This window comes from Neofelis nebulosa, chromosome 2 (assembly GCF_028018385.1).
Source record: "Neofelis nebulosa isolate mNeoNeb1 chromosome 2, mNeoNeb1.pri, whole genome shotgun sequence".
Classification (NCBI taxonomy): Eukaryota; Metazoa; Chordata; class Mammalia; order Carnivora; family Felidae; genus Neofelis; species Neofelis nebulosa.
Window position 1 is genome coordinate 204,028,050 of NC_080783.1, and position 124,962 is coordinate 204,153,011.

Consider the following 124,962-nt stretch of genomic DNA (forward strand, 5'->3'; position numbering starts at 1 on the left):
CCAGAAATCTCTTGGCAATAAAGGAAAATAAAAGCTTACTTGAATTTGTCATTAATATATCAAGCTGTCAATAATAATATGAAAACAGGGAGGGGGACAAACCATAACAGACTCTTAAATACAGAGAACAAACTGAGGGTTGCTGGAGGGGTTGTGGGTGGGGGGATGGGCTAAATGGCCAAGGGGCATTCCAACACTTGTTGGGATGAGCACTGGGTGTTACATGTGAGTGATGAATCACTAAATTCTATTCCTGAAATCATTATTGCACTATATGTTAACTAATTTGGATGTAAATTTTAAGAAACTAATAAATGAAAAAATATCAAGCTCAAACTATAAGAGATTTCTAGTTGCTTTTGTATATATAAATATCAGCTATTGTAAGACATGGACCAACAGTCTGGGATTTTCCGAATCTCACTTTCTGAGTCTAATACAAGATTCACTAGATGGCGTTCTATCCTCTCAGAAGGAAGTAAGCTATCATAAAGACAACTGTGGTTTGGTTGGTTTTTACTGAGCCCTGACTATGTGCTCACCATGTAGTTTGTGGGTATAACAAGGGGAGTTTTAAGATAGTCCTCCGGGAGCTTATAATATAGCCAGAAAGATAACAGCAACAGGCACATGTAATAACAACAGAGTAACTGCCTGCTTTGCTTTCCATCACGTAGAAAGTTCCCCCACAGATGTTATATTCAGGCACTGTGTTGGCATATTAAAAAAAAAAAATTGTTTAATGTTTATATATTTTTTGAGAGGGAGAGAGAGAGATAGAAGGAGAGAATGAGCGGGGGAGGTGCAGAAAGAGAGAGGGAGACACAATCCGAAGCAGGCTCCAGGCTCAGAGCTGTCAGCACAGAGCCCGAGGTGGGGCTCGAACTCAAGAACTGTGAGATCATGACCTGAGCCGAAGCCGGACACTTAACGGACTGAGCCACCCAGGTGCCCCTGTGTTGGCATATTTTTTTAATTTTAATTTTAATTTTTACTTTTATTTTTATTTTTATTTTTTTATTAAAAAAATTTTTTTAATGTTTATTTTTGAGAGAGACAGACTTGAGTGGGTGAGGGTCAAAGAGGAAGACACAGAATCTGAAGCAGGCTCCAAGCTCCGAGCTGTCAGCACAGAGCCCGACTCGGGGCCCGAACTCATGAACCATGAGGTCATGACCTGAGCCGAAGTCGGACTGAGCCACCCAGTGCCCCTGTGTTGGCATGTTTTTAAAAGAGTCAACCATTTACTTTCTTTCCTTTCCCCTGTCCTTGGGCAGCCAGGAGTGTCTGAGGAATATCACATGTATCCCACCTGGTGTTGGCGGGGAGGTGCTCTTAGCCTGTACTTTGCCCTCAGCTTGCCCCACGATCCCGCGTCAGAGATCACAGTCACTCAGGACAGAAGTCTCCTTCAGTTTACGGATAACTTAGTAAATGGCAAGAAAAGGACAATCTTATCCATAGCCTATTCTCCAGAAACCTGTAGACTCCGTTTCCTGGAGGCCTCATATCACCCTCATCAAGATGGAAGGGGGTTTAGGTGCTTGCCATGGTGATGGGAGAAACAAAGGCAAATGAAAAATTAAGTTCCCTTACTGCCTACAGCCCATCGAGGAGTCCTTGAAACAGGCAGAGTGACCTCCCTCTAGGAGCTCAGCTGCCTCGATGATGACACCTTGCTAGGGGCAAAAGGGAATCTTGGCTTAACATTATCCTGACGCCCCCAGGATCCCGTGAGTGTCCCTAAACACATAAAAATTCCTTTGCAAACCTCCTTTATCATTAGCCCCCAAGTATATATTGGCAATTATACTCCAGGCATATGGCCCCTGATATACATCTGAAGGGTCTCATGACTGAGGTTTCACTAAACAGTAATAAATGACATTTTCCTAACAACACCTACCCCCTCAAGGTCCTGGAAACCTTGTTTCCAAAATTCCTTTGAGACTTATGCTATCCCTAACCGCCTCCCAACCTGAAGGTGTGTAATCAGTCACCCTTCACAGCCTCGGTGCAGCTCTTTCTGTCCTGTCCCCCGTGCTTTTCTTTTCTTTTTTTTTTTTTATTTATTTTTAATGTTTATTTTTGACAGAGAGAGAGAGAGACAGAGCATGAGTGGGGGAGGGGCAGAGAGAGAGGGAGACACAGAATCCAAAGCAGGCTCCAGGCTCAGAGCTGTCAGCACAAAGCCCGACGCGGGGCTCGAACTCAAAGACTGCGAAATCATGATCTGAGCCGAAGTCGGACGCTCAACGGACTGAGCCACCCAGGCGCCCCAATCCCCCGTGCTTTAATAAAATCACCCTTTTGGGGGCGCCTGGGTGGCGCAGTCGGTTAAGCGTCCGACTTCAGCCAGGTCACGATCTCGCGGTCCGTGAGTTCGAGCCCCGCGTCAGGCTCTGGGCTGACGGCTCGGAGCCTGGAGCCTGTTTCCGATTCTGTGTCTCCCTCTCTCTCTGCCCCTCCCCCGTTCATGCTCTGTCTCTCTCTGTCCCAAAAATAAATAAAAAACGTTGAAAAAAAAAAATTTAAAAAAAAAAAAAAATAAAATCACCCTTTTGCACCAAAGACGTCTTCAAGAATTCTTTCTTGGCCGTCAGCTCCGAACCCCCACCATCACCCCAAAAACCCCATCATTAGTGCTTTAAACGCATTAGCTAACTCAGTCCTAACAATAATACCTAGTAGGCTGTTGCGGGCTGAATTGTGTCCCCCTACCCCACATTCACATGTTGAAGTCCTCACCCCTTGGTACATCATAATGTGACTGTATTTGGAGATAGAGTCTTTAGAGAGGTAATTGAGTTAAAGTGAGGTCACTAGGTGGGCCTTCATCCAATATGACTGGGTCCTTACATGAGGAAATCAGGACACAGACACACGACAGGAACACCATGCAAAGGTGCAGGGAGAACGCGGCCAACTACAAGCCAAGGAGACAGGCTTCGGAATAAACCAACCCTGCTAACACCTTGACCTTGTACTTCTAGCCTCCAGAATTGTGAGAAAATAAATTTCTGTGGTTCAAATCGCCCAGTCTGTGGTCATCTGTTACAGCAGCTCTTGAAAATTAATACATCGCTATCCCTAGTGTAGAAATGAGCAGAAGGAGGCCCAGGAAGGAGAAGTGCGTTACCTAAAATCACACAGCCCGCATACGACAGAACTCACTTTTAGGGTTTGGTCTGTCTGCTGAGAGTTGGGACCACGACATCACTAATGGCTTGTCTGTAGGCGTTTAAGCAAATAGCTGGAGGAGGGAGTGTAGCCGGTCATCAAATGCCTCCCAGTCTGCGCCCAAACCGGGTGAAAGAAAGGGAAAGCCAGAGGGGCTTGGGTGAATTTTCTTTGTGTCAGGCCCTGGACCATCAGGGCAGTAGTGGCCCTAAGCGATCAGTGATTCAAATCATTCTTGACTTCATTTAAAATGAGAAACAACTTGGAGTGCCTGGGTGGCTGACTCAGTTAAGCGTCCGACTTCGGCTCAGGTCACGATCTCCTGGTCCGTGAGTTCAAGCCCCGCATCGGGCTCTGCGCTGACAGCTCAGACCCTGGAGCCCGCTTTGGATTCTGTGTCTCTCTCTGTCTCTCTCCGCTCCTCTCCTTCTCATGCTCTGTCTCTCTCTCTGTCTCTGAAAAATAAACAAGCATTTACAAAAAAATTAAAAGCCAACTTTTTGTTCTTAAATTCTTAAAATGTCCATTGACTTTAAAGCATGTTTGCTTGTCCAAAGATACCACAGAGTAAAAAAGACAAGTTGCAAACCGGGAGAGGACATTTGTGACAATGTCACTGTAGCTGAAAAAAGATTCGTAGCTGGAATACGCTCTTTCAAGACGGTCACACGCCAGTAAGAAAAAAGCAGACAACCCAATGGAAAGATGGGCAAAGTCTTGAACCGGCCAGCATTCCACAGAAGAGTCTATCAACCTCTTTAGCGATCTGGGAAATGCAAATCAAGATCACACGATGCCAATTGATATGGACTGGACGACTTCTTCCACGTTAAGAAGTCTGGTGCATAATGTTTTTAAAATGGAATTTCAAAGGAAATGGAATGGAGTACAGGTGCATGGCACAAAATGGGTAAAACTTTAAAATTGACTGGGAAGGGACACCTAGGCGGCTCAGTCGGTCGCGTGTCCGTCTTCGGCTAGGCCCGTGTCTGGCTTCAGATCCTCTGTTCCCTTCTCTCCCTGCCCCTCCCCTGCTTGTTCTCTCTCTCTCTCTCTCTCTCTCTCTCTCTTTCTCTCTACCTCTCAAAAATAAATAAACATTAAAAAAATTAAATTGAGACTGAAAAAAACAAAACAAGTTGCAAAAGACTATGCACAGTGTGAGCTCATTTATCAAAAAATGAAAAGAAGAAGCTAGCAAAACTCAACAACGTATTGTTTTAGGGAAGCATGCCCTTACGACAAAATTATTTTTAAGGTGAGGAACGTTCAGGAAAGTGGTTCCCCCCGGGGTCAGAATGGAGGAGGAGATAGGGAAAGAACACAGAAGTAAATTATTAAACAGTATTGGTAATGCTCCAACTCTGGAGTTGAGTGGAGTGTGTTCAGAGCCATTTTTTTTTTAATGTTACATATTTTATTTGGTATTTTACAAATATAACACAGTATGGTGGGGGTGGGGGAAACTCTTGGCAATATGGTTAGATTGTTGACGGAAGGACTTCTTAAGAGCTGCTATGCAAAAAGACAATGGAGTAATAGTCCAAAGTAATGGAGGAAAAGAACTCTGAAACTAGAATTTTATCTCTAGTTATACTGTCATTTAAATACTCGAGTAAAATAAATATTTACTCAGGGCCTCAGAAATGTTGCCACATAAAAATCTTCTTTGAAATCACTCCTAAAGAAGAGAACTGAATGCAGAAGAAAGCAATGACATATTGGGGGGGGGGGCGGTGGTAAAGGCGAATAAATGACTTAAACAATTTTATTAGTGTCTAAAAACTTGAACTCCTCCCCATCCCACCCCCCCAAAAATCTAAAATATCACAGATTCTAGAACTAAAACTCTAAGTGCCCTTTCTTGGTAATCAGAGAAATTCAAACTAAAGCAGCAATTAGATAATATTTTATAACCATAATATTGCCAAAAAATTAGAAACCCAAGATAATTCAAAGGGCCCATAAGGATATGGAGGAAACAGGGTATTTTCCACTAATTGCTGATGGAGGTAGAAACTGTGTGTGCTTTTTCCCTGTTTATACCTGGAGGTAGAAACTGTGTGCCTTTCTAAAAGGAAGGCCTTTTGGCTGTACTTAGTCAAATTAAATATAATGTGTGTTCTATGACTCAGCAATTCTACGCCAAGGCATAAAAATGTTTCCCCTTCTCCACCCCCATACCAAAAAGACCTCACATACAGATGAGTAAGGGTGTATATTTGAGAATGTTTCTTTTATTTTGTGTGTGTAGTTGGATCTGGAGGCAAACTGTGTAGATGATGGGTGAGAAGGGGCGCCTGGGTGGCTCAGTGGGTTAAGCGTCCGACTTCAGCTCAGGTCATGATCTCCCCGTCCGTGAGTTTGGCTTAGGTCACGATCTCACAGTCCGTGAGTTCGAGCCCTGTGTCAGGCTCTGTGCTGACAGCTCAGAGCCTGGAACCTGCTTCAGATCTTCTGTCCCCTGTCTCTCTGCCCTTCCCCTGCTCACTCTCTCTGTCTCTCTTAAAAAATCAATACATACAACTTAAAAAAAAAAAAGAACATTGTATTTTTTTTAAGGCACATTCATTCATTCAATTATGGATTCGTTAAGTATTTTTTCATTATTTGTTATGTGAGGCACCACCCTTGACATTGGGAATACAGCAGCAAACAACAAAATTCTGGTTTTTATGGAGCTTCTATTGCAAGAAGACAGATAATCAGGAAAAATTAATGAGGTACACAAGACGGACACTGTTGATGAACAAGATGTACTGTTTTGACAAAGGGTGGCCATGAAAGTCCTCTCTGATAAAGTGACCTTTGAGTCTGCCTTGAGAGGAGGAGCCACACTGTGGCTATGTGGAGGAGGAGAATTCCAGGCAAAGAGAACAGTAGGTGCAAAGGTCCTGAGATGGGCGTGTGTTTGACATGTTTTAGAAGCATTAAGGAGATCAGTGTGTGGCTGGAGTGGAGTGAGGGAGGGAGCTACAGGAAGTGAGAGAGGTTACGGTGGCCGGGATTTTGCTTGGAATGAAATGAGAATCCCTTAGAGGCTTTTTAGCAGGGGACTGAAGCGATCCAGCTTAGATCATCGTGTTTACTGTGCAGAGGCAAGACTAGAGGCCAGAAGAGCAGGGAGGAGGCTATTACAGTGACCCAGGACAGAGGTGATGGTGATTTAGAGTAGGGTTATGGAAAAGATGTCAAAGGTGAAAGGAAAAGAAAAGAGAAGAAAAGAAAAGAAAGAGAAGAAGAGAAGAGAAGAGAAAAAAGAAGAAGAAAAGAAAGAGAAAAAAAAGAAGAGAAAAGAAAAAAAAGCTTCAGGAGAGTATCTTTAAGGACTAGGGATAGGGAATACCTCTTGAAACAAGATGGTTTTAAAAGTGCTAGCCATAAAAAAAAAAAAAGACATTGATAAATATGACTACAGTCTGTTCATCAAAAGATACCACAAAGAGGAAAAAGACAAGTTGCAAAGTGGGAAAAGATACACAATTTAAAAATAGAGCAGATGATTTACTAATGGATGGGTGTGAGAGAAAGAAAAGAATCAGGGCTATGGCTGAGGGTTTGGGCCTGAACAACTGGGAGAACCGAGTTGCTCTTCACAGGATGGGAAAGACTGGGGAGAAGTAGCTTTAGGTGGAAAAGCAAGAGTTTGCTTTGGGCTGTTTGAGATACGCGTTAGATATCCAAGTGGCGCTATTACGTGGTTCGTTGGCCATTTATGTCTAGAATCTGGGGAGAGGTCCGATGATGCTCAGTTGAGAGTTGCGGCATGTAGATAGTACTTACATCACGGGATCAGAGGAAGTCACCAAGAGAGTGAGGACAGACGGCAAAGAAGTCTGAGACCAAGCCCTGAGGCGCTCGTCATTCAGAAGTTAGGAAGGTGGGGGCACCTGGGTGGCTCAGTCAGTTGGGCGCCTGACTTCAGATCAGGTCATGATCTCACGGTTTGTGGGTTCAAGCCCTACATGGGGCTCTGTGCTAATGGCTCAGAGCCTGGGGCCTGCTCGGACTCTGTGTGTCCCTCTCTCACTGCCCCTCCCCCACTTGTGCTGTCTCTGTGTGTGTGTGTGTGTCTCTCTCTCAAGAATAAATAAACATTAAAAGAAGAAGAAGAAGAAGAAGAAGAAGAAGAAGAAGAAGAAGAAGAAGAAGAAGAAGAAGAAGGAGAAGGAGAAAGGAAGGAAGGTGGTGAGGAGCCAGCACGGGAGATGGGGAAGGAATGGTTGCTGAGGGCAGAACTAAGAGAGGGGGAAGGGTCCTGGGGGCCAAGTGACAAAGTATTTCCAGCAGGAAGGAGTGATAGGCCATCCCTCATCCTGCTGTGAGTAGAGGAGATGAACAAGGAGTAGATCTGGCAAGGATAATTTCTGTTTTTATGAAAACAATTTTTTTTTAATGTTTATTTATTTTTGAGAGAGAGAGCACGGGCAGGGAAGGGGCAGATAAAGAGGGAGGCACAGAATCTGAAGTGGGCTTCAGGCTCTGTGCCGACAACTCGGAGCCTGGAGCCTGCCTCGGATTCTGCGTCTCCCACTCTCTCTCTCTCTGCCCCTCCCCTGCTTGTGCTCTGTCTCTCTCTGTCTCTCAGAAATAAATAAATGTGTAAAATATTTTTTGTAAATCTCTTTCACTTTCAAGTGACTACCAAGGCAAGAACTGGAAAGCTGCCAAGAAGGAATAAGTTGGTAATTACATTTCTTGGAGATCAATTAAGGCATCACAGCATTCTTGAAGGGACCCCACTAAAACTCATTCAAGAGGAGGTTTTGAGCAGGGAGGGAACGCTCTCTGACAGTACCTGGGCTGTCCCCAGACCGAGGGGTTCATATCACTAGAGATCTGAAGGTCAGTCATGTTTCTACCTGCTTCACCCAAACGTGGGCTGACTGTCAGAGTCCGGGACAGTACTATCTGTTCAACCACAGCAGTTTTCTTCTTTGCCAGGAAATTTTCTGTGCAGGGAATGGGTGTCTTGGGACAAAAGGCTACAGAGCTGACACAATGCCCCTGCTGTGTGCTCCCATCCAGTGGGCCCCAGGCCATTCCTGGAGACATTTTTGTTGGGTTACTGCACACCCACGAAGAGCTACTTGAAAAAGGGAAAAGCACAAAGCTTTACAATTAGAGGGCTATTTGGAAAAAGCATTTAAAAACTAACAGATACACAGATGCGCCTGTTACTTCTTGCAATGGACTCGAAATTGTTCTCCCGGCCTCCAGTCTCTCCCACGCCAACCCATTCTGCACACTATAGCAGGATTAGTCTCCCGAAAGCACAGATCTGATCTTGTCACTCCAATGCTCAAGCACCTTCAATGGCTCCCCGCTGCCTTTAAAATAACCACGCATTGAAGATCCTTCATACTGGAGCCTCTCTTCTCTTCCCCGCCCATCTCCCACTGCTCGCTTGGACATGTGCTAGGCTAAAGCTTCTCTGCAGCAGGGTTCTCGCTCTCTCTTTCTAAATTTCCACTCTTCCCTGGACTCACTCCAGTTCAATCTTTTGCTCTTAGTTTACATGTTATTTCTTCTGGGGAGCTCCGCTCCCTACCTATCAAACTCCGAGCTGAACTAGGTACTCCAGCGAGAGGCTTCTATAACACCCTGAAATTCCTCCTGTCGCAAAACTGGTCGTTCCAAATTGTATTCGTTTGCTTAATTGTTTGTCTTCCCTGCTACACGGTAAGTTCTGCAAGGTCAGGGACCATATCTACCTTGCTTACCGCTGGATCTCCAGGCTCTGCTATGGACTCATGAATGCAAGCAATCAAGAAAGAGCAAGTGAACTGAACAGTCTTCCTTGACGCCCAAGTTTTTCTTTCCCCTACCTGACCATTCCTGTCCATAAAATTCCTACCCAAACCACATGTACTCAGTCCCTTGATTCATGAGAAAGTTCATGCTGCAGTAAAGCACGGGAAGAATGGTGTTCTCAAAAAACATTTCTGAGTCAATAGGACGTCTATATGGAAGAAATGAATCTTGACTTTACCTTGCACACACACCAAAATCAATTTCAGGTGGACTGTATATTTAAATAGGAAAAGTAAAGTACTAAGACTTTTGGAAGAAAACGTATGGGAAAAAAAAATCTTCAAAACCTTTAGGTAGGCAACGATTTCCGAAACAGGATACAAAAAGTCCTTAAACAGGATACAAAAAAGGAAAACACTGGTAAATTATCATTCACATTAAAAACTTATTTTCATTAGGGGCGCCTGGGTGGCACAGTTGTTTAGGCGACCGACTTCGGCTCAGGTCATGATCTCGTGGTTTGTGAGTTCGAGCCCCGGGTCGGGCTCTGTGCTGACAGCTCAGAGCCTGGAGCCTGCTTCAGGTTCTGTGTCTCCCCGTCTCTCTACCCTTCCCCTGCTCGTGCTCTGCGTCTCTCTGTCTCTCAATAATAAACGTTAAAAAAATTTTTTTTAAACTTATTTTCATTAAAACACACCAGTAAGCAAATTAGCAAGGCAGACACAATAGAGAAATAACAATCAACAGAACCAAAAGTCAGTTCTTTATAACAGTTAATAAAATTGACAAACCTTTAGATGAACTGAGAAAAAAAAAGGCTCAAATTACTAAAATCAGAAATGAAAGAGGAAACATCACTATTGATCTTTCAGAAATAAAAAGAATTAGAATACTATAAAAAATTGACTGCCAACAAACTAGCTAACCTGGAGGGAATGGACAAATTCCTAAAAAGACATGAATTACCAAACTGAAGAAGATATAGAAAATCTGAATAAATCTACAAGTAAAGTGATTGAATTAGTAATAGTAATTAAAAAACGACAGCAACAACTTCCAACAAAGAAAAGCCCAGACCCAAATAATCAGATGTCCTCACTGGTAAATTCTACCAAATGTCTAAATAATTAACATCAACCCTTTCAAAAAACAGAAGAGGAAACACCTGCCAACTCACTCTATGAGGACAGTATTATTCTGGTCCCAAAACAAAGACACCAGAAGAAAATTATAGACAACACCTCTTAGAATACAGATGCAAAAATTCTCAACAAAATACTGCAAAAAGGATCTACCAACAAACATATAAAAAGGATCTTACACCACGATTGAAATTTATTCCAGGAATGGGAGTTTGGTTTAACATATGAAAATCCATCAATGTAGTATATATGCCATATTAATAAAGGACAAAAACAATATAGTCATCTTACAGATACAGAAAATCATTTGACAAAATTCAACTCCCTTTCCTGATAAAAATACTTAAGCTAGGAATACGAGTAAACTTCCTCAATGTGACGACGGCCATCTATGAACACAGCTAACGTCATACTTAATGGTGAAAGACTGGCTGTTTTCCCCCTGAGACCAGGAAGAAGACAAAGATGTCTGCTCCCAATCCCTACATTCAAAATAGTACTGGAAGTTTTAACCAGAGCAGTTAGGCAAGAACAAGAGATGAAAAGCGTCCAAACTGTAAAGGAAGAGGTAAAATGATCTCTATTCACAACGGCATGATCTTATATGTAGAAACCCTAAAGATGTTACACAAAACACTATCAGAGCTAATAAACAAATTCAGCAAAGTTGCAGGATATGAAATCAACACACAAAAAATCAGTTGGATTTCTACACACTGGCAATTAACAACCTAAAAAGGAAATTAAGAAAACAATTTCATTTATAATAGCATCAAAAACAATCAAACACTGGGATAAATTTAACAAAATGAGTGTAAGACTTACACAACGAAAACTACAAATTTCATTGAAAAAATTTAAAGAAGACCAAAATAAATGGAAAAGCATCCCATATTTATGGATCAGAAGGTTTAATAGTATTAAGATGGCAATACTCCCCAAAATGATCTACAAGCTCAGTGCAGTCCCTATCAAAATCTCAGCTGCCATTTTTGAAAAATTGACAAGCTAATACTAAAATTCATGTAGACATGTAAGGGACCCAGAATAGCCAAAATATCTTGGGCAAGAAAAAAAAAAAGTTGGAGGACTCACCCTTCCAGATTCCAAAACTTGCTACATATCAAGACAGTATGGTACTGGCATAAGAATGGAAATATAGATCAATGAAATAGAATTCAGAGTCCAGAAATAAACCCCTGTATTTATGGTCAATTAATTTTAAAAAAAAAAAATTTTTTTTTTCAACTTTTTTTAAAATTTATTTTTGGGACAGAGAGAGACAGAGCATGAACGGGGGAGGGGCAGAGAGAGAGGGAGACACAGAATCGGAAACAGGCTCCAGGCTCTGAGCCATCAGCCCAGAGCCCGACGCGGGGCTCGAACTCACGGACCGCGAGATCGTGACCTGAGCTGAAGTCGGCCGCTTAACCGACTGAGCCACCCAGGCGCCCCTAAAATAGTCTTTTCAACAAATAGCGTTGGAACAATTGTATATCCATGTGCAAAAGATGAAACTGAATACCTGTCTCACACCATATACAAAACTTAATTCAAATTGGGTCATATCATTAATTTAAGAACTAAAACCATAAAAGTCTTCTAAGAAAACATAGGAGTAAATATTCATGACCTTGGATTAGGCAGTGGTTTCTTAAATACGATACCAAAAGCACAAGTGACAACAGGAAAAAAAGATAAATTGAGTTTTATCAAAATGAAAAACTTTTGTGCTACAAACGTGAAAGTTAAAGAAAGTGAAAAGGCGGGGCGCCTGGGTGGCGCAGTCGGTTAAGCGGCCGACTTCAGCCAGGTCACGATCTCGCGGTCCGTGAGTTCGAGCCCCGCGTCAGGCTCTGGGCTGATGGCTCGGAGCCTGGAGCCTGTTTCCGATTCTGTGTCTCCCTCTCTCTCTGCCCCTCCCCCGTTCATGCTCTGTCTCTCTCTGTCCCAAAAATAAATAAAAAACGTTGAAAAAAAAAATTAAAAAAAAAAAAATTAAAAAAGAAAGTGAAAAGGCAACCCACAAAATGGCAGAAAACGATCGCAGATCATAAATCTGGTAAGGGATTTGTAACCAGAATATATAAAGATTTCTTAAAGGTCAACAATATTCATTTAAAAACCCCAAATAACCCAATTTAAAAATGGGCAAAGGATCTGAATAGGCATTTCTTCAAAAGTGATATAAAATGGCCAATGTGCATATGAAAAGACACCATTAATCTAAACTAAGACATCATTAGTCATTAGGGAAAATTCAGGTTGAAATCATAATGAGATACCATTCCATAACCACAAGTACGGCTGCAGTAAAATAAAAAAAAAAGATGGACAATAAAATGTTGGCAAGGATGTGGAGCTGTTGGAACCCTCATAGGGCTGGTGGAAACGTACTTCAGAAACCAAGTTTGGCATTCTGTTAAAAGATTAAACAGAGTTATCCCATAATGCAGCGATTCCACCGCTAAGGTAAATGCCCGAGAGAAATGAAACGTCTACACCAAACTTGTAAATGAATGTTCACAGCAGCATTATTCACAATAGCAAAAAAAGTAGAAACAATCCAAATGTCCGTCACCTGGAGAGTGGATAAACAAACTGTGGGATAGCCGTATAATGGCATAAAATTCATCCACCACAAGGAATGGAGTCCTGTTTCATGCCACAACATGGATGGATCTCGAAAACATTAAGCTGAGTGAAAGAAGCCAGTCATAAAAGGGCACATATTATATGACTGCATTTATATGAAATGTCCAGAATAGGAAAGTCCATAGAGACAAAACGTAGATTAGTGGTTGTCAGGGTCTGGGGAGAGGGGACAATGGGAAGTATTTGCTAATGGGTATGGAGTTTGTGATGAAAATTTTCTGGAATTTGATTCGTGGTGATGGCGGCACAGCTCCGTGAATACACTCACAACCACCCACTTGTATATTTTTAAAGGGTAAGCCTGATGGCATGCAAATTATATCTCAATAAAGCTGTTATTTGAAAAATGGTAACGGGGGCACCTGGGTGGCTCAGGCAGGTAAGCGTCCAACTTTGGCTCAGGTCACCATCTCACGGCTCACGGGTTGGGCTCTGGGCTGACAGCCCAGAGCCTGGAGCCTGCTTCCGATTCTGTGTCTCTCTGCCTCTCCCCATGCTCCAGCTCTCTCTCCCCCTCTCTCAACAATAAATAAACATTAAAAATTTTTTTTTAAAAATCCTACCCATTTTTCCAGGTCCTTTTAAATACTTCCTCGTTGACAGTCACAAAGTCTCCGAGATACATGTGATCGGAGGCAACTCTACCTTGCCTACATAGCACTCTGTGGACCCCTTGATCACTTAGCCTCAGCCGGAAGCATGTGTAAGGAAAGAGCGAGAGCTTTGAAGACCCGGGTCCTCGTGCCAGCCACTTCCGAGGTGGGTGGCCATGAGCAAGCCACACAGTACTTAGGTACAAGCAGCAGGAAGTGAGTGCTGATGTAAGCAGAGGAGGGAATGAGCAAGTTGCTGGAATTTCCAGAAGGCTAGAACCTTCACTGGTATGTCAGGTATGGTGCCTAAAGTCATACTAAAGAACCAGTTTGGTACAGACACCGTGGCTGCTGTGGTCAAACTAAGCTCACGTGGCCAACTCCGTGGACACTGGCCTGGACTCAAGAATGAGGCTGCCGTTGCCGCCAGAACCCCTGATGTGGCGGCCTCTCGCAAGGCCACGTGCCAACACACAAGCCCAGAGCATATGTCGCACGAGGCGTATCCCTGGATGTCACCAACTTCTCGATTCAAAGTCCACGGCGGGAGTGCCCCCGATCGGCAAGGCCTGGGCGCTGTGCCCTCACCCTAGCAGCGGGGGACTCCAGGAAAATGAGTGTCTGTCCTCTACAGCTTTAGCAGGAGGTGTTCTTGCCTCTTAAAGTAGTGGACGCTCCAAACGCAAGAATGGCCACCAAAAGAGTGACACACGTCCATGGCATCACCCAATGACAAGCTACCTCCCTGAGCCCGTTTCCTTATCCAAAAAAATAGAAATAATGATGGCTCCTACGCATGGGAGTTGTGTTTAGAGGAGCTGGTGGGTATAAAATGCCTATATATATATATATATATATAGGCACACGCACACACACACACACACACACACACACTCATATACCTGGTACACATTAGGGAGGAGCTCAGTTAACGGTAAACATCATTATTAGATAGGACTTAGATTGCATTCTAATATGTCTACTTCTCTCTCAGCGGTCCCCAAACTTTGACATCTTAGTTCGTCTCGTGTTTAACAGCAGGCTTTCAAATGAGATTCCTTTTCTAATAGTTAATCAAATTAACGAGTTTCCTAACTCACGGAAGGCCTGGCAGCCCACCCTTTCCATCGGCCTTTAGGAGCGACGGCACAGTTTCAAAACAGCTCAGGCTTCCCTGCAGAACCCTATTTACAGTGTCAGGGAAAGGGAGTTCCTAGGAAAGGTATTTGTTAACTCTAAATGAAATCGAAGTCAACTCAAGGAATGTTTGGTTTGAACCTCTTTATTTTTAGACATTTTTCTTTAGATGCTTAGTATCTTTTATTGACTCAGTGGCCCAATAAGGCAGCATCTGCGCTGTTAGGAAATGCACCTGTCAGAAATGAAATAACTCTGCGGTGTTGCAAGATCCCTGTCTCGGGAGACCGGCTGTAGACTCTTTGAGAACGGGGACCATGACTTAATGTGTTTAGTGGCACCTCAACTTCCACACAGGGGCCCATAAGGGATTACTGAGTTATCTCCATTAGTTAAAAACAAAACACTAAAACGCTTTTCTTGGCCTTCCTCTTTCCTCTTTTACTCTCCCCCCTCCTTCACTTCCAAGCTTTCATTTAGCAGAACAACATAGACCAGAGGATAATTCCTCTGGTTGGAATTACTAGATTTCACTATTGGCAGAAGAGTTTGGTTTTAGGGCTGGAACATTCCCAACGTCTTTTTTTTTTTTTTTTAAAGCAGAATATCTCTGGGAAACTTATCTATTTGGGGTTTGAGCCCTTAAGGAAATGGCTTTGCCCTGGTTGGATGCCATTCTACCCCTTGCTCCTTGGGGAAAATGTTAGGGGAAATGAGATGAGAATCTTTAGGGCTTCCATGGGCTTAGAAAGGGGTCCTTTGGCTCCAATCATGGAAGCCCAAAGGAGGCTACCAGAATGGCTTTGTCCCCGCTGTTAGTTTGGAAGCTAGATTCCTGACTTCGGCTCAGACACATGGACCCAGCCTGTCCTCCTTTTGTTTGGCTCACACTCTTGTGTTTTGAGCCAGGAGGTTAGGGAATAATTTGGTACAACAGAGAGAGAGGGACTTTGGAGTCGAAGAGACATGAGTTTGAGTCCTGTCTTTGCAACTTAATAGCTGTGGGACTTTGGGCAAGTACCTTTCTCCTTGAGTTTGCAATTCTCAGCTGCAAACAGAAAAAAATAATACCTCCCAGGATTATTAGGAAAAATAAATCCTATGGGACAATTTATGTGAAAGCATCTTGCCAAGGACATGGTACTTGATGGATATTTAAACACAGTAGGGACAAATGTTGTCTGGGGAGGAAGAATTTGCAAGCATTTTTCCAGACATATTCAAGCGAGCATTTTTATCGTGGGATGGCAGGACTCTGTGACCCTGGGTCAGTCTTCTTACCTTCCTGACCCTCGATTTCCCCTCAAAGGAGATTTCTGACTCCAAGAGGGAGACACTCCTAGAATGTGAGGTTAAAGGGCAGCGTGTGTTACTTTCCAGAACAGGATAAGGATTTATTACCTTGCTTCCAAGATGCCTTCAACGGTAAGATGCACAACTGATTAAAACCCAGCTTTTTGAGAGAGAAAAAGTACAACTACGTTAACAGACCCATCGATTTTAAGACATATTCTGACTGCAATAAACAATGCTGGCTGTCATTTATTAAGCATCTGTTGGGTGTCGTGCACTACCCCAGGTACTTCACTACGTCCGTGGCTGATTATCGTAACCCCGGGGGGGGCAGATGTCATCATTCCCACTTTGGGGTTAGCAAACCGACTATGGAGCGCTCAAGTCACTCTTCCAAGGCCACACGACCAGGGGGCAGGTCTTGGGAGACAAGTCTTCTTAATCTCAAAAATGCTTTCCCCTCTCAACAGATTGTTCTCCAGGCTAAAGAGTCGAAAAGATCAGCTCTGTGCAGAGACACGGTGTGCGAATGTGGTGCTGAGAACGTGCCCTGAATCTCTGCAAGGTGACCGGGAAGGGCGCAGGTAACATACACGGGGCTGTAATCTTATCAGTCTCTAATACTGCTCCTTGGAAGGAAGGTTTACCCGGACAGAGAGGATTGCTGGGAATCCAAATAGAGGAGAGCCAGGAAATGAGGCTGAGTCAGGCTAAACGCAGCCCCAAAGGGAGAAGAGGGGCTCTGACTAGCCCCAGACTCATTCAAGGCCCAGCGACACAGCAATAAGCTTTTGCCCTAGAGGCCATCATTCCTCGAGTTCACCCTAGTCCCTCTCGGACTCTTTACAAATGAAGTAGAAACCTTTCAAGAAGAATTTAGTTTCTCCCATAGCGTTTCTTAAAGAGGGTAAAACGTGCCGACCGGTTGTCATGAGCTAGCTAGCGGTCATCCAGTACTGGAACAAGTTATAAATTAACAAGCTGGTTTTCTGGTTAGTTAGCCCAAGTTAGTTCCCCTGTGCCTGATTAATGGGACTGAATACTTTGCTCTGCAAAGCCGTGGATATAGATGGCACTCATTCTGATCTGACCCCAGTGGCGGACCCTGTTGTACACTCGGGGGCATGCCCTAACCCCTGCCTCCTGACCAGAAGACTCCTGGGCTATCCGTCTGTCTGTCTGTCTGTCTGTCTAGCAACTGTGTTTGGGGAAGACAGCCACATCCATTTCAGTGGATTCCCAACCTGGTTTTACCTCATCAGATCACAAAAGAATGTTCCATAGCTTTTTGTAAGGGGGGGCAATAGGGATATGGACATAGCCAGGGTGGTGCGGGGCGGGACAGGCTTAGGGGTTGCCTGAAGCATCAGGAATTGAATAAGAGATGCCCCTGTCGACCAGAAGGAACTCATAATGAAGCTGCCAGAGGAGAAATGTGCTTCTGGGTCTTGACGGGAGAAGGCTCTTTGGATGGTGACCAAGATAGCACCAGGGTGGGGGTCACCGAGTCTCCATGTGGACGTCAACAGGGCTGAAGGTCACAGTTGCAGGGTGTTGGCTGCTGTTGCTGTTTGGGCCCAAGGCAGAAGGGGAGGATGGCCTGGGCCCCTTGGGTTCCAGTTCCCGCCTTGTCCTCATTTTCCTGGAACGAGATACGCATGCATGTTGGAGTCTTCTGCCCCATGGACTCAATGATTTTGGCTCTGACGGGATTAACGCGGGTCATCGTTAAATCACATTGCTTGATGGCCAACTACAGAATTTTGCAAGTGGGAGGGACCTTAGACTTCAGCTCGTCTGACCCTTCCATTTTTTGTGTAGCCTAGATTAGATATTTAATTGTATTTTTTTCCCCTGTTAACGAATGGTGTCAGATAGGTGACTATTCTTAGAGACGAAATGAAGACGTTATGGTTTTTTTTCTGTCCAAAGTCGTAGCGTGAGTTACATTTTGCAATTTCATTGTGCTTCCTAAGTTTATTGCTAGAAATATTTGAGAACTTTTTACGTAGTTGAAAAGAGAATGGACTCAAAACGTATATCCAGTCTTTCATTTTATATGCCAGAAAATGCAGTGACTGGCAACAATCATTAATTCTAATGTCTGCATGAAATTTCATCTTGTTGACCTAACATAATTCTTTTTTTTTTTTTTTAATTTCAAATGCTCAGAAAAGTTGCACAAACAGTACAATTAGTATCTGAATATCCTTCATGGAACAATTTTCTGATGGCTGGCAGTTTGCCACATTTGCCTTCTCTCTCTCCTGCCCCCCTCCCTCCATTCACACACACACACACACACACACACACACACACGGTTGTTTTTTTTAAATCATGAACCATTTGAGTTAGTTGCAAAGGTCATGCCACTTCACCCTTAAATATTCCTCAAAACAATGGCATTCTCGATGTAATCATCACTCAGTTATCACACTTGGAGAGCCTTCCACTTTAAAGATGACATAATCAGGGCGCCTGGATGGCTCAGTCGGACAAGCACCAGACTCCTGATTTCGGCTCAGGTCATGATCTCACAGTTCATGAGATGGAGCCCCGCATCAGGATCCTCGATGAAAGTGCGGAGCCTGCTTGGGATTCTTTTTCTCTCCCTCTTTCTTCCCCTCCCCTGCTGCTTGTGTGTTCTCTCTCTCTCACTCTCTCTCTCTCTCTCTTCCCCCCGCTCTCTCTCAGAATAAATAAATAAACTTTAAAAAATAAAGATGACAAAATTGAGGCACACAGAGGTTAAATGCCTTGGCTGCCTTTAAGAGACCAAAGACTGAACCCTGGTCTCTCCATTTCAGCCCAGGCATCACTGTAAACTGGTGAGTAGAGTCTCCATCCAAATTACACTCCAGAAAACAGACTCAGAGCGCCAGCAATGATGGAAAGGAATGAAGGGCAGACATTGTGGTTTGATGCCACTTCCTGGTCTGGGATAGATCCAAATTGCAATACCCACCCCCCCCCCCAAATATTAATAATAACTCATTAAGTGTTATTATTACATGTAGCGGTGGGAGCATTTTCTTTGAAACCACATGTACTGGCTTTGAATCCCAACTGTCACGGAGGGCTGAGTAGTTAGCTCGTTTCCTGGTGCCTGTTTCACACCTACAAAATTGGGGGGTATAAAATTACCCCCTTGTGGGGTTGTTGTGGGGGATTAAATGAGTTAATACATACAAGGAGCTTGGAATCATGCCTGGCACATATTAAGAGATCAATATATGTTATATAATATATACGAGATATATATATAAAATATATACATAATATATAATATAAAACATATAATACATGTTTGATAAATAACATTAACATTATTATAAAAACAATGCATCTTGGGGCACCTGGGTGGCTCAGTCGGTTAAGCGACTGACTTCAGCTCAGGTCATGATCTTGCGGTTTGTGGGTTCAAACCCCACATCAGGCTCTGCGCTGACAGCTCAGAGCCTGAAGCCTGCTTCGGATTCTGTGTCTCCCTCTCTCTCTGCCCCTCCCCTGCTCACGCTCTCTCTTTCCTTCAAAAATAAGTAAACATTTAAAAATAAATAAATAAAAACAATGCATGTTTACACCTCCTCGAAAATAAATAAATATATGCACCTTTGCAAAAACCAACCAATGAACCAAATAGCAATCCCATTGTGCAGACACACTGGTTGTCAATACTTTGCTGTGTATCGTTTGAATGTTTCTTGAGTGTGTGTGAGTAATCCACATGTATAGTCATAACGTATACATTATTTTTGTAAACTGACGATATACTCTAAATGGTTGTCCTCATCAATAAACCTCTTCTATAATATCTTTTTTTTTTTAACGGCTTCCAAGTCTGCTGTGATGTGGTTGTGTTTATGGTCTCTTTATTTTAACTTCTTGCCTGGAAAGAATACCTTCTAGCAAAGTTGCGACTTAGAGGTGCTAACACATAGGTGATAACACAACATTTATTCTTTATTTAAAAACATTTTTTTAATGTGTGTTTGTTCTTAAGAGAGAGAATGACAGAGCCTGAGCAGGGGAGGGGCAGAGAGAGAGGGAGACAGAGAATCTGAAGCAGACTCCAGGCTCTGAGCTGTCAGCACAGAGCCCGACGCGGGGCTTGAACCCATGTACCGTGAGATCATGACCTGAGCTGAAGTTGGATGCGTAACCGACGGAGTCACCCGGGCGCCCCAACATTTATTCTTTATGAAATCAAATTATATTTTGTCTTATTTGGTCCCAGAAAGTGGAGCTGGGGGTACAGGCATTCCAGTATTTGAAACCTCAACTACTTACGTAGTCCACTCAACACAACCTAGCAGAAGGCTCCCTGAGAGAAAAGGATTGAAATATTCCTCTATTACTGTAAGTTACATACGAGGGCTTCCCACAGTTCTCAAGGCCATTATCATTGTCATTATGATTATTATATGTAAAAAATATTTCTCCAGATGAAAAAATATTACCATGAGGTTCCTACAGCAGAACAGATGTCAAAAAAGGACACCCAAAGGGTTAGAGCGCTTGACGACGGACTTAGGGATACCGCTGGGCACGCGACTGGCACTCACAGTGTCAGTTCCCATTCATTCTGACATCATCGACGGGACAAGACCATCTAGAGCCCAGGGCGTCCCGTACCTGTTGTACATCTTCAGCAGGATCAGAATCACGGTGAAGATGATAATGACAACCACGACAATGGCAGCAACGATGGCTCCGGAACCTACGAGGAGAGGGGTGGAAATGGCAAACGTGTGAACTGAAATAAAGAGAAGTGTTCAGAGACTGGCAGGGGGGCTTACACAGGGCATCCTGCATCCTCATTGGATCAAGGGGGGCAGAGAATGTGATGTCCTGGGACCCTGACTGCTGACCCCAGGACAGAGACATGCATATCTACAGGGGCAGAGTAACCCTACCCCCAATGGGGCTTGAGGGCAGGGTCCTCAGCACATCACCTGCCAAAATTCTGTCTCAGGCCATCCTGTTGTTATCAGTCCTAACATAGCATCAAGCTTCCTGTGTCAACAGGCAAGCAAAGCGCCTGTCCCTCTTCTTGATGACACAAAAAAGTAATATGTGATTTTTGTAGTTATATTTTGAAAATATAAATACAAGCAAAAAAAAGGGTGGGGGAGGATAAAGAACTCTTCGCCCCAGGAACTGTTGATCATCTACACATATGGACGTTCTCCAGTGTGATCATGTATATGCATATATGCATATTAAATACCTATCTACCTGGTCTTTTTTGAATAAAGGTATTAATCCTATGTCTGAAAATCCACCTCAAGGAAGTAGTCATAAAAGTGGGAAAATGTGCATTTGATAAAAATGGAACAATGTTCCATACATAGTTTTACAACACTATCCTAATCATCTTTCCATGCAGTTGCATTTTTTCCATGACTTTTGATGGTTATGTAGCACTCCATTGTTTGGACTCGTTTACCAATTCTCTATTAAGCATATTTATGTTGTTTTCAATTTTACCCTATTAAAAACAAGGCTATGGTGAATGTCCTTGTAGCTTAATATCTCAGATTCTAATTTCAATATCAATGCCCACTCCCAATGTCCACCTCTAAGTCCATGTTGAAGATCAACATGCTTGTCAGATTGATATTGAAAATACAAAAAAAAAAAAAAGACCCACAAAGGGGGAGTCATACTTTAGGCCAATCTATTTGATTCTGGGGAGTTTATCTTAGGGGATAATCCTAAATACAGAAAAAGCTAGATGAATGACGATGTTAGTTACGATACTATTTATATTCCGGATATAGGACTGCTGTGAGAGGTCAGAACAGCAGATTCCCTTGAGCAGGTGGGGATCGTGTGGCAAGGGGTGCTGGGACTTCTGGGAAACTGGTGGTGGTTCGTTTCTTGATCTGGGGGCTGGCTACACAAGCGTGTTCACTTTGTGAAAATTCATCCAGCTGTGCACTTAGGATTCATGCATTTTTTTGGAAGGTATGCAATGCTCTTATAAAAGGTTTACCAAACAAAAACAAAAACAAAACTACGTGCAAATATTGACAGGAAGTAAGACTGGAAGGAAAGAAAGAGGGGGTTGGGTGGGGGATCCATCATAGAATAGCTTGGTTTTTTTTCCTTCCTGTGGAGCCCAGCGATAATACTTTTCGTTCATGGTTTTTCAACCTTGTCTGGAAAATCCTTTGTTGTGGGGACTGTCCTGTGCATGGTAGGATATTTAGCACCATCTCTGCCCTCACTAGATGTCAATGACACTTCTCCCTCCCCACCAGCTGTGACAGGCAAGTGTCCATACATCGTCAAATGTCCCCTGGTAGTCGAGTGGCCAGATGAAGTATGGAATAGCTATTTTTTTTTTTAATTTTTTTTCAACGTTTTTTATTTATTTTTGGGACAGAGAGAGACAGAGCATGAACGGGGGAGGGGCAGAGAGAGAGGGAGACACAGAATCGGAAACAGGCTCCAGGCTCCGAGCCATCAGCCCAGAGCCTGACGCGGGGCTCGAACTCACAGACCGCGAGATCGTGACCTGGCTGAAGTCGGACGCTTAACCGACTGCGCCACCCAGGCGCCCCTGGAATAGCTATTTAAATGAGAATTTCTGACAAATCATGAATTATTTTTTTGGCGTGTCCCAAATATTGCTTGGCACATCCTTATACTAAACAAATATTGGGTATCTTAAATTCAAATTTAACTGGGTGTCCTGTATTTTATTTTCTAAATCTGGCAATTTTATCTAGGGGGCAAAATTGCCTAGCTGAGAGTCATCACTTTTAGTTAAATGAAAGCAGAATTATTCCCATCTTGCTGACAAAAATTCTGGCTCCCCTACGTTTCCCTTGAGAACTGTTGTGAAATACTGCAGCAGGTTTCTGAAGGTCCCCCCACCTGGCATGAAGCAGGCTAATGTGGGACCGTGTCCCGAGAGTGATGTTTTCTGGGTCTCCATGGAAGAGACACATCCTGCCACTACCATGGTCTGGAGCTGTTCTTACCGGGGAAACACTTCAGTGTTGGGAGGCCTGTTCCATGTGCAGAGACATCGACAGAAATGACAGAAATGGGCCCAACTTCCCCTAATACAATTCAGTGGTTTTCTGAAGAGCGGTCATCAAGTTTTTCTTTCTGGGGACCTCTCGTTCCTGGCAGGTGTCTCCCCAGACTACTCCCAGCTTTACTCATTTACTCCTTTGTGAATTGATGGGATGTTTTCGCCTTACAAAAGTGGGATGAAAGTAGTTACGTTTTAAGGTGACTCATTTAAAGACATCTCACGTGAGAGTCAAATGTCCATTGCCCTCTAGACCCCCAAACTCCCTGATGATAATAACAGTAATAACAGGAATGATAATAATAATACTCATCAGGTACTTTGTGTGCCTCGAGACTATTCCAAGCTCTTGACATGGATTATATTGTTTCGTCTTCCCATCTACCTCATGCGGTAGCTTCCGTGATATCCCCATCTTACTGACAAAAACTCAGACACAAAGCGGTGAGGTCAAGTGCTCAGGGTCACGCAGTGGTCATGTCGGGCATCTGGTCGAACGGAGACTGAGAACCAGGCAGTCCATCTCCAGAGCCCATGCTCTTGACCTCTACACCATGAGCTGCCCCTGGTCCTCTTCCCGCCATTCCCTCCCCCGGTCGCCAAGCCAAGTTGACCTTACTCTTGTACAGAAAGTCCTGTTCTCTGGTGGTCACGTTCAGTGAGAAGAAGGTAGTCCCCCCCAACGGGGTGGCCGTGGTCATCTCGATCCTGGTAAGAACAAAGATGACATTTTGTTTAAAACCAGAGTGAGCTTTATAATCCCTGTACAACGCCTCTTTCGTTTTCACCTGGATGACGGGAGAATATTCAAGCACGCGGTTTCTCCTCGCAGCAAGTAAATAAAAGGCCTTTCGCTCTCTCCTAGGGAGAATTAAAACTAATGCCTGACATTTGTGAAGAACTTTATGTTTCGAAGCAGTTTAAATTAATTCAACAATATTTATTAAATGTCTCCTGGGTTTCACACAGAACGTCTAAATTGGTCTTCTAGAAACTCTGTGAGGGAGGCTATTATTGCCATCTTCCGGATGAAAGTGAAGCCCCCAAAGCTTCGTGGAGCCCCAAGTTAGAACGTAACCCAGGGCGCCCGCCTCCCATGCCGGTGGGACTGTCAGAAACCCCCTACAACGCTCGAAATGATGTTCCTGTTTTCGGAAGTTTTCCAATCTAAGGAGGCGAACATAAACAAGTAAATAAGCAGAGGGAAACCTTGACTACTATTGTTAAACAGCCAGTGACATGAGCCATCATTGGGTTGTGACCGACGATTTCGAGGAAAAGCTAAATTGGAATGGGCCTTGAGGGACGGGCCCGGTTTGGGAGGAGAGGAGAGAGGACGAAGGCCAGGTGGCACAAAGCCCTCGGCAGGAGGACAGATAATGCGTGTTGAGCGGCCACCAGGCTCTGTCACAGGCACCTTCACACACTATATCAGCTCACTCATTAATCTTCTCAAGCATCATTGCATTTTGCTGCTGAGCAAACTGAGGCTCAGGGCGGTTGAGTGACTCGACGAAAGTCACACAGCGAGGAAGACGTGGAGCTTGGACTCAAACATACTCGCCGAGTGCACGGTCTTATCCCCTTGCCCCGAAAGCGACAGGAATCAAAACTCACACCCCCGTGGTCTTACACCTGAGGAGTGAGCCAGGAGGTACGCGGCTATTACATCACACCCCCCAGAAACAAGCGTCCGGATCCTCCCGCCAGATCCCTCCCTCCGGAATCGAACACCTACTCAGTGACCGACGCTGTGCTAGGCGCTGGGAACAACACTACGAGATACGAGACAGACTCCCTGCCTCCAGAAGCTCACATTCTAGTGAGAGAGGCCGTAGGTTTGATCACGGCATTCTTGGGCTCAAACACAATTGTCTCTCAGCGCCCACACTTGCGTATCTGGCAGGACAAACCCTTCCCTGGCTGTTTCCATGCCCTCTTCCTAGCCTCTTGCCTCCTCACACCAAGCTCTGCCCGACCTCTGTGACAACGGACCACTCCATCCTCCCCCGTCCTTCCTGGTCTTTGCGGTCGGCGGACTGGCTGCCCCAGGCTTTGGCCTCCCCAGGTCCCCCCAGTGGGCCTCTCCTGAGAGCAGCTCCCCAGGCCCCCAGCTCCTGATGGAAAAGGGTCAGTGTCCCTCCATTTGGTGGGGGGGGACAGGTCACTGCACCCAGGCTGGGGCTCTGGAGGCTGTGGCTTGCCCCACCCCGTGGGGGCCTCAGACTCAGAAAGACCCCCTCTGCCTTCACTTTCTCTGCCCTCCTTTAAGCCATGGGGCCCTGCCTAAAACCCCCAGTTCTTGTCTGTCTCTTCCTACCAAAGACCCTAGGGCCTTAGGACCCACGCAACTCAGGCTCTCCCGAGGAGCCCTGCAGGGCTCTGCCTGACCTTCCCGCAAGGGCCAACGTTTCTTCCTGGCTGGGCTTCCTGTCTCCTGACTGTCTGAAACAGTCCCGCGGGCCATGTTCCACTGCCTGCTCCCCCTCCAAAATGAACACATCCTTCAAGATTGAGCCCAGCCACCCCTAGGCAGACTCCCCGTCCCCCAGCCGGAATCAGCCATCTGTCCTCTGCCCCCACGGCAGTGCCCTGCCAAGAAGCCACCACGGCATGTGTCTCAGTCGCTGTGTCTGCTGGTTAACCTTCCGTGTTCACTGTCGGGGCCCTGAAGGTAGAGGCTACTCGGGGTCTTTTTCATATCCTTCTACCTCTCCCAGATAGAGTGCCTGGCTCTTCTCACCGCTGCCAGTTAGAAGTTCTGGAGCGAGTGACTGGACTTCTCCCAGCTTGGTTTGCTGCACATTTGTAAAACGAGGTAGCTTTTCCCAAGGGAGCTGAGGGTTCGAGGTTAAGTACGGAAAGTGCTTTCAGTGCTCGATAAATGGTAGCTCTCAGGATTGTAGTGGGTATTAGCAAACATTTGCCGAACTCAACGAGAAACAGGTGGATCTGGAGGTCAAAGCAAGACAAAATTCTTTTTCCAAGAATACACAGGGACCCGTAGGGGAACATGGGATGAAAGTCTTCCCCCACCCCCTGCCCCCCCCACTCCCACTCCCAGTGAGAGGCACCTGCCCCCGCCTCCCCCACTCCCCGTCCCATCGGAAAGAGTTTTATTATGCTTTTTTTGCCTAAACCTTCTGCTTCTATCCCTACCAATATCAAGCTGAGAAGATTCACCAATAATCCTTTCTTCGAATTCCTTTTAAAAACAGAAGAGAAGCAAATAGGTGGCCACAGATCAAGGATCGCTTAGTGACAGAGACATGGTGTAATCCCTGGACAAGCTAACCCCTGCCTGTGGACACATCTGCCATTGAAACAACATGCACAAAAATGACAGAAGCCATTATCCAAGTGCCTGCTATGTGCCAAGACGTTTTGCCAGGTTTTTGTTTGTTTGTTTTTTAATCCATGCCTTGATTCAATTAGCAAATGCATTGCAAAACAGGTTTTCCTCTTGCCTTGATCAAATGAGGGCCCCAAGGCTTGGGGATATCAAGCTCTCTCTCCCTGCTTATACAGCCTGGAAGATACAGACCTGGCATTTGCACCTGGCCCTGCAAACTTCAAAGCCTGTGTAATTCCCACGGCATCAACCTGCTCTTGGCACCTGGGCATCTAGAGGGGGTCATGACAGGTAACTACAGAAATATGCACACGTGCATATGTACACACACACACACACACACACACACACACTGACCAGTAGTGCAGCTGCCTAAGGCCACCAGGACACAGATTCCTCTCTGCAGGCCCTTCAAGGTGACCTCGGGGGTGCCCAGTGCTGGGTGCAGACCTCCTTACGGATGGGCCGGCTACTCTTCCTTCTGAGGGAACAGTGAGTAATCTCAGGGCATTTCTTGCCTTATGTCCGGACCGGAGGCTCTGAATGACATCTCTGTTCCTGCCACATCAGAGAAGGTGGGAGGGAGGGTGGTGGAACACTGATGGCCAAGGATGTGGGTGTTTTCATGTGTGGGACCCAGTGATTCTTGTTAACCAAGTGAGGTCCAGCAGGGGGACCTCAGTGTCAAATGTGTCTGTGACCAGGTTCACGGCCATAGAAAAGCAAAGAGGGTGCAGGGAGGGGGAGAATGGTTTTCACAGACAGAGGTTAATTTAATAATAATAATAACAATAATAATAATAATAAATCGTGTGCCAGGCATGGTGCTCAGTGCCTTATGAAGGGATGTCTCATTCAGTCCCCATACCTATCAGGTAAGGAGGGCGCAATTACTGCCCTTTTTTTTTCAACGTTTTTTTTTTTTTAATTATTTATTTTTGGGACAGAGAGAGACAGAGCATGAATGGGGGAGGGGCAGAGAGAGAGGGAGACACAGAATCGGAAACAATTTTTTTGTTTTTTTTTTCAACGTTTTTTTTTTTTTCTGCCCTTTCTACAGATGAAGAAACTGACACTCACAGTAGAGAAGCAATTAACCTAAACCCACAAGGCTAATATGTAGCCAGGCTCAGAGTCAAGCCAGGGGCTGTCCTATTCTGCACCCCCTTCTCCATAAACCCGCACTGGACTGCCTCCGAGGGAACGCACAGGACACAAATGGCCCAATACCCAGGGCCTAAATCAGCGTAACGCTTTGATGAGAAAACTCACACAGGCTGCAGCTCAGCCCTTGCCCCAGACCCCAGACCCCTGACTGGTCCTATCTCCTGGCCCCTGCCCTTGGGCACACTCTGAACCTCTGTCTTCAGCAGAACCTTAATCACATTTACAGAATCTACAAGGAACTGTTGTTCCCTTGGGTTGTTTACAAACGGTCCTGTGTGGGAGGTTGGTTTGGGAAGTGACGGAAGGTCAGGACCATTTACTCTCTGAGTCATTCCTCTCTCCCTAGCCCTTGGTCAAGTGTTAGAGCCATATCTGGAAGATAAACATTGCCAGATCCCACCGGTCCCAAATATTTCCCCTACTCCTCTGCCTCAGTGGTACCCTCTTTCCCTCTGGCCTGGCCTAAAAGCTCCCTCCTGGATAAGATGACAAAGACACGACCAACACTGGCAGACCGCTATGCAACTGGCCAATGGTAACTCAGAGTAGGTCACCCATGAATGTCCTACACCCACCAAAACACTGGGATCGATTTCTCCCCACCTCCTGAACCATGGAAAACTCGGCATGACGTGGTTTCTTGCACAGACTTGAGCCCCACTACTCCCAAGTAGCCTCTTGAGTTTGCGGGATGTTTTTTTCAGAAAATTAACCTTCATGTTGAAACCAAAATATCCCACCTTGTAATTTTCACCCATCAGTCCTAATTCTCTTCCCACGAAGGTAAATGTGCTACCTCTTACACATGACACCCTGAGGGGTTTAAAAGCACCTCTATGGGGGTTCCTGGTGGCTCAGTCAGTTCAGCACCCAACTTTAGCTCAGGTCATGATCTCACGGTTTGTGAGTTTGAACCCCACGTCAGGCTCTGTGCTGACGGCTCGGAGCCTGCTTCAGATTCTGTGTCTCCCTCTCTCTCTCCCCCCACCTTGGCTCGCGCTCTGTCTGTCTCTGTCTCTCCCTTAAAAATAAATAAACATTAAAAAAAATAATAATAATAAAAGCACCTCTACGTATGAACGGTGAAACGCAAAACTTCAAGGATAGAACAATGACAGCAGCCGGTATCAGCACAGCAATTTTGCCTCCCACCAATAGGTGGCGATAGCAGTTGGCTACAGTATACCCTGTTTAACCCCACCCAAAAACGGTTGGTAAAAGTCCTGCGAACCCAATCTGTTTTTAAAGGAGCCTTCTGCCCTTGGACACGGCAGTGATATGTTCTCTGGTTATTTTTTTCCAGGATAAATATTCTAAGCTCCTTCAAACAATCTTTATAATGACAGTTTCCTTCATGGTTTCCTCATTTCGCTGTGTGTCAATGTCTCCCTTAGACAAAGCACCCCAAACGGGACACATAACTCCAGAGGGGGCCTGAAATGTCCAGAATGACATTTGTCTTGATACTCATCAGACCTGAGTGTGAATTCTAGCTATGTGGCCTTGGTCGACTTTCTTTACCTCTTGGTCTTCTGATCTGTAAAACAGGAGTTGCAAGCTCCACGGGGTCCGTTGTGAGAATCAACAGAGATAAAATATGTAATATATTTGGCACAGTGGCTGTGCACAAAGTCTGTTGAGATTACCCTGGGTTAATGCAAACAAATAGCTCATTATCGGCAATCACCGCATACTGTTCACACACTCCCCTACTGATACAACCCCAAACTTTTTTCGGACTTAGCCTTATGCTCGTTTCCAGTCAGTCAAAGCCCTGAGGTTGGTAAGAGGAAAGGCTTTCTAAACTGCAAAGTGCTTTGGAAATAGAAGGCAAGAGCAGCTGCGTTGCGATGCGGACGATATTATGATCAGCTGCTGCCCAATAACCAGGTCTCCACTACGCTCTTGTGCAAATGTCATTTTGAGCTCAAATACAAGTCTTTGCATTGGCCCCCTGGTAACCTTGATCTTGTTGATGTGGGTCCTCAGCTCCTTCTGGGTGGCTCTTGAGAACTTGTGGTGCTCTGTCATAACAGCGCATGTTGTCTAGGAGCTCATGACCTGGAGAGGGCTTTGGGGTCAGGTAGATCTGGGTTTTGATCTTGGCCTCATCGCTGACTGGCTCTATAAGCCAAGGTAGTTTTGTGGGCCTTGGTGTTTCCAGTTGTAAGACAGGGATGACACCCTTTATCCCGTAAGGTTGTGAGAATCAGTGAGATATAATTACCCAGCAGGGTGCCTGGTGGATGGTGGGTGAGTGGTAAATGTCAGTTCCTGGCCCCCCTTCTTTCTTTCTTCTGACATCAGTCTGTGCTCTCCCTGCTCTCCTTGGCCCTTGAGCCCCGAGTCCTCCACCTGGTCAAGTGTTTGCTGCATTTGGCCAAACTGAAGTATGAACAGGGAGGTCAGAGAATCAAACCATGAATACGGTGTCCCAGGGAGGGGAATGGAAGAGGGATTCACTAGACTTCTGGAGGGTTTGACCTGCTCTTGCATTTCCACTGAGGAACAGTAAAACCTCTGCCAGGAAGGCAAAATCCTAAAGGGACTGGTAGAGCATGAGGGTTGCCGGACGGGGTGGGGAAGCGTGTGCCACAGATTCGTAACTTGGGGTGAGAACCAGGAGACCAGGGCTTCCATTGCCACTGACTGGCCATGTGACTCTGGAAAGTCCTCTCCCTTCTCTGGACCTTGGTTTTCCTGTCTATAAAATGACCCAGTGATCATTGGGTCCTTTTCCTGTCTATAAAATGACCCCCTTTAGTGATCACTAAGGGATTTTCAAATCTGTGGTTCTATTTATTACACTGCAGCCATTCATGGCTTATCTTAAGAACCAGTGTTTTCCAAAAGCCCGTTCTTCTTTGCAGATATTGACTCTGGAGATGTTAGGAGAGAGAGGAGAGTGGGTGCAGTTCAGGCTGGAAGGCAGGAATCCTTCCTCGAAGGCAGCTGAGACTGGGAACAAACCGAGGAGAACACAGAGGCGTTCTGACTTGTCAGCAGCATTGCATACAGGATGCTTAGGAATGAGCCTTCAAACATTCTGTTGACCCAAGTCTAGCTGAACCCTAAATGGCCACCACCTAGACTCTCCATTCCTGTTAGGTTTTGCATCATCTCCCCCACCCCGCCTGCCCTATCTGCGTGACTCTGTCCCATTGTGTGTCACAGCTCCCAAAGGTGGGGTCTGAATTGGCTTAACGCTCTCCTGAATTTGGGGTCATACACAATTACATGCTGAATCCTTCTGGTTGGTTCCCTGAAACTAGGAAGCAAATTTCTTATGTCGTGTATTTATCCATTCTTTTACCCACTCATCCACTCATATACCCGGCCACCCACCCTCTACTATAAACACATTCATCCTTCCACCTGTTCGTCTGTCCATTTCCCCTGTCATTCATCCAACCAGGCCCACCGTGTACATCGCGCTAAGAGGATTCAAAGAAAAACCATGGGGATCACGTCTCCAGAGCTCAGACACAGAGGATGAGAATGGAATTATTTCCTTTAAGAATCTTTCCTCCAATCAGTATTTAGTGGGGATCACCCCCCCTCATGCCTCGCCCAGCACTGATCACTGGGGTGTCTGATCAATATCATACGAAAGTCCTAAGGAAAAAGCGGTGAGTAGCCTTTGGATCTGGAAGTCTGGGTTTCAAGCCCACCATATCTTTTAAGTCTTTTTTACCCATCCTGCCACATTCTGGCTCGAACCCCCTTCCTTTTTGATTTTTGTGGCCCACACTGGAAAGAAAGGTGTCCCAAGAGCTTCCAACCAAGACCTACAAGCCTGGGAAGTTCCATGTACGAAAAGTTATAAATAGAAATCCCAGAGGAAAGGGGTCACAAGGTGGATTTTTGCCTAGGGCCAGAAGGGCAGCACGGGCCGTGCCAGGAGTCAGCAGGAGGGAGACCTGTGGGCGTTGTGGTGGAGACCGACCTAGAGCTGGAATGTGACCCGTGGCTTCCATTTGCCCCTCGGTCTTGGGGCCCAAGCCAAGGGCCAGTTCCCAAAAGCCCTCAAACCGCGTCCGAGCCCTCATGTAAGTCTCCGTGTGTCCCACTGTCCCGAAGGGGGAAGAAGTTTAAAAGGTTAGAAAGTTTATGCCCCTACATGAATACGTCAGAGGGAAGTAATTAATTCCCCCTTGACCTTCTAGTCAGGGAGGGAAGGGAACGACCATTTAAGGGGACACCGACAAAGCGCGAGGCACCGGGCTTCCACGCGTTTTCTCATCTGATCAGTACAAGGCAGGCCTTCTCGTCTCCACTTCGCTGGCAGGAAACAGAGGCTCAGAGACGTGAAGCGACTCGCCTGAAGTCTTACAGCGAGCGAGTGGAGAAGCTGCGTCTCAAACGCACACCTTCCACCTTGAGGCTGCCCGTGGCCGCCAAGCGTCGCAGGAGGTAAGCAATATTCCTGGGGACACTCTGAGGGGCACCTGCCCTGTGCTCACTCTTCTTTCTGCTCGTTAATAGTTGGGCCCAAGAGCCACAACGAACCTTTAGCAGATGGCAGGGCTCCTCCACCGTGGCACGGTTTACATTCGACAACTCTTTGTTGCGGGGGCTACCCGGGTCTTTGGCCGGCACCCCCGGCCTCCACCCACTAGATGCCAGCAGCACCCTTGGGGTGTGAGAGCCAAAAATGTCTCTAGGGGCGCCTGGGTGGCTCAGTCGGTGGGGCGTCCGACTTCGGCTCAGGTCATGATCTCGAGGTTGCTGAGTTCGAGCCCCGCGTCGGGCTCTGGGCTGACGGCTCGGAGCCTGGAGCCTGCTTCGGATTCTGTCTCCCTCTCTCTGACCCTCCCCCACTCATGCTCTGTCTCTCTCTCTCTGTCAAAAATAAATAAACATTAAAAAAAAAAAATGTCTCTAGACTTTCCAAACATCTTCTGGGAGGCAGATCGCCCCAGGCCGAGAACTACCGGAGTCGAGCGATCGGCCCACGTCTTGACAGTTCCCTATCCTTGAGACCCAAGAAAGTCCAGGCAACAAGGGAAATGTCCCGTCTGTACTTACGTCTGCGGACAGACGCTCAGTGGTGACGACGACGGTGACGATGACCACAAACACAACAGCTGCCAGTTCATCCAGGGCTTGCTGTATACCCACTCCCACGCCGAGGACCTCCCATGTACTTCCTCATGTATATTACCTGTGTCTTCCAGACGAGGGACCTGAGGCTCAGAGAAGTTAGGCAACCAGCCCACAGTCTCAGTGCTAACATATGGCCGATCTAGGTGTTCGTTTCCTAGGGCTGCTGTAAAGAATTACCACAAAGGAAGTGACTCAAAACAACACAGATTAATTTTCTGACAGCTCTAGACATCAGCAGTCTAGATCAGTCTCACTGGGCTAAAAACAAGGTGAGGGCAGGGCCGTGGTCCTTTTGCAGGCTCTAGAGGAGAATCTCGTTTCCTAGTCTTTGCCAGCTCAGGCAGGTCACTGGCATTCCTTGGCCCTCCAGCTCCACCCCCGGTGGAGTTCCCTCAAGTTCACAGTGTAGCATCTTCCTGTCTCTCTGTCCCTGACCTCTGCTTCCATCATCTTGCCTCCTTCTCTCTGGCTCTCCTGCCTTGCTCTTCTAAAGACTTTTGATTATATCGGCCCCACCCAGGCAATCCAGGATAATTTCCCCACCTCATAACCATTAATTTATTTAAAAAATTATTTATTTATTTATTTAAAAAAATTTTTTTACGTTTATTTATTTCTGAGACAGAGAGAGACAGAGCATGAGTGGGGGAGGGGCAGAGAGAGAGGGAGACACAGAATCCGAAGCAGGCTCCAGGCTCCGAGCTGTCAGCGCAGAGCCTGACGTGGGGCTCGAACTCACAAACCGTGAAATCGTGGCCTGAGCCGAAGTCGGTCGCTCAACCGACTGAGCTACCCAGGTGCCCCTAAACAATTTTTTAATGTTTCTTTCTTTCTTTTTTGACAGAAGAGACAGAGTGCGAGGAGGGGAGGGGCAGAGAGAGAGGGAAATGCAGAATCTGAAGCATGAGATGAATCATGAATCATGACCTGAGCCGAAGTTTGATGCTTAACCGGCTGAGCCACCCCGGCGCCCCTCATAACTGTTAATTTAAACTCCTCTTTGCCATGTAAGGGAACATGATCCCACATTTTGGGGGGTAGGATGTGGATCCCACGGGGGCCATCACTCAGCCCAATACATAGAACTTAGACTCCCATCTCTCTGGCCCCAAGGTTTGTACTCAGTCTACTCCTGCCTCCCCTCCTGTGCCTGAAGAGATGTACCTAGCCGCTGTGGGGGATGTGGAGGTGGGTCACGTAGCCAGAGATTGGTGGGCACCAGCACACATCGGGAAGGAGTATGTGAGAAATGCTTTGGAGAGGAGCAGAGAGAGTCCTGGGGACCCTGGGTCAGCAGGGACACGGGCGCGGATGTGGGCTCAGGGGGGCAACTCCCACCACGCAAGCCGATTTCCCATAAGCCTCAGCACCTACCTCCAACCTAAGCTTCAAATACATCCAGCTGTAGTTCGTCTGTCCCGAAGGACCACCCCAGCCCAGCCCCTGCCAGCTAGGATTCGGTCCCAGCTGCATGATTTGTTTGCCCAGTCAACTGGCAACCATTCTCAGTCTGTCCTTGCCAAATCTCCTCCCTGCCAAGGGCTTCGAAAGCCTTCAGTCTTGTATAATCCACTCCCTGCCCTGCTCTGATGTGTGAGGATGCCTTCAGCTGTCTGGTTCCTCCATGGGCTCCCCCGTCCCTTCACGGAATAGAGAAACCACCCTGAGTGGGTGAGCCAGGCTCTCTCGCCCCAGACAGGCAGAGCCTTTGACTTTGTCCAGCAGCTCTCAGGCTCTGCAGTGACTTACGGATGGGTTCTCCAGGCTACCGAGCGTGACAAATCTCTTGGCCCATAGGAAACGACAGGGAACAGCCAAATTCAGCTTTGCATTATCCTGGGAGAAACAAAGCCTGGGATCTATTTTTATCTTTCAAAAACTGCAGACAGGGGGTGCCTGGCTAGCTCTGTGGGTAGAGCACGTGACTCTTGATCTCAGGATTGTGAGTTTGAGCCCCACGTTGGCTGTAGAGATCACTTAAAAAAATAAAATCTTAGAAAACAAAACAAAACTGCAGAGGGCCTTTCTGGTTACACATAGCAGATGGAGGGAGAACAAACATTCATCTCTGCGTCCTCCCCAAACCCCCATGGAGGACAGTAAAGGAATCAAATGTGTATCCACACGGCCGAAGGGAAAGGCGAGAAGAAGCCACATTGGAGAGAGGCCGACCCAGGTTTGAAAGCTGGATGAGCTGATGACTCTGCAGCTGGAAAAGGCCAAGGTGGCCCAAACCTGCAGATCGGGGGGAAACCGACAAAAGAAGCTGAAGAAGCTCAGGAAAGCTCACGAACAGGTGGCAACGAGTGTCACCAAAAGGCAGGGTGCCAAATGGGGCTCAAAAGAGAAAGATGAAAGTTTCAGCTCCAGCCCCGCTCCCCCATCCTCCCTGCCACTGGCCTCTCTGTCCTGCACAGTACGGTGAGACCTGCACTGCCCTAGGTGACAGCCCCCTGTGGACACCCAAATTTAAATGAAAACCAAGTAAAGTTCAATAAAATCACAGTTCAGTGCCTTGGTCGCACCAGCCACATTTCAAGTGCCGAATGTGCACTGCGGCCCCCTACTGGTGGGTGCAGGGTCCACTGGTGCACACAGTGTATGGGGCAGCACTGCCCTAGACCCTGGCTTCCCAAAACATGGCTGGTGGGTCAGCGGCATCGGCAACTCTGAGGACCTTGGTAGGACTGCAGAATCTCGGGCCACGTCAGGAATACTGGATAAGAACCTGGACATGAAATCACCTTTTACAAGATTCCTAGGTGATTCAATGCACATCTGGCTTTGGGACTCAGAGGAGAGAAACCTAGGGTTGGTGGTGGCCAATTCCTGGCTGAAAAGGGGGCTAAGGGAAAGTCTAAATCCTGAAGTGTGGGGCTCACCCAGTCCCCTTAGCTCCTTGGGCCAGAACTCTGGACAATCAGCCTTAACCTCCAGGCAGGAAATTAGAGAGGGGCTGGGGAGCCTGACCAGCCAAAGAGAACAGACACAGATACTGCCTCAAGTTACAGGATCCTCCAATGAAATGACCAGGTTCCTGCCAATCAGCCAATGGCGTCATGAGTTGAAAAGCCCACCCCCCACACCCAGAGCTTCTCATGATGTTTTTTTTTTTTTTTTTTTTAATGAATTTTTTAGGGACACCTGGGTGGCTCAGCTGGTAAAGCATCCAAGACTTGGTTTCAGCTCAGGTTATGATCTCACCGTTGGTGGGATCGAGCCCCACTTTGGGCTCTGGATTGTCAGCTCAGAGCCTGCTTGGGATTCTCTCTTTCCGTCCCACCTCTCAAAATAAATAAACTTAGAAAAAAATAAATGAGCTTTCTAATGCTTTCTTCTTAAACAAAAACAGATAGTCAAGGGTCTATAGACCTTTGGGGGGAAAAGCCTCAAACGTGATTGAACAGACAGTAAACAAAACAAATGAACAGCTGGAGGCATTTAAAACAAGCAGACAGGGGCGCCTGGGTGGCTCAGTCGGGTAAGCCTCTGACTTCGGCTCAGGTCATGATCTTACAGTTTTTGAGTTGGAGCCCTGCGTCCGGCTCTGTGCTGACAGCTCAGAGCCTGGAGCCTGCTTCAGATTCTGTGTCTCCCTCTCTCCCTCTGCCCCTCCTCCGCTCATGCTCTGTCTCTCTCTCAAAAATAAATAAACATAAAAAAAAAAAAAAAAAAAACCAAGCAGGCAATACAAAGGGCAGAAGAAAACTTCCTTGTCTTCAGAGAGATAAGACACTACATCTATAAAACAAGAACAGGGTGCTATAAGAAAAGAATATTCTGGGGGCGCCTGGGTGGCGCAGTCGGTTAAGCGTCCGACTTCAGCCGGGTCACGATCTCGCGATCCGTGAGTTCGAGCCCCGCGTCAGGCTCTGGGCTGATGGCTCGGAGCCTGGAGCCTGTTTCCGATTCTGTGTCTCCCTCTCTCTCTGCCCCTCCCCCGTTCATGCTCTGTCTCTCTCTGTCCCAAAAATAAATTTAAAACGTTGAAAAAAAAAAAAAAAAAAGAAAGAATATTCTGAGAACAAGAAAGGGTGCCAAGAAAGAAAAATATGACAAAACAAAAACTTCAATAGAAGGGCTGAAAGAGGGGAAAATCTCTCAGAAAGTGGAACAAAAAAGATAAAGAAAATAGGTGAGAACAGATTGCTCCTGGAGGCCCAACATCATGTTGGTAAGAATTCCAGAAATGTTTAAAAAAAAGAAAATTGAGAAGAGGAAATTATCAAAGAACACCCGAAAGCCTCCCAGAAATGAAGGCCATGAGTTTTCAGAAGGAGAGGCCCCTCTGAGTCCCCAGAACAACGAGTAAGTAAAGCAGACCCGCCACCATAGGGCTCACCGTTGTGACCTTTCAGAACACAGGGCCTAGAGACAATATCTCATACATGTCTGTGGGTTAAAAAAACAATAATAACAAGGTCGAATACAAATAAAAGGCCCAACAATCAGACGAAATCAGAGTCTGACGGCAGCAATACTGGGAGCTCTGAGACAAGGCTCCCAAGTTCTGAGGGAAAATAATTTCCAGCCTGGAAGGGTACAGCAAGCCAAACTAAATATTGAGTGGAAGGGTAGAAGAACGACATTTTCTGCCGAGCGAAGCTTCAGAAAAAACCCACCCCACCCTGGTCACCTTTCCCCAGGAGCTCCTGGAGGATAGGCCCCGCCGACCGGGAGGAACAAACAAGGTGTGAGAAGGACACGGGATCTGGGAACCCGGGGGAGCCCAGCGCGGTGCCCTGCAGCAGCCTGGCGGTCACCTGTCCTACTCGGGGGAGGACGGAGGTGTAGGGGGTTCCGCCAGCCAGAGAAAGGGCAACTGGCCGCTTTTCTGGTGTGTGGGTCCAGACTGAAAGGAAATCCACTCTTCTCTGGGAGAGTTTGGGGAATGAATTTATGATAGAAAAGCTTCCCCAAAGGGCTTGGGGAACCAAACGCCTCCCTTCCAACCCCTGCCTCTATTTCTCATTCACCCCTCCCCACACCCCTGGGGTGGTCCTGGGGGGGGCAACTCCTTGCGTTCGCAGGACCCCACGGAAGCCAGCCTGAAAACGACTGGGTCCGCGGCCCTCTCCTCACAAATGAAGAAACTGCGGGCCGGTGAGGCACCAGGGGCACGGAGACAGGAAAGTCCATGGGTAGTTCATGTGGTATGTTTTCGAACAATCTGGACTTGTCCCTATACCAACCTTTCAATGGTCTTGCTTTTTTTTTTTTTTTTCTCTTCTTAGAGTGTTTCTTTTTGAGAGTGTGCAAGCAGGGGAGGGGCAGAGAGGGGGGACAGAGGATCCGAAGCAGGCTCTGCGCTAACAGCAGTGAGCCCGATGTGGGGCTTGAACTCGCATGAGTTCTCACTGATCTCACGAACCGTGCGATCATGACCTGAGCACAAGTCGGACGCTCAACCGACTGGGCCACCCAGGTGCCCCTCAGTGGTCTTGCTTTTGGTTCTCTGCCTCTTCCTCTGCCTTTCCCAAGGCCCGGGCTAACCTCAAAGTGTTTGTAATTAATGAGTTTAGGATGTAAACTGCATCTGGAGTATCTGTACGTTCACATGGAATTCTAGGAAACTCAGTCCTTTGTAATTTTAACATGTGACACTCTCGCCTGGTCCGTGGAGCTCACCACCTTACCTATTTAACAAAGCCACCGCCGCCTCTCTGACAGGGACGCCTGCTGCGGGGGGTGGGGACCCTGGGCTGGAAGTCACGAGTTCCTCTGTTACGCACTTGCTGCGTGACCTTGGGCAAGTCGCTTGTTCTGTCTGGGCTTTGACTTGTTCTCCTGCAAGACGCAGAGCGGGGACTCAGTGACCTCCCTCTCACTCGCCTTCCGTCTTGTGACTCGCACAGTCTCCCAGTTTGGTTCAGGACATGGCCCCTCGGCCTCTCCAACTCTTGTTTGCCTCCCACACCCTCCATTCCAGAGGGAACACCCCTGCCCTTTCCTGCCCAAGCTCGGGCCTGGCAGGCACTGGCCTGCAGAGGACAGGAGGTGAGGAAACCACCCCGGCCGTTTAAGCCGCCTGCGGTGAGAGCTGGCCCCCGGCCTGTCACAACAGGCCTTGAGATACAGAGGGGCATTTGTCTGGGGGACCCATGGTTTCGTTCAAACCTTCACTCTGGCCTTTGGCCCAGGGCCTCTCTTTCCTCCCTACCCTCTCGGGGGGCAGTACCAGCCCCCAGGTTTGCTAGTGGACGCTGCACAGACCCGAGCGTCCCCTCTGTAGGTGGGAACACGGGCAGACGGAGGTTGGGAAGGAGGGCAGGGGAGCCATACGCGCGCGCCGGGTGGCCGAGATGAGCGTGGCACAGTGGGGGCGAGGGTGGAGGCAACGGGGCCGGAGGCAGGGTTCGGGAGGAGAGGGCTAGTCCCCGACTCCCTCACCGACAAGGCAAGTGACTGCGAGCAAGGCACTTCCTTCTCCTTCCCAGGCCTCAGTTTCCGCAGCTTTCAAATGGGAGGGGCTGTCCCACCCTTCTGCCGTGGGGACCAAATTAAGTAAAATGACGAACTTGCAAATAGTGTGTTGTCACGAAGGAAAGCGTTTGGACTCAGATGGACCCAAGCCCACATCCCACCGCTGTCACCTCTGAGCTCCCTGTCCCCGGCAACTCAGTGACCCTTTGTGCGTCTCATTTTCCTCATCTGAGGTAACAGAGAGAGGTGTGTGGCTGGACCAGAGTGTAAGGCTTGAACAAGAACTGACAGAAAGTACCCTGCCCGACAAAAGCATCTGAACGAAGAATCAGTCAGAGCCGCGTCATGGCTTTTGTGGGTTCCCCCCACCTCAGAATAAATTTTCATGGGTTCTAAATATTTTCTAAATCTTCCTTACCTGATGTGAGGAAAAAAATTGGAAACATTTTCTTCTGCACTCAAAGTTGGTTTTCTTTGCCCCCCACCCCGATTTAAAAAAAAATTTTTTTAACGTTTATTTATTTTGGAGAGACGGAGAGAGACAGAGCATGAGCACGGGAGGGGCAGAGGGAGAGGGAGACGCAGAACTCGAGGCCGGCTCCAGGCTCTGAGCTGTCAGCACGGAGCCCCAGGGGCTCGAACCCCCGACCCGTGAGATCATGACCTGAGCCAAAGTCAGACACCTAACTGACTGAGCCACCCAGGCGCCCCAGCCCCCACCCCGATTTTAAAAGAAATTAAAGTATTTCGGGAGTCCTTACAAGTTTCATGAGGCTTGTGTCTGTCGTGCCCAGTGCGTAAGCCAGCCCGATATTGTTTCAGGGTTCTCTCGGTGCTGACCTGTCCCGGGTGCTGTCTCTAAGGCCTGAGGGCCCCGGTGTCCTCTCTGAAGAGTTGCCCGCGGAACTCAGAGTCCTGGAATACCAACACCTCATACCTCACACCCACAGAGCTGAGCACAGGGACCCCCGTCTTTGCAGGACCCCCTAGCTTCAATGCCGGGTGAGCCCTGTCCTGAGGCTGACAACCTGGGAAGACCACAGGCGTGCAGGCTGCAAGAATCCAGGGCCTTGGGTGTGTGCGGGGGGCCTGGGTCCCCAGGACGGGGGTGGCGGATGGTGGCCACTTAGCAGGCAGTCATGACTGCTTCTGTTGGGCCCCTCCCCTGTGCCCAGCTCTGTACTTAGGCTTTCACGCTCACAGTCTCATCTAATCCGTATGGCAGCCATTCTGCTTTTCCCCCAAGGAAACTGAGGCTCAGAGAGGCCGTAACCCACCCGGAGTCGCAGAGCTACCAGGGCAGGGTTGGGGCCTGGTCTTCTGCTTCCCAAACCAGACACCTCCCAGCACTCGCTCTGCCGTCCTTAAAGTTGGAGGGAACGTGGAAGAGACCTTTAGGGCGTGCAGAAGAGGCAAGGCAGCGTGAGTCTGGGGTCCAGGGAAATACACAAACGAGCAGGAAGGATGTAAGGGGTTTCCAGGGGCAGCTGCAACACTCCTGGGGGTACTGAGCTGCACGGGGCAGGGAGGCGAGTATGTGAGCACGTGCCTCCGTGGGCCAGTGTGTCCCCAGGAGACCCCGAGGGAGCTAGGCCAGGTGGGGCTGTTGCTAAACACGCTAATAGGTGCTTCGCTTCCTTGCCCAGCTGCCCAGAGCCACATCTGTTTACCTACAAATTACACAGATGCCGGGCTCAGCCAAAGCCTGCCCTGTTCAGGGACCACTGATGGCCTCGGGAGAGACAGGCTGAGTCACAGAAGTGGCTGATTGCGGGGGCGGGAGCCTTGGGCTCTGGAGTTCAGCAAGGGAGGGGGGATTCCTAGTTGGGGAGAGGGCCCGATCTTCCCCTCTCCGGTCACACCACAGCCTGGTGGAGTGAGATACGCCCTGAGCGCGACCCTCCTTCCCACAGCGGAGAGGACAGAATGGGCCTGTCCACTCGCAAAACCACCTGACGCACAGCCACCCGAGGCAACAGATCTGACCCTGCTGTCCCCTGCCTAGACCTTCAGCGGCCTCTCATCAGCTAAGATGAGTGAAGTCCAAACTCCTCAGCAGGTTTTCTTACTGCCCGGCAGCATTTAGACATGTGCTTTCCAATATGGCAGCCACATGTGGCTACTGACTTCTGGAAATGTGGCTGGTCTGAATCGAGATGTGTGGTGCCTATAAAATAGCCATGGGACCCCCAGAACTTAGTACAAAGCAAAAAGAATTGAAAATATCTCAGTAGGAATTTTTAAGCTTTGATTACCTGTTTGATACTATTTGGAATATACTGAGTTAAATAAAATATATTCTCAAAATGTATTTAGCCTGTTTTTTCTTCTTTTTTTTAATTCTTTTTTTTTTTTTTTTTTTTAGTAATGTTTATTTATTTTTTTTTAATTTTTTTTTTTTTAATGTTTATTTATTTATTTTTGGGACAGAGAGAGACATAGCATGAACGGGGGAGGGGCAGAGAGAGAGGGAGACACAGAATCGGAAACAGGCTCCAGGCTCCGAGCCATCAGCCCAGAGCCTGACGCGGGGCTCGAACTCACGGACCGCGAGATCGTGACCTGGCTGAAGTCGGACGCTTAACCGACTGCGCCACCCAGGCGCCCCAATGTTTATTTATTTTTGAGAGAGAGAGAGAGAGAGAGGCAGAGAGAGAGGGAGAGATAGAATCTGAAGCAGGCTCCAGGCTCTGAGCTGTCAGCACAGAGCCCGACGCGGGGCTCGAACTCACAAACCGTGAGATCATGACCTGAACTGAAGTTGGACGCTCAATGGACTGAGCCACCCAGGCGCCCCTTCTTCTTTTTTTAATGTTTATTCATTTTTGAGAGACAGAGAGAGACAGATGCAAGCGGGGGAAGGGCAGAGAGAGAGGAAGGCACAGAATCAGAAACAGGCTCCAGGCTCCAAGCTGTCAGCACACAGCCCGACGCGGGGGCTCGAACCCGTGAACTGCAAGATCACGACCTGAGCTGGAGTCGGACGCGTAACCGGCTGAGCCACCCAGGTGCCCCTTAACCTGTTTCTTTTTACCTTTCATCTTTTTTTACTTTTTAAATGTGGCTACTAGAAAATTTAAAACTACATGAGTGCTTCACATAACATTGCACTGGACAACCCGTTCTCTTTGCTGCCTCCCCTGCCGACACTCACTCACTCATTCCTTTGGTCGTGCACACATCCACTCCGCAAATACTCACTAATCGTGTGCTATGTGCTAGAGGTGGTGCTCAACAGTGGAGACGAAGAGGAAACGACACAGGCCCTGCATGTGAGCCCACATGGAGCTGGAGGACCACAAAATGCCAAAGCCGGGGCGCCTGGGTGGCTCAGTCGGTTAAGCGTCCGACTTCAGCTCAGGTCACGATCTCGCGGTCCGTGAGTTCGAGCCCCGCGTCGGGCTCTGGGCTGACCGCTCAGAGCCTGGAGCCTGCTTCCGATTCTGTGTCTCCCTCTCTCTCTGCCCCTCTCCCGTTCATGCTCTGTCTCTCTCCGTCTCAAAAATAAATAAACGTTAAAATAAAAATGCCAAAGCCTTTGTGCTGTACACGCCTCATAACGTTACTTGTCTCGCTCGTATTTGTGCTTCTCTCTAGGGTGACCTCCTAACCCCCGTCTGCCTGGTGAACTCCTACTTACACTTCAAAACCAAACCTTCAAATACCTTAAAAACTTATGTCCCATGCTCCCCACCCCCCCCAAAAAAAATGCTGCTTCACGAGTTTGTTACGCCCGCCCCTCTTCCCCGCTGGAGTTCTGAACTACCACGTGGTTATGCAATTTTATGACTGTGTCAGTTTCCATGTCACTCTTCTGAGATGTTCCCTTTACCCTGCCCCCAGAAATCATCTCACTTACCCCCGTGAATTTCCTTCACCAGCTCTGTCTTGTTTGTGACCCATCCATCTCTCCAGACCCTAAGCTCTGCAAGAGTGGGGAGCTTGTCTTTTTCACCCAGAGGTGACATCCCAGTGCCTGGAACGGTTCTTGGCACCCTAGGAAGCACTTAGGAAATGAAGATGATGCCCATATGGGCAGCGGTGCAGGATGCTACAACGGAGGCTCTGGCACCAGACTTCCCAACGGGTCCCGCCTGCTTCCGCCCTGCAACCCTTCATCATGCAGCCACAGCCGTCTCCAAAAACCTCAAGGCTACCCCACTCTAGAACTTACAGTGGTCAACAAGTCTTCTGTACAGTATCCGGATCCTGTAGACCTTTCCACTCTCCTCTCTATTAGGCCCTCCCATCCCTGCCACAGGGCCTTTGCACGTGCCGAGCACTCTTTCCTCACCTACTGACACATCTGATACTTTACCCCAAGCATCACTTCAAATCCCCGTGTTGCGCACTCTCACAACGCCACGTCCCTCTCTCCCCGCTGGTTAGTTAGCATCTTCCGTTTGATGGCTGTTCGTGTCCCATGCCAGATTCAGCTCCACGAGTGCAGGGGCCGTGTCTGGGTTTTGATTTTTACCTTTTGAATCCTTAGAGCCTTGAAAACTGCTTGGCACACCGCAGGTGTGAACACATAGTTGCTGAATGAAATAAACCACTGGCTTAGTGAAGGGGCTGAGGATGTTCAGTAATTGCTGGCTGAATGGCCCTATCGAGCCAGGATCAAGCACACATCATCTGGCTTGTGCTTTCCTGCCACATGTGGCTGCCATGGTGATGCAGACGAGACACGAAGACACAAGACAGGCTGTGAGTGCTGCGGAGCTCAGAGAAAGGGCACTAAGGAGGGTGTGTGTGTGGGGGGGGGGAGGCAGGCTGCCTGGAGGGTGGAGTTTGAGTGGTACTATGTGGTCACTAAATTCTTGGGTTGGGGCAGGGGGTACAGAGTGACCTGGGTCTGAATCCCAGTAATGTAATAGTAGCTGACATTGGTTCTAAGTGCTAGGCTCTCTACTAAGTACTTTATGTTTCTTTGACTGTCTCATCCACCAGAAGTGAAAGCATATTACCGTCTAAATTTTGTATATGAAGAAACCGAGGCCAGGGTGCCTGGGCGACTCCGTGACTCGGTTGCCCAGGTTGAGCATCCGACCCTTGATTTTGGCTCAGGTCACGATCTTGCAGTGGTGGGATCAAGGCCCATGTCGGCCTCCACGCCGAGCATGGAGCTTGCTAAGGATTCTCTCTCTCTCTCTCTCTCTCTCTCTCTCTCTCTCTCTCTCTCTCTCTCTCTCCTTTGCTTCCACCCTCTTTCTCTCTCTCAAAATAAATAAATAAACATTAAAAAGAAAAAAAGCTAAAGTATGTTCTTTAAAAAAAGAAAGAGGGGCGCCTGGGTGGCTCAGTCGGTTAAGTGTCCGACTTCAGCTCAGGTCATGATCTTGTGGTCCGTGAGTTCAAGCCCCGTGTCGGGCTCTGGGCTGATGGCTCAGAGCCTGGAGCCTGCTTCCGATTCTGTGTCTCCCTCTCTCTCTGCCCCTCCCCCGTTCATGCTCTGTCTCTCTCTGTCTCAAAAATAAATAAATGTTAAAAAAAAAAATTAAAAAAAGAAAGAAAGAAAGAAAGAAAGAAAGAAAGAAAGAAAGAAAGAAAGAAAGAAAGAAAGAAAGAAAGAAAGAAAGAAAGAAAGACACCAAAGCCCAGGGAGGTTAAATAACTTGTCCAAGGTCATCAACTGAGATGGGGCATGAACCCAGGCAACCTGACTTAGCGTCTGTTCCATATTTTGAGGGTTCAATGTTAAGAATAAGCATGTAATGATCGCTTAGTATGTGCCAAGCAGTTTTCTAAAAACTTTATAAGTTTTATTATTATTGGTATTGCTATTATATTTTACTGGGATTTTTTTTTAAATGTTTATTTTTGAGAGAGACAGAGCACGAGTGGGGGAGGGGCAGACAGAAAAGGAGACAGAATCTGTCAGCACAGAGTCTGACGTGGGGCTCGAACCCATGAACTGTGGGGCCATGACTTGAGCCAAAGTTGGATGCTTGACCGACTGAGCCACCCAGTCGCCCCTACTGGATTTTTTTTTTTTTTTTTAATGTTTATTTTGACTGAGAGAGGTAGAGAGAGGCAGTATGCACACAAGTAGGTCAGGGGCAGAGAGAGAGAGAGAGAGAGAATCACAAGCAGGCTTCATGCTGTCAGCACAGAGCCTGACGTGGGGCTCGAACCTACAAACTGTGAGATCATGACCTGAGCTAAAACAAGAGTCAGATGCTTAACCAATTAAGCCACCCAGGCGCCCCTTTTACTGGGATTGGGAGAAGCCAGCACCCTGCTCTCTCAAGAATCCCTGTTACATATCCGTGTGAGTATGTAACGGATACTTCCAGAAGCATCAAAGCCAGATTGACCTGGCTCTACTGGGTGCCCTTTGGGAAGTTACTTAACCTCTCTGTACCTCCGTTCCTTTCTGTAAGATCAAGGTAATGAATGGGACCTTCTGGATAGGGTTGCCGTTTTGGGGGGAAATGAGATCATGACTACAGAGCCCCTGGGGTAGGGTTTGGCACAAAGCAGAACTTGAATACATTCATTTCTCTCCCCTCCACCCCATGTAGGAAGATCTCCCCAAACCCCCCGTCTCACCAGAACGAGGCTAAAATCAACAACTGATCTAGAACCACCAAGATCCTGGAAATCCGAGGTCAATACGATGAGGGAGGGAGAAGAAGAGAGGAAAACGTTAAGCTAGTCAGTTTCAAAATGTGTCCGAGATTGAGAAAAATGAGTAATTATAATGTATTTCCTTCTTCCTGCTGTGTCAACTTGGGGTTATATAACTGAACCTCTCTGTGAGGTACCCCTTGGGGGCCTCCAGGAGGCAGGGTTGGCCGTGACATAAATAAATATTTCTGTGCTCTCTGCCCTGGGCTCAGGTTCTGAGCAAACACCACAGCCTGCAAGGGAGGCCGAGACAGGGAGGAAACTGGGTGTGGAGTGAGTTCTGGGCTGGGAGTCAGGAGACCCGTGTTCAGGGCCTGGCTCTGTGTCAGGGGACGTGGACATTAGCTTTCATGGGAGAGTGACCTGGGAGGAGAGACTCCAGTATGGGCTGGGAGCCACAAATCCCTCGGTCAGTTCTCTTTGCAGATAGAATAAAGGCCCCGCCCCTCCCCTGGCCTGGCATTCAAGGCCCTTCACATCTTCTCCTGCCCCTTCTCCCATTCCACCTTGGCACCCACACACCCCGCAGCTTGGCTCTTTGGGACTCTCGAATTTTCCTTCCCACAAGGTTTTTCCCCTCTCTTGGCAAGTACTCTGCTCCCTGTGAACTGGCAGTGTGCTACAGTGGGCAGACTTATGGATTTTGGAGTTAGGCCAGACGTAGGGGTTTTAGAGTTCCCCTGGGCTTGGAATCTGGCTGAATGGAGTCACCTTGGGCTTGTGACTGAACCTCTTTTGAGCCTGTTTCCTCCTATGCAAGCTGGGCTTTGTGATTTCTATTTAATTCCTGGTTGCAACAGCCAAATGAGATAATAGTTGTTCATAACAAGTGCCAATTTCTTTTTAAATGTTTATTTATTTTGAGAGAGAGGAAGAGTGTGAGCAGGGGAGGGGCAGCGAGAGCGTGAGAGAGAATCCCAAGCAGGCTCCACGCTGTCAGCACAAAGCCCGACGCAGGGCTCGACCCCATGAACCATGAGATTATAACCTGAGCTGAAATCAAGAGTCAGACACCTAACCAACTGAGCCATCCAGGCGTCCCTCGAGTTTAATTTCTATCCTTTATGAAGGACCCTCTAAGCTGGTCTTGTGGGACCCCCTCTGGGTCCCCAGACCCAGCCCACCAGCATCAGAATGAAAATAGAAATAGTGGAATTTCCAGGATGGCCAGTGGTTCATGAGTCGGACTTACTTGCATAGTACCTGGCCTGGCCTGGCCAAGCACCCAGCATACGATAACCATCCAACAACTGCCCAGTGGATTGAGGGCAGAGTGTTTTTCACTCCGTCACGGGGCTGGGATATGTCACTGCGAAGGAACAGAAGCCACCAGCCTCTTCCCTGGGGACCTACTTGTTGCAAAAGGAATTCAAAGTGTAGAACGGCCAAGACCTTAGTCTCCTGCACGGGGTCTCTCTGCCGTTCCAATACCATCGGTCCCTTCTGACTTAGTCTTGGCACCCGACATCTTCCATGAACTTTTCTCAGTCTGATCCGCCAGCACGCATCTCCTTCTTTCCTCCTGCCCCAGGCAGAATGAGCCACTTCCGTTCTCCCAAACTCACCGGTGCTTCCCAGGATTCCCGGATTCTGGCTGCGCAGTTTTCCATCCCACAAGATCTCCAGCAATGTCTCCTGGCCACTCGTCCCACCAAGAGGCAGAGTCTACTTGTCCACTCCCTGGAATCTAGGCGGGCCCTGTGACAGCTAGCACCATTGGAATATGGTGGGAGTGACACTGGCAGTTCTGGGTACAGCCCTTAGGTGCCATCGTTTGCTTCCTGAGTGTTTGCTCCTGGGAACCTCCCTCTTGGAACCCAGCTGCCATGCCGCGAGAAGTCCAAGGTACACGGGGAGGCCACAGGTAGATGCTCTAGGTGACAGCCCCAACTATGTTCCCAACTGGCAGCCAGGGTCAACAGGTGGCCATGCACATGAGCCACCTCGGATACCCAGGCCAGTCGCCTGAATATCTGACCGCAACCTGGTGAGAGATCCTGAGCGAGAACCTCCCAGCTCTACAGCGCCAGGAGAAAAAATAATAAATTGTTGATTTAAGCCACTAAGTTTTGGAGCAGTTGGCTCCCCAGAAACACGTCTTCCCAACCAACTCCAGCCCGCTAAACCTGCCTCGATCATGAGACCTAACCGCCCCCTCCTCCCCAGGTCACCTTTGCCACCTCTGACCTCTTTTAATAAGTGTTTACACTAATCATGATGACTTTGTATTGAGATTCCGGGACCTACTTTTCCTTTGAAATATGTTACCAGTTTATTTGAAACAGAAATTCCCTATCACTTCTGAAAACAGAAAAAAAAAAAAATGTCCATTGCCATCAACAGAAGGTAACAAAATAAATCAGGTGAAGCAGATCAATGTCGTTAAGTTCCAGCTTTCTAGCTGGACAGTTACCTCCCAGTGTCTGAGCCCGGGGCTGACCCTCTCTTTGTTGAAAAGATGAGCAAATTTTGTCGGTAACACCGGAGCCGGCGGACTCTGAGTTCCAGGATCCGGGCAGTTACAGCAGAGCAGCTTCCAGACCCTGGATCGCACGGCTCTGGCCACTGTGTCCTTAACTTCAACAGTTAGGGGCGGCTTGGGGATTCTCTCACTTTCCCGATCAGAGCAGGCACTGTATGTAGCTCCCTGGTCTGGCCAGTCCGTCGTGTCGTGGCATCCTCCAGTCTTTCCAATGTGTTTACAGACCCTCTTCCCACCTAAAATGCTGAGGACCACCACCCCTGCCGCTTGCACTCAGCCTGGCCTGAAGCACCGACTCCCCTTAGCTCTTGCAACTTCTCCCGGATTTGTTTCTTTCATTATTGAAGTATTTCCTCTAAGAAGATTTTCAGTGTGGGTCTGTGTACTTCCCCTCCGGCAGTCTTATTTACCTAGGAATATTTTTATTATGACCTCATGTGTGAGTGACAGTTCGGCTGGCTTTAAAACGCTGGATGGAAAGAGTCCTTCTCTTTCAGTTGTTAATAACTTCGTGGCTTCCTTCATCAAGAGTCCATAGTGAGGAATAGAATGGCCATCAGATTCTTGGTTCCTTCGTAAGGGTCATCATCTCTCTCTCTCTCTCTCTCTCTCTGCTCTTCCTCTTTGTCTTTCATAGTCTCAATTTCACCCCCCATCAGTGTGGATTTTCCCTTATTTCTACCGTTGGCTCCTCTAGGAACCCTTTTAATCTGAGTTCATCCATGTTTCTTTAATTCTGGAATGTTTACTCTCCATCATCTGATTCCTTATTTCCCCTCTCCATTTCTGTTTTCCTCTCCTTTGGGGACTCCTACTCCTACTTTCCATCTCTCTCTGCTTTTCTTTTTTATTTGTTACCTCATTATCTTTTCCTGCTTTGGGGGGATAATTCTCAATCCGAATTGGCTCTTGACTAGTGAATTCTTCAGTGGTATCCATCCTGATATTTACACCGGTCTATTCGGTCCTTTATTTTATTTTATTTTATTTTTATTTTCGGTCCTTTATTTTAAATAGCTCATGTTACCACTTGGTTCTCACCTATGACTTCTTATTCTTGCATCGTTTTACAAATGTCTGCTCTTATCTCCTTACGTATTATGATCAGGTTTTACTTTAAAATCTTGGTCCCAGGGCACCTGGGTGGCTCAGTCGGCTAAGCATCCGACTTCGGCTCAGGCCATGATTTCATGATTCATGAGTTTGAGCCCGCATCGGGCTCTGTGTTGACAGCTTGGAGCCTGGAGCCTGCTTCAGATTCTGTGTCTCCCTCTCTCTCTGCCCCTCCCCTGCTTGCGCTCTTTCTCTCTCTCAAAATAATAAACATAAAAAATTTTGTTTTCAAATCTTGGTCCCTCTGCTTCAATAATTCTGCTTCAGATGGAATGTGTAGCTTGGTTTATTGTCCTTCCTTTATAGTAGCTGTATTTCTTAGGTGTCTAATTACTTTGTCAGGTGAGTTCAAGTTCCCCTGGGGGTACCAGCTATCTGGCTGTAAATGAACCCTGGGGAAGGGCCAAAGGCCTAACAGGAGAGGAAAAAAGATGGGCCCCAGGGTGGAGAGCCACACAGACACCCTCGGCCATCCCCTTCCTGCCGCACTCTTCCTGTGTGACTGTCAGGCTGCACCTTTGAGTTCCTAGCTGGGCAGCGGCCTGGGCGAGGGGTAGACTCTCCCAGTGGGATTCCATAGGCCGGGGGTGGGGGTGGTAGGAGGGGTGTTGATGGGGCAGTGAATGCCTCCACCTTTGCCTGTTCTGTTCAAGTCTGCCCCCAGCTTTGACCCGTCCCAGACCACCCCTGGGCTGTAGCTACCAATTTTTGCCCCGTAAGGGCAGGACCAGAAGCAGGTAAGCTTCCCTAAAGAGCAGGACAGAGGAGAGGTTAGGAGGTCAGGCTCTGGGGTCAAACATTCATTCTGTATTGAAGGCTGGTGTGTACCAAGACATCGTGCCGGGTGATGGGGAGACAGTGGGAAACAGTCCCTGCCCTCGTGGAGGTTATGCTTTGACAATCAACCAGCAGACCCCCTGCCACTTGGGCCACTCAGTCTCCCTAAGCCTCAGTTTCTTCATCTGCAAAATGGAGATAATCACAGTATCTATCCGTAGGGTTACCGAGGCTTTTAGGAAACAACGTGCACCCAGGGATTGGCACAGCACCCCGCACTCGGAGAGCGCGCAAATGTGTTAATTATTGTTGTTGTTATTATTATGACCAACGATATTGATTTCGGGGCTTAGGCAGGAACTTGGAGCTATTTCTAAAAAATAAATGAATCCCCTTTGTCCTCTGGGCAAACCAGTTCTCCTTAAGGTCTGTGACTGGAGAAAAGCCCCAGGTAGGGCATCTGGAGTTTTTGAGAAGGAGGATTCAGCGGGCTTGACCTTTAAAAAGTTTTGGTCAAGGGGCACCCAGGTGACTCAGTCGGTTTAGCATCCAACTGCGGCTCAGGTCATGATCTCACAGTTTGTGGGTTCGAGCCCCATGGAGGGCTCTGTGCTGACAGCTCAGGGCCTGGAGCCTGCTTCGGATTCTGTGTCTCCCTCTCTCTCTCTGCTCCTCTCCCACTAGTGCTCTCTCTCTCTCTCTCTCAAAAATAAATAAATAAATAAATAAATAAATAAATAAATAAATAAATATTTTTTAAAATGTTTTTAAAGTTTTGGTCCAAAACCAGCAAGGCAGGGAGGGGGTTGAAGGATGGGGGGGCGGGGGGGTGGGATATACAAATCAAGTTTTCTTTTCCGGAAAGAACTATTAATACCACTCCAGGTGGTTCGGTTTCAGATAACCAGTCCTTTCCCCCAGTTCTTTGTTCATTTTTTTTTTTAACTGCTAAAGAGCAGCGCAGGGAGGAGTTAGAACTTCACAGCGACCCCACGGGCGTCGGCTGGATTTCCAGGCCTATTAGCTCTGGGGCCAACGTTGCCACTGGGCAGAGGAGACAAAGCCCCCGGGCCCACAAAAATGTTTCCATTTCTTTCAAAACAGAAGAAAAGAGGAACTTCTAGGTTGAAGAAAATGTTTTGATATACCAATGCAGTGGGGCATTGGGGAGGCATGGGGAGACAGTGGGCTCCCCACTAACCAACAGGTGGCTCAGTCGGTTAAGTGTCATCTTGGTTTTGGCTCAAGTCATGGTCTCGCACCTTCGTGGGTTTGAACCCCAGGTCAGGCTCCACACTGTGCGGAGCCTGCTTGGGATTCTGTCTCTCCCTCTCTCCACCCCTCTCCCACTCACGCTGTTTCTGTCTCAACATAAATAAACTTCAAAACTGTATATTAAATATATATATTACTTAAATATAGATTCAATTAAATATTAAATATATTAAATTTAAAAATTAAAAATTTGAATTTAAAAATTAAACATTAATTATTTAATTAATTATTAATTAATTATTCAATGCAGTCGTAAATAAAACTTTTGATATTTTTATGGAGGAAGGGGACCTTGAAGGCAGAACCGCCTAGGAAAGTCAGGATGCATCACCGGTTACCTCTGTGACAACCAGAAGGTTGCACATGTCTCCGAACCTTGGTACGGAACTAGGGAATCCTCCTAACTCGCTTCCTGGGATGCTGTGGGTGTTACAGGGAGGGAGGGAGGCATGCGGGGAGCATTTAGCACCGTGTGGGCGCGCCTTTGTTTCCCTCTGTGACCCGCAGGCTGAAACCTTAGAGAATCTGGGGGAGGGGGATGATGGGATGAGGTACAGCACTGGGGAACTAGTTACACAATTGCTTTTGGCGGCACAAGAAAGAGACTGAGGAGATACCCCAGGTGCAGGAATATACAGAAGCTTCCGAGCAAAGCCAGGGTGCTGTGCTGGGGGGTCTGCAAGAAACCGGGGGTGTGTCTGAATCCCCAGTGCAGGCCGGGGGCGTTGGTAGCCCTGGAGAAGTGGGATGAGTGAATGGTGTGTAAACTGTGGAGGAATTCAAAAATTCGGAGGCTCTTTGCCCTCCAGGTTGGCTCCACAGTTCCCAAGACACAAGTTTCTTAAAAGGGGAAGAGAGGGGCTCCGAGGGTCAGGCGTCTGACTTCCGGCTCAGGTCATGATCTCAGGGTCTGTGAGTTCGAGCCCCGCATCCGGCTCTCTGCTGTCAGCACAGAGCCTGCTTCAGATCCTCTCTCTCTCTCTCTCTGCCCCTCCCTGCTCCCCTCCCAAAAATAAATATTTTAAATAAATAAATAAAGGGGAAGGGAAGCTAATATCTATTGAGTGACTGCTGTGGATAGTTTTCTTTCTAATAAATTAGGTAACTGAGGCTCGAGAGGTGTCATGGCTTAAACAAGACCCCACAACTCCAAAGCAGAGGTCCAATCCCTTGCTCCTCGCCCAGGCCTGCTGCTGACTTCTGCCCAAGGCTGGCCTGGAGCAGGGCGCACGGGCTCTCCGGGGTCTGCACCACCTGCCCCGCTTCCTCAAGGCCCCCAGCAGCCACCATAGGATGTGGCAGTCCCACCAAGGGCCCCAGCGGCTCGAGAGTGGCGGCCCAGGCAGGAGGCCGCTCACAGCAGGCCCTGAAGCTGGCCGAATTACAGGCCTCTCTGTCTGAGAGACTGGCACACCCTCTTTTCCTTCCTTAGGCCAGCCTGCAGCCACCACTCCCGGGAGTTCAAACCACAGGAGAGGTTCCCGCCTCCCCTGCCACACCTCCCTCAGCCTTACCTACACCCCAGCCCTGCTCAGGAATCCACAGCCGCTCTCTGCCTTGGCTCAGTCCCCCTTCTTCCTACCTACCTCTTCCTGCCTGCCCTAGGATCTCTGGTTCCGATAAGGAATTTGTTTGAGGGAAACCAAAGAGGGATCCATCCTGCCAGATCCCAAAGCAAAGAGTGGGATGCCAGAAGCCAAGATGCCAATGACTGCATCAGCAGGCTGGATGGAGGTGGGGAAGGTGATGGGGCAGCACGCACAGGGCTTGGACATTGTCCAGGAGAAATAAACAGGCTGCGGCTTCGAGGCCGCCTTCAGGGGCCCTTCGATGGCAGCCTGCAAAGTGTGCATCTGCCCAGGTCCATCTGACAGCAAGAGTTCAGCCTAGGGGGTTGCCTGGGTGGCCTCTGCTTCCACACCTTTAAATGGAGGGTGCACTCTTGGGGCGTCTGGGTGGCTCGGTCGGTTGAGCGTCTGACTTCGGCTCAGGTCTGATCTCACAGTTCGTGAATTCGAGCCCCACATCGGGCTCTGTGCTGACAGCTGGGAGTCTGGAGTCTGCTTTGGAGTGTGTGTCTCCCTCTCTCTCTCTCTCTCAAAAATAAGTAAACATTAAAAAAAACAAATTTAAATGGAGGGTGCCCTCTCTTACTGCCAAGGGTCCCCGTGGCCCTCACACACTGTGACCCTGTGTCCCAGGAGCAGTGGGGAGGGGATCAGTGTGGGTGTTGTTTTCCTTCTCTTCAGACCCCCGCGGGTCTCTGGGGCACTGATTTGTCCAGGGCAAATTGCACATTGAACAAATGATTATGGAAATTATGGAAAGCGCTATGAGGAGAAGTTACGAACCCGGCTCTTTCGAGGGGTACAGTGCCTCTGATCTCCTGTGGATGTGTTCCCCCCCAAACTCTGTCCTCTACCTCCGACCTTTGCCTCTTACATCTTCCTGGTCACCCCGGGGAGGTGGAAACCCAACATCTGCCTTCCGGGACTTCAGGAAAGAGAAAGGCCCTTCACTTCACTTCGAGTGGTTCTATTCCCAAAGACACAGTTCCTCCTGGCCTGAGGCTGGATTGGCCACAGTCCATAGAGCGACAGGGAGCACAGGAACTGGCCTCTAGGATTAGCCGCTGATATAAAACTACTACAGCAGATTCCCCTAAAGTCACAGCACATTCCTCTAACCCAGCCCACTGTGTGCCTGGCTTGTCACACACACACCCAGCGGTTGGCCTGCTTGGCACCACACTGCCCCCTCTGACCACCTCACCATCGACGGCACAGCACAGACACCAGCAGGGTCAAGGTGAGGAACGCCCCACCCCCATGGAGGGGTCCCGGGGGCTCCTTTCCCTTTTCATCTTCTGCTCCCATCAGGTACCCATGGTCCTTTGCTGTCTCTTGGCCCCCTTCCTTCCTTTACCCCCATAACTTTGAGATGGTCACTGAGAGGACATGAGAAAGGTATTCGACCTACACACACTTCCAGCTCCTTCACCTATTACCATGTGGCTCCTTCACCAAATCCGTGTGGGATTTGGGATTCCAGGATTTTGGGTGCCCTTCCCGACCTCTATGCTCTGGATATGCTAATCATGTTACCTCTCCTCCCCATAGGAAGCAGGGATCCCGGATCTGTTATTTTGGGCTTTGGTTTACACTATTCCGTCCGCTTAAACCATTGTCTTCTATGTCCATACCCTCCTGTTGGGATCTGGCCATTTCTAAATTCACTACTATTGGCTGACTGCTCACCACGTGTCAAACAGTTACTACATACCCATTCATCATTCGTTCATTCAAAAAAAGATGTAGTGGGGCGCCTGGGTGGCGCAGTCGGTTAAGCGTCCGACTTCAGCCAGGTCACGATCTCGCGGTCCGTGAGTTCGAGCCCCGCGTCGGGCTCTGGGCTGATGGCTCGGAGCCTGGAGCCTGTTTCCGATTCTGTGTCTCCCTCTCTCTCTGCCCCTCCCCCGTTCATGCTCTGTCTCTCTCTGTCCCAAAAATAAATTAAAAAAAAAAAAAAAAAAAAACAAAAAAACGTTGAAAAAAAAAAAAAAAAAGATGTAGTGAGACCTACTCTATGCCGATATAATGGCAAACCGAACGGACATTGTGACATTGTCCCTGTCCCCCAGGAGCTTCAGTCTAGTGGAAATTGATAGCTTATGTTTGTGGAGCACCTACTATATACAGACCCTGTACTGAGTGCTTTATATGGATTATAGTACTTAATCTTTCGGAGAGACAGCTTCTTTTAACGAGTACATCAAACTGAACCACAGAGGAATGAAGGCTTTGGCCCAAGGCTAAGTTAGCCTCCGGCTAAGGGGCGCTGCAGGGATTCCGACACCCAGGTTGACTGATTGCAAAGCACCGGCCCCCAAGCACAGTGCTTTCAATCCCATCTCCTCCGGGAAGCCTTCTAGATCCTCCTCCCAGACTAGAGGGCTTCCTTGGTCCCCCTAAACCAGCCCTAGTATTTGTGACACACCCATCTCCTCCTCCCACCCAGGTCCCCAGGCGGTTGAACAGCAGCCCTGCCTGCCTCTTTCCTCTGGAGCAGCTTGTCCGGCGAGCCACCCAGCAGCTGCTGCAACGTGTCTACTGAACTTGCTGATCCGAACCCTAACGTGGCTTTTCATCTCCTAGAATCGCAGATCCTCCTCCCGGAGGGGTGGGGGCCTCCGCATAGGGCCCACCCACCAAGACGCCCATTTCACAGATGAAGCAAACACTGGTCCTGGGCGGTTCAAAGCCCCTTCCACCTCCCGGCCGGCCAGGTCAGCTCCCCTTTCTTCCGGGGAGTCTCAGGCTCTCCGCAGAGGCGTGCTGGGGGGCGGGACAAAGGACCGACTTGCTTCCTCCATGCCGAAGTGTCAACCCCCCAAACGCAGTCCAAGGGGGCTTCTCTGCTCTCAGTTGAGCTTGTCTGGCACTCCGGGCACCTTTACGCCTGCCCCATCCCCATCTCCAAGCCCCACGGGAGATGATCAACTTTCCTCCCACCAGCCCTGACCGCTGCCCCCGCGCGCACACTCCTGGCCCTCCCTCTAACGAAAGTGGGGCGACACCCGGAACCCCTCACTCCCCCCACCCCCTCCGGGCTCTCCTTCGCCCAGGGCGGCCGGCAGGTGAACCGCGAGCCGCCGGGCCGGAGCCCGGCCGCCCGTGTGCCCCCCGCAGGCCCGGGTGCGTCCCGGTGCCCCTTACCTGCCCGGCGAGCCGCCCGCCCCGCGCCGCCGCCCGCTCGCCCTCCCGCCGGCGCCGCCGCGGCCGCCCGGGCTCTTCCCGCCGGGGATCCCGCCCCCGGCCCCGCCCCGCCCGGCGCAGGTGATCCTGGGGAGGGGCCGAGCTCGCCCCTCGGCCCCACGGCCTTGGGGACCGCCCCGGGGGCGCCAGGGCAGGGACGCTGGAGTGGCGGCGCCTCCCCGTGGTGTCCTCGCGCCTCTCCCGGGCCTGGGTCCTTTTTGGGATTCCAGTTCTGGCTCCCCGTCCGGGGCGCGCAGCCCAGCCGGCCACCTCTTCCAGGTCCGTTTTCTCCAAGGGCGAAAGCGGGGAGAAGGCACCTGACAGATACCGCAGGCCGGATGGAGGTATCTTTAAAGTGGGATTGTGTTCAACTGATTGGAAGGTTTGGGGGCAGGTTGGGGTTTAGACAGCCGCCAGGTGTTACAGCAGGTTTGATAACTAGCAAGGGTCAAAAACTCTGCCCTGGGGAACCTGCCCCGTTTCCTCGATCGGACCGGCTCGCTGCCGTACCCCCGGCACTCTAACCCTGGCACACCACAGGCCTTCAACCAATATGTACAGAAAGAGGGAAGAGGTCTTAGGAGAATCCCAAGCCCTCTCCTTTTCTAAACAGGGAAACTGAGGCCTGGGAAGCAGAGGCGAGTGGCCCAAAGTCACATCGAAGGTTAGTGACAGAACCAGGAGTATTTACAGAGAGTGCTGGGTTATGGGCCTACTGGCTTTGCCACGGGCCGCCTGTGAAATGCCGTCCAAGCCTTGCCCACTTCCTCCCAGGTTGGCAGAACCGAGTCCACAGTGTTTTCACAGGAAACTCCAGGTAGTATTTATTCACAAAGATTGAGAAGAGTACATTCTGAGGGGCACCTGGGTGGCTCCGCCAGTTGAGCGTCTGACTTCGGCTCAGGTCAGGATCTTACGCTTGTGAGTTCGAGCCCCACATGGGCTCTGTGCTGACAGCTCGGAGCCTGGAGCCTGCTTCGGATTCTGTGTCTCCCTCTCTCTCTGCCCCTCCTGTGCTTGTGCTCTGTTTCTCTCTCTCTCTGTCTCTCTCTCAAAAATAAATAAATGTTAAAAAAATTTTTTTTAAAGAAGTATAATTCTGAGATTCTGCTTCACCAAAGAACTGAGACACAACCCTTGGCTTCAAAGAGCTTCACTGTGGCGGGAGAGGGGGACCTGTCCACAAAGCAGGGGCCATGAAGAAGGGAGGGGCACCCAGTGACAGTCTGCTCAGGCTCTGGGATCTGAGATCTCTACGGCCACTTCCAGATGCTACCAGAAGCTCTTGCTGGGATGTGCATGGGGTCAAGGGCTCCAAAGTCAGTGGTCTCAGGTTCTGATCCTAACTTCATTGCAAGACAGGATTTTTAATTTTTTTTTTAATGTTTTTAGTTTATTTATTTTGAGAGAGAGAGAGCAAGCAGGGGAGAGCAGAGAGAGGGAGGGAGAGAATCCCAAGAAGGCTCTGCGCTGTCGGCCCAGAGCCAAACGCGTGGCTCAAACTCATGACCTAGCCCAGAGACAGGTCCAAGAGACGCTTAACTAAGCCACGCAGGTGCCACGATAGGATGTTTTTTCAAACCTTTCTGAGACTCAGTTTCTTTTGGTTCGATGAAGATAATATCCTTACCCCAGTATAGTTCTGATGAGGATTAAAACTGAGATGATGTTGGGGCGCCTGGGTGGCTCAGTCAGTTAAGTGCCCGACTTTGGCTCAGGTCATGGTCTCATGGTTCATGGGTTCGAGCCCCACGTTGGGCTCTGTGCTGACAGCTCAGAGTCTGGAGCCTGCTTCGGATGCTGCGTCTACCTCCGTCTCTCTGCCCGTCCCCTATTCGTGCTCTGTCTCTGTCTCTCTCTCTCAAAAATAAACATTAAAAACAATTAAAATAAATAAAGTAAAAAGTGAGATAATATTTATAAAATGCTGGATACATGGGAGAATTACTATGCTAAGTGATAGGGGCTGGGGACGGGGATGTGCTAACACAAAGGGGAACTTGACGTCTCTGGGTAGGTCCCCCCTGCATGGGATTTGGTGGTCTTCAGCCATCTGCTATCCATGGCTTGACGCCCCCCGCCCCCCCACCGCCTTCTGCTTTCTCCCTTAACCCAGACCAACCAAGTCATAGGACACTTGCTATACCAGAATGACTTTGCACATACTTCTGTTCCTAGATTTAGGAACAGAACCCCTCCCTTCACCAGCCTCCTCCATAAAGAGTGGACCAGGGTCAGACACCTGAGCCAAGCCCAGAGAGGCAGAAGCATGGAAAGGCTCTAGGTAACCTTCATCTTTCTGGGGATGCATTCATTAAGTCCTCCTGAATGTTCACTACAGGCCAGGCACTCTGCAAGGTGGAGAAGAGTCAGCAGAGGTCCTGCCCCACCCTGTAGACCTCGCTTTCCAGCGGAGGTGGGGGAAACAGCTGATACTCAAGCACAAAAAGATGGCAACTGTGAGAGAGAAAGACAATCTATGAAAAGTCCTTTGAAAGAAATAATAACATGCTGTCGTTGATTGCTACAAGTAGGAGGCAGGGGTCCCTTCAGGGGAGGAAGGGTAAGGACCACCTACCAGGAGAAGACAGGTGAGCTGAGCCTGAAGGATGTTAAGAAGAAAACCACAGGCCCAAGATGGAGTCACTTATGCTAGGCCAAGTCACAAAACTCAGGATTAAACCTAATGTAATTGCAGTTTCAACCTCCCCCAGAAATGTAGCCTTCAAGGATCAGTCAGGAATTTTCTGGTCAGCACCAGTGAGGTAATCTGTCACATGGGCCCTCTCTGTTCCCCAAAGAAAGATGAGGTAATCTGCATGATAAAACGCCCTGTTCTTCCCTTCCCCTACAGGGAAAATGACCTTGCCTGAAACAGTACCTTTTCTTTTTTGCTAATAACTTCCTTTCCCCACCCTCCTTCCTATAGAAACCTTCTGTTCTGTGTGACTCCTCAGAGCTCCCCTTTACTTACTAGGAGGGATGCTGTCTGACTCGTGAATCCCTTAAGAAAGCCAATTAAAGCTTCAAATTTACTGTGTTGATTTTTTTTTTTTTTTTAACTAGGACAAGCAAGAAAGTACAGGGAACACTAGAGCAGGAGAGCATTCCGGAAGGAGGGAAAGTCCAGAAGGCCAATGTGGTTGACCAGAGTAGGGGTTGAAGGCAGAGTAGACAGGATAAGGATAAGGTCAGAGGCAGGCAGAGATCAGATCTTGTGAGGTGGTCAGATTTGGGAGATATTCTGGAAGACGGGCAGACTGGAATTGCTAACGGGGAGGAACATGCAGAGAAGGCCACGGGATGGTTGCTGATGAGTCAGTTCATGTCCTGAGCAGTGGAGGCTTCCACAACCAGAATCACTGACCCTCCTTTTGACTGAGCTGGACACAACTCAGACACCTTCCAGTCTCCCTGGGGTTTTACACGCAAAGAGCCTGAGCCCAGGGCGGGCAAGGAAACATGCCCCTGTCCTGGGTGGCTCCCAGTACAGAGCTGGCCTGACCACGGGCTTTCATTTACTTGTTGGGCAAATCAGTGATGAACTGGAATAAAGGAAACCTCATGTGAAATGGAGTCGGAAGGCCGGAAGGGGCAGCTCTTACCCTCTACCACTCCTTATCGACTGCAGAATCAAGACAAAGGCAATACCTTATGTTCCCCACAGAAAGAAGCCTGCACTTTAGTACCCGAGCATTAGGAAGGAAGATATTCTCCTTGCCTGGCAACAGCCCAGCCAATGAGAGACTGGCACAACTCAGCCAATGAAAAGCCATTACATTTGAACTCCTAGTTTCCTCCAATGAAATTTTTGTCTATAACAGCCCCTCCCAACTACCCCCTTCCCTCTATAAAAGGAAGTTCTTCTTTGTTCACTGGAGTTGCTTATGGTTTTGGGGTAACTTGCATGTTCCGAATTGTAATTCTCTGCTATTCCTGAATAAGCCTATTTTGCTGGTGAAATAACTGGCAGTTTTATGTGTAAGGTTAACACCAGGAACAGGGCATCTAAGGTGCTACATCAGGCAACAGGAACAAAATTACCAAGTGATATTCCACACGTTGTAAAAACTAGAAATGACTACAATTCCAAGTGATGGAGAACAGCCAAGCCGATTGTGCTTCATAACAGAGGCACCAGGCATACAAATACTATTTGCAATTTGTGGAGATGTGTGGATGTGATGTTGTGATCTATAATAAATATATATTTTGGTTTTTGTCTATGGTTCCTGGCTCACAGCTCCCCAGACCCTTATAATTTCCCGATGAGAGCAATAGTGACATCTTTCGTTATAATAGTTGGCTTTTGCCCTCATTCCTGAAATCGCTTCAGAATAATAGGGGTGAAATGGGCATCTTCCGTTATTCATAACAAGCCCCTTCCAACCACACCTGAGTTTATTTTAGTGAAATTATTTTTGGAAGGTCTCTAGTTCACCCAAGGGTGGAAACTTGTTGCCAGAACCAGCCAAGTGATTACAGAGTTGGCATTTTATTGTCCTTCCCCATCCAAGGGGGGAAGAGGCCTGGAGGTTGAATCAATCACCAATGGCCAATGGTTTAATCAACCATGCCTGTGTAATGAAGCCTCCATTAACATCCAAAGGGATATGGGGCACGTGGGTGGCTCAGTCAGTTGGCCTCTGACTTCAGCTCAAGTCATGAAGGTTCATGGTTCGTGAGTTCGAGTCCCACATCAGGCTCTCTGCTGTTAGTCCAGGGCCCACTTGGGATCTTCTGTCTCCCTCTTTCTCTGCCCCTCCCGCACACATGCTCTCTCTCTTTCAAAAATAAACAAACATCTAAAAATTAAAAAAGTAATCCAAAAGGATAGAGTTTGGAGAACTTCCAATTTGGTGAACACAAATATGTCCCTGTTCCAGGAAGTGTCACACCCCACACTCCATGGGGACAGAAGCATCTGTGCTCAGGACCCTTCTAGACCTCACCCTATATATTTCTTCACCTGGCTGTTCATTTGTATCCTTTAATATCCTTTGTAATAAACAGGTAGTCTAGTAAGTAAACTGTTTGCTCGAGTTCTGTGTGCTGCTTTCGCAAATTAATTGAGCCCGAGGAGGGGACCATGGGAACCTCTGATTTATACCAGTTGGAAGCAGAGGTAACCATCTGGACCTATGATTCACAACTGAAGGTGGGGAGAAGGAAATAGTTTTGGGGGACTGAGTCCTTAACCTGGGGGATTTGATGCTAACTCCTGGTAGATAGTGTGAGAATTGAGTTACATTAGAGGACACCTAGTGGGTGTGGCAGAATTGCTTGATGTGGGGACCCCACCTCCCCCCAGCACACATACGGTGTCGGAAGTGTCGGAAGTAAAGCAATTTCTTGAGAGTAGAGGAGACACAAGAGTGTGTTTATCCATTAGAGTATAGAGGTAGAGAATGAAAATGGCACACACGGGGCGCCTGGGTGGCTCAGTCGGTTGAGCAGCCGACTTCAGCTCAGGTCATGATCTCGCGGCCCGTGAGTTCGAGCCCCGCGTCGGGCTCTGTGCTAACCGCTCAGAGCCTGGAGCCTGTTTCAGATTCTGTGTCTCCCTCTCTCTGACCCTCCCCCGTTCATGCTCTGTCTCTCTCTGTCTCAAAAATAAATAAACGTTAAAAAAAATTAAAAAAAAAAAAAGAAAAAAGAAAATGGCACACACAAACTCTGACGATATAAAATATACGTCCATATGCTGATTAAGATGTGAAGGGAGGGGCATCTGGCTGGCTCAGTCAGTGGAGCATACAACTCTTGATCCTAGGGTCCTGAGTTCAAGCTCCACATGGGGTACAGAGTAGAGATTACCTAAAAAAAAACAAACACTTAAAGGGAATTTGGTGGGATATAAATGTGGCCATCTTCCATGTTCTTTTCCCTGTAAAGATGATAATGTTGATATAAAACAGTTTCATCAGTCAATGAAAATTGCTTACAAAATTACCCAACAAACACCCCTGTTTCAGATGTACCATATGGATTCTTAGCTGCTTGGAGATTTAAAAATAACGAAAAAACCCTGCTCTTTCCACATGGAAAATACTCAAATGCTCCAACTCATCCTTTCTTTGTCAGCAGAGGGTATTTTGCCACAAACTAGCCTCCTGAGCACCTGAGATTTTTTTTATTTTGTATTTTTTTTAAGTTTATTTTTTAAATAGGCATTTTAAAACCTTTTTTTAAAGGTCTATCTATTTCTTTTGAGAGAGAGAGAGACGGGGAGACAGAGCTCGAGCCAGGGAGGGGCAGAGAGAGAGAGGGAGACACAGAATCTGAAGCAGGTTCCAGGCTCTGAGCTGTCAGCACAGAGCCTGACATGGGGCTCGAACTCACAAACCGGGAGATCATGACCTGAACTGAAGCCATATGCTTAACTGACTGAGCCACCCAGATGCCCCTAAAATTTATTTATTTATTTTGAGAGAGAGAGAGAGAGAGAGAGAGAGAGAGAGAGCATGCAAGTGTATGAGAGTGGAGGAGGGGCAGAGAGAGAGAGAGAGAGAGAGAGAGAGAGAGAGAATCCCAAGCAGGTTCTGCACTGTCAGCACAGAACCCAAACGGGCTCAATCCCATGAACTGTAAGATCGTGACCTGAGCTGAAACCAGGAGTGGGATGCTTAACTGACTGAGCCACCCAGCTGCCCCTGAACACCTGAGATCTTACCTCCCAGCCAAGACTGTGCAGCTCTCACTTCTCCCTTCAAAGCCTTAATCTGCTGTTTATGGTTTTTGAGATGGTTGCTGGGGAAACCAGACAAATGTCATGTAGGATTAGAATGCAATTTCAGGGGCAAGACAAAGCGCAGAGAATCATGAATCCAGACAAATTCAGATCCACACTAATTAGTTCAGTCCAAAAAAACAAAAACAAAAACAAAAAAAGAGGAAGCAAACATACCTAGTCCAACTGGTTTTGAAATCAATTCCTTGTCTCGGAGTGCCTGTGTGGTTCAGCTGAGCGTCCAAATTCAGCTCAGGTCATGATCTCATGATTCATGGGTTCATGCCCTGCACTGGGCTCTCTGATATCAGCGTGGAGCCTGCTTCAGATCCTCTGCCCTCCTTTCTCTCTGCCCCTCCCCTGCTCACACACACACTCTCTCTCTCTCTCTCTCTCTCTCTCTCAAAAATAAACAAACATTTAAAAAAATCAATTTCTTGTCTCTCAATCAAGAGGTGGAGAGAGTAGCAAAGTCCAAAAGACTCAGAAGTTGTAGTTCTTAATTAATTACCTACAGGGCATAGCATGATTTTCATGTGACTGTTTCCCCAGATAAATGTGGACCGTGTAGTACCCAGGGATGCAACTGTGAAACGGAATAAAGAGAACTTCCAATGAAATGGAGTCGGGAGGCCAGAAGGGACAGTTCTCACCTCCTACCAGAGGCCTCAGTTGCAGAACCAACAGGAAGAGACCTACTTTGCATTCCCAACAGGAAGAAGCCTGCACTTTACCACCCCAGCAGGAGGAAGATTTTTCTCCTTGCCTGGCAACAGCCCAGCCAATGAGAGACTGTTCCTACTCGGCCAATGAAAAGCCACTACACTTTGAACTCCCAGTTTTCTCCAGTGGGCTTTGTGTTTATAACAGCCCCTCTTAACACCCTCTATAAATGAGGGTTCTTCTCCGTTCTCCCGACTTGCCTATGACTTTGCCATAGTTTATATGTCCTGAATTGCAATTCCTCTGCTCTTCCTGAATAAGCCTATTTTGCTGGTAAAATAACTGACAGTTTTATCTATAAGGTTAACAAGATCCAGTGGAGGTAGGCATCCCTTTCCATGAACTGTTGTCCTGCATTTGGGTTAATTCCCATTTTACCTCTGGGAGCATCGGGGTGATGGACAGTGAGGAAAGAAGAGAGTTATGGGGCCAAGCCAGGCGTCTGTAACCCCCAGCAAGCCACCTGATCTCCCTGGGCCTCTTTTTCATCTGTAAAATGGCAGGCTGGACTGTTTGGTCTCTGAGGGCTCTTCCGGATCCATGGTAAGTTTGATTATCTTAACAGCCGTTTTGTTTTGTTTAATGTTTATGTATTTTTGAGAGCAAGAGAGAGACAGAGTGTGAGCAGGGGAGGGGCAGAGAGAGAGGGAGACACAGAATTGGAAGCAGGCTCCAGGCTCTGAGCTGTCAGCACAGAGCCTGACGCGGGGCTCGAACTCATGAGCCGAGAGATCATGACCTGAGCCGAAGTTGGATGCTTAACCCACTGAGCCACCCAGGCGCCCCTGTCTTGACTGCCTTTTTAGACAGCCGGCTCAGGTAATCACCAGGCAGTTTCCTCATTTTGATGCTATGTTTTTTAGGAAGCCTATGACTCAGTGCATTAGCACAAATCGCTTGCAGGTGATTACAAGGGAAAACTGTTCCCAGGATGAAAAAGAGAGGCTGTAAATGAAATTAAGCCTTTGGCCATCAGCCGAAGGTGCTCTCCCTCCCCTTGGCAAAGAGCCTGCACTTTTATCTGGAGGGTTCTGGGAGCTCTTTCTGGTGGCAGTTAACTCATCTTCAGCTTCCTCAACTGCCGAATTCCCCCTCCCCTGGTACCTCCTGGGTCCACTCGAATACCACAGTCACCCTGGGAAACCTGGACAAGTGTAGACAGAGCCATAAGAACACACAGAGACAGGGGCGCCTGGGTGGCGCAGTCGGTTAAGCGTCCGACTTCAGCCAGGTCACGATCTCGCGGTCCGTGAGTTCGAGCCCCGCGTCAGGCTCTGGGCCGATGGCTCGGAGCTCGGAGCCTGGAGCCTGCTTCCGATTCTGTGTCTCCCTCTCTCTCTGCCCCTCCCCCGTTCATGCTCTGTCTCTCTCTGTCCCAAAAATAAATAAAAAACGTTGGAAAAAAAAATTTAAAAAAAAGAACACACAGAGACAAGATGCAGTTCAGCAGCTACTCCGTGTACTTGCTGTGCGACCTCAGGCAGTCTTCTAACCTCTCTGGGCTTTAGTTTATTCTTCCATGGTTCATTTTTTTTTTTTTTTCAGTTCAATTTTTTTTAATTATTTATTATTATTTTTAAATTTACATCCAAGTTAGCATATAGTGCGATCATGATTTCAGGAGTAGAATCCAGTGATTCATCCCCTACGGATAACACCCAGTGCTCCTCCCCACAAATGTCTTCCTCAATGCCCCTTGACCATTTAGCCCATCCCCCCACCCACAACCCTCCAGCCACCCTGTTTGTTCTCTATATTGAAGAATCTTTTATGTTTTGCCCCCTCCCTGTTTTTATATTATTTTTGCTTCCCTTCCCTTATGTTCATCTCTTCCGTCTCTTCAATTCCACATGAGTGAAGTCATATGATATTTGTCTTTCTCTGACTACTCTTCTATGATTCATTAATTCATTCAACCAATATTTACCGAGTGCCTGCTATATGCCAGCAGCGAACAGAAGAGACAGTAATCCCTGCCCTGATGAAGGTTATGTTCTCATGTGGGGAAAACAAAAATAAGCCAATGCTAGGCATGTTGGAGGGCGGTGAGTGCTCTGGGGAGAAATAAAGGGGGAAGGGAATAGTGCTATCTGCCCACTGCCCACCCACAGATTGTGATGAGGACTGAATGAGTTCGTGTCAGTACAATTCCTTCATTGGACAGTAATGCGCTACGCGAATTTAAAGAGTAATTACAGGGGCACCTGGGTGGCTCAGTCAGTTGAGCGTTTGACTTCAGCTCAGGTCATGATCTCACGGTCTGTGGGTTCGAGCCCCACATCAGGCTTTGTGCTGACAGCTCAGAGCCTGGAGCCTGCTTGGGATTCTGTCTCCTCCTCTCTGTCTGCCCCTCCCCCACTCATGCTCTTGTGTGTGTGTGTGTGTGTGTGTGTGTGTGTGCGCGCGCTCTCTCTCTCACTCAAATAAATAAAGATTAAAAAAAATTTAAAGGGGCGCCTGGGTGGTGCAGTCGGTTAAGCGTCCGACTTCAGCCAGGTCACGATCTCGCGGTCCGTGAGTTCGAGCCCCGCGTCAGGCTCTGGGCCGATGGCTCGGAGCCTGGAGCCTGTTTCCGATTCTGTGTCTCCCTCTCTCTCTGCCCCTCCCCTGTTCATGCTCTGTCTCTCTCTGTCCCAAAAATAAATAAAAAAAAAAAAAAAAAAAAAATTTAAAAAGGGGTGCCTGGGTGGCTCAGTCAGTTAGGTGTCCAGCTTCGGCTCAGGTCACAATCTCATAGTTTGTGAGTTCAAGCCCTGCATCAGGCTCTGTGCCGACAGCTCAGAGCCTGGAGCCTGCTTCGGATTCTGTGTCTCCCTCTCTCTCTGCCCCTCCCAGCTTATGCTCTGTCCCTCTCTCAAAAATAAATAAAAACATTTTTTAAAAATTTCAATGTATAGCCTTCCAATCTTTTCTGTGTACAAATATGGGTTGTCTATTTTATAAAAATGAAATCCTATCCTACACATTTTATAATTTAAAGCTAGTTTCGTTGCACTTTTCATGTTTTTATTATTGGAATCCTAATCTCTTTAAAAATTTTCTTTAAAAGGTTTGCCATCCTGCAGAAGGGCCTGAGCTGTAAGCAAACAAGATTATCTTAAGTTACCCATAACCAGGACCAAAATACAAACGTCTTTTTTCCTGGATAAGAATGTCTTCTAAACATTGACACCCCACTGATTCTTTTCACCTTCAGTGTCAGCCTGACTCTGTCTGGGGGCATTTCCCACCTGGCTGACTCTCTGGAGTGACCAGGGAAAATGCAGGGATTTATGGAATCGGAACAGGATGAAAGACAATCTCACCAATCTGAGTCTTGCTCCAGGGAAAGCAAGATATTTAATCATTGCGGGGTGCCTGGGGGGCGCAGTCGGTTAAGCATCCGACTTCAGCTCAGGTCATGATCTCACAGTCCGTGAGTTCGAGCCCCGCGTCAGGCTCTGTGCTGGCAGCTCAGAGCTTGGAGTCTGCTTCAGATCTGTGTCTCCCTCTCTCTGACCCTCCCCTGTTCATGCTCTGTCTCTCTCTGTCTCAAAAATAAATAAACTTTAAAAAAAAAAAGATATTTAATCATTGCATATTTTCTGGTTGTATTTTGGCTATAAAAAAATGTAGTCAAGGAGTAAAAATACAAACCAGTCTAACTGAAAGAATTTTCACTGGAGGCTCACTCTTTAAAGCTGTGGTTCTCCTGGGGCGCCTGGGTGGTTCAGTCGGTTAAGCGTCTGACTCTTGGTTTCGGCTCAGGTCATGATCTCACGGTTTGTGAGTTTGAGCCCCACGTTGGGCCCTGTGCTGACAGCATGGAGCCTGCTTGGGATTCTCTGTCTCTCTCTCTCTGCCCCTCCCAACTTGTGCTCTCTCTCTCTCTCTCTCTCTCTGTCATTCATAAACAAACAAACATTAAAAAAAATGTGGTTTTCCTGTGACCAGTTTAGGACTGGACCTCCCTCACAGGTCAACTATTAAGAAAAAATGACACATGCAATGATTTCTCAATAAAACAAGGGAAAAAACATTAAAAAAATGACACAAGGGGCGCCTGGGTGGCGCAGTCGGTTAGGCGTCCGACTTCAGCCAGGTCGCGATCTCCTGGTCTGTGAGTTCGAGCCCCGCGTCGGGCTCTGGGCTGATGGCTCGGAGCCTGGAGCTTGTTTCCGATTCTGTGTCTCCCTCTCTCTCTGCCCCTCCCCTGTTCATGCTCTCTCTCTGTCCCAAAAATAAATAAAAAACGTTGAAAAAAAAAATTAAAAAAAAAAAAAATGACACAAGAAGAGAGGAAACATTTAGCAAGCATGACTGGTCAGTGTCAAGATGCCCAAGCTTGGCCTGAGCCCCTGAGCACGGGCCTTTCACCATAATGGAGTGAATGAGCCCTGTGGGCTCTACAAATGCCACAGAAGCAGAGAAAACCATGCAGGCTGACATGGTTCCTTCTGCTCTGTGACTAATTCAGTTCTCCTTGTAGAGAGGGATAGAGAGGGGATAAGATGCTCACCCACACAATCCTCTAACGTGCCAGTTCTGGGAGCAAGCCCCAGTCACAATTCTGTGACCTTCAGCACCCTAGATGACCGGATCATTTCCACCTAATCTTCTGGGTGCCTGATAAGTAAATCCCAGAACAAGAAGCAGCCAAGCCTTTGACACTGGGAACAGGTGGCACTGGGAAATCAGTGCCCAGGGGCTGCTTCTCATTTGCAAAGGAGAACAAATCTCTGTTCCAGACTTTCCAACAGTTGCTAGAAACTTCTAATGAATAATCTGGGAAAATGACCAAAGTTATCAAGGAAATGAGCAATAGAAGACGAGTAAATTTGGCCTCTAAAATACCTTTCATTCAAAGGATTCACTCAGGCAACTTCCGAGAAATCATTTTTGGTCTGATTACTTCCTTTGGGGCCAAGAGGCTTCGTAAAATCTCCTAGGACAGAAGATTGCACAATTTTCCATTAAAGATCTTAATTATTCAAGCGCAATAAGTCAGTCAGAGAAAGACAGATATTACATGATTTCACCCATATGTGGAATTTGAAACCCTTAACAGATGAACATAGGGGAAGGAAAAAGAAGATAAAAGGAAAAAGAAGATAAAAGCAGAGAGGGAGGCAAACCATAAGAGATTCTTGAATACAGAGAATGAACTGAGGGTTGATTGGGGTGGGGGGTGTCGGGGTGGGTTAAATGGGTGACAAGCATTAAGGAGGGCACTTTTTTTTTTTTTTTAATTTTTTTTTTCCAACGTTCTTTATTTATTTTTGGGACAGAGAGAGACAGAGCATGAACGGGGGAGGGGCAGAGAGAGAGGGAGACACAGAATCGGAAACAGGCTCCAGGCTCCGAGCCATCAGCCCAGAGCCCGACGCGGGGCTCGAACTCACGGACCGCGAGATCGTGACCTGGCTGAAGTCGGACGCTTAACCGACTGCGCCACCCAGGCGCCCCAAGGAGGGCACTTTTTGGAGGAGAACTGACTGTCATACGTAAGAGATGAATCACTGGGTTCTACTCCTGAAGCCAAGACTACACTGTATGTTAACTATCTTGAGAATGAATGAATGAATGAATGAATGAATGAAAATTTTAAAAAGGTGGGAAAAAAAGAAAACATGTAAATACTTTTTTAAAGTAAAAAAAAAAACCACACACCTCAATTATTCAAAACACATTGAAGGAGGATAGCACCAGACCAAGAATTATCTTGATTACTTCTTTGAAGCAAAAGGAAATGGTGAATCTAGAGTCAAACCACATGCAACGCTTATTCATTTGGAACTCAGAAAACAGTGAATGATAGGTGTATTTTTTCCCACCACATGGGAGTAGAATCTAATAAGGAATCTACGTAACTTAGTTGGAGTAAGCATTTACATGTACACATCTAGCAACAGAATAGGTGGTACCTGATATTTTTCTGAAATATTTATCCTAAAAGGCATAGACATCTCCAATGAAAGCTGCACTTTACCTAAACAAATCACAGCAAAAGTTTCTTCTAGAGCAATAATAGAAATAGCACACAAATTTTTAAAAAAAATTTTTTTTAACGTGTATTTATTTTTGAGACAGAGAGAGACAGAGCATGAATGGGGGAGGGTCAGAGAGAGGGAGACACACAATCTGAAACAGGCTCCGGGCTCTGAGCTGTCAGCACAGGGACCCGATGCGGGGCTCGAACTCACGGACCGCGAGATCGTGACCTGAGCCGAAGTCGGCGCTCAACCGACTGAGCCACCCAGGCGCCCCATAATAGCACACAAATTTAAACTAACCCTGATGTAGAATCAAAGGAGGAAAAAGAGAGGTATTAATAGTTTTTTAATGACTATGTAAAGGTTATATAAAGTCTACTAATAAATCAGACTTCTTAGTTCACAGCACATCATCATCACTGATCCATAGAAGATGCCTCTTATGTATTAGTACGTACGTATGTGGTTAACGTAGATCTTTTTATTTGTATATATTCTTGCACAGGACAGTAATGTCTTCGTATTTTAATTTACGTGACTCAAGTGTTACACACATCTCACTGATGACTTTCGTCACGCGGTCTAGCATCCATGTAGCTGGGTAGATGGCTACTCTGTGATATGCTTCTCCATGGGGTCGATTTCCCAGAAGGGGACACCAGCTTGCTTCCATAAATAATGGTGCAGTGAACATTCTCATTGTGTCTCCTTCCGGACCCATCTGAGAATAATACCTTTGGGAATAATACCTTTGGGATATTCCCGGAGCAGAGCTGCTGAGTCAAAGATTTTGTTCTTATTGAAATGACTAAGTACTGCCACATCGTTCCTCAGAATAACTAAACCAGTCAACGCTCCCACCTGTGTTACATTGGGTTTCCTGTATCCGCACCCTTTGGCTAGACTTGGCATTATTTACTTTCTACATTTTTGAAAATCCAGTAGGTATAAAATGGCATCTTGTCGCTTTACTTTACACATACCTGATTACTGGGTTTGAGGGTCTCTTGCAGGCCCCCTTTACTTTTCTGTCAATTGCTGTTCATATCCTTTACCCCATTTTCCTACTGGGATGCTTTTCCTTTGGATTTGCCAAAGTACCTCATATATTTATTTATCCCCTATTTGGATTGCAAATATCTTCTCCCTATTATCTGTCGGCACTGTCCATGGCATTCTTCACAGACTAAATCATTAGTTCTGATGTAATCAAATAATTTTAACCTTATAGCTTATGCTTTTAAAGTTTGATCAAGTCTTTCCCTTCCTCTAGGTCACAGTGGCATTCTCCTACAACCCATTCTATTAACTCCATAGTTTTACATTCTATATTCTGGTTTTTAAGCCATCTGGAGTCCATCTCTGTATGTAGTGTTTGACGGGGAACCAAGTTTTATTGACCTACCTATACTAAACCTTTTTCCCCAGCACCATCGACCAGGCAGTGTAGCCTTTCTCTGTTTATTTATGATGCCTCTCTATTGTATATTAAAATCTTCTGCAGGGGCGCCTGGGTGGCTCAGTCGGTCGTGTCCGACTTCGGCTCAGGTCATGATCTTAGGGTTTGTGGGTTCGAGCCCCGTGTTGGGCTCTGTGCTGGTGGTGCAGAGCCTGCTTGGGATTCTCTCTCTCTCTCTGCCCCTCCACCACTTGCACTTTCTCTCAATATAAATAAATAAACTTAAAAATTTTTTACATTTTACGTAGACACTGGTCTGTGTCTATTCTTCTTTTAAAAATTTGACTTTTCTTGTATCAATCTCATGTGACTTTGTAGGTTGTCTGAATATTGTTAGGGCAACTCCTGCATCTTTTTTCTTTTTAAGGTTGTCATAACTGTTTTTTTTTATTCTTTTAGAATAAGTTTAATGAGTGTAGTGTAAAAAAATATATAGCTGGAATTTTGACAAAGATTCCATTGCATTTATAATTTGGAAAAAATTTGACATTCCTAAAATATGAAGTTATCCCACTTAAAAGCAGGTACTTAAATTATCATGTCCTTATTAGAGTTCGAAAGTTTGTTTATGCTGATGTTTTGTTGCAATTATGAGTGTTATTGCTTATATATTGGTCATTGATGGTGTAAGGAAATGCTACTGGTTTTTCTAAGTTATTCTTGTATTCTCTGCTGAACTTTTGTAGATTCTAATAGTTTTATCAACTTGGTTTTCCCATTTATTCAATCAGGAAGGCCCTTCTGCTACCCCAACCTCATAACTGTCCTCCTTAGAGAAATTAATAAAGAAATTTTAATTCACAAAACTACCCTTTAATCAGACTCCATGTCAAGATTTTAGTAGAATGTTTCTCTAAATGTTCCCCGGACAGCAATGCAATGAAACACTTCTGGGCAAAAGGGCTCTGTCGCTAATTAGATTTGAGAAACACGGTATATCCTAGTTCAAATTAATTTGCACTCTCTCAAATTAAATTAAAATTAAAAAGTTCCTAGAAGCATGGCAACACAGAAACTAGTCAACTTTCCCAGGCATTTTGACCATAAGCTTTTCACAAATAACATAACTATCTAAATACTTAATCTACAACTAACTTATAGTTACACCTTCTATGTCTTAGAAGACTGGGAGATGTTTAGGAAGATTTGAGATGTTGCACATGTGTGTAAGAATTTTAATCCTTTCTCCTTCTAAATTAGAACCATATTGTGATGTGTTCAGAAAAGGCAGCGGGAATTTCTGCCCACTCCTGCTATCTAGTTTAACTAATGTGTCTTGGTGATAATTGGACTCTGACACATACACTGTTGAATTTCACTTTTAAGTCAGTGTATTTTTTTAAATAAATTTTTTTTTTCTAGGGGTGCCTGGGTGGCTTAGTGGGTTAAGCGTCCGACTTCGGCTCAGGTCATGATCTCACAGTCCGTGAGTTTGAGCCCCGCGTCGGCTCTGTGCTGACAGCTCAGAGCCTGGTGCCTGCTTCGGATTCTGTGTCTCCCTTTCTCTCTGCCCTTCCCCTGCTCATGCTCTGTCTCAAAAATAAATTAAAAAATTTAAAAAAATTTTTGTTTTCTAAATGTTTTATTTTTGAGAGACAGAGAGAGACAGAGCGTGAGCAGGGGAGGGGCAGAGAGAAAGGGAGACACAGAATCCGAAGCAGGCTCCAAGCTCTGAGCTGTCAGCACAGAGCCTGATGTGGAGCTTGAACCCACAAGCCATGAGATCATGACCTGAGCTGAAGTTGGATGCTTACCGGACTGAGCCACCCAGGTGCCCCAAGTCAAGTCTATTTTCATGAGGTAAATTACTTAAACCTTTATTCTTCTATTTTCTATTCTGCATTAAAATAATCATTTTATCCTCAGGTTATTTGCAGTGGTTCTACAGGTTGTTGTTTCAGCCCAGGAATCCTTAGCTCAAGTGCAATCTCATGCTAACGCCATTCTGCACAAGGAATGCAGGTGGGTCTGAAGCAGGGTGCAAGGTCCCACTGACTTGGGAGCCTGGCTCCCCCTGGAGGCAGCCCTGAGGAACACAGCTTGGAAAAACATCTGTTTAAAGGAGAACCGTTGGGGACTAATCCGCTTTTAGTTTTACTGAAACAAACAAAACACTTAACGATTTTAAGAGCCTTTGAATCCTAATTCTTCCAAAAAAAAAAAAAGCCAAAAGATTTCAGCTTAACAGAGTAGTGGAGCATGGTCCACCTAGAACGGAGGCAGGAAACTATGCTTCTAGTCCCAGGTTGGCTACCATCCAGATGTATGAATTTGGCAATTCTTCTTGGGCATTTACTCATAAAGACGCATGCGTGGGGATGTGGCAGCCGCTGGACAGACTGGTGTTTGGGACTGTTCTGCTGAGCTCTCCCAGGGGCTAGGTACCCTTCTGGTCCTCACTTCTCCCTCAGTCCCTTCAAAGGGAGCAGCTGTTCACCTTTGTTTGGTAATCAGTTTTACATTAGACTTTATGTACGATTTCATTGGAACAAAGAATAGAGTTCTATGGCTGAAGAATTAAGTATATATTGAAACAATCACTGCACTAGATAAGCTTTACAGTCATTTTTAGCCTCAGCATTTGGATTTGGAGGGTTTTTGGTTTTTAAACCAAGACAGAAAATAAGCCTTTACCTGGAATGAATCATTTTTAACTGAGGATAAACCCAGGTAAAAAAACTTTTCTTGGTAAAGAACTCAAACCATCGTGGTTATTTCCAGAGTCTGCAGTGAGTTAACACCTTTAACTCTGGCACGGCACAGTACTAACATTCAACTGGAATCTACTAGTTAAAGTAGGTTCCACACCCGACATGGGGCTCAAACTTAACAACCCCGAGAGATCGAGAGTTGCCTGCTCTACCAACTGAGCCAGCCAGGTGTCCCAGTGTAAATGACAGTTATTAAAAATAGTACAAGAACTCAACCCAATGGATGGATTAAAAAAAAACAAATAACCTCATTTTATTTTTATTAGCTTTAAAAACAAAACTTGTTACAAGTAATCACAAGGATTCCAAAAAAATTACATTCTGCTTTTGTCACTTTGATAGGACAAGGAACGTTTACATGTCCTAAAAATACAGGATAGCCAAAGTTGACAAGTAACGAACTACTACGAATTACGGACTGTCGCTTCAAGCACACTAAAATACGGAATACATGTATATAAATTACTGACCAGTTTTCGGAAGTACAATGAATATTCACTATAATTTATAGTACCAGAAAAGTAACGTGCCCATGAAGATAACACAAGATCACAAACATGTTCAGATAAAATGGCAATCCAACTCCTGGGTTCGATGAAGATACAGTTGGAGGACATGTGCGCTGGCAGCAGAAACGTGGATCCCTCCTGTCTGGGGCCCCCACCTCGGGGTGACAAGCCCCGAAGAGGATAGCGCAGCCACACGAGTAGCCACCTTTCTCTCTCCGCAGTCCCCAGTCTGGGGTAGGCAGCCTGGGCACTAAATAGGAAGCAATACAGGAAAGCGCGTATTATCTGCATAGAGATCTTCCGTTATGACAGAATGAACATTCAGTCGAAGCGGTGCAGGAAACTCCAAGGGTCTGCGGCCCATAATTGATTTTACTTCAAAAGGAAACACAGTTTACAAGACAGACCACGTGTCTAATGTAGTAAAAGGTCTTTACACTTCTGTTTAAATGGATGGAGACACTTGGACTCAGCTCAATGTTCGTTTTTCTTAAGCTTGGCTGGAAACTTCTATTTTGAACGTGACCGTTTTTATGATCTTTTTGGTCGGTAAAACCTAGCAGTTGTGGCAACTTCCTGTTGCTTTGTGGCTTGTGTATTTGGTAATAAAAACAACACTCTTCAAGGTATTGGCATTTTCCCGATTCATGGTTAAAGACAACGATGGCGTTCCAATGAAAATGATCTGGCTGGCCCGGACCCCAAGGGGAGTTCATAAAGCAAACAAGTACTTGTCATATTGTCGAACAAGGTTCATAAACCTTTTTCTTCAAATGTATTTAATTTGTTAAAAAGTGAGCTTCTATTACAACGTTTTTTATTTTATTTTTGGGACAGAGAGAGACAGAGCATGAACGGGGGAGGGGCAGAGAGAGAGGGAGACACAGAATCGGAAACAGGCTCCAGGCTCCGAGCCATCAGCCCAGAGCCCGACGTGGGGCTCGAACTCACGGACCGCGAGATCGTGACCTGGCTGAAGTCGGACGCTTAACCGACTGCGCCACCCAGGTGCCCCGTGAGCTTCTATTACAATGGACTTACCTTCCAGCTGGGAGGAATGAATCCCCTCACCTTTTGTTCCTTTATATTGCCACACGGATAAAGTAATTTGTTTCCTTTCATACAGGACTATGCAGATGCAGGTGGAAAACAGGAGCACAGTGGGGGGGGTGGGGGGGAAGGAAGGTTGACCACGTTCACCTGGGTGACAGGTATTAAACGTACACATCTTCAGAGAAAAGGCAGATACCAGCGGACAGGGAACTCTGATGCACCAAAGAAAATCATACATTTTCTACTGCTTAATTATGTTTGAGATCTTCCCTTTTAAAAAGAAAGCTATGGTCTGTAAAAGAGTCTATCTCGAAACATGAAGCACAGGTCAGTCTTCAACCTTTTACAAGCACTGGGTAATGGTGTCATATCCCACTGCAAACTGCTTCCAAATCTGACGAGATGCCACGCTGCTTCCTGAGAGTCACATCTCAAGTATGACCGTTTATATTTTAATCTCGTTATGACTAAAATCTAGGAGAGCCCACACAAAGTGTCAACATAATTGCTGGCTACCAAAATGCCATTATTTAATGGGATTCCAATCCCAACAGCACGATGACAACAGAAACACAAACACGGAACATAACTTCACTCATGAAATTACTAAGTCACTACCTTCATCTGATGTTTCTTGTTCACTGTATCCCTTCAGGGGGAGATAGAATTCTTTTCCCTTTTTTTTGTTTGTCTGTTTTCTTATGACAGAGATTCACTGCTTCTGAGGGCCTCTAAAGAGGCCTACGCAAGAAAAAAGTAGAAAAGGCCCAAACATGGGAGCTGGGAATGCAAGCTAGTCCCTGCGAGCTTTGAAACAAGTGGCATCACCTCAGTTTTCTCGTCTGTGTCACAGGAGGAGTAGAGTATGTCATTTTCCAAAGCCTCCTTCAGCACAGTGGCTCAGGTTCTGAGAGAATCTAGTCTTCACTTTCGATCACAACAGTTTTTGAGATGAAATCGCTGGGAGTGGGAAACAAAATGACCATTTTCTAAAAGAACGACAGTGCTGTTCCTGTCCCATCTCCTGGCAGCTCTGATTCAAACACACCATGTTCTATTTGAACCATTTTGTTGAGCTTAAAAGTTCCTGGTAGCGTTTACTGGGCTCTCAGTTATGTGGACAGGTTTAGTGTATAAAGTCTCAAGAAGCAGACAGTAAGAAGATTAGTCTGCTCTCCTGCTCTCTGCTCCCGAGGGCAAGGGAACTGTTCATACCCTTTCTGCCTCTTAGAACCTTCAACTAGTCGATCCTCACACCAGCACACTTCTTAAATGGGCTGATTTCTGGTTTTATCAGGTGGGTATGCTGCAAGAACCTAGAACGGAAGAGCCAACGCACTGCAGGTTCTGTTGACTATTCTCATTAAGTGCTATGATTTTCTTATCCCTCACAGACTGTTTTTTTTCCTAACACAAAGCATCATTTTCTTTCCTCACAATGCTCTAAGTAATTTGATTCCCGAGAAGTTATGATTTCCAAAGGGCACATAGCTACTCTACTATCAGTTCAATCTAAGTAATAACTCAACTTCAGAGAAGAAAAATGTAGCTAAACGTATTAAAAGGAACTTAAAAAAAGAACACGAGCCTCATCTCTTATAAGATGGTTACATGAGCTGGATATAAAAATGGCCAAAAAAAGGACAGAGCCCATCATACTTGTTGAGAAACTGGTTAATTTCACAATAGTTAAAAGTTTATGAGCATTTAGGAGTTTTTCTTTTAGCATTCACCTTATGGAACTACATTAGAGGCAATGAAAATATTAATGTTTTCCATTCAGAAAAGTTTAATATATATGACGTATTTTATATTTAATATATATTTATTTTGATTTAAGTTTTTCAATTTATTCAATACTCTCAAAAAAATAAGAACAGAGAAAAAGAAAATATTCAGGTAATTTGCACTGCCTGACTTTAAAACCAGGTTATGTAAGTTAGGGATAGACTATTCTTTAATTGGAAGGAAGACCATGAAAGCCACGCCAAATAATAAAACATCATGGATTCTGATTACTTAGAAAATTATAGCTAATAAACATTACCTAAAAGGAAAAATTTTAATTCCCACCTGTCGAAAATACACACATTTCCTGATGGGGTCCAATCTGCAACGATTAGTGTAAACAGGTAAGATTGAAAACCGGCAAAATGGGAAATTTAGAATGCAAAGCAAATGTATCAAGTGACTGTCAGTTAAACTGCCAAACAATTATCTGAATTTAATAAACTGCTTATGAGATCACAAATTTCAACTGAATTTATATTGAAGCTTAGTAGCAGTGAACATCTATAAAGAGGAGAGTGTATCATCTTAGAGAATTTGAGGGCAAGGAAAATATAGAAAACTTTTTTTTTTTTGGCAATACAGTTTAAGTCCTCAGAGATAAATCTCTCCATAATAAGAACCTCTAACCCACAAAAACATGCTACCAAAAATGTACGGACATCCTGGCATGAATTTGTGTTCTTCTCTCCATGTGGGCACAGCCTCCTTGGTTTATTGGTCCAAACTCCCATGTGCGGCCCCTCACACACATGCCAGGGGGCTCCAGACATCTGACACATGGAGGAAACAGCACAGTGAACAGAGCTCAGCAGAGCCACCTGACCAAAACCAGGTTTTCTTAGTTATGAGACTTTTCTATAAATGGATTACAAAGTCTGAACAGACCACAGAAAGTTAAAAAGATGCTTGCTTCTGCTTTAGGGGCTTCCACTATCCACTCCTGAAACACAAGTAAGAAACGATTCTGTTTTAGGGAAAAATGCCAAGTGTAAGCCAGAGTATAAAAGACTGCACCAGGAACAGAAGTCTGACTATCTGAATGATCTCAATTTCCCCCAGCTTTCCCTAACTCAGCGGAAAAGAATATGTGTGTCTTTTCTTCCAAAGGAAACTGGAAAATGTTTAAATAGGCCATTAAACATTGGTCTTCGGAAAACCTTATCGGTACCTTTTCTAATTTAAAGTCAATGAAGGGGCACCTGGGTGGCTCAGTCGGTTGAGCATCCGACTTTGGCTCAGGTCATGATCTCACGGTCTGTGAATTCGAGCCCCGCGTCGGGCTCTGCGCTGACAGCTCAGAGTCTGGAGCCTGCTTCGGATTCTGTGTCTCCCTCTCTCTCTGCCCCTCCCCACTCATGCTCTGTCTCTCCGTCAAAAATAAACATTAAAAAAAAAACCTTTAAAGTCAATGAATGACACACACAATGTTTACCATTGAAAAACTCAACAGGTGGCTAAAGACAGTTGGGTATGCTACAGGCTAGCACATGGTCCCACATGGCAGATCGCATGAGCCACCTGAGGTCCTCGTCAGTCAAACTCTCTGGTGGTATGTCCTACTTCCAAAGTAGCAGTTCTTTCTCTGGGAGGGACGGTGCATTGGGAACAGTGGTCTGTGCGTCACCGTCCTCTTGAAGTTTAACAGTAACAGGGAAGAGAGTAACACCCACACGGATTTGTACTATGTGATCCCCATAGTCAAAGTGAATTTGGCATTTCCTCCCCAAAGCTAAAGAAAAAACTACTTGAGAAAAATGATTCTCTATCAATTACTTTACATTTCAGATTTCTTTCCGTGCAAAAAATTTCACGTATATGGAGGAATAATTGACCTTTGATCAACAGAGTAGCTGGAAGCTATTATACCATTACAAAAGTACCCACAGCAGATTATTGAAATTGTAAGACTATTTTTAAATTCATAAAAATGGTACTGAGCTCGGTGACTACCGCTTTAGTTTTTTGGTACCCCATGCGAAATGGAATCAGGGAAGTTACCATTGCTGGAGGGAGCCAGAAATCAGCCAAATTTCCTAATTTGCTACCGCTTAAAAAATGGTCAAGAGTTGCGACGCGTTGGGGGCCCATCCTTTCATTTCATGTGCTGTTCGGAAGATCTGTTAAAATTGCGACCAGGTAAAATCCGCCAAGACTTGATAGGGCTATGTCTGCAGCACAGGCGTGGTGGCAAAACACACCGCGCCCCATTCACTCCCAGCCTCCCCCACACACAGGATCAGCGCCAATGACCGGCAACGCTGCAGAGGGGCACGGGGCTCCGGTGCTGAGCCCACAAGGGCACCTGCCTGGCACCACAACCAGCGGCCTCACAGCGCCCCATCGAAGGTCTGGGGCTCACCCAGTGCTGCGGCTGGAGGTTCAGGGCGCCTCGTCTGGGTAATTTTCTGTTTGGGGTTTTTTGTTTCTTCTGCCTCTTCAGTTTCACTGTCACAGACATGAACCACCACGCTGGGTGTCGACTCAGTTCCTGCATGGAGCTCGTATTTCTCTCCTGTGGAGGTAAACAGCAAGAACAGGTGTCTGTGTCTTAAAACTTCTTGTTCCACTCAGTTTTGGCACGAGAGATAGGATACTTGAAGGTTCTTAGACAGTTTTGCCCTTTTTTTTTTTTTTAATTTTTTTTTTTTAACGTTTATTTATTTTTGGGACAGAGAGAGACAGAGCATGAACGGGGGAGGGGCAGAGAGAGAGGGAGACACAGAACTGGAAGCAGGCTCCAGGCTCTGAGCCATCAGCCCAGAGCCCGACGCGGGGCTCGAACTCACGGACCGTGAGATCGTGACCTGAGCTGAAGTCGGACGCTTAACCGACTGAGCCACCCAGGCACCCCCAGTTTTGCCCTTTTAAGAAATTAGCTGGTGAGGGGTACTGAGGTCTTGGGAGTTAAAACGGAAATGCTAATTACTGTTGTATGAACAGTATGAGTGAACTGCTTAACTTTAGGATGATTTTGGTTTTCTTGCAGGAGAGACTTGTAAGGTGCCAGGCAGCATCAGCAAGCCCTTTATTATTTTTTTTAATTTTTAAATGTTTATTTATGTTTTTTGAGGGAGAGAGAGAGAGAGAGAGCGAGCGAGCATGAGCAGGGGAGGGGCAGAGAGAGAGGGAGAGACAGAATCCGAAGCAAGCTCCAGGCTCTGAGCTGTCAGCACGGAGCCTGACGTGGGGCTCAAACTCCTAAGCTGTGAGATCATGACCTGAGTTGAAGTCGGACACTTAACCCACCGAGCCACCCAGATGCCCCAAGCAAGCCCTTTATTATAGGACCTCATACATCTAAGATATAGCCTATAATGTCTAAAAACAACAGTAAGCCACCTCCCTAAAAAGCCTGTTTCCCTTTATAAGAGGCATAATATTATTATAGGTGGACAACCAGCAATGGCATTGATTTCTTATATTATTTTAAAGAGATGAGAGAAATCAAAGAAAAAGAAATGAAAATAAGTAGAAGAATTTAGAAGGAATGGTTTGGTATTGCCACCAATTCCTTGAAGTAAGTCTTCAGTGTAGACAAGGTAACCAACATTCACTAACGGCCTGTTATTACTAGTAGAATCTGCAGCAGTTAAAACTGTGGTTACATTTATTGAGTATTATGTATATAACATTTAATCCTTATACTGAGTCCACACTGAATGGGAGCTATTACGACCACTACTTTAGATGAGAAAACAGGTTCAGAAATTGGAGCTAAGTAACTTGCTGAAGATCACAGTTCGCAGGGCAACCGGCATGTGACTTTTGGTCTCGGGGTTGTGAGTTCAAGCTTCACATTGGGTGTAGAGATTATTTAAAAAATAAAATCTTAAAGGGGCAGCTGGGTGGCTCAGTCGGTTAAGCGTCTGCCTTTGGCTCAGGTCATGATCTCACAGTTCCTGAGTTCAAGCTCCATATCTGGCTCTCTGCTATCAGCACAAAGCCCACTTCAGATCTTCCGTCCCCCTCTCTCCCTCTCAAAAATCAACAAACATTTTTTTAAAATCTTAAAAAAAAAAATCACAAAGTTAGCAAACACTAGAGTTTGAACCCGGGTTTATTTGACTTTATCCTCCACTCTGATCGTGTTGCTACCAGTTGGCTAGAACACAAATCGCTGAATATGGCCTTTAACACAAAAGTTTCTCAGGTTTCTCATGCCTGCGGGGCTCAGTTAGTTGAGCATCAGACTCTTGATTTTGGCTCAGGTCATGATCCCAGGGTCATGGGATCCAGACCCACATCGGGATCTGGGCTGAGTGTGGAACCTGCCTGAGATATTCCCTCTCTCTCTCCCTCCCCACCACTCTGCTCCTCCCCCTCTGCTCTCTCTCAAAAACAAAAAAGTTTCTTGGGGGGGGGGGGAGAAAAAAAAAAAAGGAAAGATGAAAGTTTGTTACCTGGTCCCAGTTTGGAAACTGCACAGAGTAAGTCATAATTTATAACAGGTGTCGCGTCTTCCCCCTGCTTCCACCCCACCGGAGGCGACGCGGGAGGGGAGATGAGGAACTGTTTGACTGGCTGGGGTGGCAGTAAATACGACTTGTCCCGTGTTTCACTGGACATCTGTACCTGTGGGGAAGGACGGAGGTTCTCAAGACCAGGTTGCAACGGGGCTGTTTCTTCCTTTTCCTCTTCAGGCTGTGACACCTCTTCGCAGACCACGAAAGCCAAGCCCCCCTCCACAGCCCGCACCCCCCAGAGGCGGCCGGTCCGTTTAGTTTACCCCGGGGCACACACGGTGCACAGCACAGAGCCCACGCACACCGGGTGTTCGACAGCTGCCTGGAAGAATTAACTGACAAACAGATGAAGGAACAATGAATGGTAGGAGACCTGCATGCCGATTGTAGAAGAGATTAGGTCACATCGGCTGCGTCTCAAGCAGCTCCACTGAAATATCCTGACAACTGTCATCTAGGTTTTCTGCTTTTTTAAAGTTTATTTATTATTTTTGAGAGAGAGAGAGAGAGAGAGAGAGAGAGCGAGCGAGCGGGAGGGGGTAGAGAGGAAGAGAGAGAATCCCAAGCAGGCTCTACATTGTCAGCGTGGCACCTGAAGCGGGACTCAAACTCATGAACCCAGAGATATGACCTGGACTGAAATCAAGACTCGGGCGCTTCACTGACTGAGCCACTCAGGTACTTCCTCCCCGCCCCCCCTTTTTTTTTTTTTAATTTGAAAGTTAAGACCAAGGGGGAAAAGCATCAGTTGAAAGTAAAACAGCCCACTTAATACATGAATAGAGGTCAAAAGCCTTTATGTCATCAATTCTTCTGAGGAGAAATTAGTTTCAGAGAATTCCACCAGTAGGGATTAGAACAGTAAGCACTTCCAGTTCTTGGTAACCCACAGGCTCCCAGAAACAGCCTTTTTTGCATGGTCCTCGCCACCCCCCTGGTCATCCCTAGGCTGGCAGCCATTTTCAGTGAGGGGGTCTCGCATGAATCACACAACATAGAAACGGTTTCAGAGACGATTTTCTCAATTCTCCCAAGGATGTCACATCACAAGTGCACGGGAGAAAAGTTAATTCACTGATCTTAAGGTGTCAGGGCTTCACCAGTTGAGAAATGGTGCCCAGAAAAATGAATTCCTTTGACTATCAGTATAAGCAAAACAGAGTTAGGAGGGAAAATATGCTTAATAAATATTTATATATCTGTAAAATAAAGGAAAAATACTTTTACATTACTTGCTGCTTGGGATTCAAAGATCTCTGATGCAATAAGCAAGAAAATGGAGAACTGACGGTACTTTGGGAGGAAAGGAGGTTGAGAGAACAGTGCCCTCCCTGTCCACCCGTACCTGTGCGAAATACAGCTTCAGCTTCTTCCCGTTGAAGTCTGTTTCGTTGAGTTCTATTCGTGCTCTTGCTGCTGCTTCTGGTTTGCTGAAATTTATTCTGACTCTTCTAAAGCTTTTGAACAACTGAAATGTCACTTGGTCATCGTAGACAGTGAAAAGTGCTTCAAATCTCTCCTAAAAATCGGGGAGCAGCAGGGCAGGGGAAATGGGGAGGGGGGAGAAGAAGGAAAACCTTTAGCAAAAGGAAATTTAATTAAACGTAAGCAATGGGATGGAACTCATGATTTACCGTTTTTCCAAAAACGTGTACTTTTATTGCAGGTGTACATAGGTATCCCATTGTCATGGGCTAAATTCGGTAATTTGCACCTATTTTAAAAGTAATTAACTTTATGAAATATTGTATAGGTTCGAATTATAAAATAAACAAATGTCAAGTATAAACAAAGATCTAAATACACGCAATCACAGAACAAGAACACTGTACTGGTTGAAGCCCCCACTGAGCCAGACTGGCTTTTTCCAGCTCATCTGTTTCCTCCTTCAAAGTAACCATTTCTGGGTTTTGTGCTTATTATTCCCATGCTTTTCTTGATAGTTTTACATTTATTTGTGTCCTGAAAGACATAGCCACATTGCATGTACGCTTCTGTAACTTTTTGTGAGCTTTTCCCCTTACATTCTGCTCCTAAGAGTCTTCCTTGTAGCTTTAAGTCGTTTTTTTTCCTGCTGCTACGGAGTATTCCACGCAAGAGCCACACGGTGATTTATCCAATGCTGGTGGAATCTGGACTGCCCCATATTGTCTGCTACAGTGGTGCCATGAACATTCTTGCACACATCTCTTGGTATCTAAATGCAGGAGTTTCCCTGGCGGACCCACCTATAAGTGGAATTCGTGGGCCTTACACCTGGCCCATCTTTAACTTCAGCAGATACCGCCAAATAGTTTCCCAAAGTGTTTGTACCAGTTTACTCTCTAAGAGCAGACATGTGCTATGGTTATGTCTTTGTCAACACATCTTTGCAGGCATCTTTGCTTAATACGGACTTTTTATTAATGGGAGGTGGGGGGTTGCAAATGGGCTCTGATGTTGGCTATCATTCACATTTCTCTGAAGATTGTGGTTGAGCCTCTTTTCCTGTTTATTGGTTATTTGGGACTCCTGTTAATGTCGCATGCTTGTTTATATCTTTTGCCCATTTTTCTCCTGGGTTGTCTTTTTTTATTGAGTCATGGAAATTCCACAGAAATACTAATTCTTTGTCAATTGAATGGGCCATAAATATTTTTTTCCCAGCTCTTTTTGGTGTGTGTGTGTGTAAGAAACAGAAGTTTTAGATCTGCACATTACTGAATTTATCAGTTCCTTCTGTGCTTTCTGTGTCTTAAGAAATCCTTCTAGGGGCGCCTAGGTGGCTCAGTCAGTTGAGTGTCCAGCTTTTGACTTCAGCTCAGGTCATGATCTCAGTTCGTGGGTTTGAGCCCTACATCAGGCTCTGTGCTACAAGCACAGAACCTGCTTGGAATTCTCTCTCCCTCTCTCTCTTTGCCCCTCCCCTGCTTATGCTCTCCCTCTCGAAAGAAAGAAAGAAAGAAAGAAAGAAAGAAAGAAAGAAAGAAAGAAAGAAAGAAAGAAAGAAAGAAAGAAAGAAAGAGAGGAATCCTTCTATATTCAGATTGATGTTCTCCTAGATCATTTCTCAAAGTATTATGGTTTTACCTTTGAAATTTAAGTCTTTTCTCAGCACAAATGACTTTTATGTATGAGGTGCCCCACCCCACCAGCGATGACTATCATTTTCTATCACTCTAGATTAGATTGTATTTTCTAGAGTTTTATATAAATGTACTTTTTTAGGGGAAGGGTACTTCCCAGTTGTATCTGGAATGGCAGAGTTCCCTGAGATCTAGCTTCAGGGGAACATTTTATATAAATGTACCTTTTAAGTTTATTGGGGGGGGGGGCAGGCAGTGGGGGAAGGGCAGAGAGCGAGGAGGACAGAAGATCCCAAGCAGGCTCTGCTGACAGCAAGAGCCCAACCTGGGGCTTGAACTCATGAACTATGAGATCACGACCTGAGGCAAAGTCGGAAGCTCAATCGACTGAGCCACCTAGGCGCCCCTGTGAATGTACCTTTTTGATGTCATTAGCTTTTAATTGGACGAATTAGTCCACTGTTGTGATTACTGATATTTTTGGATGTCCTCCATCTTATTTTATCTACTTTCCTCATATTTTCTATGTTCATATTCTCTCCTCTTTGGCTTTCTTTTCAATTTTTTTTTTTTCATTTTCTATTTACCCCCCTGGATAGAATTTCTATGAATGATGCTAGTAATGTGCATTTAGCATCTTCTTTACAGACACATAATATCCTACAGCCATAGTCCCTCTTTTACAAAAGCAAAACAACAAAATCTTTTTCTCAAGGTCATCTGGGAATATGTAATTCTACAAAATTAGCATTGTTTGGTAAAAAATAACTATATATATATATATATATATATATATATATATATATATATATACATATATATATATATATCCTAAACATCTGAGACGAAATAGAGCAATAAAGAGCGAGTTATTCTATAAGGCTGAGAAAAAAAAAATGGTTCTACTCCCATTTGTTAATAAATGGCAACAATGAAAAAAACCCAACTTCAATTACTGGAACAGCAACATTAACTTTACTTTTATGCAATTTAATAAGTGAAATGTAACAAAACAGACCTAAGAAAATTCTCAATACTTTTAAGAAATATTCCTTAGGCTTGCCAAAGATAACATAATAAAGGAACCTGAAAAGTACCTTTGTTTTTGGTTTATGTGCAGAACCTTCAATTAGTTGTTGATACTGAATTAAAAATCATTTGTTAACTTCTCTCAGTTTGAATATTTTCCTACCACTTTGCAATATTTTTCCAATGTGAAAATGTGAAATGATTTGTGATCAAATATTTATTCTTCTAATGTTCAAATATCCCTTGTGATTTAGAAAACATAATTTACTTAAAAATTACATTATTTTTGCTCATTCATCTAAAAAATACAGATATTAAGGGGCACCTGGGTGGCTCAGTCGATTGAGCGTCTGACTTTGGCTCAGGTCATGATCTCACAGTTTGTGAGCTTGAGCCCCCAGTCGGGCTCTGTGCTGACAGCTCAGAGCCTGGAGCCTGCTCCGGATTCTGTGTGTGTGTGTGTGTGTGTGTGTGTGTGTGTGTGTGTGTGTCTGCACCTCTTTCTCTCTCTCAAAAATAAATAAACTTAAAAAAAATTAAAGGGGTGCCTGGGTGGCTCAATTGGTTAAGTGACCCACTCTGGGTTTTGGCTCAGGTCATGATCTCGCGGTTTCATGGGTTCAAGCCCTACACTGGGCTCTGCGCTGGCAGTGCAGAGCCTGCTTGGGATTCTCTGTTCCCCCCCTCTATCCCTTCCCCACTTGCAATGTCTCTCTTTCAAAATAAATAAACTTTAAAAACCTACATATATTAAGTAACCAATTGTATGTCAGACCTTACACTGAGTGCTAGATTTCCAATGTACCACAGGCTGCTTCAAAGGGAGGTGAACTTTAAGACTGACTCTATTCTTATTTACTATATTATTCCTACATATTAAAGTAATATGGGCAACTAAATTATTAGAGATATAGTTAGGATTTTTATTTTTTTATTTTTTTTTTAAATTTTTTTTTCAATTTATTTTTGGGACAGAGAGAGACAGAGCATGAACGGGGGAGGGGCAGAGAGAGAGGGAGACACAGAATCGGAAACAGGCTCCAGGCTCCGAGCCATCAGCCCAGAGCCCGACGCGGGGCTCGAACTCACGGACCGCGAGATCGTGACCTGGCTGAAGTCGGACGCTTAACCGACTGCGCCACCCAGGCGCCCCTATAGTTAGGATTTTTAAACAGCACATCGGTCTTAAAAATAAATATGAACATGTAAGTATATGAAATACTAATAATTATAAACACTTCCAGGCATGTTTGATAGTTTCCTCGGTATCCATTTTATTTACTTTTTTTAATGATTTTATTTATTTTTGAGACAGAGAGACAGAGCATGAGTGGGGGAGGGGCAGAGAGAGAGGGAGACGCAGAATCTGAAGGAGGCTCCAGGCTCTGAGCTGTCAGCACAGAGCCCGACGCGGGGCTCGAACTCACACACTGTGAGGTCATGACCTGAGCTGAAGTCGGACGCCCAACGGACTGAGCGCCCCCCTCAGCATCCATTTTAAAGATGGTTGGCTTTGTCACTTTTTTAAAAAATTAGAATTGAGATTTTGTGAAATTACATTCTATTTAATTCTTGGCAGATGCTCACATTTTGAATTCTAAGCAAGTATTAAAATTCCCACGTGAGACAGTTAAGAAATATCAACACTGAAGGCAGTGGAAATGAAAAGCAAGGAAGAATTAAGCATGATTTATAAAATATTAGTATTTTGTAATTCTATACATTGAACAGTTTCCCTTGCCAAGGGTAAGAGGACCATATATTTATTCCTAATTCCCACAACAATGAATTTTTTGTAGTTATAGTAACACTATCTTGCAAACAAAACAGCTACTCCCTGATCACATCCTCCTGTTTCCTTTCAAAACATTTTTTCACTCCAGAAACATACTGTAACTGAATATAACAGGAAGGTAGCAGTGGGTTCTATGGATCTCTCCTATTTTCAAAGATCTGCGAATGGATTCAGAATTATACAAAAACAAAGCCAAGCAAGAGCTGATCAGTATGCTTTTTCTAAGTTCTGTTAGTTCTTTCTCTTTCCCTCTCATTTTCATGGAGAATACAGTTTGAGAAATGTGTGATTTCCGGGCACCTGGGTGGCTCAGCCAGTTGGGCGTCTGACTTAGGTTCAGGTCACGATCTTGCGGTTTACGGGTTTGAGTCCCACCTCTGCGCTGACAGCTCAGAGCCTGGAGCCTACTTCAGATTCTGTTTCTCCCTCTCTCTCTCTCTCTCTCTGTGTGTGTGCCCTTCTCCCACTTGTGCTCTCTCTCTCAAAAATAAGCATCTAAAAAATTAAAAAAAACAAAACAAAACAAAAAACGTGTGATCTCCAGCTATGAGGTGCGGTAGGGAACACAAAAAAGGAGGCAAAACTATTACTGTTTCCTTTTGAGGAACAACGTGAGAGCCCTTGGCTGGTAGCTCCGCCCTTGGCTGGTAGCTCCGCCCTTGGCTGGTAGCTCCGCCCTTGGCTGGTAGCTCCGCCCTTGTGTGAATCCACAGGTACCAATAGGCAGATTCCTGACAACCTAGCATTAGCACAAAAGGGGTTTGGAAGACTGCAGACAGGAGGTCGGAATCAGCACGGCCTAAAAATAACTTGTGGCAAGTAGAATTTATTCAGAAACAAAATTATTACTTTTCTCCTTAGAATTGTTTTAGAAATAATTCACTTTTGTACCCTTCTGAATTCTCAAATAAAATTAACACCATCCTGTTAAAGGGTGGTCTTGCACATTTACTTCTGATAAGCAAATGAAGATCCCATAAAACCCAATCGCCATTGACCATTCTATTTTTCCAGTGGTCTCTTCGTGTCCCCTCGGGCAGTACCACATCTGTAGGAGTAACACAAATAATTGTGCCTAAAAATCGATCCCCGAGGCTTTTCCGGCTGTAACAGTTTTCCACAAAATACAGACGCTGCCTTCATACACTGAAATCACTGGCGCAATGAGTCAGCAGTAAAAATGGCCACAAACAGGGGCGCGTGGGTGGCTGAGTCGGTGAAGCGTCTGACTTCGCTCAGGTCATGATCTCACAGTTGATGAGTTCGAGCCCAGTGTTGGGCTCTGTGCTGACAGTGCAGAGCCTGGAGCCTGCTTCGGATTCTGCGTCTCCCTCTCTCCCCTGCTCATGCTCTCTGTCTCAAAAATAAACAAAACATTAAAAAAAAATTCTTTTAATGGCTACAAATACTTTGCACCTAAAATATGTGAGGACAACATGTAACCGGCAGCTTTCTTGGGAACTCAAGAAGAGTCCTTTGCAGCTGGGCAGGAGCCACACAAAACCCATTAAGAGAGAAGAGCAGAAAAGGTCTCGTGCGAAGCTCGGTTTCAGGGAGTGACAGATGAGGGTGGGAGCTAAGCGTGTATTTCTTGACCTTTTACCGGAAATACCACTGCCCCGTCCCCCGTTCCCCATCCCAAAGCAGAGAATGTGGGGTTCATCAATTTCACTGAGAAATACATTGTGAAAATGATTTTGCCGGACCCCTTTGCCTTGGACTAAAAGAACCCGAGGACCCCACCACTTCTGTACGAAGGAGAAGGAACAATTTCACTGTTGAGAAGAAGCGATGCTCAATCCATTCAGCTGTGGAATTATCTTTGGAGTCCTACGGCCGGAAATTTCTCATGTTCTATGTCTGTCTGTAAATCCGAGATAGCAAATCCTGTCTCTCCAGCAGGTTCATGGATGTCAGAGGTAAGGCCTCTGTGTCCACCCAGGGAAAGGCAAGTGCCTTTGGTGCTCGTCAGTATCACCGCTGACTCAAACAGGCAGAGGGATGGAATTCACGGACCAGGAAAAAACCAGCATGCATGCTCCTGGGTATGGTGAATTTAAAACTTTGATAATCTGAGCACTTGTAATCCTTCTGGGCCCTAAATTCAGAAGTGCTAGAGGGGAGCAGAACACACAGAAAACTTAAAAACCTTCTGTAACTTTTGACCTATGGCATGCATGTTGCCTTCAACACCTTTCCAGATCAGAAAGAGGCATGAAACTGAATTAAAATTCAAGAAGATACGGGATACTATCTGTTCAGTATTGGTTTTTAGGTTTTAATGGTTCATACTAAGTTTACAAATACATCCGCTGCCTTTATTGGAACGTAAGTTCTTAGGCGGCTATGATTCCCGCCCAAATACATAATATCTCCTATACCATGTACACGAAAAGTAGTCAAACCAATGATAAATCATTTTTGATGGTAACAAACTGCAAACTGGTAATAGGGTCGGGATGGAAATATCCTTGATGAGAGTGTCCATCACATGGGTAAATACTGCCAAAACTCACCAAATCGCACACTTAAGACCTCTACGTTTTACTGTAGGCAAGTCTTGCCAAATCAACAAAAAAGAGAAAAAAGGAAGAGGGAAAACAAGAGGAGGGATGGGATGAGGTGGCGACTGTGGCCAGCTGTGGAGGTGGACCTGAGCCCTCACCACTGCTGAGCACAGCCTGTCAGGCCCAGAGCCTCGCACACGGGTGGCGGCCTTCTGCCCAGCCGGGAGCACAGCAAGGCTACTATTTCACGTGGGGACAACACACCCTGAGTCGTCACTAGTGAGTGCGGTTATAAAAGCTTCTCCTTTTGTCTTCCACGGCTCGTTGAAAAAAGATGTGTGACTGTGCCTTTACAGAAGATGTGTGCCCAATGCAGAGGCCATTTTTCAGCAGTTTGGTGGCCAATCACCACCCTGAAAACACCTAGAAAACGGTTCGCCACTGAAGGAGGGGAATGAGATCCACAACCACACCACCACAGCCAACTGGAACACGAACATTTAAACTGATGAGTGGCAGTCAGGGCCTCTACCAGGAGGTGCGACCCAGCCACGCTCTCTCGTTCACTCAGTTTTGGAGTTCCAGAGGTGCTGCACTCAATCAGTGCTACTCACATGGTACCTGTAGCCCATCAGGAAACAAAAGCACTTTTTATTTGGCTTTTCTGGGGAATGTTTATCGGAAAGGCGCAATCTTTGAAGCCCTCACTGTGAGAACTTCCAGCGAGATCCCAGCTCCTGACAGTCCCTGGGCAGCAGCAAGGGCCTCTTCTTTTCAGCCTGAAGCCTGGTTGTTTACTGAAAAGAGCAGAGGAGACAGAGGAGCAGACTGTGAGGCCTCCTGGAGGAAAAGGGCAGATGCAACCAACTTGGGGAGCGAGCAGACACAAGGAGAAAAGCAGAGAATGCTGTCTTGCTCAGCCTGTCTTCTCCTACCCTGACCATTACTGTGCTGCTGGTAGGCATCTTGAAGAGGCAGTCAGGTTACAGGTGGGCATTACCCAACGTGAGGACTCAAGGTGGCCCGTGGTTTGTAAGCTCATCCAGGCCCTTGGGCTCAAACACAGTTTTTGATCCGACACTAGAGGTGAGAAAGACCACAAAAGTGAGTTCTTTCCCTGAAAACCGTGTGAACTTCCTCAGGCACAAGGGAAACAGCGTCAGTCACCCAGACTGCCGTTCCAAGGCTTCAGCTGGCAAGGTCAGTATCGTATATTCACGCACAAGGAAATCCATGATTCTGCCCTCTGGGGTGTCCAGCTGAATCTCTACTTCCTCTTTTCTCTTCTCCCCATTGATGAAGTAGGAAAGATGAGGGAAGCCCAGGTTCAGCCTGAACTTCATATCTCGTCTCAGGCTTCTGTCGAAGTCAACGCTGTGGTCTCTTTCCTATGACTTTGGTGATGGAGCACTAGCTCTGATGAACATACCAAACCCTCCTCTATATCCATTCCTGAGGAACAGAAGCTCTCTGCTCACTGGCCTTTATCATGGATAAAATATTCCTTCTTCATCCAGTTAACAGAGACTGGTCACTTCTCCAAACACGAGACCACAAAAGGAAGACCTCAGGAGGAATCCCTAACCTGGAGGGACAACTTCAGGAAGGTGTGATGGCTTCTACCAGGCATTTATCTCCTCAAGTAACAGAGCTCTAGAGCTAGACTGTCCGGATTTGACAGGCAGTTTGCTTACCTTTGCTGTGCCTACTTTCCTTACCTGTTAATTGAGGATAATAAAAGTACTCACTTCATTGGGGTATTATGGAGGACAGAGTGAATACTTAAAGCTCTTAGAACAGGAATAGTTCTCTAACAAGTACTCTAACAAGAATAGAGTACTGTTACTGTTATTAACACAAATAGGGTAGGGCTTTGACAATATTCCACTTGCTATTCCGTGGTCGCAAAAAACCAGCTGCTCTTCTGTACGATGCGGATTCCCCAAGAAGGAGGTGAACGCACAAGCAGTGACACAGTATGAACTAGATGGCAGGTACCGTGGAGGCTGCCAATGGAAAATTAGAATCTGCCCTTCCTAACAGTCCGTTAGGAACCGTTCAGATGCGTCACATTGCTGGAGCAGCCACCTGAAGACATGCCCTCCCCAGAGACCTGGCTGTTCTGGGCAACAGTGTACCACTCATTGATGACATCAGTGCCCTGTCTTCTCAGGATCTTCAGAACTTGACCTATGCCCCCTGACCCTTCGAAGCAGAGAAAGTACTTCTCTGTTAGGACACTGAGGAACTTGTATTACTCTGCTATGAACCTGGGACTTGAATTGAGGGAGACGATAGCAGGGATTTTTTTTTTTTTTTTTGTAGTTATAGCAGAATTCTCCACGTTGAGAAAATACATTGTTTTCACTTCAGTGGCTTTTAATCTTATTTTTTTGTTTTGTTTGTTATTTCTTATAATTTAACTGTTTGGTGGGGCGCCCAGGTGGCTCAGTCAGTTAAGTGTCTGACTCTTGATCTCGACTCAGGTCATGATCTCTCGGTTCATGAGATCGAGCCCTGCGTGGGGCTCTGAGCTGATGATGCGGAGCCTGCTTGGGATTCTGTCTCCCGCTCTCTCTCTCTGCCCCTCCCCTGCTCATGCTCTCTCTCTCAAAAGTAAATAAACTTAAAAAAAATTAACTCTTTGGTGATGGCCTTGAAAATGCTTTGCAGGGTAGCTGGGTGGTTCAGTCAGTTAAGTGTCCAACTTTGGCCCAGTTCATGATCTTGTGGTTCACAATTTCGAGCCCTGAGATGGGCTCTGTGCTGACAGCTTAGAGCCTGGAGCCTGCTTCAGATTCTGTGTCTCCCTCTCTCTCTCTCTCTCTCTCTCTGCCCCTCCCCTGCTCATGCTCTGTCTCCCAAAAATGAATAAATGTTAAAAAATTTTTAAAAGAAAAAAGAAAATGCTTTGCTATGTATTCATGGTGCCTGGCTAGACCAGGGGAATGAAAAACCACTTCAAACAAACAGAAATGGATATGATGTTATTAAAGTATAAAAGGAAAATGTGAAGCAGAAAGACATGATTCTTTTTAATCAAGGTCAGTTATGCACAAAGATCAAGAATGTTCTATCCTCAAGCTTGCCCATGTGCCCAGTGGTTGGCAGTGACTTCGGGATCTATTTCTGTGGACTCCATCTAGGGGTGTGTGTGTGTGTGTGTGTGTGTGTGTGTGTGTGTCTGTTGAAATCTTCCTCACTGTTCATCCACACTCACTCATTCAGTAAGGCCAGTCCTACCCTAGGTGCTGAGGCTACAAGGACCACATACTGATTGTGTGATTTATTCAAGGATACAAGCTTGTTTTCTCATGGTGTTTTCTTCAAGGACATTAGAGGGTGAAGGTAATTTTTAAGGCTAGAGACCCATCTTTCCAAAGACATGTGAGCTTGAAAGAATGTCACAAACAACAGTGGGAAGAAACTTACATGTATTATTTGTCCTTTAAAAAGAGAAATGTAGCTTTCTACCTGAACATTTAGACAAGAAGCTTTTAGGCAAAGCCAAGTATAGTTGGTGTGTCCATGCTGCTGGGAAGCCGGGAGCCACAGTAGCCCTGAGCAGGGTGTCAGAGTTCCAGTGGGGTGAGGAAGGTGGTCACCCGGGAGGCAAGCCTGGCATGGGGGGCCAGAACCCAACAGGGTTCGGAAAGAATGCCCATGAGGGGCAGCCCAGCACAGGGTGTGGAAGCTCAGGGGGCTGAGGAGGGTATCCATGCAGGAAGACTGCCCAGAGCAGGGGAGGAGGAAAGTTATCTCAGCACAGGGGCAGACTGACAGGGTGTCGAAGCCCAAGTGGGGGGAGAACGGGGAGAGAAGGGTGAGGAGGGAGGTCTGTGCGGGGAGGTATTCCAGCGCAAGGTCATGGAGCCCAAGTGCGGTGAGGATGTGTCTGTGTGGGAAGGTGGCCCAGCACAGCATACTGGATCCTGAGTGGTGGGACCATCAGAACCTGGATGGGGTGAAGAGCACTTTCACACGGTGGGTCTGGGTGCAAGGTGCTGGAGGACGGTGGGGGTAAGGAGGGCGTCCACATGGGGAAGAGGGTGGACGCTGGCAGTTAAGTACAGAGGGAGTGACTGAGTAGGTAAAAAGAATAAGATAACGGAAGCTAATTTTCTCTCTGTCAAAGAAGAGTTACAAATTTGGAATGGGAGAAAACTAGAAACAAATTCTTTGGAGCTGGACTGGGGTTGGAAGTAGAACTGTAAACACACATGTGCAGGCATCTAGGGATTTCCTAGTTCTGTCCAGCAAGCAGCCCAGGAACAGCGACAGCTAACTACTCACATATCCTGGTTTCTAAACACTGTTCTCCACTGGAAGGAGTCAGGGCTCCTTGGAGAAATGGCAGATTCTCCAAGGGCTGGGGCAGGCAAAGTACAATGAGATAATTCTGGAATATCTTGTGCTAGAGAGTTTAAGGACATACTCAAAGAATGGTGGGCACATGTCAAAAAGACACAGAGGCCATCTTGTAAGGGGCAACCACTGCCCAAACCTGGGACAAGTCAAAGTAATGGCAGTTGACAGATTAGACCAAGGAAGAAGATAGGAAAGCATGGGGTGCCAGGGTGACTCGGTCGGCTAAGCGTCCGACTTCGGCTCAGGTCATGATCTCAGTTTGTGAGTTCAAGCCCCGCGTCGGGCTCTGTGCTGACAGCTCAGAGCCTGGAGCCTGCTTCAGATTGTGTGTGTGTGTCTCTCTCTGTACCCCCAACGCTCACGCTCTGTCTCTCTCTGCCTCTCAAAAATAAAGATGTAACAACAACAAAAAGATAGGAAACTATGAATTGTACTGATATGAATAAATGAATATCTTAAAACACTGATAGGGAAACAGAACACTTACAAATACCTCCCACAAAATATTATAAGGAGAAAGAGAATTACTTGACAGTGGACACACCTGGGAGATGACCTTAATCAAGGGCTCAAAGTGAATTTTGTCGGTAATGGGACAAATGGAAATCTCTCCCCCGGACAGGACGCAGTGAGAACAGAGCATCACTTCCATGGTATTCTGGCCGAAGATGCACAACCTGGATCTAATCCCAAAGACACATCTCAAGCACCGAAATGAGACATGCAACAAAATAACCAGCCTGGAATCTTTGAGTGCGAACACCAACAAAGACCAGAGGAGACTGGAAATTCTTCCAGACTCAAGGAGACTAAAGGGGCCGGACAGGTAAGTGCAATGCGACAAAAGGAGCTGAAGTGTTTGATATAAAGGACATTATTGGAACAGCCAGAGAATTGTGAATGGAGTCTGAGGACGAGAAGGATATAATAAACCAACGTTAATTTCCTGAATTTGTATTTTCTCCTAGGAGAAGGCCCTTGCTTGCAGGAAGCACATATCTTAGTCCTGGGGTGATGGGCATCACTGTTGGCAACTTACTCTCAAAACAGTTCAGGAAGAAAAGAGTTCTTTGTACTCCCAAACCAGTAAAAATACTTTGCTACGCACTTCAAACACACTGAACTTGTTTACCCGCTTATTTATACGCACACATACACACGTTACGAGCATGTCCTGCTGCCCTTATATCACCTACAAAATTTGTAAAAATGGAATGTAAATCAGAGGAGGAAATAAAAGAAACAGAAAGGACATGGTGACTAAAATTAATTTATGAGGCTTCGACATAAATGTTGGCGAGTGTCGGTATCCTGACCCTGTAGGTGACCCTCCCAGTCTCATCCAACTCATATTTGATGGACAGCAAGGCTCGAAAGCTGGGCTCCGTGCCAGGCAGTGTGGAGATGACACGTGTGACCCTCCCCAAGGCTCATTCCTGAGTCATCCCGACCCCTGGGAGCCCTGCTTCGGACAGATCGGGAACACACTCACATGGGTAATCCAGCTGTTTCTTCGGACCTAAGAGCCTTGAGTCCTGCCTTGATTTAGGGAATGGCAGATCTTTCCCAACTGAAATGAGATTACTGGGGGGGGGGGGGGGGGCCTCTGATGCAGGATAGGTGCCAGTGTATTTTGATAAAGGTAAACTGGGGCGCCTGGGTGGTTCAGTCGGTTAAGTGGCCGACTTCGGCTCAGGTCATGATCTCACGGTCCATGAGTTCGAGCCCCGCGTCGGGTTCTGTGCTGACAGCTCAGAGCCTGGAGCCTGTTTCAGATTCTGTGTCTCCCTCTCTCTGACCCTCCCCCGTTCATGCTCTGTCTCTGTCTCAAAAATAAACAAACGTTAAAAAAAATTTTTTTTTTTTGATAAAGGTAAACTATATGGCACTCTGTCTATACGTACACATTAGAGAGAAGTTAGTTAAATTGTTAGGAGAGATTTCAACTCAATTATAGGAAGCCAAGGCGGACTCATTATCACACTGTTCTTCCTCATTATTCAGGTCTCAGCTCAAATGTCATTTCTTCAGATAGGTCTTCCCTGACCACTCTAGTTAAAAATGACCACCGACAACTCCCTATCTACTTTTTATTTTGTTCATAGTACTTGTTATTACCCGAATTTCTTATTCACTTGTTTGCGTGTTAGTATCTTTCTCTCCCTATGCTCCCCAAAGGCTGGCACGTCATCTTGTTCACTGTGGTTTCCCTAGACCCTGTGACAGTAACTGTGGCTGGCACAATGCTCAATGCTTACTGCACACGTGAAGCAACAGAGAACGTGGAACCTGTAAACCAATGATCTCTAAGAACATGACAGCCTCATGAGAACCATCTCATTACTCGCTGGTATCTTAATATTGCCGATAATTAGGATACCTAATGACCTAATGAAAGGACTCAAAATCCTTTTTAACTCTTGGTTTTGAGACAATGTATTCACAGTAGAAACTACAAATATACTTAAAGGTAACTGGAGACAGCTCTTTCATCTCAAAAGCTCCTACGACATTTGAAAATCCCGAAATGTTATAACGTACTGTGGTGTGTGGTCCGAGGACCCAGTGTGAGTCCACGAAGTTTGCTACCAGTCCAGGGAATGTCTAGAAACACTTCAGCAAGTTTACATTGCTGTGACCTTCTTACTGCATTTTACCAAAACATCAGTCTCTGACAGTTTGGAGGAAAAGCCTGGTCCTCCACTAAGCAATCAATTTGAGAAGCGTTCATTTATAGCTTATCCAGAAATTCGTTAAAAAGTAACAAAAATGTTAATGACCAGCCTGGCAAAAATGTTAAATTCTGAAAACAGAATGCATTGGTAATGCTATGGTGCCACGGGAACTCTTTTACGTGGCTGGCAGGAACGAAAACAGGTACTGCACTTTGGAGACCATGTGACAGGATCTGCTAGGATTGAAGAAACGCAACCCTACAAGCCAGCAACATCAGTCCCAGCTACACACCCTGGGGAACCCACCCTGCAACCCCCCCATACACAGAACATTCAGCATTGCTGTTGCAACGGCAACCTATCAAAAATAACCGAAAGGTCCAATGTAAGAAGGGGTAAAAAAGTTGTGGTAATTTTCTAAAACGGGACACTATACAACAAGTGAAACAATACATATTTCAACGTGGATTAATCCTCCAGATATAATGTTGAGGGGAAAAAAAGAACTTTTACAATATGCCATTTATATAAAATTAAAAATAATGTAAAATACTATGTATTTCACCAGTGTTTTACAGTTTTTTAGCACACAGATCCTGCACGTACTTCCTTAGATTTATACTTCAATATTTCATGGTACTACTGTAAATGGTAATGTTTTTTATTTTATTATTTTATTTTTTTAATGGTAATGTTTTTTAAATTTCAGTTTCCAAATGTTTATGGCTAGCATATAGACGTACAGTTGATTTTATATATTGACCCTGTGTCCTCCAATCTTCCTAAACTCACTTATTAGTTCTAATGGTTTCTAGGTGATTCCTTTCTAAATGGACAATCATGTCAATTGCAAACAGTACAATTTAAAAATACAGAACAACCCAGGTTTGAATGTATAGATCCACTTATAGATTTTTGTTGATATAGTATAACAGAGTATATGTATTCTCTCTTATGATTTTCATATTTCTTTTTTCTAGCTTGCATTATTATAATATAGTATATAATACATAACATACAATGTATGTGTTAATTGACTCTGTTATTGGCAAGGCTTATAGTTAAATTCTGGGGGAGTCCGAAGTTATACATGATTTTTAACTCCATGGAAGCTCAGGGCTCTTAACTCTAGCATCGTTTAAGGGTAAATCATAGTATACATACATACACAGTATTTTGAACCACAGGAAATAGCAGTATTTGATCACGTGACCTACAAATACAGCGATTTCATATGGTTAGGCTTAATAAACAGTTGAAATTACATGGGAAATCATAAACACTGAGTTTAGGATAATGGTTATCTGTGGGAGGAGACACGAGGGGTTCAATTATATTAATCAAATTTTATTAGCTAAATTGGGTGGGCACATGGGTTTTCTTTCTATTAGTCTTTATCCTCTTTGTAAAGCCTAAAAATCACCCATTGTTTAAGAGCCTGAGCTAGTGCCTTCACACAAGATAAATAACCAAACCTGAAAGTTATTCACCTGTATCTTACCTGGACTCCTCGGGAGAGCAGAGGCCAAGGTAAGGGCACACAGAGAGTCTGTTTTGGGAAGTGACTGCACAGGACAGAGGGGGAACAGTGAAACAGGGAAGCACGGAAAGCCAGTCCCCCTTCTGTCCAGGCTGTGTTGTCAAGCCGGTCACCTCTGTGGCCAAGCAGGGTATGATGTGGCCAAGCAGGGTATGATGTGGCCAGGAGCCCTCTGGGAGGGCAGTGAGAAGACCCTCTCAGCGTCAGAGGAAGGGGGACTTATTCACTGGCTTTAGTCTCCCCCTGGTCAAGGGCTGCCCTGTGGGATGTTAACTCCCTCACGCTTCCATTTCTGCCCAGGCATCGGTACTGCTGAGCAACTTCACACAGGCAGCAGAGAAACGCTGCGACGGAATGCAAGGTACCTACGGTGTAATAGTGAGGTTACACCTGTGCACAGCTAGGGGCTCTAGCAAGAGCTGGAGTGAAAAGCGGGGGGCCAAGACGATGTGAAGTAGGACAAAAGAGGTGTCCCGTACATATATACATACATATTACACACATGTATCTATGTGTGTAGATACATATACATGCCTGTGCGTGTGTGTGTATATGTGTGTGTGTGTGTATATATATGTATACATATACACACACACACACATATACACACACACACACACAAAAGCATATTACAAAGAATGTTAAACTCAAGAACAATGGGTTATTTTTTTAACTTTAACGCATTTTTATTGTGGTAAAATATACAAAACGCAGAATTTACCATTTTAACCATTTTTTAAAACGTGTACAATTCAGTGGCATTAAGTATATTTATACTGTTGGGAAACACCATTCTCCATCTCCAGAACTCCCCCATGAACTCGAATTAAAACTATGTATGCATTAAACTAGAACTCCCAGCCGCCATCCCTCCAGCCCTGGCAACTGCTATTCTACTCTCTCTGGGAGCCAGACCACACTCGCTAGCTCACGTAAGGAAGGTCATACAGTATGTGTCCTCTTGTGCCTCTTATCTCAGTATGTCTTTCAAGGGTCGTGCAAGTTATACCAAGTATCAGAATTTCATTTACTTTTAAGGCTGTAGAATATTCTATTGTCAGTATATACTGCATTTAAAAAAAAAATTTAACATTTATTTATTCTTGAGAGACAGAGAGAGACAGGGCATGAACAGGGAAGGGGCAGAGAGACAGGGAGATAACAGAATCCGAAGCGGGATCCAGGCTCTGAGCTGTCAGCACGGAGCCTGACACGGGGCTCAAACCCACGAACTGTCAGATCATGACCTGAAGTCGGACGCTTAACTGAGCCACCCAGGCGCCCCTCCGCTGCATTTTTTTTTTTTTTTTGGTTTATTTGAGAGAGAGAAAGAGCATGAGCAGGGGAAGGGTCAGAGAGAGAGGGAGAGAGAGAGAATCCCAAGCAGGCTCTGCATTGTCAGCATGGAGCCCAAAGTGGGGCTCCAACTCACAAGTGAAATCATGACCTGAGCTGAAACCAAGAGTCAGACGCTCAACCTACTGAGGCATCCAGGTGCCCCTTTAGTGCATTTTATTTATTCATTTATCCGTAGATGGACACTTGGGTTGTTTCTACCTTTCGACTATTGTGCATAATGCCACTATTAACACTGGTGTACAAATACCTGTTCGAGTCCCTGCTTTCAATTCTTTGTGTATCTATCCAGAAGCAGAATTGTTGGATCATATGGTAATTCTGTGCATAAGTTTTTGAGGAGCTACCACACAGTTTTCCACAGCAGTGGCACCATTTCACACTCCCACCAGCAGTGCACAAAGGTGCCAAGTTCTCCACATCCTTGTCACTTGGTCTCTGTTTTTAGGACAGGAGCCATCCTAATGGGTGTGAAGTCCTAGCTCATTGTGATTGTTATTTGTATTTCCCTAATATTAATGCTGCTGAGCATCTTTTCATGTGCTTGTTGGCCGTTTATACATCTTCCTTGGAGAGACGTCTATTCAAGTCCTTTGCTTACTTTTCAAATGGGTTGCTTGGTTTTGAGTTTTATGGTTGGGTTTCAGGATTTCTTTACATATTCTAGATATTAATCGTTTATCAGGTAATATGATTTGAAAATATTTCCTGCCATTTTGTAGGTTGCCTTTTCATTGATGGGTGTTTCTTTTTTTTTTTTTTTTAACGTTTATTTATTTTTGAGACAGAGAGAGACACAGCATGAACGGGGGAGGGGCAGAGAGAAAGGGAAACACAGAATCGGAAGCAGGCTCCAGGCTCTGAGCCATCAGCCCAGAGCTGGACACGGGGCTCGAACCCGCGGACCGCGAGATCGTGACCTGAGCCGAAGTCGGACGCTTAACCGACTGAGCCACCCAGGCGCCCCCATTGATGGGTGTTTCTTGATGTACACATTTTACATTTTGATAAAATCCAACTTATATATTTTTTCTATTGTTACCTGTGCTTTTGGTGTTATATCCAAGAAATTATTGCCAAATCCAATGTCAAGAAGATTTCCCTCTATTTTCTTCTAAGAGTTTTATAGTTTTAATTCTGACATTTAGGTCATTGATCCATTTTGAATTAATTTTTGTATAAGGTATATGATAAGGGTCCAACTTCATTCTTCTACTTGTGAATATCCACTTTTCCCAGCACCATTTGATGAAAAGACTGTCCTTTCCCCATTGAATGGTCTTGGCACCCTTGTTGAAAATCATTCGACCATACATATAAGGGTTCATTTCTGGACTCTCTATTCCATTAATGTTGGTCAATGTCTGTCTGTATGCCAGAACCACACTGGCTTTTAAAAAATTTGTATTGAGATATAGTTGACATGTAAGTACCACACTATTTTGATTACTGTAGCTCTGTATTAAGGGAACGTATCTTTTTTTTTACTTAATGGTTATTTATTTTTTTTTTTTTGAGAGAAAGAGAGACAGGGCACAAGCAGGGGAGGGGCAGGGAGAGAGAGACACAGAATCTGAAGCAGGTTCCAGGCTCTGAACTGTCAGCACAGAACCCGACGCGGGGCTCAAACTCATGAGTCATGAGGTCATGACCTGAGCCAAAGTGCGACACTAAACTGACTGAGCCACCCAGGTGCCCCAAGGCAACATATCTTAACATAATAAAGGCCATATATAACAAGCCCACAGCTTGTCCTATATATTCCATGATGAGAAGCTGAAAGCCTTTCTTCTAATATCAAAAACAAGACAAAAATGCCCACTCTTACTACTTTTATTCAACAAAGTATTGGAAGTCCTAGCCAGAGCAATTAGGCAAGAAAAATAAATGAAAGGCATCCAAACTAGAAAAGAAGTAAAACTGTCACTATTTGCAGATGACACGATATACACAGAAAACTTAAAGACTCCAAAATACAACAAAAAAACCCTGTTAAAACTAATAAACAAATTCAGTAAACAAATAAGTAAACAAATTCAGTTGTAGGATATAAAATTGATACACAAAAATATGTTGCATCTCTTACATTTATAACTATCAGAAAAAGAAATTAAGAAAACAATCCCATTAAGAAAGAAAGAAAGAAAGAAAGAAAGAAAGAAAGAAAGAAAGAAAGAAAGAAAAGCAATCCCATCTCTATTGCATCAAAAGCATAAAATACCTAGGAATAAATTTAACCAAACAAGTAAAAGACCTGTATACTAAAAATTACAAGACATTAATGAAAGAAATAAAGAATTAGTAAATAAATGGAAAGATATTTCAAGCTCATGGACTGGAAAATTCATTATTGTTAAAATGTCCATCCTACCTAAAACAATCTATAAATTCAATGCAATCTGCATTAGAATTCCAATGGCATACTTCAAAGAAATAGAACAAAGAATTCTAAAACTTGTACAGAACTACAAAAATCCCTGAATAGCCAAAGCAATCTTGAGAAAGAACAAAGCTGGAGGATCATGCTCCCTGATTCCAAACCATATTACAAAAGCTATAGTATTTAGGGGTGACTGGGTGGCTAAGTCCGTTAAGCGTCCAACTTTGGCTCAGGTCACAATTTCACAGTTTGTGAGTTTGAGCCCCTCATCGGGCTCCCTGCTGTCAGCACAGAGCCCACTTCAGACCCTCTGTCCACCCCCCCCCGCCCTCCCCCGCTCATTCCCTCCGTCTTTCTCTCTCCCAACAATATAAACATTAAAAAACAAAAACCAAAAACCCACAAAGCCACAGTAATTAAAATACTATGGTACTGGCATAAGACCAGATGCACAGATCAATGAAAACAGAATAGAGAGCTGGGAGATAAACCCACACATATATGGTCAATTTCTGATAAAGGAGCCAAGAATATACAATGGGAAAAGGACAGTCTCTTCAATAAATGGTGCTGGACAGCTACAAATAAAGAATGAAACTCAATCATTACCTTACACCATACACAAAAATTAATTCAAAACAGACTAAAGACTTGAATGTAAGACTTGAAACCGTAAAAAAATCCTAGAAGAAAAAAACTGGTGATAAGCCCTTTGGCATAGGTCTTGGCAATGAATTTTTTTTATTAAAAAAATTTTTTTAATGTTTATAGTCATTTTTGAGAGACAGGGTACAAGTGGGGGTGGGGCAGAGAGAGAGGGAGACACAGAATCCGAAGCAGGCTCTAGGCTCTGAGCTGTTGGCACAGAGCCCGATGTGGGGTCTAAATCACAAACCACGAGATCATGACCTGAGTCAAAGTCAGACGCTTAACCTACTGTGCCACCCAGGCACCCCTTGGCAATGACTTTTTGAATCTGACACCAAAACCGAAAGGAAGAAATGCAAAAAGCAGTGTGACTACATCAAACTAAAAAGTTTTGCACAGCAGAGGAAACCATCAACAAAGTCGGGGGGGGGGGGCAGGGGGAGGCAACCTACTGAACAGGAGAAAATAGTTACAAATCATTTATCTGGTAAGGAGCTAATATCCAAAATATATAAAGAACTCACAAACCCAACAGAAAAAACCCACACAATCTGATTTTAAAAATGGGCGTAAGATCTGAACAGACATTTCTCCAAAGAAGACATACAAATGGCCAACAGGTACATAAAAAGATGTTCAACACTGTTAATCATCATGGAAATGCAGATGAAACCACAATAAGCTATCACCCTCAGACCTGTTAGAATGGCTATTGTCAGAAAGAGAAGAGACCAGTATTGGTGAGGTATGGAGAAAAGGAACATTTGTGCATTGTTGGTGGGAATGTAACTGGTGTAGTCACTATGGAAAACAGTGTGGAGCGTCCTCAAAAAATTAAAACCAGAAAGAAAAAAAACAGAAGGGGGCAAACCATTAAGAGACTCTTAACTATAGAGAACACACAGAGGGTTGATGGAGGGGAGGAGAGTGGGGGACGGACCAGATGGGTGATGGGCACTAAGGAGGGCACCTGTGATGAGCACTGGGTGTTATATGTAGGTAATGAATCACTAAGCTCTACTCCTGAAACTGATATTACACTATATATGTTAACTAATTAGAATTTAAATAAAAACTTGAAATATTAAAAAAAAGGAAAAAAAGTTAAAAACAGAAGAACCATATGATCCAACAATACCCCTTCTGGGTATTTATCCCAGGAAAACAAAAACACTAACTTGAAAAGATATCTGCATCCCATGTTTATTGCAGCATTATTTACAATAAGAAAGATATGGAAACAGACGGTCTATCAATGGATGAATGGATAAAGACATTGTGGCGTATGTTGTATGTGCATTTACATACATATGTACATATACACATATATACGCAATGGAACGTTATTCAGCCATTAAAAAAAAATGAAATCTTGCCATTTAGGACAACACAGATGGACCTTGAGGGCATTATGTTAAGTGCAGTAAGTCAGACGGAAAAAGGCAATTACCATATAATCTCTCTCCTATGGGGAATTTTAAAAAACAAAAGAAAACAAACAAAATGAACTCACAGAGAACAGACTGGTGGTTGCCAGAGGCAGGGGCAATGGGGTGACAAAATGGGAGAATGTGGCCAAAAGGTACAAACTTCCAATATAAAATAAGTATTTTGCAGCCTCGGATATTACCATTAAGGCTTTTATGTAAAGTTTACCGTGACTAAGAATTGCATATAACACAAGGTCTACTAAACTACTAGAATTTCTGCTGATAAGATTCCCAATTTAATTGAGGTTAGATATAATCCCAAATGGCATGTATGTATGTATGTATGTATTTTGAGAGAGACAGTGTGCGTGTGCAAGAGAGAATTCCGAGCGGGTTCCGGCTGTCCACGCAGAGCCCGATGCGGGGCTCAATGTCACGACCGTGAGACCTGAGCCGAAATCAAGAGTCACACACTTAACCGATGGAGCCACCCAGGCGCCCCCCGGGAAGGTTTTTTAAAATGAGGGGCGCCTGGGTGGCGCAGTCGGTTAAGCGTCCGACTTCAGCCAGGTCACGATCTCGCGGTCCGTGAGTTCGAGCCCCGCGTCAGGCTCTGGGCTGATGGCTCGGAGCCTGGAGCCTGTTTCCGATTCTGTGTCTCCCTCTCTCTCTGCCCCTCCCCCGTTCATGCTCTGTCTCTCTCTGTCCCAAAAATAAATAAAAAAATTTAAAAAAAAAATAAAATGAAAACCAACAAGAAGTCACCACTTTGGCAAGTTAAAAAAAACTTCCTAGGCTACACTTTAAAAAAAAAAAAAAAAAAAAAAAAAGTTGGAAGAGAGACTGTGAGGTTTCTTGAAACAATCCTTATGAATTTTAAGATAAACTAGGAATACATGTGATTTTCGTGTATCACAAATAAACAACAGAGTTAATGTAATTGTTACCTGAAAACGCAGAGCTCTTACGAAGCTGAGAAACCTAGGAAGAATGATTTCAAAATGTCTGTGTCGTGGCTGAACTTGAGAAGGAAGACGGCACTGGTGAATGAAAACCAACCCGGAAGACACACAACTGGCGGCTGTGGTCCCTCTCCCGTTTGCTCCCTCGGGGGTTTCAGCATCTCCAGGCAGGTTTGCTGCAGGAGCGTCCTGACTGGCCCCTTGCTTCTGGCTCTGCTTCCACCACTCCGCCCTTCACATGTTGTCCACTGACCTTCCTAGCATGTAAGTCTGATGGTCACCCCTTTGCTCAGAAGACTATTGGCCGGAGAGAGGCAACCCCCTTGAGCTCCGCAGGATGCCCCAAGCTGACCTTTCCAGCTTGACTTTTCTTCCCTGTGGCCGCACCTCACCTACGCACCAGCCACACAACTGCTTCCTGAAGTGTCCACACTCATCCCGAGCCAGCTCGTTGGCTCGCTCTGTTTCCTCTGGCCAGAATTCCCTTTCCCTTCCCTGCGAACCTCCTACCCAGCTCACGCTGCCCTCCTCCAATGCCATCTCCCCGTAAGATCTTTTACTGGACCTGGCTGTCATCCTCTGTCCTCTGACCCCTCCATGTACTTTCAAGTGCCTCTAAAGGAACTAGTATATTCCGTCTTTCGCCAAATCACTTACCATCTCCACTGCGGGACTATCAACTGTCTGAGGCAGAAGCTGTTTAAATTCCTACTCTATCCCCTGAAGCAAGCAGCACGATGCCTTACATGCTGGAGGCACTCAAGTACGTAGGGAGTCAAACTCTATCAAGTTCTCTCCAAGAAAGTCACTGGAGGGAAAATACTTTGGGCACACAGATGGAAAACTAAGGGGTGGGTGATAGTAATGTGTTGAGAAAGTCTCAGAACATGCAAAATTTATACCAACAGCAGAAATATTTTACTTTCGTGTGACTAAAACCTACAGGCTTTTGTGAGGTCATGATGGGAGGAAAAAGCCACACATAAAACCTCTCTTTCCAGGTAAATAATATATGAACTAAAGGAGAGCAGCCTTTAAAAAATAAACTCAATCATTTTTCCCCAAGCTGTAGAAAGTAATACAAGAAATGTTGACAAGTCTGTTACAACGGAATCATAAATGTAATCAGCCTCAGAAAAAAAAAGCTTCAAATACTTCTGACCTGTGTGAATTTACTCTCAAGTAATAGGAAGCCAGGGTGAAAATCACTAGCTTTTCCTTAATCACAGGCTCCAAGAATGAATGAATGAATGAATGAATGAATGAATGAATGAATCAGGACTTAATAAGACCTGATTGAGAACGTGCTATAAACCACTGCTTCACAAAATATTTGTGGGAAAGAACTGGTTTGGAAATACTTCTTACGTGTTGTGGACTGTTAGTTACTGTCATACAATACAATTAAATGCTGCAGCAATGTCTAAAGGTTGAGGCGTGCTTCTTGTACTCGTCACGGGCCAGTAACAGACTGTGCAAACAGGCAGCATCTGCTGCTTCTCGACATCCACATCCACTGAACCCACTACCAAATGCAGGGGAAGGTAGGATACGTGCCTACCTTCTGCTCTCGCACCTCAAACACTGCTTCATGGACACTGCAAGCAAAGAGGGAGGTAGGCAGGTCACTGAAATCCATCATCTCTTCCAAATCATCTTCATTTTCACCAAAAACCATCTCTTCTTCCTCTTCTTGGTCACTGCTACAGAGATCTGACTGGCTATCATTCCAAGATTTCATAGTGTCCCTCAGCATTATCCCCTAAAAGCAGGTCTTTTCCGTTTTTAAAGTCCTAAGGTGTCTACCAGGCATCTGGTGTTAAAAAAGAGAAAACAGCATAAAGATAAGACTTTGAAGGCCAAACACTGTTCCCGTCAATTCTCAAGACAGCAATTTATCAATGGAAGCAATTTTATTCAGGGAAGATAAATCAGAGTCTAAATCAATTCATTACAGTCCTCATAAGTAAGTTCTATATATTCTAATTTGGTTTGCTTAGCATAGTTAATGTAATACATTTCACTGGCAATGACATATTACAAAAAAAAAGGGCAAAAAGTTTTCTAGTGACATTGGGGGGAAAAATGGGCCGTACGAAACGAGACAGTATCAATATGTATGCTAGTTTACAAGCAGTAGGAAGGAAAATGTGAACCAGAACTGCCTTCACATATTTGTTTTGGGTTTTAGGTCTACAACAGTGAAACTGGAGCAGCTGAATACAACCCACACGGATTCATTCACCATCTGCACCGTGAAACATGGTCTGCAGCGAGATGACTTCACCTGTCTTAACCAATTTGTTCTTTTTGCAAATACTCTCAAAGAATCCAGTTGCACAGAACCGAAAGTTCTCTATGAAGCAGGTCATTGTTAACACCAGAGATACGGATGAAAGGCAAAATCTGACACAGACGACGACTGAAGAGATGACCTTTTTTCTGAACACTTATAAATTAATAATTTTAATCCTGAAGGCCGGGAGCCGACAGCGGCCCTCTGTTAAATAACAGAAGAGCGTCTGTCTTCTATGGACTTTCTGCATGTCGGTCTCCTCTGATGAGCTGTACCCACACCCTCCGAGCACACTGCCTGGACCCTAACAAATTTCAAGATGCTACAATGGAATTTTAAAAATACCAATCAGGCACAGAAAAATCATGCGATCACGACTGTTAATAGCTTACTATAACTTCACTTGTGATTTTACATTTTATTTCAAAGAACACAATGCTGCAAATATATTGCTTATACAGAGTACATGACAGATGTCAATTACAGGCTAAAAACAGTACAGGGTTTTTTTCCCCCCATTATTCTACTACACCAATCAGGAAAGACTAATTCCCAAAAGTAAAGTCCTTACTCATTTTTATAAACATCTTCTGAATGCCCATCACATGCCAGGTATTATTAGGCATATTAGACGGGTAAGAAATAGTTCCTGTCCTCAAGGAGCTCCCGCCACAGCAAGAACTTCTTCTCAACAATGCCAACCAATCCTAAAGGATCTTGTTCTAAGAGTTCCTATGCTTTCAATTTCTGCTTCTCCATCGGTCCCTTTTCTTCAGCAAACACACCTACTCGGGATTCCCCACCCCGACCCACCCAATCTTAGAAAAAGAAATCTTCCTTTGGAGTTCTGTCTTCCCCTCCAGCTACCTCTCCGCTGCTTCTCCTACCAATTCCCTGCAAAAAGTAAGCTGTCCTGCTGTGTTCTGTTCCCCAACAGCACGTGCTCGAGAATTCGGTGCCACTGGCCTTCTGCCACTACCTTCGGCTGAAACCGTCCTCACGTGCCTGTCTCTGCAGCACCAGACACTGCCGCCCACCCGTCACCCGTCACTCGGCACTCAGTGTGCCTCTGCCTTCCAGGTAGGGTCTCGGTCCTTCCTGGCTCTCCTTCCTAAACCAACTGTCTGTCACTGGCTCCTCTGTCGTCACTCACCCTCTTCCTCTTTGAGTTCATCTCTTTGAGGTTTCCCTCCTCCTCCTCTTCTTGAGTGGTTTCATCCATCAAGCCTTTAACCACTTAACTGCCAGTGCTTCTCAGCTCTGTTTCCTGCTCACCCTGTGGCTCACACACACAACATGGAGCTATCAATACTGCCTCTCATTTTCCGCAACGAATTGTAAGCTGGGAAGGATGTCACCGGAGTAAGAGCAGAATCTTGGGCGGGGGGGGGGGGGGGGGGGGGGGGGGAGGTTGGGTGGAAAAAGTACATGATCCCAAGAGGTCCTAATCTGTCTCTAGGTCTTTCCTGCCTATACACCCTGAAAATCACTAATCTGTATAATTCATGCATCCAGACTCAACTTCTGTCCTGAGCTCCAGACTTGTATTTTTAGCTTCCTATTACACATATCTACCTGTGTGGCCCACAGGTACAATTATTTTAAACTTCATACCTTTAATTAGATTATTGTGCTGTAAGTCTCCAATCTGGAAAGGGGCCAGGTGGGGGGGGGGGGGGCGGGGCGGGGAATGGTATCTCACTAAGGCTTTCTTTGTAATCCTTTTCTTTAAGACTAAGCTGTCAGAGTTCATAATTCTCACAACACTTTGTTTATTTCTCTGTTACATACTTACCTGATGACTATTTGTTTACAAATCACTCCCTGTTACCAGACCGTGAGTGCCTTTGAACCCCTTGTCCCTGGCACAGTTTCTGGCTGACAGTATAGGCTTAATAAGGATTGCTGAATGAAAGCAGATAGCACTGTGTTTACCCCACTAATACGGCAGCACAGACAGAGGAAAATTTAATTCTATATGAGATTAGAGACAGCTTCCCCAAGGATGTTATGGAGAGACTTAAAGATAAACAATTTCAGCAGAAAAATGATGGGGTGCGTTCCAGGCAAAGCCTGAACAGTTCAAGGACAAAGGGAGGACAGATCATCGCGAACAAAGATCTGATGTGGCCAGAACATACTGTATTTGGTGGGGTGACAGGAGACAAAGTTAGAAAGGCAGGCATGGGTCTCCAAGCTGCCTTAAAAGTAGGGTTACAGCGTCCCGATACAAAACAGAGTCAATATCAGCATGCCACTGAAGGTTTTTAGGCAGGGAAATGATATATTAACCCAATTTAACTTTCAATATCACTAAAAGTAGATTGTCTTTACATCTCATCTCTTAGAGGAGCTAATGTTTTTAATCTCACCCGACTCCCAACCCATTACAAAGAGGTGAGGAAAATACTGTGCGTGGTTTTTTAGAGAATGGAAGGTTGGGGAACTCTGAATGACCAGATTTTGAAATCAAGCTTGATTTAGAAAAATCGAGCCATTTTTGACAAGATTTTTTGTTTCAAGTTCCTTCCTCCAACCCTTAAAAAGGAAAGGAAAGGGGAGGGGGAGGGAGAAAGAAAAATCAGAGCACAGGAACAATCCCTCACTTGACTTAAAAAAAAAATTCTTAGAAGGTCATACCTTCATTTCCTGTTTTCTTCCTTCACTTTAGGGTAACTTTTTCTTGTGCCATAATTTCAAACAGAAAAGTAAGACCGGTAGAAGGAAGTCCTAAATACTTTTTACCCAGAGTTACCAATTAATTACATTTTTGCCCATTTTTAAAATCATTGTTTCTATATATATACTTTTCCCCCTGAACCACTGAGAGTAAGACAAGTGTGCTGTCTTTACTCCCAAATACTTCAGTGTGTAAGAACAAGATCAGTTTCCTACATAAGCCACAGTACAGTGATCAAAACCAGGACATTTAACATTGACATAATACTGTTATCTAAATCAGTGTCTATCTTCAAATTTTGTCAGTATTCCTAGTAATGTCCTTACGATTATTTTCTCTTCAAATGTTTTAGGTTATTGTTAAATAATCTGCCTTTTGTCCCAAGATATCTCAATAGTCTTTATAGTGCTGCTACATTTTCTTCACTTATACATTACTGGGTATTTGATACACTTTAAAAGGATGGACTGATGAAATATCACAATACTGCAAACAAGCTTGAACGGTCTTTAAGTATATCCCAAGAAGATTCAGTCTCCATAATCAATTTTCTAGATTTAAACTCTGGCTCCCCAGTACTCTATATTAGGCAAATTACTTTGCCTCCCTTTCCATTTCCTCAACTGTAAAATAGAATTATAAAATAATAACCCTTACCCAAAAGGATGTCAGAAGGATTAAATGCTAAGTGCTCAGACAATGCTTTGCATATAGTTAATGCTCAATGATTTCTACATAGGCACAATCCACATCAATGAATTGCTGGATTGAGAGATGCCAATAATGTCAGAACCATCAATGGAACAGATATTCAAGCAATAAAATGAGAAAAATACATGTCCAAATAATCTAATTCCAAGCAATAAAAAGGCTACAAAAAGAAAATAAACACTTTGTAGCATTTCAAGAAAACTGTTCAGTGGCTGATCTAGCAGTGAAACCAGCTCAGAGCAACCACTGGAAGGAGTACTATGGCTCCAGGAAGAAAACCATTAAAGATTTAAAAACAGTTGGCTGAAAAAAAGGCCATCGTGCTTTTTTTAAGAGCTTCATGGAATTTTATGTTGTAATTCAATGCACACGGTATTAGAGATACTATCTTTCAGATGATGCCTCTCTTGCTGAAGGCAAGCCACGAGCTTTTTTCGGATATAGCTTAAGTCAACATCATCGACCATTTCATAATTTTCTCATATCATAAAATGCGGTTAGATTTGATCAGAAAGAGATGATCAAAATCAAATAGTGGAAATGACAATCTTCGCACATCTGTAAAATCATCTTGTAAGGTAACTCGGCTTAACAAGCAGTTTGATTTCATTAAGGCAAAGAAAATAATTACAAAAGTACATTGTTTCTATGCTGTTATTACTGGAGTAGTTGCTAACTCTGGCCCACTCCAACTATCACAAGATTAAGCTGTCCCTAAGTTTACTAAACCAGGGAAACACTGACTGGTTTAACAGGGCTGAACCAATATCCTCCCGCTTCTGTAGGCAAAGGTCTGCGCTAATCAGGGTTTAGCATCATCTCAGCGCCACTGGAGCTGTGGCTGGCTTCTGGCGAATTGTTTCTTCATGGAAACATCAAATGAGTGGAAAACTCCAAGTAGCATGACCATCTGTTCTCCTACCAGCCTTGTGACAAAAGTAATCCATCACGGCAAAACGGCAGGCATGTGCATTTGACTTGGCATTTTAAGTTTTGATCGGGAAAAGGCAAATTCAGCCTCTTCCAGGATTTTTTGAAAAAACAATTTTTCAAAATAGTATGCTTCTCGACTTGTTGAACCTTTAAAATAGCTTAGCTAGGTTCGCTTTTATTATTTTTTTGATGTACTCAAAATGCTACCAAACAATACTGGAAGCAAACAAGTTATTCCCTCTCCGGCTTTACATATGCCCTGCTCAATAACCTTGGAGGAAGTCACTTGGGTTTTTATTTGTTGTCTCATATATAAAATAAGGAAAATACTCACAGATGTTGCTGAACTACTAAATTCCTTTTAAAAACTTCGAAATTAGAATTCAGACTAGATTTCTTAAAAAAAAAAACCCTCAGAATCGTCAATATGGGGGTTCTGAATAACTATCATGTAAGCCCCCAACGTCTATTTCCTGCTCATTTACCACTTAGAGGCAGACTTTTACTGCTCTTTAATAGTTGTGGCAGAAGAAAAAAAAATTGGTGCAGAAGTAAATTAAGTAGGTGAAAATTAGATTTTTGTATTTTTTTATGTTTCAATGACCTATATACCCTCTCTTCACAGATTTAGAATTAGTCCTATTACAATTATTGAGGTTCAGTGCTCCACCAGGCATAGAGGGATTTCTTAGTGTGAGAGAGAGAAGAGAAATAAACAACAAATATCAACAGTCAGAACATATGAAAATAATCAGTTTTAAAGACTTACTGAGGTAGGAATATAAAAGACGGATGCTATTTGTTTTGCTGAATATAATGCATTTTCCCTCACTATATAACCTCTACATTCTAGATAGATCCACTGTCTGCCCTGCACATTCTGTGGGTTTTAGGGGGTCTAAACAATAAATGGCATTCAACTTTAGAGCTTCCATTATTTCACAGGCTTTAGCCTAATGGATTTCCAAAGCACAGTATTATTATTATTATTTTTTTTTTTTACATGATGTTCTGCTTAACCCTTTCAACCAACAAATCCCCCGGGCACCATACAAAATGTGATCTCATTTGTAACCCTTGACATCCACATGTTTAAAAGCTTTACAAACGTACAATTCAATAATGGGAAAAATCTTGGTTTCCCTAAAAGTACTGAAATCTCCTCCCAAGCTAGGAAGGAAAAGGTTTGTCACAGCAGTGAAATGGAAAGCTGATGGCATGGCTAAAGAAGGGGCGTCGTCTTCAAGCCTTTCACTGTCTTCCTCCATCACAAGTCTTCCATACCAACATCAAGTCCCTGCCCCAAAGCACAAATTTGTGTGATGTGCAAAAATCTATACCCTGAATCTCAATGTTGTGTTTTTATCATTTAATAAATTGAAAGAGCTAATGAAATAGTCTTGAATTATTGTAAATCATATTCAATATCAGCTACAAATAAACCCGTTGCTTTCCTTACCAAATAGTACATCAGAGACTTCCATAAAATGCAGAGAATTCTCCGCAAAGTTCAGATAAACGTGGTGTGCTAGGGAACTTTCAACACAGGGGAGAGAATATTTCCGGCTTTGGGCGCCACACGAAAACATCACTTTAAAAGAATCGTAGCTTGTAACTGAAACACGGATCTGAAAACGGCTCCCTACACTGGACTCCTAATCCCTGAAAGAGAGGATCGGATTTTGCACGGAATCTGGAAGCAACCTGGAAACAGACCACTGTCCCTCTACCGCTCCAGACAGCAGATGGAAGCAGACAGTCAAGTTTCGAGAAGTTAGCGAGTAAGTAAAGCCACGGCTATTCGTGCATCAAGGGGGGGTGGAGGCGAGGGGCTTTGAACTCCTCGCCGTCCCTGTGTGCCCGAGTGCACCTTTCCGGCCTTCAGGAGCAGGATGGGCCTGTCAGCTATTCAAAAAGTCAAAGTGCTGGGAAAAAATTCCTGGTGGACAGGAGAGAACAAAAAAACAAAGGAATTTTTTGTTTGTTTGTTTTGTTTTCCAAGACACCAGCCCGGAGCTGCCAGAGAAGACGCTCGGCGCGCGAGGGGCTGGACCCAGGACGCGCAGCATCTCTGGGGTCTCGGGCACTGGAACGGCCACCTGTATCGGGTATCTGCGGACTCTTTCTTTCTTTAACTTTCCGCACCCCGCGCCCTCCATCCTCCCCGGGACTGGTTGCAACCTGCTGGGAGAGGCCGGGTGCCGGCCCCACCCGGCGAGGGGGACTCACCTGCGCGCTTGGCCACTGCAGGGAGGAAGGCAGGCGGGCAGGCGGGCAGGCGCGAGGCCGGAGCGGCCCGACGGGCCACGCGGGAGCCGGGCCGCCGCGAGGAGCCGGGCCTGGGGAGACGCCGCGGTCGGCAGCCGGGACACAGTCGGCGCGGCTCGGGCCGCCCGCAGCCTCGCCGCCACGCCCTTGATGCTCGCGGGAACCGCGGCCTCGGCGGGGGCGCGAGCGGCGTCAGGGCCCAGGCGGGCTGCCGGCGTCGCGCGCGCGCGCGCGCTGGGCCCGCGCGGCCCCGCCCCGCCCCGCCCCGCCCCGCCCCCTCCCACGGCGGAGCGCGCGCGGCGCAGGCGCCCGGAGGCGGTGGCCGGCTGGGGCGCGCCGGGTCCGGAAGCTCGCCGGAAGCGGCCCCGCCCCTCGCGCGCGGCCGTGGGGGCGGGGCGGGGGTCTGGCTTCGCGGTGTTTGCTCGTTCCCAGGCTGGGGAGGCCGCGGGAGCGCTGGGGCAGCTGCGCTGGGGCCGCGGGCTTTAGGTACCCCGATGGCAGGACCTTTGGCGCCCTTCTCGTCTCCCACGGTGGCCAGGAATAGTTTCTCTCCCGCTAGCTGCACGTGTCAGTCACAAGAGGAGTCAGTGGGAGTATTAGGGACGTTTACTGAGCGCCAGTTACTATGTACACTGCGCCCCGTGCTTGGCCAGCTTTACCTCGTTTAACCTCACGAACCGGATATTATTAGCTCTTATAGACGAAGAGGGCTTCCACGTGCTTAATTGCCCGAGGAGAGGCGGCTAGTAGGTAGCCGAACTCTAGGTAGCCCCGGGTGTGCGGCTCCTCCGTATCCTGGGCTATAACCGCGGCGGGCTTCCGCTGCCACCTGCCGCCTCCCGCCTCCCGCCTCCTCCCCCTCCCTCCCTTATGTACAGTGTTAATAACATTTACATTTTTAGTGCTTTACTTTCCGTTTACAGAATACTTTTCTCACGCACGGTCTTGCTTGATGCACTCAGAAGCCCAGGGAGACAGTGGGACATAATTACGCTTAGTTTACAAATAGAGCAAATACCTAAGCTGTTCAATGAGTTGTCCACGGCTATAACGGCAGGCCTGGGGCTTTCTTTGGCAGATATTATTATTATTTATTTTATTTTATTTTATTTTTTTTATAAGTCATCTGAGCCAAGCTTGGAAGTGAGCTTGCGTCTATTCCCTTACTCCCTGGAGAGGGAAACAGCCATAGAACAGGAAAGGAATTTGTCTTAACGGTGTGCCATTGGAAGAAACTCAGTTCTGATCACCCACCCCTTTGCCTCAGAGGCAAGGTAAAGCAAACTGAAGGTCAAAATCCTGCAGGCAGTGTTGTAGACACTCAGCCCCCTGGGCATGGGGGGATGGCTGTTAGATTTCCGCTAAGGAAATGGGGTTGGATTATGATCCAATCACCCCAACAGTTGACCCTGCACCGTCAGAGAGATCACCTCTCTTGCTTCCTGTTCACTGCGTCTGTTGTTTCTCCTGCTTACAACCCTGCTGCCCCTGCTCCCTGCCTTGACCTAACCAAGTTTTTCCCTTTTCTTCATTTCACAAATCTTTATGGAGAGCCACTTCTTTCATGAAAGTCACCCTAAGAACCGCCCGCAGTAATTTTTCTTCTCTAGATGCCACCAACCCAGCAGCTTGGCCAAAAATTGAGTTTTTAGGTCAAATGGGCTCGGGAACTACGGCATTCTGTACAGCTACCTGCGTGTTGACACAGAAATGTTTCTGGGAGGTCCGAGGGTCAAAAGACCCATTTAGCCTTGTTTATCCCAGAGTTCCCCGTGAGGTATCAGGCTAGGCAAGGGGCTGTTAAGGATATCTTCCACAAAATCTACCCCTTTAGGAGCTCACAGAGGAGACAGATAAGCGAAGGACTAATTGTGATACAATTTTACACATGTGCTAATAGAGCATTTGCAAAGCGCTGACAAAACAGACCGAAGTGAGCAATTCTGCTGAGAAAAAGGAGGGAAAGATTCGCAGGTAAGACGGTATTTGAATAGGAGTTTTCTAGGTGGAGAATATGGGAAAGGGCATTTCGTAGTAACAACAGCATATTTACAGACACGTGAGTATGTGTTGGTCTTTGGGGGTTGGGATTAAATATTATTCAATTAAAAAAATGTTTTTACATTTATGTATTTTTGAGACACAGAGACAGCACAAGTGGGGGAGGGGCAGAGAGAGAAGGAGACACACAATCCAAAGCAGGCTCCAGATTCTGAGCTGTCAGCACAGAGCCCGACGCGGGGCTTGAACTCACAAACAGTGAGATCATGACCTGAGCCGAAGTCAGAAGCTTAACTGACTGAGCCACGCAGGCGCCCCGTATTCAATTTTTTTTTTTTTTTTTTTTTGCATGCAGTCTATCAAACTGGACTAAGCAACAAATGAAATTCATTGTTTCATGTAACAGAAACAGTATGGGCTCCAGTCAGACTGGATCCAGGGGCTTAAAATGATAACATCAGGATTTAGTCTTTTTTTTTTTTTTTTTTTTTTTTTTAGGTAATCTCTACACCCAACAGGAGGCTCAAACTCACACCCCCAAGATCAAGAGTCACGTGTTCCACTGAATGGGCCCGCCAGACACTCCCAGATTTAGTTTTTATTCACCACTTCCTGACTGTTGTCCTTTGTGTTGACTTTTCATTCTCAGGCTGCCTTTCTCCATGAGATGGCAGAATGGCTGACTGCTTACAACTTCAAATCGCACCCTCACCAACGGAACGAGTCTCTTTTCCTCGCGGCTGTCCACGAAAGTTCTGGGACTGCCTCTTGTTGTTCCCACTCGGGTTGTTGGCAACTCAGTAAACCGCGCTCTTGAGAAGGGGCCTGGGGTCACAGGCCTGGGTCACATGCTCCCTTCTGGAGCTGCAGCGAGGTGGGCAGCTCTCAAGTCTCAGAGAGTGAGAATTGAGGAGACGTAGCTTCGTGTGTGAGGTATTTCCTGTTGGTGCCTTCGGATGATGTACGTCTCGACTCTTTGCTTCCTGATTTGGATCTCAGGAGGCCGACCTGCATGGAGTGCTTCAGTGGGTCCCTTATCCTCTGGCTTCCATGGGAATTTTTCCAGTAGAAGACATGAGTAGGAGATCAGAGGGGTTGGAAGAAGATGAAGTGAGGGTATTAGTCCAGAGGCCCCTTCCCTCCCAAGTTGCGGCGTCGTGGCTGCATATACGTCTACTGAGGCTTGTGTCCAGTGTCATACAGATCTCTGCTCTAGTTATGTTGAAATCTTTCTTCTCGGGGCGCCTGGGTGGCGCAGTCGGTTAAGCGTCCGACTTCAGCCAGGTCACGATCTCGCGGTCCGTGAGTTCGAGCCCCGCGTCAGGCTCTGGGCTGATGGCTCGGAGCCTGGAGCCTGTTTCCGATTCTGTGTCTCCCTCTCTCTCTGCCCCTCCCCCGTTCATGCTCTGTCTCTCTCTGTCCCAAAAATAAATAAAAAACGTTGAAAAAAAAAATTAAAAAAAAAAAAAAAGAAATCTTTCTTCTCTTGGCCTCGGGGTGGTAATGGCTCTCCTCGGGGTACCATACCTCCATTCCTTCTTGATTCCCTCAACCCTGCCCGTACCTTTGTGCTTAACCGTTGCCAAATGCATCTCAGATGAACATTTTCCTGGAACCCTGATGGTCACGTTCACCGAAGGTAACTCAAGTTTCTATTACCAAAAGAAAGGGAAATGAATACGGAGCAGGCAAAGGTAGTAAGATAGTGAGCCCGGTTTGCTGGGCCTGTTGCGGTAATGCAGACCAGGGACGATAGTGCCTTCGACAAGGGTCGCAGGCAAGGATGTGGTGAAAAACGGTACGATCCTGCCTGTATGCGAGAGGCAAAGCTAACCAAATTTGCTGATGAATTACATGGGAGCATGAACATTAGAGAGGAAAGCGGTTGGAAGAAATAGCTCTGGTGTGGTGATTTGGGAGGCAGGTGTGATGGGTAGTTGAAATCATGGGTGCGGATGAGATGACCCAGGGAGAGCAGGTGAAACGTCAGTCTTTACATGGTGGGCAGGGGAAGGGTGGCCATCTTGTGTCCATCAGGCTAGGTTGCGAGCAGCTCGAGAACAAGAAGGCAATCTGCCCCGTCTTCTTTACCGTCGTGCCCAGCAACGCGTTGGGCACACACGGATGATAAGCGCTTCTTATGAATGAGTTTTATACGGTTTCACGTTTCTAACACTCCCTCCTCCCGAGGTTTGAGTTACAGGCAGAGAAAAACAAGGGAAAGAGAAATTGATCTCTTGTGGCTCAATCCACTGAAAGCTGTGCCAAGGCTGATAGGCATTTTGCTGTCCGGGGAAACTCCAGTAGAACCTGTCAGATGATGCTAGAAAGCCTCAGCAGCTCATCTCCTGCCTTTCGGGAGAATTTCCAGACAGGCGATTTCACTGCAGATTTTGTTATTCTTATTTGATCAGGTCGAAAAGTCAATACTCTAAAAAGTCGTTGCAGAAGTGTGAAACGTGGTAAAAGATCTCTTTCTTACACTCATGCATTGCTGGCGGAAAAAAGGGTGCAATCATTTTTTGGACGTGGCCAGTTAAGTCAAGCTAAGTGTATACCTACCCAAGACCCAGAAATTGCTCTCCTAGTTACACACTCAAGAGAAATGTAAGCAAATGTGTACATACATGCTGCTCTTAGTATCTTTACCCATAATGTCCTCAAAACGGAAATATTCCAAATATCTGTCAACAGAAGAATGGATAAACAAACTATGGCATATTCGGTCAATGGAATAGTGCACAGTCGGAAAAAGGAATGAACTAATGATGCACATAATAGAATAAATCTCCAAAAAAAAAAAATGAGGAGTTAAAGAAACCAGACACTGAAGAGTTGTAGACGTTATCCCATTCATATGAAGTCCAAGAGAAGTCAAAACTAATCTATGGTGATTCACATCAGAATAGTGACTGCTTCCGAGGGGTAGGATTGAGTAGAAAGGGGCATAGGAGCACATTCAGCGTTCATGGGAATGTTCTTTTCACGTTATACGTTCAACACATATTTTTGGATGTCAGCTATTTGCCAAGCACTGTTCTAGATATTGGGAAAATAGCAGTGAACAAAACAGACCAAGTCCCTGCTTTTATACAGATCTACTTCAGCTCTTTCCATTGGCTGCATAGATAGCATCAATGCATTTTATTATTATTATTTTTTACCTTTTTAATGTTTATTTATTTTTAAGAGAGAGACAGACAGTATGAGTGGTGGAGGGGCAGAGAGAGAAGGAGACACAGAATCCAAAGCAAGCTCCAGGCTCTGAGCTGTCAGCATGGAGCCTGACATGGGGCTCGAACCCACGAGCTGTGAGATCATGCCCTGAGCCGAAGTCAGATGCTTAACCAACTGAGCCACAAAGGCATCTCCAATGCCTTTTAAATAGAAAAAAAAAAAAAAAGTGGCCTGTCCTTTTTTTTTTTTTTAAACATTAATTTATTTTTGAGACAGAGAGAGACAGAGCATGAACGGGGGAGGGGCAGAGAGAGAGGGAGACACAGAATCGGAAACAGGCTCCAGGCTCTGAGCTGTCAGCACAGAGCCCGACGCGGGGCTCGAACTCACGGACCGTGAGATCATGACCTGAGCCGAAGTCGGACGCTTAACCAATGGAGCCACCCAGGTGCCCCAGTGGCCTGTCTTTAAATACAGATAATGACAAGACTGAGGAACTTTCTTCTCAGTTTATTTTTTATTTGCTGATGGGAAGGCAACAAAATACAGTGGAAAGAGCATGGGATTTAGGAGGTCAGCTCCACCATTAGCCACCATGTGACTGTTGAGCAAACTCTTTAAACCTACTGAACCTTACTTTTCTCATGTGTTAAATGGCATCAATGACACCTGCTTTGTAGGGTTGTTTTATAAAGTGCCAGACACGTTACAGATGTTCAGTACACAGTAGCCGGTTTACAAGTAAATTTTATTCAAGGCAGCAATATTTTGCCTCCCTTGCAGCCACGTATGACTCAATTTTGCCCAATGAAATATGAGCAAAAAGAAGCTTCCTCAGCTGGGAGAAGTACCCTTTTCCCCTTCTACAGTTTCTCTTTCTTTTTTTTTTTTTTAAAATTTTTTTTTCAACGTTTTTTATTTATTTTTGGGACAGAGAGAGACAGAGCATGAACGGGGGAGGGGCAGAGAGAGAGGGAGACACAGAATCGGAAACGGGCTCCAGGCTCCGAGCCATCAGCCCAGAGCCTGACGCGGGGCTCGAACTCACGGACCGCGAGATCGTGACCTGGCTGAAGTCGGACGCTTAACCGACTGCGCCACCCAGGCGCCCCCAGTTTCTCTTTCTTCTAGCCCGAGGTGTGAATGTGATGGCTGGAGCTCCAGCAGCCATTATGGACCAGGAGGTAACCCTGAAGATTGAATGCTGGAATGATGGCTCAAAAGGATGAGGGGCCTGAATCCCTTGTGAGACTGGAGCTGCCCGCCCTGGATTGCCTGTATCTAGCCTGCCTTTACTTGAGAGACAAATATTATTATTTTACATTGTTAGGTGTCTGTTGCAGCCAAACCTAATCCCCACTGATATGCCTAGTAAATCCTCCCACAGTCTAGACTGCTCACCGATGAATCCTCAGCTCCTATAACGATATCTGGTTCTGATACACAGTGCTCAATACATGTGGAAAAGAGAAAGGGAGGGAGGAAACAGCTGTTTCTGATTGTGAGAGAGGTCACCTCACGGGAGAGCATGTAATGAGAAAGGAAGAAGGCCGAAGATAGAAGCCTGACTGCCAATTCAATTGGTCCCTCTCTCCCTCTCCCTCAATCTCTCTCCCCCCCCTTCCCTCCTACCCCTCAGGCTTATTAATGTGCATTTGGGTTTACTAGATATTTAAATTCCTAATCTGCTGCACACTCCAGATCTCCCGTGGGATTTGTCTCGCAGGTGCCTTTGACTGAAGAGCCTTTAATTTAACCTGCCTCCCTGGTGACATCCTCATTTGTCTCCTACTCCTGGAACATCAGTCATTCCCCCAACAGGAGAGTTGCAACGTGATCCAATAGCTCGTTGGAGGAGTGAAGCTTCTTACTGGCATCACATTCAGCATTGGTTGGGAGATGTAGTGATGTGCATTGTTGATGTTTTTCAAGTTCTCATTATAAAAATTAGTCTTTCCCTGTACAGATCATTTGAAAACAAAGGATAAATAAGAAAATTCAAATCATTTACAACCTCGTGGTCTAGAGATAGCCACAATTCAATATTTGAATTGGTCTATTTGGTATATTTCTTTCCAGGCTTTTTGGTGAGATTAAGTATATTACTGGACTCATTCAATTCAGATCTCCCATTTATTTAAAAATTTTTTTTAATGTTTATTTATTTTTGAGACAGAGGGAGACAGAGCATGAACGGGGGAGGGTCAGAGAGAGAGGGAGACACAGAATCTGAAACAGGCTCCAGGCTCTGAGCCATCAGCACAGAGCCCGACGCGGGGCTCGAACTCACGGACCGTGAGATCATGACCTGAGCCGAAGTCAGACACCCAACCGACTGAGCCACCCAGGCGCCCCAGATCTCCCATTTATTTAGCTTCACGTTATATTGCAAGTGTTTCCTTGTGTTGTTAAATTATTATTATTATTATTATTTTTATTTTTATTTTAGAGAGAGAGAGAGAGCATGTGAGCAGGGGAGAGGTGCAGAAGGAGAGAGAGAGAGAGAGAGAGAGAGAGAGAGAATCTTAAGCAGGCCCCATGCTCAGTGGGGAGCCCAATTTGGGGCCTGATCCCATGACCCTGGGATTATGACCTGAGCCAAAATCAAGATTCAGACACTGAACCTACTGAGCCACCCCAGCGCCCCACCCTTTGTGTTTTAAAATACTATTTATCAAAATATATTTTTTGATGGCTACATAATATTGCATTGTTTGTATTCTGTTATTCATTTAATCATTCATTGTTAGAATCAGGGTTTCTTTAGAATTTTGTCTTCTATAATTAACTAAACAACAGGTACCTTTACACGTTTTTAAAACTCTTCTTGGAAGTTGACAAAATGAATTTCAGAACAGTTGTACAAATCATACAATCCCACATCCTCAATGTACACCTTACCACATCCTTAATAATATTGGGTATTGTATTTATTTTAAAAGCCTTTCCTGTTTCGTAGGCAGAAACAACCCCATGACATCTGGATTACCGGAGAGGATGAACATTTTTTCACGTGTATTTATGAGCTATCAACATTGTCTGACTGATTGTAAGAACACATTATATACTGTGGATAGTAACCCTGTAATTGCTATACTTTTTGAAAATTTCCTTAGTTTGTTTTCCCTTTTGAATTTTTTCTTTTTTTAATAGATGTTTAAAATTTTTTTAAATTAATTTATTTCTTTTGAGAGAGAGAGCACGAGGGGAGGGGATAGAAGGAGAGGGAGAGAGAGAATCCCAAGTTCGACGTGGGGCTCGAACCCACAAACCGTGAGATCACGACCTGAGCCAAAACCAAGAGTCGGATTCTCAACTGACGGAGTGACCCAGGCACCCCTAAAATTTTTGTTTAAAGGTAGAGGCACCTGGATGGCTCAGTCAGTTGAGCATCTGACTTGGGCTCAGGTCATGATCTCATGGTTTGTGAGTTTGAACCCCATGTCAGGCCTGCTGCTGTCGGCACAGAGCTTGTTTCAGATCCCCTGTCCCTCTCTCTCTGCCCCTCTCCCAGCTTGTGCTCTGTCAAAAATAAATAAAACATTAAAAAAAATCTTAAGGTAAATGTATCTATAGTTTGCTTCATAATTTCTTCGTTTGCCTTCCCCTGGTTAATAGTGACCCTCATTTTTTTTTTTTGATTTTGTATTTTTTATATTTATCACTTTAGTTCGAGGGAAATTTATTTTAGTATAAAAATATAGGTAAGACTCTAACTTAAATTCTTTTTTTAGATAGATTTTAATTTTTTTTTCTTTTTTTTTTTCATGTTCATTTATTTTGAGAGAGAGAATATGTGTGCCTGATTCCAAGCAGGCTCTGTGCTGCCAGTGCAGAGCTCAGCTCGGGGCTCGATCTCACAAACCATGAGATCGTAACCTAAGCCAAAATCAAGAGTCAGCTACTCAACTTACTAAGCCACCCAGGCACCTTGATTTTTTTTTTTTTTATTTAAGTAATCTCTATACCCAATGTGGGGCTTGAACTCATACCCCCAAGATCAAGAGTCACATGCTCTACCTAATGAACCAGCCCGGCACCCCTTAAATTCTTTTTTCAGTGGTTCTAACGTTCATTATTAAAGAATCCATTTAACCCGCTGCTTTGTATACATACAATTTGGCATATATAAAAACACAGTAGATATATATTTCTGGTTATTTCTTCTGTTTTATTGATCTAGCTGTTAATAGAAACCATTTTGATCATTGTAGTTTTATTATCTGGAAGGCAAAGTCAGGGTACACATATTTTCAAATATTTTCCAGAAAAGTTTTATTAATTTATACTACCTCCCTCCCATCTCCCCCTTCCTACCCTCAAACTTCAGCAGTGTATGAGAGAGACATTCTCAGGGCTATAGGCACTTTACTTAAAAGTCTTCCAAAAAACGGGGCACCTGGGTGGCTCTGTCGATTAAGCCTCCGACTCTTGATTTCGGCTCAGGTCATGATCTCTTGGTTCGTGAGATCGAGCCCCACGTCAGGCTCTGCACTGACAGTGTGGAGCCTGCTTGGGATTCTCTCTCTCCCTCTCTCTCTCTCTCTCTCTGCCTCTCTCCTGCTCACTCTTTCTCTCTCAAAAATAAACAAATCAACTTAAAAAAAAAAAGTCTTCAGAAAACTGTAGGCTCCCATCCTGGTTGTGCTACTGACCAGTTGTTGAACCTTGAGAACATCTCACATGCTTTAAGCCTGGTTCCTCTTCAGCTAAATGAAAATTATAGTGGTACCTCCCTCCTAAGATGGTTTTGAGTTCAAAACGGTTTATTGAAAGCTGGGGAACTATAAAATCCTAACAGAAACGGAGGCAATTGATAATGAATACATTTTTGTAAAGAGAAACATGTCTTTTTTTTTTAATTTTTTTTAAACATTTATTTATTTTTGAGACAGAGAGAGACAGAGCATGAACAGGGGAGGGGCAGAGAGGGAGGGAGACACAGAATCTGAAACAGGCTCCAGGTTCTGAGCTGTCAGCACAGAGCCCGACGCGGGGCTCGAACTCCCGGACCGTGAGATCATGACCTGAGCTGAAGTCGGACGCTTAACCAACCGAGCCACCCAAGCACCCCGAGAAACATGTCTTAAACAAACAAACAAACGTGAGGGGTGCCTGGCTGCATCCGGGACTCTTGATCTCAGCAGGGTGGTGAGTTCAAGCACCGTGCTCCGTGGGGAGACTACTTAAAATAAACAAACAAAAGAACATGTGGATGGTTTTGAGGTTTGGGTATGGAAATTCGTCTCTCAGTGCGCTCTGAAGTCTGGATGCCTCACAAGGTTCCATCTTGCTGTGTTGCTTTGAATTGCAAAGAATCAGTTCCATTTGCCTGCAGACCCAGAGGCTCCTGAATTAACTGCAAATCGGTTCAAGAGCCTTCAAGAGCCGAGATGTCACTCCACACAGGAAGGAGCGGCTCTTTAAGCGTTTTGATCCTTGACTTTGTTAGGTGGAGACATTATTTCCTGATTCACTGGAGCTGCAGATGGGTTGAGGAGGATACGAGCTAGATGACCATAATTAGGGAAGGAAGTATGGGTGGGGTGCACGCACATAAAGAGAAAAATGGAACATAGAAAACAGACAGCTGCCTGCATGGACCAGGGATTCAAATTACTTTAATTTTTCTTGAATATCAGTCAGGGTTTGATCGGGGAACAGAAATCACAACAGTGATTTGAACCGAAAGAGTTTAATGGAAAGAATTGTTACTGACATGAGGTTATCAAACTAGGGGCTCTCAAACCCAACAGGCAGAAAGAACTTTAAGGGATCATGGCATTAACAACTGCAGAAAGTGGTGACCATTCCTAGGGTGAAGGGGACCAAGGTAAGAGGTTGTAATG

The 124,962-nt window shown here is 45.8% G+C and overlaps 2 protein-coding genes and 2 long non-coding RNA genes across 11 annotated transcripts; 1 reads left to right on the top strand and 3 right to left on the bottom strand.

Annotated features, from left to right (window-relative positions):
* Positions 1-14,590: 14,590 nt before the first annotated feature.
* NCMAP (non-compact myelin associated protein) lies at positions 14,591-55,935 on the bottom strand. 2 transcript variants are annotated; one of them, XM_058718610.1, is made up of 4 exons: positions 55,843-55,935; positions 23,422-23,510; positions 20,390-20,474; positions 14,591-17,396 (listed from the first exon to the last, which is right to left on the bottom strand). In XM_058718610.1, exons 2-4 carry the CDS (start codon positions 23,501-23,503, stop codon positions 17,255-17,257), a joined length of 309 nt encoding a protein of 102 aa, XP_058574593.1. In that variant the 5' UTR covers positions 23,504-23,510; positions 55,843-55,935; the 3' UTR covers positions 14,591-17,254. The 2 variants fall into 2 exon arrangements, with proteins under 2 accessions (XP_058574593.1, XP_058574592.1); XM_058718609.1 differs by lacking the exon at positions 55,843-55,935 and adding an exon at positions 26,512-26,699.
* A 5,605-nt stretch (positions 55,936-61,540) lies between these two features.
* LOC131505269 (uncharacterized) lies at positions 61,541-68,544 on the bottom strand. Its single transcript, XR_009258341.1, has 3 exons — positions 68,168-68,544; positions 62,555-62,631; positions 61,541-61,768 (listed from the first exon to the last, which is right to left on the bottom strand). It is a non-coding gene; the product is annotated as an uncharacterized LOC131505269 (long non-coding RNA).
* Positions 68,545-75,462: 6,918 nt separating this feature from the next.
* Positions 75,463-114,181, bottom strand: RCAN3 (RCAN family member 3). Of its 7 annotated transcripts, XM_058718612.1 has the most exons (7): positions 113,897-114,181; positions 106,609-106,860; positions 88,134-88,229; positions 82,638-82,811; positions 81,230-81,401; positions 79,189-79,341; positions 75,463-75,998 (listed from the first exon to the last, which is right to left on the bottom strand). In XM_058718612.1, the coding sequence occupies exons 2-7, from the start codon at positions 106,801-106,803 to the stop codon at positions 75,973-75,975; spliced, it is 816 nt and encodes a 271-aa protein (XP_058574595.1). In that variant the 5' UTR covers positions 106,804-106,860; positions 113,897-114,181; the 3' UTR covers positions 75,463-75,972. The 7 variants fall into 7 exon arrangements, with proteins under 7 accessions (XP_058574595.1, XP_058574594.1, XP_058574597.1 ...); XM_058718611.1 differs by having other exon boundaries at positions 75,463-79,341; XM_058718614.1 differs by lacking the exon at positions 88,134-88,229 and having other exon boundaries at positions 75,463-79,341; positions 106,624-106,860; positions 113,897-114,178.
* LOC131505271 (uncharacterized) lies at positions 113,280-117,261 on the top strand. The gene is made up of 3 exons (XR_009258342.1): positions 113,280-113,448; positions 113,670-113,775; positions 116,435-117,261. It is a non-coding gene; the product is annotated as an uncharacterized LOC131505271 (long non-coding RNA).
* Positions 117,262-124,962: the final 7,701 nt, after the last annotated feature.

What these genes read in the sequence shown, in the direction of transcription:
- NCMAP (XM_058718610.1), bottom strand. Translation starts at nt 23,503, where the DNA reads ATGACCACGGCCACCCCGTTGGGGGGGACTACCTTCTTCTCACTGAAC. An exon ending in ACAGGACTTTCTGTACAAGA is followed by an intron (nt 20,475 to 23,421) that starts GTAAGGTCAACT and finishes CTCTCCTCGTAG; the next exon opens with GTTCCGGAGCCATCGTTGCT. An exon ending in CTGCTGAAGATGTACAACAG is followed by an intron (nt 17,397 to 20,389) that starts GTACGGGACGCC and finishes ATCTCGTTCCAG; the next exon opens with GAAAATGAGGACAAGGCGGG.
- RCAN3 (XM_058718611.1), bottom strand. Translation starts at nt 106,803, where the DNA reads ATGCTGAGGGACACTATGAAATCTTGGAATGATAGCCAGTCAGATCTC. An exon ending in TGAAGCTGTATTTCGCACAG is followed by an intron (nt 81,402 to 82,637) that starts GTACGGGTGGAC and finishes CCTTCCCCACAG; the next exon opens with GTACAGATGTCCAGTGAAAC. An exon ending in AGTTTCCAAACTGGGACCAG is followed by an intron (nt 79,342 to 81,229) that starts GTAACAAACTTT and finishes TTACCTCCACAG; the next exon opens with GAGAGAAATACGAGCTCCAT.